The sequence below is a fragment of the Sminthopsis crassicaudata genome, chromosome 3 (assembly GCF_048593235.1).
Source record: "Sminthopsis crassicaudata isolate SCR6 chromosome 3, ASM4859323v1, whole genome shotgun sequence".
Taxonomy (NCBI): Eukaryota; Metazoa; Chordata; class Mammalia; order Dasyuromorphia; family Dasyuridae; genus Sminthopsis; species Sminthopsis crassicaudata.
The window spans coordinates 623,975,531-624,119,709 of record NC_133619.1 but is presented as its reverse complement, the minus strand read 5'-3'; the positions used below and the strand labels follow the sequence as shown (position 1 = coordinate 624,119,709).

The 144,179-nt window shown below is 37.6% G+C and overlaps 4 protein-coding genes across 6 annotated transcripts in view; 2 read left to right on the top strand and 2 right to left on the bottom strand.

The window, feature by feature from the left end:
- Positions 1 to 971: 971 nt before the first annotated feature.
- UTS2 (urotensin 2) lies at positions 972 to 8,762 on the bottom strand. Its single transcript, XM_074297638.1, has 4 exons — positions 8,538 to 8,762; positions 6,166 to 6,270; positions 4,051 to 4,094; positions 972 to 1,174 (listed from the first exon to the last, which is right to left on the bottom strand). Exons 1-4 carry the CDS (start codon positions 8,638 to 8,640, stop codon positions 1,058 to 1,060), a joined length of 369 nt encoding a protein of 122 aa, XP_074153739.1. The 5' UTR covers positions 8,641 to 8,762; the 3' UTR covers positions 972 to 1,057.
- A 33,489-nt stretch (positions 8,763 to 42,251) lies between these two features.
- On the top strand, positions 42,252 to 94,091 carry LOC141564192 (coiled-coil domain-containing protein 50-like). The gene is made up of 11 exons (XM_074306355.1): positions 42,252 to 42,584; positions 61,897 to 61,959; positions 65,856 to 65,985; positions 66,561 to 66,651; positions 70,342 to 70,414; positions 73,322 to 73,458; positions 78,156 to 78,218; positions 82,479 to 82,610; positions 88,178 to 88,278; positions 89,375 to 89,472; positions 91,072 to 94,091. The coding sequence occupies exons 1-11, from the start codon at positions 42,536 to 42,538 to the stop codon at positions 91,209 to 91,211; spliced, it is 1,077 nt and encodes a 358-aa protein (XP_074162456.1). The 5' UTR covers positions 42,252 to 42,535; the 3' UTR covers positions 91,212 to 94,091.
- A 1,857-nt stretch (positions 94,092 to 95,948) lies between these two features.
- TNFRSF9 (TNF receptor superfamily member 9) lies at positions 95,949 to 119,659 on the bottom strand. Of its 3 annotated transcripts, XM_074306358.1 has the most exons (10): positions 119,571 to 119,659; positions 118,771 to 118,849; positions 118,418 to 118,522; positions 117,653 to 117,778; positions 116,266 to 116,403; positions 115,585 to 115,651; positions 112,045 to 112,175; positions 108,640 to 108,771; positions 101,472 to 106,822; positions 95,949 to 97,055 (listed from the first exon to the last, which is right to left on the bottom strand). In XM_074306358.1, exons 3-9 carry the CDS (start codon positions 118,512 to 118,514, stop codon positions 106,680 to 106,682), a joined length of 834 nt encoding a protein of 277 aa, XP_074162459.1. In that variant the 5' UTR covers positions 118,515 to 118,522; positions 118,771 to 118,849; positions 119,571 to 119,659; the 3' UTR covers positions 95,949 to 97,055; positions 101,472 to 106,679. The 3 variants fall into 3 exon arrangements, with proteins under 3 accessions (XP_074162459.1, XP_074162457.1, XP_074162458.1); XM_074306356.1 differs by having other exon boundaries at positions 118,418 to 118,849; XM_074306357.1 differs by having other exon boundaries at positions 118,418 to 118,849; positions 119,560 to 119,592.
- Positions 119,660 to 144,059: 24,400 nt separating this feature from the next.
- The window catches only part of PARK7 (Parkinsonism associated deglycase), a 29,150-nt gene continuing 29,030 nt past the window's right edge, over positions 144,060 to 144,179 (top strand). Inside the window, exon 1 of the mRNA XM_074306354.1 lies at positions 144,060 to 144,179. This exon is cut by the window's right edge and continues 63 nt beyond it. The gene's annotated coding sequence lies outside the window, so the exon portion shown is untranslated.

The following is a 144,179-nucleotide window of genomic DNA, read 5'->3' as shown; positions in this document are numbered from 1 at the left end:
GATTTTGGTAGTGAACACGTGGGTCTTCTGACCAGGTGTTCACTTGGGAACCAACAAGTCAGGGCATCAGCTAGGGCATTATGTGAGTAGGTATAATAAAGGCTTTTAAGATTACACGTGGTTGTTCTTGAGTGCGCTACCGGTTATTAAGCTATAGATTCAAGAGATTGTGGCCAGAGACCTTAGAAGGCCTCAGAGGAGGCGAGCCGGGTAGAGCTCACACTGCAAAGGACAGTGGTCAAAGGTACTCTGGTGGGTCTAGGACAGACTAGTAATTGTAACTGCCAGGAGAGCACGTTACAGGATCCTGGGGATATTCTTGATTCTGCCTAATGGAAGAGTATGTTGCTTTTCATAATCATCATAACTCATCTACAGGAAATGTGGCAATGTATTCTTTGGCTCAAACAAAAGGCAAATTGATATATTTGCCTTTTATTAACTGTCAAAAATTGGATTATTGGTTTCCCCACCATCATTTTCTTGGCTTTTCAAAGTTGTTCCTTTCAACTTTTAAATGAAATGCAGTTTTTAAGAAACTGATAAAACAGTTGGGAAAGGGGAGAAAGTGTCATAATTTATTTCCATCCCCTAAAAAAAAGATTTGTGTTCTGCTCAATGTGAATATTTTTCCCTACATGGGTTGTAGCTCCTCCGCACCTTAAGAGACAAGTCTCTGGCCCTTGGACAAGACACATAACAGTTCATTGCTAAACCCAAACTCAAAGCCTTTATAGCCCAGAAGATCAAATCTATTAGAGTTTGAAATTTGTGGTTTAGACCACCTTCACAACTCCAGGTGATACCTTTGTAGCAGGACTTTAGAGGAGAGGACACAAGTTATTTTATATAAAGGAAATTACATGTAAATTATATTTAAAGAAAAGATGCTCACATAATTACTTGCAAAACATAGAGGATTTATTTTAAACAATAATGAATGTGATTTGCTCAGGTTTTTTTAAGCCATTACTTTCAAATTTAACTTTATTTACATTTTCAAGATGGTTATAAATATAATAAATAAAGCAACAGGGGAAGAATACTAAATCTCGTTTTACACGCAATACTTCCAGAAACATTCAGAGGGGGTCCCACGTTTCTTAAACTGTTTCCTGCTTCCAGCCAGAAGATGACTCAGAAGTGAGATTTTGGGATCTTTTCCATAGAAAACCTGAAATAAAAATAAGAAAAACCAAGATACATTAATAAGTAACTAGATGATAACCGTGGATAAAGCATGAAATTTGGAGTAAGGAACATCTGACTTTGATTCCTGCTTCTGGGCCCGCATTTTCTTATCTGTAAAATGGGAATAATAATAGTCCCTCCTCTCACATAGTTGTTGTGAGGATTAAATGAATAAAAACCATGTAAAATATTTTTGCAAACCTCAAAACATAAAAGTGCTAGCTATTATTAGTATTGTCTACTTTTCCACATAGAACTCCATTAAAATCCAAATTTTCTTTAAAAAATAGTATTTTTCCTCAATTACAAGTAAAAGCAATTTTCAACATTTGTTTTTAAAATTTGAGTTACAAATTTTCTCCCTTTTTCCTCCCCAGTTCCCTCATTGAGAAAGTCAAGCAATTTGATATAGGTAATACATGATCATGCAAAACATATTTCCATATTAGCCATGTTGTTAAATAAAATCTAAATTTTCAATTATTTGTTCAACATGAAATTTCTTTAGAAATAAGATTAAAAGCCATGTCCCATTTGATAAATGATCAAAAAATATGAACAAGCAGTTTTCATAAGAAGAAATCCAAGCTATTGATAAGCATATGGAAAAAAAAGTTCCAAATCAGTAATACTTATAAAAATGTAAAATTGAAGCAGCTTCAGAGAAGGAAGGAAAGAAAGAGAAGGAAGGAGGGAAGGAAGGAAAGAAAGAGAAGGAAGGAGGGAAGGAAGGAAAGAAAGAGAAGGAAGGAGGGAAGGAAGGAAAGAAAGAGAAGGAAGGAAGGAAGGAAGGAAGGAAGGAAGGAAGGAAGGAAGGAAGGAAGGAAGGAAAGAAGGAAGGAAGGAAGGAAGGAAGGAAGGAAGGAAGGAAGGAAGGAAGGAAGGAAGGAAGGAAGGAAGGAAGGAGGGAGGGAGGGAGGGAGGGAGGGAAGGAAGGAAGAAAAAAGGAAAAGAAGAAAGAAAGAGGGGGATAGAAGGAAGGAGGAAGGGAGGGAAGGAGGGAAGGAAAGTAGGAAGGAAGAAAAAATACCCCAAAAAGCAAATGACAAATATTGAAGTACCACAAGAAAACAAGCACATTTCCGTCCCATTTCAATCCCTGGCTTCCTTCAAGTCCCAGCTAAAATTCTACCTGCTAGAGGAAGCCTTTCCTAACCCCCATTAATGTGACTGCCTTTCCTCCTATGATTATTTCCCTTCTATCCTATACTATGTGTGTCTACAAGCTATCTTCTCTAAACTGTGAGTCCTTCAAAAGCAAAAACTGTCTTCGGCCTTTCTTTGCAGCTCTAGCTCTTAATACCTAGTAGGTTCTTAATATTTGTTTAGTGACTGACTGATACTTATTATTGGTGGGGCTGTGAATTGATCTGGAAAATAATTTGGAATTATGCTCCAGGGAATCACTCCTAATGATCTAGAGAACAAAATGTCCCAGAATGGTATATGGTAAATTTATTTTTAAAAATTTTTGAAATATTCCCTTTCTGCTGCATGTGTTGTCCTCAAAGGGCCCATCTACCTCATCTAGGTGCTGCCTTTATTACTAGGATTCTCTTTGGAAAGAATGAAATCAATTGAATTGACTCAAACTGGATCAAGCTAATGTCTCCAAAGGTTGTTTGGAGGAGTGGAGGGGGCAGGGAGAAGCACGTACTTGCCCACCTGATGCCAGCTGCAAAAGCTTAGAGATGCAGCTAATCTCTTTAATGTGGCTGTTAAGATGTGGATCTCTATGATTTAATTCTTCTTAAACCAATTTCTATTTTAGTCTATATGTATAACGTGTCAAGGTAATAGCAAGTATAAGATCTAACATTTATATGTCAGTTACTATGTGCCGGAAGCTAAGCATTTTTAGAACTATTATCTCATACATCTCAATAGTTCTGATATATAACATTCCTATATATTATAAGCCGTGTAATAGCTACAATTATACCTACTTTATGGATGAGGAAACTGAGGCAAACAGACCAGGATCGCACAAATACTGAGTGGCTAAGAGTAACAAGTTTCTTGGATTTCCACCCATTATATAAAATCATTCTTTCCTTTATTTGTCCTATTTCCTTTTATTTGTCAAACTTACCTACCTCATTCCAATACCCAATATCTAGACTCTTCACAAATCCATAGACCTCCGTTACATCTCACTCCTAATTTTTTTCTAACCAGACATTACTAATCTCAAGCCTAATCTTACTCAGAAGTTACTCCATCCCTTAGTTTATTTCAGGATCCATTGTATTGACTGTTCTCCTTCTGTTCTTTCTGAAAGTGCAGATGACATTATAGGCTTTTCTCCAGGGGCTGGACTTAATTTCCCACCGTGTCCCTGGTTTTAGAAGATTTTCTAAGAGTTTCGCCCCTGATAAATCCCAAAGATCCTCTCTTCTGCTTCTTCAGCCTTGCTTCACAATCCTGTCCCCTCATGGCTCTTACATCAGCTGATACAGCTCAATTCAGGGCAGGTTAGTGCTGAGCCTGGAGTGAGGAAGACCCAACTTCATGAATTCAAATGTGGCCTCAGACACTTACTAGCTGGGTCACCTTGGACGAGTCACTCAACCTGGTCTGCCTCAGTTTCCTCATTTGTAAAAAATGAACTGGAGAGGGAAATGACAAATCACTTTAGCATCTCAAACCCCAAATGGAGTCAGACACGACTGAACAAAAACATACCTTATTTGCACCCAATTATTTACTTGTTATCTTCTCTATTGGATCATGAGCTCCTTGAGAACAGGAACTGGGTTTTGTCTTTCTTTGTACCCCCAGTACTTATTTCAGGGCCTGGCACATAGTAAGTGCTTAATAAATGTTGCTGAATTGAGAATTTCTCAAAGAGTCACTTACCTTTCTGGCATTTTCTCTTGGATCAAAAATGTCAACACTAAGACCTGTAAAATAATATTTTTAGGAGATGAGTCCTCAAATGTCATTGAATAGCTTACATTTCTTTCCTAATGAGCTCTTTTAAGAATAAAGATAACAGTAAAACTCAAAACACCAAAAAGAGACTAGTTAAGTGAATTATTCATTGTTGAGTCCTGAGTCTTTACTCCCTGCCCTATAACAAAGATCTGGGTCTTTACTCATTGTTGTTATTTTTTTTAAGCTAACTGACAGATATGATCAGGAAGCCCTAAGCAAATGACACAAATGGGTTCAATATTAGTATTTCCCTCAAGGGCTGTTGTGAGATAATTATTTATAAAATGCTTTGTAAACCTTGTAGTGTTAAAGACATATTAGCTATTACAGAGCACCTCCAAAACTGGCATCAACATCTGCCACTGTCTGCCTCATCTGAGAAATGGGAATCATCAACATTATCATTGCTGTCATCATCATCATCATCATCCCTATCTCTCAGAGTTGCGAGGATAAAAAGAAATGTATGGGAATTATTTCACAAACTTTCAATGTCAAAATAAATGTTAGCTATTTTATTGTTATTAATATTATCTTCCTCAGTAAGCAGTGGCCACAAAAAAACTTTGTATTAAATTTAAAATTGTATTAATTTTGCCCCCAAACAATTCTTTTATGGGGCAGCCAGGTGGCGCAGTGGATAGAGCACCAGCCGTGAAGTCAGGAGGAGCCGAGTTCAAATCTGGTCTCAGACACTTAACACTTCCTAGCTGTGTGACCCTGGGCAAGTCACTTAACCCCAGCCTCAGGGGGGAAAATGTTTTTCTTTTATTAAAAATGCTCAGGGTAGCTAGATGGCACAGTGGATAGAGAATCAGAAGGACATGAATTCAAATCTGACTTCAGACATTTAATACTTTCTGGCTGTGTGACCCTGGGCAAGTCACTTAACCCCAATTGCCTCAGTAAAAAAAAAAAAAAAAAAAAAAAAAAAAAAAAAAAAATTCCCCTCCAACTTCAAAGATTCTGATCCCCTCCCCAAAGATTTTGAATATTTATTCATCTTGAGTAAGTTTAGAGGGAAAATGCCAAGATTAGTTTTGTTTTCCATGTCTCTAATTAATATATATGTAGGATATGCTTATATGTGCATCAGAACTCGAAAGTGAGAGTCCACATGGAAAGGAGAGAAGTAAGAAAGCAATGTAAAAGATTAAAAAAAAAAAATCAAAACTTTTAATTTTGGAAAAGAAATAAAGTCCGATTAAGGGGGAACTGGACCCTTTTGGGGTCTAGTCCACCTAGACTCTACCAACTCATTTCTTTTCTCTGGATCTCAGTTCTCCCATATATTTATTATATGAAGAGATTAGATACATGACCCATTTTTTTAGATTTTAAATATTTCATTTCTCCTAACCAATCGTTCAATCACGGTCAACTCTTTGTGATCCCATTTGGGATTTTCTTGGCAAAGATACTGGAGTGATTTGCCTTTTCCTTCTCCAGTTTATTTTACAGATAGGGAAACTGAGGTAAATAGAATGAAGTGATTTGCCCAGGGTCACCCAGCTAGAAAGTGTCTGAGGTGGAATTTGACCTCACAAAGATAAGTTTCTGATTACAAGCCCATTGCCTTAAGCACTGCACCACCTAACTGCCTCTCTAATAGCATAATTAAAATGTTATATGAGAAACCCATGATTTCCTTTATGTCTTATATTTTTTAAAAGTCCAGCACAACTTCCATTTAGTCACCCATTTTTTTTTTATCCTAACCATCAAACTCCCTTATCTTTCATTAAAAAAACCAAACCTGTTTTAGAATGTAGGTGGGGAAAAGGAAGCAGTAAGTAGGGGAGGAAGGTTATATTTGCACATGAATCAGAGCAGAATATGGCACTGAGAACCATTGAGTCAATAGGAGAATTTTCACAAATGCATATTGATTGCCTAAGTTTTCTTTCAAAAATCACTTCACTCCATCATGTATGTGGAACTAAAGGGTAAATTCAAGAGACCATGTTAACTACTGATAACATTAATCTGCCAGTCTGTACAAAGTCTATTTATTTGTTTTTTGGATTTTTTTTTTACCAGCTTTCCTGGAATTTTTATCTGCTTCTGCATTGAAGATCTCTGGCAGCATTTGCAAGAAGGAAACTCTGTCCAGGTTTTCCAAGGTTAGCTTTTCATCATCTGCTATAAAGAGAGAGAAGGTTAAAAAATGGAGGGGGGAGTATAGCCTGGTTCTTTCTAAATTGTCATCAAATATGCAGTGTTATCAAATTAGGTGTTTACCACTTACTTGTATGTGTGCATGTGTGTCGGTGTGTGAATACATATGTGTGCATGCAATGCATTGTATGCATTATGCACTTGTGTGTATGTACACGGATGTACACACTTATTTGTTGACCAACTGTGACATTTTGCAGAAACTTCAGCAGGCATAATAAATACAAGTGATTACTCTTGGAAGAACACCCTTGAAAATGTGTGTTATTTTTTTTTAACCCACCTGTAAGACAAGCTTCTAAGTAGTTAAAATTTGCCAGGAGAGGCATATTATCTAAAACTTTGAGGCTGCCTGCATTGTTCTAAAAATGCCTATCTTTGGTTTAAAATAGGAGTTTTATTTGGAGGTTTTCTCTTGATTTTTACTCTTATGTTCTTTGTTCCTCTTTTAATAGTGGAGATTTAATAAACGTAATGCTTGTTTCAAGGCTCTGAAATCACTGTCAGACATGAAATCAATGACTGCAGAAGCTGAGAGCTGCTATGTGAGTAACATGGCAGCTGCATCTTGACCATTGGAAACCGGGCAACAAGGAATTGCAAAATCCGTGGTTTGTGTAATGACCCAACTTTCTCTCTATTCTGAATTAAAACTCTCTCCTCCCTTTTTCTGAGCCTGTTTCTTCTTCTGTAAGAATTGTGGGTTAGGGTTTTAAGCTCCTTCATGTATCTATCATTCAATGATTCTGCGTCAGAATTTAATTCCATAAAAACTGTGAATTCACAAGTAAAAGTGAATGTCGTCAGGGAGATATTTTCATTTTCAGTTGGTTAATTTTTAGCTCAAAGTAAAACAAAGATATTATGGCAAGCTTCCAGGCGAGTCAATCAGTAATGCATTCTGGTAAACTGTTGCAGTAATTATTTTTAATTAAAGTAGGGCGATAATAATAATGATATACTACTAAGAAGAAGAATAACAAGATTTATAAAAGCTTCATGAATGCCTTACAAATAGTATTTCACTTGATCCTCACAACAACCCTTTGAGATAGGTGCTATTATTATTATCACCCCCATTTTGCAGATGGAGAAACTGAGGTTGAGAAAGATAAAGTGATTTGCCCATTTGGATTTAAAGTCAGAATCCAACTTGGTTACTAGTCCCACCTATATTACTCTAAACAGTGAGCAATTCATTTTCTTTCTCATGTGTAGAATAAAAAAAGAACTTGGAACAAAACAAAGGTTCTTAACCTGGAATCTGTGAACTTTTTTTTTTTTTTTAAATATATGTAGCATTTCAGTACCATTAGTTTCCCTTATAGTCCTATGTATTTCATTTTATGCATTTAAAAACATTCTGTACCAGGGTCCACAGACTCAGATACTAGCTGTTATGACGCTGGACTTAACTTTTCTGTGCCTCAGTTTCCCCATATGTAAAATATGAAAAAAACAGCACTTACTTCTCAAGGTTGTTGAGAAGATCAAATGGGATAAATGTAAAGCACCTGGCACATAGTAAGTACTATATAAATATTAGCTTTTATTAGTGTAGTCATGATCCCTACTTTATGGGATCCCCTTCTTCCGTCAAGCTGCAGTTCAGGGAGTTCCTTCAGCATAAAGTCTTATAATATTTCCTCAGCTCCTAGAATCCTCCTGCCAATACCCAACTCTATCATGTCACCTAGCTGCCTCATAGTAATAATAATAATTGACCGATCGATTGCTTTAAAGTTTATAAGGAGCTCTCCATAAATCATCCACACAAGGTAATTACTTTGTGTTTATATTTATATTTATTCTTTATATATTTATATATACCTTTCTTGCATCCCCTTCCAACCTCTTTGGAACTCAGTTTCCTCATCTGTAATACGAAGGGATTTCTATCTCTAGAGCTGAACACAGTGCTTGGCCCATAGGAAAAAATCATTTATTCATTCATTCATTTCTATTCTTATTTTGTCAAAGCAAAAAAAAAAAAAAGGTTAGCATATGAAGATAAAATGAAATACCATGATACTCTACCATTTCTGTAATCTGTGAAGAAATTGCACTCCATTATTGATTTTAAAATAGTCATTTTAACCTAGAATACCATTTTTTGGTAACTGAAACTTCAGGTCAAAGAAGGCTTCTTAATAAGAATTTCTTCATTTCTCTCTCTGCTGCTCTTGCAACCTGAAAAATACGATAGCAAGAGAAAGGAAACCGCCTCTTACCTGAGAGCCGATTTGCCACTTCACTGGAATCGATGATGGGAAAAGACAAGAAGGGACTTAAGAAGCCGGCAAAAAATAAGCAGCAGAATATTAGCTTGTACATGCTGGCTGCGAGAGAAGGACTCTTCCTCCTTGGTGTCTGTAGGAGCCGAAGCTGAACTTGAAGATTCTTTCCCTCCTGATATCACGCTTTATATATCCCCCCAACCTCGTAAATATCGTCTTTCCCCCCACCCCCAGAAGACTTTATTGGTCATGATGACCAAATAGTCATTTTGCATTGATGTCATTCTTCAAGACAGCAGGACAGCCTGATAATAAATTTACCGTTGTATTGCCTACTGGACAGAGTGGATATTTTATCAAAGGAGAAAAACAGGAAAGTTTATAAATCTGGCATAAAAAAATAACTTCCTGAGCTCAATCATAACCTAAAGGAAAGGTCAGACATTGGTTGAAATGACTATGGCAGTGAGACAGCTGATGAATGAATGAATCCTAGGGAGGTTGACGCACAGCATGACAGGCAGGGGGCTGGGGTTTTTCCTTTCAGAAGGTGGATGGATAAGTTGTCAAATGAATTTGGGACTTCTGTGTCAGAAGAATTATAATATAGGGATACTTGTCACCAGTAGATTCGACTGGGGCTGAAAATTTTCCCGGACTCAGGGAACTTACTTCTCTTATGTTCACTTGTTTCTCTTGTACAGAGAACCAAGTTTTGCCCTGTGGCTCATTAGGAAGAGAAAATAATAAGATGACTGATCATTATCAATAAGAACATAAGAACAATAAGAAGCATATATTAAGGGCTTACTGTGGACCAAACACCATGTTAAGAGCTTGAGGTACAAAGAAAGGCAAAAACAGACCCTGCACTCAGGAAACCTACATTTTAATGAGGGAGACTACATGTGAACAAATATGTGCAGATACTTTTTGTTGTTCTGTCATTTTAATTGTGTTCCATTCTCTGGGACCCCATTTAGGGTTTTCTTGACAGTAATATTGAAGTGGTTTGTCATTCCTTCTCCAGCTCATTTTACAGATGAGGAAACTGAGGCAAACAGGGTTAAGTGACTTGCCCACAATCACACAGTAAGTATCTGAAGCTGGAGGAAGATAAGCATTTTAACTATTGTGCCACCTAGCTGTCATGTACAAATATATACGAGATAAATTGGAAATCATCTCAGAGGAAAGGCATTTGCAATGAGGGAACAAGAAAAGGCATCTTATGAAAGTGGAATTTTGCATCATTATAAACATAATATATGATATTATATGCTATATTCTATGTTATTACAGTACATCTAGTTGATATGATAGCTATCAGAATTTGTATGAGACTTAAAGTTAACACTTTTATGTGTTGTCTCATTTGATAATTACAACAATCTTGTGAACTAGATGCTATATTAGTATTCCCATTTCACAGATAAAGAAACTGAGGCTAAGAGCCTCCATTTAAGAAATCTATGCAGTTACAGAGTTTGTGATTTGAACTCAGATATTCCTAATCCCAAGCCCAGCTCTCTACACAATATGCTATCTAGCTGCTTCATATTAATAATACTAATACTATCTGATCTATTTCTCTAAAGTTTATTAAGAGTTCTGCATAACAACCCCCAACCAAAAATTAAACTCGAAATACAAAAATTAAAAGGAGAAATCAATAAAATTGAAAGTAAAAAAACTATTGAATTAATAAATAAAACCAAGAGTTGGTTTTATGAAAAAGCCAATAAAATAGATAAACCTTTGGTAAATTTGATCAAAAAAAAGAAAGAGGAAAATCAAATTGATAGTCTTACAAATGAAAAGGGGGATCTTTCCACCAATGAAGAGGAAATTAGAGAAATAATAAGGAGTTACTTTGCCCAACTTTATGCCAATAAATTTGATAACTTAAGTGAAATGGATGACTTCCTCCAAAAATATAGGCTCCCTAGATTAACAGAGGAGGAGATAAATTGCTTAAATAGTCCCATTTCAGAAAAAGAAATAGAACAAGCTATTAATCAACTCCCCAGGAAAAAATCCCCAGGGCCAGATGGATTCACATGTGAATTCTACCAAACATTTAAAGAACAATTAGCCCCAATGTTATATAAATTATTTGAAAAAATAGGGGATGAAGGAGTCCTACCAAATTCCTTTTATGACACAGACATGGTACTGATACCTAAACCTGGTAGATCGAAAACTGAGAAAGAAAATTATAGACCAATCTCCTTAATGAATATTGATGCTAAAATCTTAAATAAGATATTAGCAAAAAGACTTCAGAAAATCATCTCCAAGATAATACACTATGATCAAGTAGGATTTATTCCAGGAATGCAGGGCTGGTTTAATATTAGGAAAACTATTAATATAATTGACCATATTAATAATCAAATTAATAAGAACCATATGATCATCTCAATAGATGCAGAAAAAGCATTTGACAAAATCCAACATCCATTCCTACTAAAAACTCTTGAGAGTATAGGAATAAATGGATTATTCCTTAGAATAATCAGGAGTATATATTTAAGACCGTCAGTAAGCATAATATGCAATAGAAATAAACTGCAACCTTTCCCAGTAAGATCAGGAGTGAAACAAGGTTGCCCACTATCACCATTACTATTCAATATAGTACTAGAAACGCTAGCCTCGGCAATAAGAGCCGAGAAAGAGATTCAAGGAATTAGAGTAGGAAATGAGGAAATTAAACTATCACTTTTTGCAGATGACATGATGGTATACTTAGAGAACCCCAAAGACTCTGCTAAAAAGCTACTAGAAATAATTCAAAATTTCAGCAAAGTGGCAGGATACAAAATAAATCCACATAAATCCTCGGCATTTTTATATATCACTAACAAAATGCAACAGCAAGAGATACAAAGAGAAATTCCATTCCAAACAAATGTTGATAGTATAAAATATTTGGGAATCCATCTACCAAAGAAAAGTCAGGAATTATATGAGAAAAATTACAAAACACTTGCCACAAAAATAAAATCAGATTTAAATAATTGGAAAGACATTCAGTGCTCTTGGATAGGCCGAGCGAATATAATAAAGATGACAATACTCCCCAAACTAATCTATTTATTTAGTGCTATACCAATCAGACTCCCAAGAAACTATTTTAATGACCTAGAAAAAATAACAACAAAATTCATATGGAAGAATAAAAGGTCAAGAATTGCAAGGGAACTAATGAAAAAAAACTCAGAGGAAGGTGGTCTAAGTGTACCTGATCTAAAGCTATATTATATAGCAGCAGTCACCAAAACCATTTGGTATTGGCTAAGAAATAGACCGGTAGATCAGTGGAACAGATTAGATACAAAGGACAAAAAAGGGTACATCTATAGCAATCTAATCTTTGACAAACCCAAAGATTCCAACATTAGGGATAAAAATTCATTATTCGGAAAAAACTGTTGGGAAAACTGGAAATTAGTATGGCAGAAATTAGATATGGATCCACACTTAACACCATATACCAAGATAAGATCAAAATGGGTCCATGATTTAGGCATAAAGAGGGAGATAATAAATAGATTAGAGGAACAGAGGATAATCTACCTCTCAGACTTGTGGAGGAGGAAGGAATTTATGACCAGAGGAGAACTAGAGATCATTATTGATCACAAAATAGAAGATTTTGATTACATCAAACTAAAAAGTTTCTGTACAAATAATACTAATGCAAACAAGATTAGAAGGGAAGTAACAAATTGGGAAAATATTTTTAAAAACAAAGGTTCTGACAAAGGTCTCATTTCCAAAATATATAGAGAACTGACCATAATTTATAAGAAACCAAACCATTCTCCAATTGATAAATGGTCAAAGGATATGAACAGACAATTCTCAGAGGAAGAAATTGAAACTATATCCACTCACATGAAAGAGTGTTCCAAATCACTACTGATCAGAGAAATGCAAATTAAGACCACTCTGAGATACCACTACACACCTGTCAGATTGGCTAAGATGACAGGAACAAATAATGACAAATGTTGGAGGGGATGTGGGGAAATTGGGACACTAATACATTGCTGGTGGAGTTGTGAAAGAATCCAGCCATTCTGGAGAGCAATCTGGAATTATGCCCAAAAAGTTATCAAACTGTGCATACCCTTTGACCCAGCAGCGCTACTACTGGGATTATATCCCAAAGAAATACTAAAGAGCGGAAAGAGACATATATGTGCCAAAATGTTTGTGGCAGCTCTTTTTGTTGTAGCTAGAAACTGGAAGATGAATGGATGTCCATCAGTTGGAGAATGGTTGGGTAAATTGTGGTATATGAAAGTTATGGAATATTATTGCTCAGTAAGAAATGACCAGCAGGAGGAATACAGAGAGGGTTGGAGAGACTTAAATCAACTGATGCTGAGTGAAATGAGCAGAACCAGAAGATCACTGTACACTTCAACAACGATACTGTATGAGGATGTATTCTGATGGAAGTGGAAATCTTCAACATAAAGAAGATCCAACTCACTTCCAGTTGATCAATGATGGACAGAGGTAGATACACCCAGAGAAGAAACACTGGGAGGGGAATGTAAATTGTTAGCACTAATATCTGTCTGCCCAGATTGCATGTACCTTCGGATTCTAATGTTTATTGTGCAACAAGAAAATGATATTCACACACATGTATTGTACTTAGACTATATTGTAACACATGTAAAATGTATGGTATTGCCTGTCGTCGGGGGGAGGGAATAAGGGAGGGGGGGTAATTTGGAAAAATGAATACAAGGGATAATATTATAAAATATATATATATATATATAATAAAAAAAATTTAAAAAAAAAAAAAAAAAAAAAAAAGAGTTCTGCATAACAAGGTTATGCCATGATCAATTCTGATGGACATGGCTTTCTTCAACAATGAGATGGTTCAGACCAGTTCCAAATGTTTAGTGATAAAGAGAGCCACCTACATCCAGAGAGAGGACTGAGAACTGAGTGTGGTTCACAACATAGCGTTTTCACTCTTTTTGTTGTTTTGCTTGCATTTTATTTTGCTTCTCATCTTTTTTTCTGGTTTGACTTGATTTTTCTTGCATGGCAAGATAAATGTATAAGTATGTATGTCTATATTGGATTTAACATCTATTTCTACCATGTTTAATATATATTGGGCTACTTGCCATCTAGGGAAGAGGGTGGGGGAAGGTGGAGAAAATTGGAACACAAGTTTTTGCGAGGGCTAATGTTGAATAATTGCCCATGCATATGTTTTGAAAACTAAAAAGCTTTAATAAAGAAAAAAAGAATTCTGCATAAATCATCAACAGAAGGTAAGCCTCCTGAGTTCAGAGACTTCTTGTTTTTCTATCTCTATTACTTAGCATAGTGTCTGACTCAAAGTAAGTAACAAATGTTTTAATTTTCTCGTTCATTTTTTTCATCTTCTCATTCATTCATTTAACACAGATCTTATAAAAGACTTCTCCTTGTTCAAAAAGAGAAAGAACAGAGAATGTGCTGTTCTTCACATGCAAAGATAATGCATCCCATCTACATCAAATAATTTAAACTTCCTTTTCCAAGAGTAGGAATGAACTTCATGGATGGTCATTGATGGAGGAAGGTTCCCTCTTTTTCAGTTCTCCTAATAATGAAAGTATTTATATAGAGCTTTAACGTTTGAGAGCCCTTAACCATTATTGTCTCATTTTATCCTCACCTCAATTTTATCCCCACTTTATAAATGAGGAAGCTGAGGCAACTTACTCAGCATCACACAGTAAATTTCTGAGGCAGGATCTGAATCCAGGTCTTCATGGCTCCTAGAGAAAGAAATGGCAAACTACTCCAGTATCTTTGCCGAGAAAACCCTAAATGGGGCCACAAAGAATCAAACATATTGAAATGACTAAATAGCAACACCATTATGAATGATGATGATAATAATAGCTAATATTTTTATAAAGCTTTGAAGTTTGCAAAGCACTTTACACATGTTGACTCATTTGATCATCACAATAATCCTATGAGGTAGGTATTAAAATTATCCCCATTTTACAGACAGCAAAGTATAGTAAATATATGAGGCATAATTCAAACTTGGATCTTCCTGGCTCCAACTCCCATATTCTGTCCACTGGGCTATCTTTTTACCCACCTCCTCCTCAACTAGAAACCATTTCTCTTCAGACCAGTATATCATATTTGTTTTAAAGGGAGCTTCTAGACTTGTCTGTTTTGAGCAATCAAGACAACTGATTTTTTTTCATTGATCTGACAACTTATGTCATTGAATTCACACAGCCTTAGTGACCAGAATGGATCTCTCATCCTGCCCAAGAGAGAAGAGTCTTTTTTTACTTTGTACAAAAATGGTTTTTCCTAATCCCTGGAGATTAAATCAAAGGTTGAGTAGATGCTAAATAGAGTAAAAGAGAAAGACCCTTTGAGTGGAAGAGGGATTTGATTTTGAGGATCGATGGCTAGGACTTTCAGGGAGGGCAGATGGGGCCTTAAAATCAGCAAATGCTTCCTAGAAATTAGAGTTGTCCCAAAAGGCCTAGGCAGCCTCCAGAGCAAGCGACTCTCCCCCTTCCTGGAGGTTTTCCAGCCAAGGCTGTCAGGCAGAAAGTCAAAGGGATTCTTGTTCATACGCAGACTACACGGTCCCATCTCAGAGAGACCGAACTGTGGCATTCTGTGAGTTGCCTCTAGTCTCTGCCTCTAGTCTGCCCATCTGGTGATGGTGACTGCAGCATAGCCCTTGCAATCAGGAAGCTTTGAATTCACATTCTGCCTTAGACATGGCTATAGGACTGGGATTCAAATCATCTAACTTTTCTGGGTCTCGGTTCCCTCAGCTGTAAAATGGGAGTCATAACAGCATCTATCTCCCAGGGTTGTTGTGAGGACCAACTATATATATATATATATATATATAAAACAGATTTTGCAAAACTTGAAGGGCTAAGCATGTGCTCCTCCTCCTCTTCCTCTTCCTCTACCTTTTCTTCCCCCTGTTCTTCCTCCTCATCTTCTTCCTCCACCTCTCCTCCTTCTCTCCCTCCTCTTTTTCCTCATCTTCCTCCTCCTCCTTTTCCTCATCCTTCTCCACCTCCTCCTCTCTTTTTCCTTCTCTTTCTCCTCTTCCTCCAACTTGTCCTCTCTTTTCTCCTCCTCCTCCTCCTCCTCCTTCTCTTCCTCCTCCTCTCTTCTTCTTCCTCCTTCTCCAGCTCCTCCTCCTCCTCCTTCTCTTCCTCCTCCTCTCTTCTTCTTCTTCCTCCTCCTCCTCCAGCTCCTCCTCCTTCTCTTCCTCCTCCTCTCTTCTTCTTCTTCCTCCTCCTCCTCCAGCTCCTCCTCCTCCTCCTTACCCTTAAGTAACTTAGCCTTACTTCCTAGAACTCCTACCTTCCTCCTCTCAGGAGCATGGAGAAATGTCCGGGCCCAAGGGAGTGTTTAACAGAACAGCCCCACTGCCACCCCCTTGTCCTTTGCAAAGGGCAGCCTCCCCCCGGCACTGGCTTTCCCTCTGAGTGACTCATGGGCCTCCTTTCCTGAAGAAGTGGCTCAGCCAGCTCTCCTCCATGCCCTAATTAAATTAATGCCGGAGGCTCAGCCTATAGAATGGTCTTGTCCCCTTCCGCAGCTCTCAAAGGCAATGTCACCTTTTCCCAGAAATGGAAATGCACTCGCTTTCCACCCGGGGGCTGGGTCTTTGAAGCCTTCCTTCTTCAGGCGAGAAGGCACATGCGCTTGCTGACCATCTCTTGCGGCCAGCGTGCCTTCTCTGACCACGGTGGCCATCCCCTGACCCATCTTTAAACAAATTGTTTTTTCTCCCGTTTCTCCCTCACGACAGCCCACGTTCTCCCTCCATCCTTTGACAGGGGCGGTCCCCCATCTTCTTTAGGGACCAGAAACATTTCTTGGCCCCTTTCCCAACTGTGAGCACTTCCTCCCCAAAACCAACTTGTATGTTTTTATATGTCTCTGGCCTAATAATAAGAACAGCTAGTATTTATCTGTGCCGGACACTGTGCTAAATGCTTTCTAAATATTATCCCATGTGATCTTCACAGCCACGGGGAAGTGGATGCCATTATTATGCCCATTTTACATTTTAGGAAACTGAGGTCGACAGAGACCAAGTGACTTGCCGGGGGTCACACAGCTAGAGGAGGTTAGATTTGAAGTCGGATATTCCTGACTCCAGGCCCGGCCTATTCTGCACTTTGCTGCCCAACAGGCAGACAGACCCGAGTTCCAGCACTACCCCTGATACATAACGGGAAGCACTTCAACTGTAACTTGCATGGGTACAGGGAGATGGCTCCGTGGCAATGAAGTCCCTGGTCTGGGCCTTCTCCTAAAGTTTGTAGGTGCTTAAATGATCTGTTTGGTGTCCCACCACAAGGAAACTTGGGAGGTTTTCCCTATGCTTTAACAGCCCCTAATTCTCCTAGCTACCAGATGGGCAGGTTTAGAGAGATGTCCAGCAAGGGCGACTCAGACAATCAAGGACAATTTATTGTTATTAATGGTGATTATGACAGCTAACAGCACTTAATACAATCAATTAAGATTCATATATGTACATATATGGGTATATATAATATATTTACATATAATACTATATATGGGTATATGTATATATACAGACATAGATAGATAGAAAAATGTAAGTGATGAATAGATAGAAGGGAATTAGATCTGGTAAACAGGCCACCTGAAGAACTACAGGTAGAGATCTGTGACAGAGAAAGCAGCAACAAAAATCTTCCAAAGAAAGAGAAAAGCAAGAAAGAAAAACAGCCCATTTGTTGAGGCTTTACAAAAGGTTGAGGAAAGAAGGAAAGAGAAAGGAAAAAGGGAAAAATAGACCCAGCTAAACATGGAATTCCAAAGAATAGTAGACTAGAAGGTCTTATTAAATGAGCAATGCAAGCAAATAGAAGAATCTCTTCAAGAAAATGAGAGCTATCAAAGGAACTTTTCATGTAATAACATTTATAGTAAAAGATAAAAATGAAAGGGACTTAACAGAAGCAGAAGAGATTAAGAAAAGGTGGCAAGAATACATAAAAGAACTATACAAGAAAGATCTTAACATCAGTGATGGTTTGGCTGCTGATCTCGAGCCAAACATCCTGGAGAATAAAGCCATAAATGCTTTGGAAGCATTGCTAATGAGGCTAGTGGAGAAGATGAAATTCTACCTGAGCTATTTAAAACTCTAAGTACAGCATGCAATATGCCAGCAAATTTGGAAAACTCAACAGTAGCCACTGGATTGGGCAAGACCGGGTTAAGTCCCAATCCTAAAAAAAGGGCAATGCTAAAGAATGTTCAAATCACCAAACAATTGATTCATTTCATACACCACCAAGGTTATACTTAAGATTCTGCAATCTGGGCCTGTGAACCAAGACTTACCCAAAGAGCAGGATGGTTTTCAAAGGAGAGGAACTAGAGACCAAATTGCCAATATTCGCTGCATTATGGAGAAAGCAAAGGAGTTGCAGAAAAATATCCACTTCTGCTTCACTGACTACATCAATCCTTTAACTGTGTCGATCACAAGAAAATGTAGCAAATCCCCAAAGAGATGAGAATACTGAATCATCTTACTTTTTGGTCAAGGAATCTGTATGTGGATCAAGAAGCAACAAACATGGAGCAACATGTCAAGTAAACCAAGACCATTTATTGTCATTTAAAAAATTTTTAATATAGACTACATGATGCAAAATGCCAGGTTGGGTGAATCCAAAGCCAGAATTAAGGTAAACTATCAACAGTTTAACGTATGCAAACAATACCACTCTGATGATAAAAAGTGAGAAGTAAGATGGCGAATCTGGATAGCCTACTAAAAAAGCAGAGACATCATCTTGACCACAAAGGTCCATATAGTCAAAGCTATGATTTTTCCAGGGACAACTCTTGGCGGACCATTAGCAAAGCTGAGCATTGCAGAATTGTCACTTTTGAATTACGGTGCTAGAATAGTTTTTGAGAGTCCCTTGGATGTCAAGGAAATCAAACTACTTAATACTTAAAAACATTAATTCAGACTACGAATTGGAAGGTCAAATACTGAAGCTGAAGCTGCTGCTTACTTTGTTCACATAATGAGAAGACAGGATTACTGGGAAAGATGCTGGAAAATATTGAAAGAAAATATAGCAGAGGATGAGATGAAGATGAAGAAAGTGTCATGAACAAGGACATGAACTTGAACAGACTTCAATGATGGAGGATAGAAGAACATGGCATGCTAAATATAGTCCATGGGTTCATGAAGAGTTGGACAGAACTGAGTGACTGAAAAACAACAAAAATCTTTATCTAGATTGTGGGTACCAATTATTTCCCCTGGAAAAAAATATAAACGCCTAGAAGAAAAAGATGGTCCATTTTGGCGTTTCTATCACACGAGTTTTCCAGCATCATTCTTGCACAAGGTTTGGTTGTTCATGATGCTTAATAGCAAACAGTTCTATATACGACAATCAATTCTGATGGACGTCGTTCTTCAACAATGAGCTGACTCGGACCAGTTCCACTTCTTCAGTGATGAAGAGAAAGAACCATCTAAACCCAGAGAAAGAACTGTAGGAACAGAGTGTGGAACACAACATAGCATTCTCACTCAGAGCTCTGTTGTTATTTCCTTGCATTTTGTTTTCTTTCTCAGTTTTTCTTTTCTTTCCTTCTTGATCTGATTTTTCTTGTGCAACAAGATAACTGTAAAAATATGTTTACACATATTGGATTTAACATGTATTTCAACATATTTAACATCTATTGGACTACTGGCCAGCTAGGGGAGGGGATGGCGGAAGGAGGGGAAAATTTGGAGCAAAAGATTTTACAAGGGCCAATGTTGGAAAAATTACCCATGCATATGCTTTGTAAATAAAACATAAATAAACAAACAAATGATTAATTAATTAATTTTTTAAAAAATAATTTTTTTCAAAAACAAAAGTCAGCCCTCCTAGTATGTTCTGACCTGAGTGGAGTACCCTGGAACTATAACATTCCTTTAATGTAACCCTAGATCCTTCTAACAAATTTAGTCTATCACATCACACTAATAACACATAGAAGCTTGTGGCTCACTAAAAACCTCAGATCTTTTTCAAACAAACTGTTGCCTAACCACCTTCCCCATACTGAATTGGTGGAGTTGATTTTTTAACCCAAATGTGGGCCTTAATTTTTATCCCTATTAAAGTCTGTCATTTTAGGTTCAAAGAGGCAGCCTGGAATAGTAAATAGAGAAGTCACATATTCTCTGTGTAACCTTTAGAAAATCACTAGACCAGAAGTATTAAATATAGGTTCTCAGAGAAGACAAAGAATAACATTAAAATATACTTGGGAAATATTTAACAGAATAAATAAAAATATAATACACATAATGTTAACATGTGGTTTTCTAAGTTAATATGATACCTGTGGGGATTCATGTAATTAAACAGTTCTAGATCTGTTCTAGGCAATTCTCTAAGGCTTTAAGTTTCAGACAAAGTGCTTCCTTGTACCAATGAAATCACAGATCTAGTCACTGTCCTTGTCTCTAAATTCAATCCAGTCAAGTTCTTTTGGTATTTGACTTTATCATTCAGTGTGTTGGCTATACCTCTCAGCTCAGCAAAACTGATAATATAGCGTTCATGCATTTATCCAACTCACTAATTTAAAAAAAAAGTAAAATGATTAATTGGAAAAAAAAGATTAATCTGTTGCCATGTTGAATTTGAACCATTAATGATCACCCTTTAAGTCAAAATAGTCTATTAGTTTTGAATAAAATTAATTGTATCATAAATGCAATCAGTCTAATTCACATTTCTCTATTCTCTCCAGAAAAAATGCATGAAATACTTTATCAAACGTTTTGCAACTATTATACCTATTAAACCTCATTCCTCTAGCCTTCAATGGACCAGCCAGTTAGGTTCTCAGTCAGGAAGCTAGTCTTTTCAAGTAATCTTAAGGAAGTGGGATAGTACTATCATTAAACTTCTTCATCTGTCATGTTCCCCAATATTAATCAGCCAGTTGATATAATTTAGTTTTTACCAAAAAAGCATAAGGAAAATAGTCTTTATAAAAGAATCCCATAAAGAATAAGCCAAAATGATGGGAAAATGCAGGAACTCACATGAGCTCTCCTAAATTCCCTTCTAAACAACTTTAAATAATGCTTTAAAGTGAATTCTGGAGTAGCAGAACCCTTAAAGGATGAAGTGAAGCAATTTTCTAGACCAAGACAACATAAAAAGTTGCTAGGAAAGGTCTGTCTCACTGGGATGAAAGTAACAGTCCAGTGTAGGCAATGTGCTGGCAAGACAATAGCAGGTTCAACAACAGAATCAATAACAACACAGTAGCCTCTGGAGCACTCAGTCCACAGATAATATGAGGGTCTTTGCTGGCATTGGAGGCAGGACTCTATTGCATTGCCCATACATGAATCTAGGTCTCAGTCCCAGTGTGAAAAAGACCACTAACACCGCATAGCTTGTGGCCAAAGGGAGCAGAGACCATGGTCACAGTTCCTCGGTGAAGAGTACCTGTGATTGTTCAGAGGGGCACAGGTCAGAAGAGTAGTAAACATACCTTTTCTTAGATTATCCCACCTTGGAAGAATTGAAAACACAGACTTCTAGACTTAGCTCTGAACACAGCTGCACAAAAACCCTGAATCTTGGGACAGTGCCTCCCCAGGAGCAAAGCCCTACTTTAATATAAAGTTAAAAGTCAAGAAATATACTGGGAAAATGCCTCCCGACTCCCCAACAAAAAAAAACCCTAAATATAGAAAGTTACTATGGTGATAATCAAAACACAAACTCAGAAGAAGAAAGCAAAGTCAAAAATACATTATACAAGGTCTCAAAGAAAATTGTGGATTGGCTTCAGGTCCAAAAAGAATTTTTGGAAGAGCTCAAAGTGGATTTTAAAAATAGATGTGCTGGAAAAATTAGGAAAAGAATTGAGAGTGATATCATGAAAAATAAGAGATGTAGTAGAAAAATTGAGAAAAGAGATGAGTGATGCAAGAAAAAAGAATCAATAGCTTGACAAAGGAAACACAAAAAATACTGAAGAAAATAACACCTTAAAAAGCAGAATAGGTCAAATAGTAAAAGAAGCACAAAAATTCACTAATGAGAAGTCTTTAAAAAACAGAATTAGTCACATAAAAAAGTTGTACAAAAATTCTTTTGAAAGGAGAATTGGCCAAATGGAAAAGGAAGTAAAAAAGCTGAGTGAAGAAAGTAGTAACTCCTTAAGAATTAAAATCAATCAGGCCAGCTCCACTAGTCTTTTGATGAAAAGATGCATCTATACCCAGAGAGAGGACCATGGGGATTGAGTGTGAATAAAAGCTAGTATTTTCACTTTTTTTTGTTGTAGTTTGCTTGCATTTTATTTTCTTTCTCATTTTTCCCTTTTTTTTCTGATTTTTCTTATGCAGCATGATATTTGTGGAAATATGTATAGAAGAATTTCATATGCTTAACATATATTAGATTCCTTGCCATCTAGGGGAGAAGGTGAAGGGAAAGGGAAGGAGAGAAAAAAAAATGGAACACAAGGTTTTGCAGGTGTGAATGTTATCTATGTATATGTTTTGAAAATAATGTTATCTATATATGTTTTGAAAATAAAAGACTTTAGTAAAAAAAAATTAGAATCAGGCAAATGGAATGACTCCACGAGCATAAAAACAAACAAACAGGGACATCTAGGTGGCACTTACTCTCTGGATCTAAGATATCAGAGCAGTTTTCCATGAAAATTTATTGAAATAAAATGTCTAGTATCTTTTTCTAATCATGGCTTTCAACTACCCAATCATTCTTAAATTATCTGTCCTTGATCTATTTTCTATATTTCTAACAAGATATTTCAAATTTTCTTTTGTTTTTCATTCTTTTTATTGTTGTTTGTAGAGAACTATAAAAAGGTAAATGGGGGAAAGGGGAGTCATAAAGAATTTAATATGGTTAAAATGTTTACATTCCCCCATGAGAAGATAATATTTGTAACGCCTAACAACTCTCTCATTGCCAAGGGCTGTTAAAGGACTATACATAGAGGGCATGGATGTGAGTTGAATATGATGGAATGATATCTAAAAAATAAATAAATAAATTTAAAGAGTAAAGAAAGAGTATCTTACTAGGTTAGAAGGACAAGAAAAGGAAGAATGGGATAAGTTATTTGATATAAAAACATAAAAGATTTTTTACAATTAAGGGGAAATGAGAAGTGGGAGAAAAGGGAAAAGAATAAATGAAATTCTAGAACTAGGCAGTGAATCGCTCTACTATTTTTTTTCTGAACAATAACTAACTTGAGGGGGAAGTGAGGCAAGAATGGGGGAGAAGTAATGCTGAGGATATAATTTACCTATCTTGATCTTAGTGTAATGAGAGGACTAATGAGAATAGATTATTTAGATTGTGCTCAGATTTGCCCTCTGAATAGATTCTGGAGAGCCTTTGAATTGTTACCTGACTGAGATACATGAGGACATTAAAGAGACACAAAAGATCTTTTACAATTAAGAAGAAAAATGGAAGACATGGGGGAGAATGAGTGAACATTATTCTCATCAGAGTGTCTCAAAGGGATAACACATATTTATTTGGATGTAGAAATCTATCTTAAGCTACAGGGAGATAGGAGGGAAAAGGGATAAGAAAAAAGGGGAGCTAATAGAAGAGAGAATGGATTGTGGAAGGTGGTAGTCAAAAGCAAAACACTTTTTAAGGATGGACAGGATAAAAGAAGAGAGAGAGTAAGATAAATGGGGGAAATAGGAGGGAGGGAAATACACAATAATTATAATTGTGAAAAATTTTTTAACAAGTTTCTCTATTATAAGCCTTATTTTTCAAGCATATAGAGAACTGAGTCAAATTTGTAAGAATCTAAGTCATTCTCTATTTGAAAAATAGTCAAAGAATATCAACAGATAGTTTTCAGCCTGAGTAATCAAAGCTATATTTAATTATATGAAAAAATGCTCTAAATCACTATTGATTAGAGAAATGCACATTAAAACACCTTTTAGGCACCACCTGACACCTATCAGATTGGCTAATATGACAGAAAAGAAAAATGACAAATATTGAATAGCTAATGCATTATAGTCGGTATGGTGAACAGATTCAACCATTCTAGATGACCAGGGTGTCAGGCAGGTTGTCTAGGTACCAGATGGGCCCCTTATCAGACTTGAATGTTGGTGGAAACTTAGCTGGGTTTAATGGAGCTCTCAATCTCACAAATGGCTGGGCTCTCAGAATATTCATTCATCTGAGTTCTGGAAAGTAAAGCATTAGGAATTGCACTAAAAAATATGGCAGCCAGAGGTGCTGTAGGGTTGGGCGAGATGGGGCAGCCTGCCCCTAACTCAACCAGCCTTCATGGAAATCCTCACTCAAAACCCAACAGGGCAGAGACCCACTTCTGTAGGGTCACTCAGCTCAAGAAAGAGAGAGCTTTCTGTAGGTAAATTCTGGCTGTGTCTTGCCTCAGTTATCAACCCTTCCATCTCTGAAAGCCAATTTGAGGGTTTTTCTTTATCACATGGTAATAATTGAGTCATCCTGGTCAAAACTGGCTTCCTCTTGTTGGAACAATGCAGAGGTTCTCCAGAAGCCACAAATCTGAGCATGGTCCAAGTACTCTTTCGTCTTTGGTCAGTCTCCCCCTTCCACTAAAATCAAGATAGGGAAATTTTATCCCCAGCATTTCTTCTCTTGGCTTCCTGCCTCAACACCTCCCAGGTAAATAAGGATCATGTGCAGTGACTCACCACTTAGTGCTAGAATTTCACTATTCCCTTCCTTCCTCCCCCACCATCATTTTTTTGGGGGGTGTGGATGAGGAAGGGAGGTGGAAAGTCCAGATAGTTACCTGAGGTACTATCAGCAGGGGCAGACATTGTTCTGGGGCTCTGGAGCCAGAATGCTCTGGGCTATTTATTACTTCTGTTCTTTACAAGAACCAAAGCCCCACCCTACAAACAAAGGGCTAATTCAGGTTCTCCCGGAACACCACTACCTGTCCTACCCCACCAGAGTCTCCCATTTTCCACTGGCTGTTATAATGAATTCCCCCCTCCTCCACCTCTTTCTTTCCCCAGATCCCAGGCAGGATGGCTCCCACTGTCTCAGCTATTGAGCCCAGAAGGCTCTTCTGCCTGCTATTGCATAGCTCTGAAATGATCTGCTTGTTGTTTCTCCTGTTAGACTGCAATTTTCTTGAGAGCAGAACTGATTTTTGCCTCAGTTTATATCCACAGTACTCAGCACGTTCAGTTGTTTCTAGTCCTGTCCAATTATCTGTGACCCCCATTTGGAGTTTTCTTGAAGAGATTTACTATTTTCTTCTCCAAATGACCCCCAAAATGAAGGTTGATGATTTGTCTAGAGTCACACAACTAATAATAATAACAATTTCGGCCACTCCTTATCTGTAAAATGAGCTGGAGAAAAACCAGCAAAGTATTGGGATTTTGAGAGCAAAGATACGAGAATACTTTGCTGGTTTTTCTCCAGCTCATTTTACAGATAAGGAAACTGAGGCAAGTAGCATTAAGTGATGTGGCCAAGGTCACAATGAAGCACATAGAAAGAGCTTAATTTAAAAATGCTTTTCCTCCAATTACTGATATTCCTCCAGGACAATAGGATTGGACCAAAAAGTCTAGGACAGCTCCAGCTGAGAAGGATGAGGAGGAAAGGGAGAAGATGGAGGAGAAAAGGGGTAGAGTCAGCCAAGATTGACTTCAGGAGCTTGTGACGAGAGACCAAAGGGAAAGAATTCTCTAGGAAAAAAAAAAAAAAAAGAAGAAGAAGAAGTGCTCTCAGAATTTGATTAGGAATGATTTTGTGTAGCTAGACTAATATACAAAGAGTTAGAAAAACCTGAATTCAAATATGTGACCCTGGGCAGGCAAATCATTTTGCCTCCGTTTCCTCATCTGTAAAATGGGGGTCTTAATAACACCTATGGGTAGGTACTATTATCCCAAAAGTTATTGGCTGCCTAATTGAGTGCAAACCAGCAAGCAAATGTGTCTTTTAGTGCTTTTTGGGTAAAGTCCTCACTTCAAAACTCCTCAAGAGCCTTTTAAACCCACATGTGCCTCTTTCTGACTGGCCTGATGGTAGATCATTTGGACCTCCCCTGGTAAAAGTAAGACAAACCAAACTACAATTTTAATGAGGTGGGTAGAGAGCTACCTCAGCTGCCCCCTATTACTTCTTTGTTGGGAGATGAGAGTGATCCTCAATATCACCTGATTAGTCAGCTGCTGGGAAAGTGGATTGGTCTTCCAAGTGCTTGATTATAGCCTTCTGGGACAATTAAGGAATGCTGGATGCTTTATGAAACCCAACTGCCTCCAGCAATCTTAGCTAGGAAAACAAAAACCATCTACCTGAGGTTCACCACATTTAGCCTGGCCCTTGGAGTCATCCCTAACTTGGGTGAGGAGAATCAAGGACAGAGGAGTGGTCCCCTAGGGAGGACCTTTCCCAAGCTCGTCTTCTAATTATAGGGTAAACAGAAGTGAGGGTCCCACTGAGGAGGAACTCAGCTCTAGCTGGTTAAAGGGCAGATGCCTTGGGGACTGGGAGTGAGTAATGATATTACTCAATCATACTCTACTGGAACTACCTGGTGAGTCAGACTGAGCAGGGAGGTCTGCCAAAATGAGGAAAAGGCTGCATTACGAATTAACATAGGTTATTAAATAACACAACATAATATTAACTTTCCTCAAGTCAGCCAATAAACATGATAGAAGTTTAGGGGCTACCCAAACCCAATAATCTTCTCTGTTTCTGTCTCTCTTCTCACTAGAAGAAAAGAATGTTTTCCCATCATACCTTATCTGAAATAAATTCCCCTGGCACACCTTATCAGAGATTGTCAAGGGGATCAACCAAATCGCCCTTATCCCACTCAGTAAGAAATGCTCTATCCTGGTATCTTAACCAAACATTTCTCAGTAGAATAAAATCAATCAAAGACATTTCCATAAGGTACTTCAGGAAGACAGTTTTCACTGGTTTTAGAAACTAGGTGAGGTGCCATGGGTCACCAATAGAATAGTAAGTTAATTCCAGGACCCAGAAATTGGAGCTTGACCAGTAGTTCCAGCTGATCCCCTGAGAAGGGATCTCTGGAGGAAGAGGAGAGCAGCTCAGCCTCAGTCTTGGTCAGTCTGGAGGACTTTGTCCTTCCCATCTTCCCATGCATTTGAGCGTTGTCTCTGGGACAATGGCAGCAGCTTGTGGTAATGTCTTCACTGGGAGCTGAGGCAGACTGAAGATTCTACAAAAAAGATTCTGGCAAGAATAAATGACACCATACTTAAGGGGAACATCTTGAAATCTCCCACAAAAAGGATTTCCAAGTGGTATAAATTCAATGTTTGCCATATGTGTTCTCTTAGGTTTGCTTTCCCCTGGACTTTATGTGTGCTTGTGGGAGAGTATTGGAAAGTTGTTTTGTACCAAATGTTCTGATAACTACTCTTTCTGGAAATTAATTAAGTCTATCTGGCTAATTAATTTGTTATATAGTCATTTCAGTCCTGTCCAATTCTTTCTTATCCCATTTTGGTTTTGTCTTTTGGCAAAGATCGCTGGAGTGGTTTGCCATTTGCTTCTCTAACTCATTTTACAGATAAGGAAACTGAGGCATACAGGGTAAAGTGACTTGGTCAGGATCACACAGCTAGAAGTATCTGAGGTCGGATTTGAACTCATGAAGATGAGTCTTCTTGACTCCAAGCCTAGTGTTCTATCTACTAAGCCATCTACTGCCCCAGCTAATTAACCCCAATTGATAATTGATGAGGAAAGCTCATGAGTTATAACATTAGAAAAATATCACAGAGGATAATGGGAATGAGAAGATGGCTGAGTAGGTCAGAAAATTCCAAACTCTCCAGATTTCCCCAACAAACAAAATAAAATTGCATCTCAGGGCAAATGTAGACCAGTGAAAAATAAATGAGCTGGGGCAGAACTATGTCATCCTGTAACAATCTGAGAGGATTCAAAGAAAGATTTTAGGGACTAGCTGCATTCAGGAGGTAAACTCAACTTCAACTATAGGAACTTTCACCTCCTGGACAGGATGGGGAATCATGAATCTAAGTCTGGGAAGAATGAGGGAACCTCTGCTAATAAGGAAAGCCGGGTCCAGTTGTGTTGCTGAGAAGGCTCTGGGTAAGAAGGGACCAGCACGTCCCAGTGAGTGCAGAAGCCATAGGGCAGAGTAGCTGCTGACTGCAGGCACTGATAGGAGGGTCAAGTCTGGGATTCCAGACCAGAGAGGAGAACTGAAGTGAAGTCAGAGGCACCATTCCTCTCCCCCTTCAAGCACCCTCCCCCCACACATACCAGGACTGAAAGTGAATATATCCACAAGCTCTTATTTAAAAAAAAAATGATCAGGCAAAAAAGAATAAGAATCCAACTATAGAAAGTTACTATGGAAAGAGGACAAAGTCCTTTTCAGAGGAGGATACTAAAGTTAAAAAGAAAGAAAGAAAGAAAAGCCTTTACTACTTGAAAGAGTAACATTAAATGTTACCTGCCCAAAAAGAATTTATAGAAGAACCCAAAAAAGACTTTTAAAATGAAATGAAAGAGGCTGAGGAAAAACTAAAAAACACGATAAAACAAACAAAAAAATCCAAGGAAAATAAGATCATGAAAAGAAAATCAACCAAGAGTCTTTTTTTCTTTTTCTTTGAATTTTATTTTTTTAAATTTATTAAATTTATAATTATAATTTTTTTTGACAAGTACACGTGCATGGGTAATTTTTTTTACATTATCCCTTGTATTCACTTTTCCAAATTTTCCCCTCCTCCCTCTACTCCCTCCCCTAGATGACAGGCAATCCCATATATAATAAATGTGTTACAGTATATCCTAGATACAATATATGTGTGTAAAACCAAATTTCTTGTTTCATGGTAAGAATTGGATTCCGAAGGTATAAGTAATCTGGGTAGAAAGACAATAATGCAAACATTTTACACTCAATTCCCAGTGAACCCAGTCTCTGGGTGTAGCTATTTCTGTCCATCATTGATCAACTGGAACTGAACTGGATCTTCTCTATGTTGAAGATACCCACTTCAATTAGAATATATCTTCATACAATATCGTTGTTGAAATGTATAGTGATATCCTGTCAACCAAGAATCTTAAAGAAGAATGATTCTTTGAAAATTAGAATTGGGCAAGGGGAAGTCAGTGAAGTTATAAGAGACCAAGAAATAATAAAACAAAATATAAAGAATGAAATAATAGAAGAAATTGTGAGATGTCATTAAAAAAACAGCAGATCTGGAGAATAGGACAAAAAGAGAAAACATAAGAATAATTAGACTGCCTCAAAGTTATGACCAAAACAAAAGGACTTTGACACAATGATATAAGAAATAATTAAAGAAAATTGCCCTTTAGTGATAGCACAAGATGAGAAAGTAGAAATAGAAAAAAAAAAAAAAAATCACCACCTGAAAGAGATCCTACAAAGAAAACTTATATGAACTTTCAGGAAAATTTAAAAACCCCAGATCAAAGAGAAAATTGTATATACAACAACAATATTCAAATAAACTGGAGCTACAATTAGAATTGCACAAGACTTATCAGCAACTACAATAAAAGACCACAGATCCTGAAATAAAATATGTCCACAATCAAAAGAACTAGGATTGTGTTTTATATGTTTGTGTATTATATCCAGTTATAATATTGAATGAAAAATGGACATTCAATGAACTCTCAGATTTTCAAGATTTGTCACAAACAAACATGAATGCAATAGAAAATTTGACATATTTGCATCAGGAGCAGCTAGATGTCTCACTGGTTAGAACTGTGGCCTCAGATACTTAACACTTACTAGCTGTGTGACTTGGGCAAATCACTTACCCCCAATAGCCTCAAAAAACAAAAACAAAAACAAACAAAACAAAACAGAATAAACATCAAAGATTAATTTCAACAGACTCAATAAGGATAAACTCTTTATGGTTTATACTTGGAAATGTAAACCATATATCTGACTGTTATTAGTAACTGGGTAGTCCAAAAGGATAAAGTTGAATATGATATGACTCTAAAAAGCAAAACCGTGTAGGGAAAGGGTAAAAACAATAATCTTTACTTATATATGACATTTTATTTAGACACAACTAATATTTACATAGTGCTTTTTAGGGTTTGCAAAGCATTTTACACATTTAGGCAGGAAGTAGATAATACAGTTTACAAAATAAGATAAACCTTCAGCTGTTTAAGAAACTTGTCTATCCAGAATGGTATACTCCTTGAGATTCCAAAGAGTTTACCCAAGGTCCTTTTTGATTCATGTTTCATGTCTAAAAATTTTTATTTTTGGTGCTTTTGTCTTTATGTCATACTCATTTCTCTTCCACTCAGAGAGAATTCACTGATGAAAAAAAAACAAGAAAACAAGTTGTCATGCTTTTTGTCTTCACTAACTTTCATTATTTAAGAGATGACTCATTATGGACAAGATGGGATACATAAAAACAGTAATTGTGCTATATGAATGAGATGTGAGAGCAACAACTGACACAGAGGAGTTAGATCAGGGAGGAGGGCTAGTAGTTCTGAAATCCTACTCACATTGGGAATAGGTTAAAGAGGGAACAATACATATATACCAAGAAGTATTCCTTTAAAATCTATAAACAAATAAAAAGGAGGAGTATAGAAGGGTATGTGTATTAACCAGAGAGGTATGAGATGTGTACAAAAGAGAAAGGAAAGAAAGAAAGAAAGAGGGGGGGAGGGAGAGGGGGAGAGAGAGAGAGAGAGAGAGAGAGAGAGAGAGAGAGAGAGAGAGAGAGAGAGAGAGAGAGAGAGAGAAAGAGAAAGAGAGAGGAAGAAAGAAAGAAAGAAAGAAAGAAAGAAAGAAAGAAAGAAAGAAAGAAAGAAAGAAAGAAAGAAAGAAAGAAAGAAAGAAAGAAAGAAAGAAAGAAAGAAAGAAAGAAAGAAAGAAAGAAAGAAAGAAAGAAAGAAAGAAAGAAAGAAAGAAAGAAAGAAAGGAAGGAAAGAAAGAGAAAATATTACAGTCCCCTTAGACATACTAAAATCCTAAATCTTGTCATAAAGATTACCATATGTACTATACCTGTACTAATTGAGAGTGTTTTGCATTTGCAATGTCAAGAACATAAGCAAGGGTTAAGGTAAAATTCTGTTCACAAGGATTTCATTGCTATAAGAAATTTCAAGGTAAGAAATTCCTTCTACTTATATTCTCGACAACTTATAATTTGGGGGAGTTGTCCAGTGCCTTAAAAGGTGGCGTGACCCACCCAGAGTCACACAGGTAGTATGTAGCAGAAATAACGCCTTTAATGTGCTATATAACTATATGATACTATGTAAAAGTAAATAGGATAGGATTAGGGACTGTACCTATGATTTTCCTGGTATAGGGAACTCCCAGATAAAGAAATTCCCTCTACTAATTCAAGTCAACACCTTTTCTATAACTTATAATTGCAGAGTGTTGCTGAGACCTTTGAAAGGGAGGATCATGAAAGGATATATCAGAGGCCAACTTTGGCCAGGTTAAAGACATTGGGACCTAAGTCAAGAGGCTTTAGAGGCTTTTCAGGGCTGCTCCTTCACCTTTGGTGTCCACCTGTCAATCAACTCTCTTCCTGTGACTCCAAGAAGCTGTCGCATGAGCTGTGGTCCCAGCCTAGTAGCAGCAGACAGATTAAGCCACATAGAGGGTAACCAAGGGGTCCTCAGACCTGTCAATGAGTCCGGGATGTGAAGACTTCCCTGGTAGAACAGGGGGATGAAAACAATTTGTTCTGATGGCCAGGAAAGTGGCTGAAGGAGGTCCTGTGGAGGTCTTAGGGCTTGGTCAAACACTGAAAGTGCCAAGGGCATCCATTGCTTCTTGGGCCATGGCCAGTCACCCTGACCATGATTTTGTCCCTGACTATCATGGCTCTGGAAGAGAGAGCGATGCTGATGACTTTGTGCTATTCTCCCTCTCTTAAATCCAATTCATACATAAGTCAAGACATCACTGGTGGTCTCAATGATCTTCAAAACCAGAGGCAATACCTTTTAAGTATACTGCCTATCTCTTATATGTATATAACCATAGTGATATATATATATATATATTTAGAGAGAGAGAGAGAGAGAGACAGAGACAGAGAGACAGAGACAGAGAGAGAGACAGAGACAGAGAGAGAGACAGACAGAGAGAGAGAGAGAGAGACAGAGAGAGAGACAGAGACAGAGAGACAGAGACAGAGACAGAGACACAGAGAGAGAGACAGACAGAGAGAGAGAGAGGGAGAGATATTTGCATGAATGCTTTCTGCCCCCTTAGGATGACGACTCCCTGTCATATTTTTGCCTTTCTTTTTATTTCCAGTGAATAGTAAATACTTAATAAGTGCTTTCTGACCGCCTGTTGTTACCTCATAATCATTTCTGAACTTAACCAGCCCTTTGCCACCACCCAACTGAGCCTTCACTTCTTACAAAGAAAGTTAAACAAAATCAGTTTAGCATAATGACCACAGGAGGATAAGGTATGCAGTATTCTGTACCCATAGTCTCCCACTTGCATTTCCTTCTCTGCCCTTCAGGGCTAATATTGAACATGAGAATTAGACAGTCTTCAGCTTTGTTTGGGGCGTTAAGAGTAATAATTAACAATCAATTAATTGATAATCAACAACGTTTTTTTGTTTGTTTGTTTGTTTAGGCAATTTGGGGTTAAGTGACTTGCCAAAGGTCACACAGCTAGGAACTGTTAAGTGTCTGAAGCCAAATGTGAACTCAGATCCTTCTAACTTCAGGGCTGGTGTGCTATCCATTATGCCACCTAGCTGCCCCTCAACAAATATTTCTTAAGAGCCTACTATATACCAGTTGTATTATTGTTGGCCCTTCATGATGAATAAATTATTATTTAATAATTAATTAATAATAATGATAGTTAACATAGTTCATATATGTATATATATGCATTTATACAAATATGTGTATTTGCACATATTAAAATATGTTAACACGATGTGATTCATCCAAGTTCCAATGGTCTTGTGATGAAAAGAGCCATCTACATCCAGAGAAAGCTCTGTGGGGACTTAGTGTGAATCACAACATAATATTTTCGCTTTTTGTTGTTGTTGTTTGCTTGCATTTTGTTTTCTTTCTCATTTCTTTTCCTTTTTCATCTGATTTTTCTTGTGCAGCATCATAGTTGTGGAACTATGTATAGAAGAATTGTAAATATTTAACATAAATTGGGTTACTTTCCATGTAGGAGGGGATGGGGAGAAGGGAGGGAGAAAAAATTTTGCAAGGGTGAATGCTGAAAACTATCTATGCATGAGTTTTAAAAATAAAAAGCTTTATTAAAAATAAATAAAAATATGTAAACTATCATTATATATTTTTATTTATAAAATTATATATTATGGATATGTGCACATTGTTTTCAGGTTTGCAAAGTTCTTTACTTATATTATCTCATTTTATCCTTACAATCTTCTGAGGTAGGTACTGTTATACTCATTTTACAGACAAAGAAACTGAGATTTGATCAGCCTCTGAAGCAGAAGATGCAAAGAAAAAAATGAAACTTCCCCTGCCCTCAAGTAGCTTACATTTAGCCACGGTCACTCTGGCCAATCTCCTTTTAAGTTTATTTACACAGTGTGAGAAAAAGTGACTTGAAATCAGAGAAATTATGGTTGAATTTTGAGTCTATTACTTATGAGTCGGGCAGGTTACCTTCCCTTTATGGACCTAGGCTTTTTCTTCTGGAAGGTGAGAGGCTTGAAGGCCCCATAGTATAGGAGAAAGAGCAGTAACTTTGAGTCAAATTGGGTCCTGGGTTCAAATCTTTTTTTTTTTTCCCCTTCTTTCTGAGGCTGGGGTTAAGTGACTTGCCTAGGGTCACACAGCTAGGAAGTGTTAAGTGTCTGAGACCAGATTTGAACTCGGGTCCTCCTGAATTCAAGGCTGGTGCTCTATTCACTCTGCCACCTAGCTGCCCCCTGGGTTCAAATCTTAACTGGCACTTTCTACTGTTCAGGCTCCAATGGGACTCACCTTCCCTCTAACTTTAGGACCTTAGACAAGATAGCCTCTTCATGGTCCACAATTCTGTGACCTCTCTTACTAGGAGATTCTAAGGTGCTAAGGCTAATAGCCAAAGCTCATGAGGCTGTTACAGCTTCTCCTTCCCAGCTGAAAGATGGCAGAAGTCATTGAGCCCCCACTTTTAATCACTCAGATGAAGTCAACTCTTCAAATCTCCTTCAAAGCCATTCCTGATGAATCAAATCAATTAATTATTTAGATGTCAATAGCTCACCCTTCTCGCCCCCTCACCCTCGTCATCATTCCTTCTATGTGTGACTCATCTTGGCAAGAATGAGATCCAAACTCTGGTCGTCATTTCTTTCACAGATCAGTCTTCTTAACCGAAATGACCTCCAGATGGCAGAGATGTAAATAGGATGTGTTAGAAAAATGATTCTTCCAAGTTCAGGAAAAGCCACCTATGGATATCCACAGACCTCTGTAGAAAAATCTGACTTTTTAAAGCCAAAAAGGCTCCATTTTTGGGGAGCCGAAAGTAGATGAACAACCTTAAAAAGAGCTCCATGAGCCTTCACGGCACAGGTTGTTAGTGCTGCCAGAACACTCCACACAACATTCTATGTGACATCTGTATATTATTCGAATGTGACTCCCTTTAGACCAAGAACAGTTATGCTTTTGTCTTCATACAGCCTGAGGGGTGCAGTAGGTAGAAAATGGCAAGATTTGGCAAATCAATGGATATGGAAGGTGAATGAGAGGGAGAAATCAAGGATGACTCTGAGGTTGTTAACCTGGTGGCTAAAAGGATGATGGGACTTTAGTAGTAGTAAGGAAGTTCAGAAGAAGTATGAAGAAACTGGAAAAACCTCTCTCCCACTCTACCAACTCTAACAGTCCCCTTATGAAGGCTCAAAATGTTGATCTCCAATGAGGGGAAAGTCCTAGAACCCAGACTTAGGGGTTCAGTTGCATTCATAGTATATGTGAAACCTCAGCATAGAGATAGTAATGGAGCCCATAGGAAGTGATAAGGTCCAAGTTGGAGAATATCAAGAAAGAAGTGGGCTCAGGGACATAACTTTGGGTACACATACAGGTAATGGGATGATAAATGAGCAAAGGAGTGGTCAGACAGATAGGAGAAGCAGGAGAAAGCAGTGTCACAAAAACCCTAAAAGCAAAGAGTAGTAAGGAAGAGGGTGGTCAGCAGTCAGAAGAATGAGGATTGATAAGAGGCTATTTAATTCACCAAATCAGGGGATTTTTGGAATCTTTGGAAAGAACTGTATCAGTAGAAAGGTGAAGCCAGAAACCAGATCACTGGGAGCTGTAAAAACAATAAAGGAGAAAAAGTGGAACAAATGAGTGTGGATAGATTGTTTTGTTTTTTTTTTCAAGGAGTTTGGCCAAGATAGAGAAGACAAAAGTAGACTGGTTCTTTAAGAATAGGGGAGACTTGATTATATCTGAAGATAATGGGAAGGAATCAGTAAATATGAAGAAACACGATTAGAGAGAGATGGGATAATAGGGTAAAATTGGCTAAAGAAAATGGGAAGAGACTGGATGATCTCTGACTGATGGACCACTCTATTTTTTAATCAAAACTTTTTAGTAATTGCTATTTAGTGGTATAGTTTGAGTTCTGGTATTGATCCTTGCCACTTTTTCCATTATTACGCTTCAGATTCTTGGCCATTTGTTCCTCCATATGATTTTTTTTTCTAGTTCCATAAGATATTCCTTCAGTTGTTTGGTTGGGCAGTGAATAAATAAATAGGCAGTATTGTCATTTTTATCAAATTGGCTTGATGTATCCAGGAACCACTATTATTTCTCCAATTATTTAGGTTTGTCTTTATTTCTGCAAGGAGTGCTTTATAATTGGCTACATATAATTCCTTGATGTATCTTGGTAGATAACATAACAAAGTATTTTATATCTCTTGTGGTCATTTTCTCTTTCTAGCTCTTCCTGCTGGATTTTGTTGGTAACATAGAGGAATATTGGTGATTTAGTAGACTTATTTTATATCCTGCAATTTCACTGAAATTATTGATTGTCTTAATTAATTTGGGGGATTGACCCTTTGTGATCTGGAATTCCCTTCTGGTTTCCTTGGTAAAAGTCTCAGCCAAAATTTTATCTTCTACAGGAAGCTTTTTCAGTTTTCTTTAATTTTAGTGCCTTCTCTTTATGGATTAACTCCAATTTATCCTGCACACATCTTATTTGTACATAGTTGTTCATATATTGCCATTAGATTGAGCTCCTTGAGAACGGGAACTTAAAAAAAGACAAAACTTTTCTTAGTATCCCCAGTTGACATTTTATAAATGCTTATTGACTTAACAGGAATGGTTGTTGGATTTTGTAAAAAAAACAACAAAAAAAAAAACCACCCCAACTTTTCCAGCATCTTTTGATGTAATTATATGGTCTTCATTATATTTATACATATGTGATTTTATAGATATTTTCATGTATATGATTTCTCATATTTATTTATATGATATATATTTATGTATAAATATATTTCTACAATATTATATGTTTATATTTTTAAATCTTCCTTTTTTAGGAAAAAAACCCAACATTTTGGGTACAAAGACAACTTGGTCATAAAGTGTAATTTTTCCAGACTGTTGCAGCCTATATGTTAAATATTTTACTTAAAATGATTGCATCGATGTGCATTGTGAATATTTTTCTAGCAACTTAGCACCAGGATAATACACTGTGACCAAGTGGAATCTATACTAGGAATGCATGGTTAGTTCAATATCAGGAAAATTATCAATTTGACCATTGATAATTTACTATATCAGTAACCAAATTAAGAGAAATCATATGATTATCTCAATGGATGCAGGAAAAATATTTTTAAAAATAAAACACCCATTCCTATTAAAAACATTAGAGAGCATAGGAAAAATTAGAGAGCATTTACTTAAAATGATGTGTCATCTAACTAACATCAACAAGCATTATATATAATGAGGATAAGCTAGCAGCATTCCCAATAAAATCAGGGATGAAACAAGGTTGACCATTATTACCACTGTTCAATATTGTACCAGAAATGTTAGCTTTAGCAAAAAAGAGAAGAAAAAGAATTGAAGGTATTAGAGTAGGTAATGAAGAAACAAAACTATCACTCTTTGCAGGTGATATACTTAAAGAATCCTAAAGAATCTATTAAAAACCACTAGAAACAATTAACAACTTTAGTCAAGTTGCAGGATATGAAATAAACCCACTTAAACCACTGGCATTTCTTTATGTTACCAACAAAGCCCAGTAACAAGAGATAGAAAGAGAAATACCATTTCAGATAACTGTAGATACTATAAGATATTTGGGAGTCTACCTATCAAGACAAAGCCAGGAATTATATGATAATATTGTTCTAAATTTTTCCTCCTCTGATTTGATTCTCTTGTTTAGATATAAAGATCATATTTAGCTCACAGAAAGAATTGGAATGCTGCTTTCCTTTGCTATATTACAGTTTGTATAATATTGGAATTGTGCTTATTAAATGCTTGATAGAATTCACTTGGAAATCTATCTGTTCCTACTATTTGATCCAATCATTCTGGAAAGCAATTTGGAACTATGACCAAAAGAGTATAAAATCATATATACATACCCTTTTATATAGCAATACCACCACCAGGTCAGTATCCTAAAGAGATTTTAAAAAGGCGCAGGGAGACTATTTATAGCAAGTCCTTTAATGGCAAAGAATTGGAAATTGAGGAAATGCACATCAATTGAGGAATGACTGAACAAATCATAGCATATGATTAAGATAAAATGCTATTATGCTATAAGAAATGTCTATAGAATTTGGTCTTCCTCTATTTTGAAAAAAAAATTAGATTAGTCTATTTATCTGTATTACTAGTTCTCTCCTCTCCAAAAAAACAAAAAGCAAAAAACAAAAACAAAAACTTAGGTCTTAGATTTATTTATTATTTTGAAGGTTTTTTTCCTTTTTAATTTTATTACTCTCTTCTTTAATTTTAGAATTTCTACTTTTTTGTTTAGTTGAGTTTTTATTTGTTACAATTCAAGCTTTTTAGTTATATACCCAATTCACTAGTTTCCCCCCTCATTTCTTGATGAAAGAGTTTAGAGAGAAAATTTCCCCCAAAGAATTGCATTAGCTATATCCCATAAGTTATGTTATATTATCTCATTATTGTCCTTTTCTTTAATGAAATTTTTAATTTTTTATAATTTGTTCTTTGACTTTTCAATTATTTAGAATTATATTGTATAGCTTCTAATTAGTTTTTAATTCTTTAATCAAGAGGTCTTTATTAAAATATTTTTATTGCATTGCAGTCCATAAATTATATGTTTAAGTTTCTGCTTTAAACTTTTTGATAAGATCTTTATGTACATAATCTATGGTCAGTTTTTGTAAAAATACTACATACAGATGAAAAGTATATGTGATCCTTTCTAATCACAGTTAATAGGAAAACTAGGTGATACAATAGAAATAACATTGGGTCTGGAATCAGGAAAACTGGGAGTTCAAATCCATTTTCAAACACTACAAGCTATTTGACCCTGAAAAATCATATGAAACATGTTGCAGCCAGTCAGCCCATTGGGGGTTTCGCTAAGAACCAGAGGTAGGGTTTGGAACTGTGCTAAGGAACCTAATTCCCTTCCCTTCTCTAGAGACCAAGGTGGGTTAGAGGTAGAAGAGGTAGGGATTAAATATCCCATATTTGGGGAATAAGTCTGTATACTTGTGATATACATATGAATATATATATATTCATATTATAAATTGTAGTTATATATGGTGATATAACTTTTTTTTTAAGGCAATCAGGGTTAAGTGACTTGCCCAGGGTCACACATCCAGTAAGTATCTGAGGCTAACTCTGAACTCAGATCCTCCTGACTCTAGGACTAGCACTCTATCCATTGTGTCACCGAGGAGCTTGCAAATATCCTTTTGTAAAAATTAATCAGCTGTTTTCGGCTAAATGGAACAGGAGATCACCCCGACATTTGAAGAAACACCATCAGTAGGAGCTGGAGCCATTTACAAAGAGCCTTGACATCCCCAGACTCTGTAACAGGTACTGGAAAACCTTTAGGGGTGGGGGGGAATGTAACAAACTTGATCTTCACGCAATGAGGGCCAGTATAGTCCATGTTATGGTAGTATTATCCTCTCACTCACATCTCATCTTGTCCCAAAAGATTGCATGAGTCACTTTGTTAAAAGCATTTCTGGAATCCAAGTTTAGTATGACCATGATCTACTAATTAATGTATTATCTAGTCCTGCAACCTGGGGTTTGCTCATCCAGTTGGACTTGGTGACTTCTAAGGGACTTCAGGGTTTAAACCAAAATGATCAAAATTAAAGACAAAATGATTTTAATTAATAGGATATAGGCAACATGGGAGAGGATTTCAGTCTGGTATTTGCTACTGTTAAGCCGCAGATCTGCCCCTGCTACTCTCCTGCTCAAGAAGAATCCATGCTTTTAGAAGGAAATGCAAGTCCTTCATAATCTAGCTCCAGATTTATTACGGAATAAATTTCTTCATAATCTCAATCTATACTCCAGTCAAATTGACACGATATTTAGCCCCCAGGTACTCTTCCTTCCTCTCCTTAGAACCTCCTGTTAGTCTCAAGGCTCAGCTCCAAGACCACTTCCTTCATTGTACATTCTCTGACCACTATAAATTCTCATATTGACCTATCTACAAATATATCCTATACCCTAATAGAATATATTTTTAGAATGTAGTATTGAATCAATTTTAATTCCTTTTCTTCTTTTCCTCTCTCCCCATATAATTAGTAATAATTAATTATTATATTATTACATAATAAGAATAAGATAGCACTTATATAACACCAGGTGCTTTATAAACATTATGCTCACAACAACTGTTTTCTCCATCATACAACTGAGAGATTTAAGTGACTTGGGCAGGGTCATAAAATGAATAAGCATCTGAGGCAGGATTTGAACTCAGATGCAAGTGCTGCCCACACTGTTGTCATAGCCTTTCTAACATCTCACAAGTATACTCCCTTCTCTTCTCTGACACAGCCAAACCTCTGGTATGAGCCCTTATCACCTCAAGCCAGGATTATTATTAAACTAGTCTGCTGGTTGGTCTGGGTGCCACAAGTCTTTCTTTCCCACTTCAGTCCATCCTCCCCTCAGCTTATTATTCCCTATCCTACTTAATAAACGTTAGTGACTCCCTATCAACTCTAGGGTAAAAAATAAAACCCTTTGTTTGGATTCAAAGTCCTCTATAACCTGCCCTCCTCCAGTATTTCAGCCTTCTGTCCAGCCTCCTCAATGCTCCTCACCCCAATCTGACTCTGGGAATTCTCTCTGGCTGTCCTCCATGCCTGGAATTCTCTTCCTTCTCATCTTCCTCTCTTGGATGCTCTGGTTTTCTTCAAGTTCTAGCTAAATATCCCACCTCTTACAGGAAACCTTTCCTAATTTCCTTTTAATTTTCCTTCTGTCTCTCAATGGATTTTCTTCAATTTATCTTTTCCCCCCCAATTTCTCCCCACCCCACATTTAATAGTTTTTTAAAATTTTTCCCAATTACATGTAAACATAATTTTCACCATTCACTTTTATATGTTTTGAGTTCCAAATTTTCTTCCTCTCCTCCTGCCCCTTCCCAAGGCAGCAAGCAATCTGATACAGATTATACATGTACAATCATATTAAACATGTATTTCCACATTAATCATGTTGTGAAAGAAGAATCAGAACAAAAGGGAAAAACCATGAGAAAGGGGGGGGAAAGGTGAAAACAGTATATTTTAATCTGCATTCAGACTCCATAGTTCTTTCTCTGGACATGGATGGCATTTTCCACATCATGAGCCTTTTAGAATTACTTTAGATCACTGTATTGCTGAGAAGAGCCAAGTCTATCATAGTTGATGATCATACAATGTTGCTGTTACTGTGTACAATGTTCTCCTGGTTCTGCTCACTTCACTCTGTATCTGTTCATGGAAGTAAGTCTTTGCAGATTTTGCAGATTGCCTATTCATCATTTTTTATAGCATAGCATTATTCCAATTATATTCATATATCCAACTTATCTTATATACAGCTTGCTTTTTTACATAGCTGTTTGCCTATAGTCTCCCCCATGAGCTCCTTAAGAACAGCAACTATCTTTTTTCCTTCTTTATATCTTCAGTACTTAGCATAGTGCCTGGCACAGAGTAATCATTTAATAAATATTTATCGACAGATTATTTTTAATTTTTTGGCTCATGTGAAAGTAAATCTGGCTTTGCAGATTAATTTTTGTATTAGCCACCACCTATAAACAGTCTACATTTTTTTTTATCTCTATGGTTTTTTTTTTAAACCAGTAAATAATGTTCCCACTGCAAAGATCAGTAAAAATAATTTAATTTTGACTCTGCAGCCTTATGTAAAACCAGATCTACACGTGTCTGAATGAGTGAATCAAAGGGTTCCCAATTCTTTGGACTGAAACAAATTAAAGGTAACTACTATGAGGAGCTTACTATTTGACATGAAAGTTTTACAAGCCTGAGGATTTGAGGAACAGCTGAGGGCTTGTGATTGCCTAGGCTTTATTTGTTTAAAAGAAATCAAAGATTTCATTTTCAGGATGACAAACATTTCCTCACTTTTCATCTTTTCAGATTTTTTTTTTTTTAATCAGGACTAAGGGGCAAAAAAACACCACTCCTTTTGGTTTAGTTTCCTCACTGATAAAATGATAAAGAGGGTGGACTTCCTTAGGGGTGTCTGGAAGACCTGAGACGTGTCCTTAGACACTTTCTAGCTGTGTGACCTTGGCCAAGTCACTTCACTGTTTGCCTCAGTTTCCCCATCTGTAAAACGAGCTGGAGAAGGAAATGACAAATCACACCAGCATGTTTGCCAAGAAAACCCCAACTGGGTCATGAAGACATAAGTGAAACCAAAAAAGACCGAAAAAATTGGGGAATCTAGTCGGAAGACCGCTTGGTGGGTGGAGGTTGGGAGGAATCTTTTTTTTTTTTTTTTGTTAAGCGCTGTATTTTAAAAGTTTTCTAGAAAATGAAGTGACAATCGTGATCCTTTCCCCACTCATCCCCCCCTTCCCCACCCTTTTTTCCTTATTTCTCGGCCTTCTCTCCACCCCACCCCCCAACAAAGCAGCAGCCCAGAAACACCAGATTGGGTGTATTGTTTGTCAACACAAATTGCGTTTTCTCTCTGTCGGGTGGGAAGTCCCCACGGGCCTGGGGAGCCGCGGAAGGGGGGATCTCGGGCTAGCAAACCCCGGGGCCCAAGCCTTTGGAAGTCCCCACTTCGGGAGGAAAATCCTCGGCAGCCACCCGTGCACCAGGGGTGGGGGGGAAGGGGGTGCGGCCAAACGTTGGGAGCCCAGGGGAGTCTAGGGGGGCTGGCCCCCGGGTTGTTCTGCGGGGAGGGTGGGGGGGCGGGAGTGGGGTCTCAGCAGAGAGGGGGCACGGCCGGAGGACCCGAGCTCCCGCGGCTACTGGACCACCGGGGAGCACTGCAGAGGGCGGGGCGTGGGAACCTCTTTGTGGCCCGGGGGAGCAGCTCGGCGGGCGGAGCCGGGGCCGGACCCGGACCCTGCAGCCTCCGCGGCCTGCTCGCTCGCTCGCTGCGCCTCCCCACCTCTCGGGCGGGCGGCCGGGCACGAAGGCGCGGGCAGGCGCGCGGCGGCGGGAGCTGGAGCCCGGGAGAGCAGCGCTCGGCGGCGGCGGCGGCGGCGGCGGGGACAGCTCCCAGCCCAGCATGAGCGGGCTGCACGTTGACCGGGCCCGGCTGCCCGGGGTGCAGGAGGGTAAGGCCGATCCTGGGCGCCCTCGGCGGCCCGAGGGGCGGGGTCGCTGGAGCTGGAGGGAGGGGAGAGGACGGGAGGGAAGGGACTCAGGTAAAGCGCCAGGCAGGTGGGCGGGGAGGGGGGAGGTTGTCCAGCCCCCCAGCTCTGGGCGGGGCACCTGCACTCCCTGGGGCAGCCTGCTGGTTCTGGGGGTGCCCTCTGGCTGCGCCCCAGCCTTTGTCCCTGCCGCCTCGGGCTGCGAAGGACCCCTCTATCACCCTTCTGACCTCGCGCCCCCTCGCCGTCCTCTCCAGAGCCCGGGTCCCCTCTCCAGCCCTAACTCTAACGCTCCCGGGACCGGGCGTGTCGCTCTGGGCCAGCGGGTAGCCGGGACTTCCTAGCGGTGGCGATCCCTGCTGCCCGCCCCTCCCCTTCCCCGCGTGGGCCGAGGCTCGCTGGGGGGTGAAAAGAGGAAACAGCCCCTTTCCTCCAGGAGTCAGGGACGGAGGGACTCAGAGGCCTGCCAGCCCCACCCCCAAATGGGGATCCCACTGACGGGAAACGGGGGTCCCAGCAGGCGCCTTGACCATGACCACACAGCAAAGAAATGTCAAGTAGGATTCGAATCCAGGCCCAGTCCGCCCGCTTTGTCTGTCCCAGACTGCCCCTCAAGTGGGTTCAGTATTGCAGTGAACCCCGAGACTGGAATCCCTTGGAAGCAGTCTCCATGGAACAGCGGACAGACTGCTGGAAGTCAGAGGAAATGGGATCTGGTCCTGCCTTTGTCCTGCTGTTACTCGGGAGATCTTGGTCAAGTCACCGCATCTCTGCCCTTAAGATAAAGTGTCCATCCGGTAAAACGAGGGTCTGGGGTTACAGCCCTCGAGTCGTGAGCCCACAGTGTAAAATGGTGTGTTAAAGGATGGGGGATGACGCTTGAAGATAGAGGGAAATATGGCAGAAAATCGAGCAGTAAATGTTATTAAGCACCTACTGTGTGCCATGGAGAACTCTAGAGATCTGCGTTCTGGTTGTTACTCTGCCATTAACCAGCAGTCACCCCCACCCCTTCTGAGCCTCAGTTTCCCTGTCTGTAAATCCACCTCCAAGCATCTGAACCAGGAAGCAGATTGTCATTTATAGACAGCTCTTAGTGTCTGGAGACTCCTTGGTTGTCTAGCTTGAAAAGTCAGTCCCGATTTTATTTTTATGAACTCCTGTGACTTTAATTACAAATAATCCTCCTCAAGAAATTACAGTGGAACCCCTTTAGAATGGTGTTGTCCCAGAACAGGGCTGACAGCTTTACGCCATGTCTGCCTTTGAGCCAGCTGGCGGCACAGTGGATAGCAAAAATGGCCCTGAGGTGAAAAGGACCTGAATTCAAATCCAGCCTCAAACTTTTGTTAACCTTGTGACCCTGGGCAAGTCATCTTGCTTCTGTTTGGGGCAGTTTTCTTTATTGTAAAAGGGGATAATAATAGTATGGTTCCCAGCATGTAGTAGGCACTTTGTAAATGCTTATTCTCCCCCTTTATTGTGGCATTAGGTTGAGAGGGAATTAATTAATGCCCTTATTGTGGCATTAGGTTGAGAGGGAATTGATTAATGCCCTTATTGTGGCATTAGGTTGAGAGGGAATTGATTAATGCCCTTATTGTGGCATTAGGTTGAGAGGGAATTGATTAATGCCTTTATTGTGGCATTAGGTTGAGAGGGAAATAATTTTAATTGAACCCTTTGGAAGACTTATGGGAAAACATGAGCAAAGATTATATGAAATGGAAAGGTTTGGAAGAATTGTGATCTACATCAATAATTGTAGAATTACAAATCTTTCAAGATACCATAGAATACTGGACTCCTGGTAAGTGAATTGGGTAGTGATAAATAAAGATCATATTTTTAAGGTTCAGCATTTCAGTTTAAAAAAAAATCATCATTTTATTTTCAAAAAACTAAAAAGACACAAATCTCATACAAAAATTAGCAGAAACACAAGCTTTCTGAAATCTTTTTCTTCTTTTCTTACCAGAAGTTAACTAGTAAACATTTCCTTCCCTTTTATAATCAACTGTGATTATAAGACAAAGAATCAGAAACAATCTCACTATTGGGATGGCAAAGGGTTTAGGAATAGATTTTGCTTCTAACCAGAAGCAAATAAAAATATCCTGCATATTTGTACAATGGAGAACTCACTAGATGGATATTTTATGTATAACATTCTTTTTAAGACCTGTAGAAAATACTGCATCATTTTTAACAAAGGACAAAACTTTGGAGGGAAATATCTCCCTCCTCCCAATATTATTAATGAGACCTTCCCAATAACAAAGGGCTTTAGAGAAAAAAAAATCATTTGGTTCTGTCCTGTTTTTGAGATTCCTAGGATGTCTTTTTATTCAAATGAAAAGCTCCCCATCTGAGGGAAGCTGTGTGGATGTGGTTATCCCTGTAGGGCAGATTTGGGGATGTGTTATTTGCCCAGTGAGCCTTTTAACAAATGGACAGGCATCTAGCCTTGTAGTTAATCAAAAGAAAGAAAACCAGGCATTTTCACACAGTTGAAGAAAAGAAATTAAGGCATTACTGGAGAAAATTGTATATTCCCCACAGCAAGATGGAGTTGTACACAAAATACACAGCCTTAGCTCCGTGGGTGTCTTTACCCTGTATTTATCCCCTGTAAAAGATATTTTTTATTGGGTTTTGGTACAGACAGAGTTACACCCAGCCTTCTTGGTATTGACAGTAAATCTCCAGGGAGAATACTGAATCTAACAACATTCCTTTGTAAGGAATACATGGGACTCAAGAGTAATGATAATTATTATTATTATTGTTTAAGACAATGCCAGCCCTTTTCCCCTGGGAGAAAATCTCTCTCAGTATGCTTTCGTTCAGAAAGCAATTTCTTTGTTAATGTTTTGAGAAATGGCTAATGTCCTTGTGTTTCCGATTTAACCTATCTACCCAGTGCTTCCCTTCCTGCCCGTTTTATCAGTAGATACCACACCCTTCTTCTTCCCTGCCCTCACCATCCTGAGCTTTCCCAGATTTCAGGGGATTTGGAACCCTCTGCTTACCAATTTGATTTCCACAAAGAATCTAGGGCCAAGGGATGGAGGTTGCCCTTGTGCTCTGCAAAGCGTAATTCCATCTTCTCTTTAAAGGATTCCTTTACTCACATCTGGCTGGCTCAGTATTGATAACAGACTACAGATGTAGTATTTTCAGTATTGGAAAATCAAGGCTCCAACTTCATGAATGCTTAGTCTGCCATTTTCAGAGCCTGTGCCTGTCTCTACACTTATGGATATGGCCAAGGAGAAGAGAGACAGACCTCCTTATTCTCTGGGTTTTGGTTCCCTCTTCTGTCAAATTTGCATTTAATTAGCACCTCCTTCTGTCATTAGGCTTGAAAGAGATAATTTATGTAAAGTGCTTTGGAAAAATTATAATGCTCTATAAATATTTGTTCCTATCACTAATACTGAAAAATCATTCTTATCTTGATCAAATGAAATGTTCCTTGAAAAGGGCTTGTATAGTACCTGACACACAGTAAGCACTATATAGAAGTTGGCTGTTATTACTATTAGTATTAATTATTCAAAGGGATTCAGATGCTCTTTGGGCAATTCAGTATCCTGCTATAATTATTGTTATTACTATTATTATCTTCTCTTTTTTTTTTTTGGATGGGGTTTGGATAGAAATGGCAGGGACAAATCACTATCCCAATATTTATTATTTTCTATACAAAGCAGACTATTGTACAGGTGAATAACATATCTGCTTTTTGTCATTGAATACAGGATATGAGTTTCTAACAATAACTAGCATTTCGGTAAGATTTAAGATTGCATTGGGAAATGAAATGTATTTTATTTGAGCCCCACAACATCCTTGAGATTATTATGAACATTATCTCCAATTTACAAATGAGGAAACTGAGGCAAGCAGAGATCATTTGTCCAGGGTCACTCAGCTAGGAGGTGTCTGTGGCTGGATTTGAATTCAGGTTTTCTGAGTCTAGGGCTAGTCTTTTTATCACTAGCTACTTATTTTCTTACCCTGCATATTGTTTATTATGTTGTTGTTTATATAGTTGCCCCCATCCGAAGGAGAGCCTTGAAGGCAGGAGCCAGGAATTTTGCCTTTCTTTGTATCCCCAGTGCCAAATTGGGTGACTGGCACTGAATAACAAAGTTTGTTGACTTGACTTGGAACAATTCTAGTAACCCATTGATTTATTCTTTTATTGTTTGTCTAGACTTAGTGTAGTTAAGTGAACTAAATAACTATAATGTGTTAGACAGCCCAGCCTAGTGTCGGGAAGACAAATTGAAATCTGGCAACAGACATTTCTTAGCTGTGTGACTCTGGACAGGTTACTTTACCTTGTCTTCCTCAGTCTCCTTATCTGTAAAATGAACTGGAGAAGGAAATGACCAACCCCTCTTGTATCTCTTCCAAGAAAACCCCAAAGGGGGTCACAAAGAGTTAGACATGACTTAAGAAAGTAATGGAAAAAATATTCCTAATGCTGATTAAACTCAAAAAGGCATCCTGCCTATGTGTTTTTTTCTCCAGAGAGTCAGTTAAACATTTACCAGGACTCCCTTTTTAAGCCACTATAGCAGACTTAGGGGACACAAAGCCAAGCAGCTTATATATGTGGTCATGTATGCACACATACATACATCTATATATACATATACATATATACTATGATTGATAATCATTGAAATGATTATTATCTATAGCTATTATTTATCATTAAGTTAATTATAATAATTACACCATCAACCATATTCATAAATAATTAACGGCAGCAGCAACAATAATTAATAATAATATCACCATCTTGACCCAAAATGAACTCCCATAGTGTGGAGTATTGACAACGAGCTTCATTGTGGTTGTCATCCCCAGTTTTTACAACTTATCAATTCATTCTTTTTTTTTTTTAATTTTATTTAGAATTTTTTTTCCACAGTACATATGCATGAGTAATTCTTTTTTTTAAATAATATTATCCCTTGTATTCATTTTTCCAAATTATTCCCCCCCTCCCTCTACTCCCTCCCCCCGATGACAGGCAATCCCATACATTTTACATGTGTTACAGTATAACCCAGATACAATATATGTATGTAAATACCATTTTCTTGTTGCACATTAAGTATTAGATTCCGAAGGTATAAGTAACCTGGGTAGATAGACAGTAGTGCTAACAATTTACATTCGTTTCCCAGTGTTCCTTCTCTGGGTGTAGGTAGCTACCTCTGTCCATCATTGATCAACTGGAAGTGAGTTTATCAGTTCATTCTTGAAGTTGTCTGAGCAGCCTGCTCTTCCCTTAGCGCTCTGTTTGAGTGTTCCCATGAGTTCCCATGCTGTTCTTGACAGCAAGAACTATCTCATTTTTAATCTTCTCGGATCTGGTTCCTAGCCCAGCACCGGGCACACAGTAGGCACTTATTAAATGTTTGTTGGATTGGATGAGATTGGCTGTGGATTTGATCTCTTTTTGGAGGAGACCCTGGCTACTTGGAAAATGTGTGAATTTTGTCCTAAGGACCAAGACTAAGAAGTGTAGAAAGTGAAATCCAACAATTTTGGCAAGGAGAATTCAAAGTACCCCCTTGTCCTCCACACCTGGAGGTGCTTTGGGCTACAGTGGAAAGAGGGGGCTTGGAATCAGGAAAGGCCTAAATTAGAATGTCATCTCTGACACTAACTATGAGACCTTGGTCAAGTCATAAAATCACACATTTTAGGACATTTTGGTGAAGCCTATAGATCCCTTCTTGGAATCATGTGTTTAAATCCATAAATAGAATTATTATTATTATTACCAATAGTAATAATAATTTCTAGAATTTCAATTGATCAACAAACATTTTTATTATTTTAAAGATGTATTTTCAGCTGTAAATTCTCTCTTTCTCTATCCATTAAAGAAGGAAATATGATATCCATTATATATATGAAGTTATGAAAGACATATTTCTACAATAGCTGTGTTGCCAAAAAAAAAAAAAATGAAAAAAGTGAAAAAAAAATCAGTCTGCATTGAGTTCATCAGTTCTCTCTTTCTCTGAAGGTAGATTTTATATTATAAGTCCTTTGGAATCCTTATAGATCCTTGTTCAATAAACATCTATTAGGTGTTTACTATATTCTAGGCAATGTGCCTGAGCACTGGGGTTATAAAAGGAGGCAAAAGACAGTTCCTGTCCTCAAGGAGCTTTCAATTGAACTGGGAAGACAACATGTAAACTAATATATAGAAAGCAAGCTACATGCAAGATAAACAGGAAATAATCTAAAAAAAGTAAGGCATTAGAATTGAGTGACTGTGAAAGGCTTCATATAAAAGATTGAATTTTAGTTAGGACTTAAAGGAAGCCAAGGCGTCAGTAGGAGGAGATGAGGAGGCAGATACTTCCAGGTATGAGGGAAAGCTAGAGAAAATGACCAGAATGAAAAGACAGAGGATCTTATTTGAGGAACTTCCAGGAGGTCAGTCTCATTGGATCAAAGAATAGGTAATATCGAGGGAATAAGGTATAAGAATAAGGTGGAAAGATAGGAAGGGGATGGCTTATGAAAGACTCTGAATGTTAAGCAGAGCATTTTGCATTTATTCCTGGAGGTGAAAGGAAAAACTGGAGTTTATTGAGGGGGAGAGGGTGACATGATTGGAGTTGTGCTTTAGTGAAATCATCACTTGTGAGGTGAGAGATCAGTGATAACCGGTGTCAGAGGAATAATATTGATGGGAGATTGCAAAGATGAAATCGACATAATCTGGCGAAAGATTAAGACATGGTGGGGTGAGAGTCCAGTATGACTCGTTGAGCCACTGGAAAGATGGTGTTGCCTTCTACAGTAATAAGGAGGTAAGAGGGTTTAGGGAGAAATATAATAAGTTTGGATTTAGACACATTGAGTATAGGATGTCTACTGAACATCCAGCTTGAGCTGTCTGAGAAGCAGTTGGAGGTGGGAGATTGGAGGACAGCAGAAAGACGGGGGAAGGAAAAGTAGATTTGGGAATCATTTGCAAAAAGATGATCATTAAATCCATGAGAGTTAAGATGACCTAGTGAAGTAGTATAGAGCAAAGCTTCTTAAATGTATGGGTCATGTAACTAGTGTGTGTAGGGGATCATGAAATCATGATTCATTTTCAATAAGTATTTGATTTGTATGCCTATTTTATATCACACAATATTTCCCAAGTGAAAAGGAGTTGCAAATGGAAAAAGTTTAAGAAGCTCTGGTGTAGAGAGAGAAGGTTTCCGGTTGGCAAAATGCTTTGTAAGTAGTATCTTGTCTGATCCTCACAACAACCCTAGGAGGTTGAAGCTATTATTTTCCCTATTTTACAGATGACTAAACTGAGGCAGGTAGAGATTAAGTGTCATGCCCAGGGTCATCCAGCTGGGAGATGTTTTTAGGCCAATTTGAAATTCCAGTCTTTCTGCCTCCAGGTCCAGTACCCTACTCATTGTACCATGTAGGATTTCAAAGAAAATCAGTTTTTATTCAGTTATCAAAATGTTTTTAAAAAACAAAAGACAAGTTCATGGACCCCAGGTTAAAAACTCCTAATCTATAATCACCTTCCATTTACACTGCATGTCATTTAGATGTACCATTTCCCCATATATTGCCTCCCTATCCTTGAGGATAGGAAATGTGTTTTTGCCTTTCTTTCTAGTCTCTGATGCTTAGTACTTTGCCTGACCCCATGTTGTTGTTCAGAGAATAAATAGTAAAGACATCAAAAACAATTATCATTTCTTTTTAAAAAAATAACAATAGCTTTTCATTTTTCAAAATACATGCAAAATGATAAGTGTAGAAATATGTTTTATTTTTTAATAGTTTTTTTTTCTTTTTCAAAACACATGCAAAGATAGTTTTCAGCATCCACCCTTGCAAAACCTTGTGTTCCAGATTTTTCTCCTTCCCTCCTCCCTCCCCCCTGCCCTGGATAACAAGTAATCCAATATAGGCTAAACATGTGTAATCCTTTTAAATATATTTCCACATTTCTCATAACATTTCTTTTGTTATTGAGTCATTTTTCAGGAGGGTCCAACTCTTTGCAACCCCATTTGGAGTTTTCTTGGCAAAAATACTGAGGTGGTTTATCGTTTCCTTCTCCAGCTCATTTTACAGATGAGGAAACTTGAGGTAAACTGGATTAAGTGCCATGACCAGGGTCACACAGGCCACATTTGAACTCAGGTCTTTCTGATTCCGGCCCAGGACTCTATCCACTTTGCCTGGCTCTATATTAAGGACTTAAATTGATGCTTGTTGGCCGATAGGCAGAGCATTTATGAATTGGGAATGACCAGTAACTACCGAAGCCTCAGTTTCTCCATTTGTAGAATGGGAATAATTATATATGTAATGCTTAACTCATCAGACTCTTGTGAGGATTGAATGAGAGAATGGGTGGGAGTGTTTTACTTTAAAATGTTATATAAATGCCAGTGGTTATTATTAGCAATATTATTAGCAACACTAACATGTTTAAATAGAACCATGACTGATTTTTTTTTTACAAGTAGGTAATTTTAAAAGTTTGTCACACAATTAAGAGTAGGATCCAGAATTTCAGAGTAGGGAGAGACTTGATTGGCCAGCTAGTTTAAATCATATTTGAAAAGGAATTCCCACAATAACATATCTAGTCTTTGTTTGAAGTCTTCCAGGGATTAAAAAAACAATCCATCTAGATGACACAATAAATAGAACTCCAAATAGAAGTTCCAAGTTCAAATATGGCCTCAGACACTTCCTGACTTTATACTATATTTGGTCAAGTCACATAACCTCTCTTGGACAAAGTGGAGATAATAGTTGCATCTATTTCTCACAGTTGTTACGAGAATCAAAAAAAAATTATATTTTTAATGTACTTTGTAAATCAAAAAGGGCTACATAAATACTAGTCATTGATATTGTTATTATTGTAAAATACAAACTGTTTAGTTTGGCATTTTAAGCACTTCATAGTCTGATCCCTGATTCCCAGCCTGATTTCACATTACTCTCCCCTTGTGAATTCTTAAATTGGTAGAATGAGCTCAGGAGAGGGTCTACATTTCCATGACATTATCACTGAAAGAAAACTGAAGTACTTGAATCTATCTTTAGCTACTTTCAAGTCAAGGCGGGATCCCTTTTCTCCTACAGGAGATCATTCTTGATTTCCAGAGTCCTTAGTTACATTTGTATAACAAATATACATTTGTTATATTGCCTTTATAAAAAGTAAACTCTCCTTTTATACGAAATCTTGTTTTACTTCTTAATTGTAGTTAGATGGAAACATTTCCAAATATTTTGAATGCAAGAAGATTGAATCATAAAGGAAATCAAAATATTTTAGTTATTTCAGGTCAGAGAAAGCAGACTTGTGCCTCAGAGTAATAAATTCTAAATAATTGATATTTCCCAAATAATATAGTTACATAATACAGTTGCTATTTTCCCTTTAAAAAAAAAAAAAGTTCTCTGAGGGCAGGGACTGCTTTGTTTCTTCAAAGCCTTTCTCAGATGCTGCCTCCAACATTTTTTTTTACCCCAGGCTCTCCAGTTATTAATTTCCCTCTCCCCCAGCCCATTACTCACTTTCTTGGGGACAAAATCATTCATAAGCAAATGGGAAATGCAAATTATGCTCAAATTGTACCCTAATATGTCATTGTCATTGGAACAAATTGACTTTTTCCAAAAGCAAACATTATAACAGAACTATTTTGTTTTGCAAATATATCTCCAATTTGGGCGACAGCCTAGCGGATAGAGAGCTGGATATTCAATAAGACCTCCATTCAAGGCTGGCCTCTGATTCATCCTGGCTTTGCAAACCTGGCCAAGTCACTCTCTATGACCAGGCAATTGTCTAAAGCTAGAAAATGCAGACTTGCCATAGTTCTTCATTGGAAAAGGGAGATTCCTCACTGGAAGCTCCTTATTTTAGTGAAATTATGGGCCCAATCTGGTATTTCCTATTTACTTGAGACTCCGTCTCAAGAAAGGAGGAGAGGGACAGGAAGAAAAGAGAGGGAGGAAAAAAGAGAGAAAAGAAAATAAGGAAAAGGAAAGAAAAAAGGAGGAAAGAAAGGGGAGAAAGGAAAAACAAATTGTGTGTCCTGAAACTAAGCCTCTCTTTGAAACCTAAGAGCTTTCTTGAAAAATGCCCCAGTGTTTGTCTGGCTGCTTTAAAAGGATAAATATCTAGGATTAAGTCTGTTTACAATCAGTTTCATTTCCATTTAGTGTTGTGTTTGGCTTTCCACCTTTGGTTTTGACCAGGAAGATGATCTCATACTCACTTAAAGTGATTGAGAGAGCCTCCCCCCTTCTCAAAACAAATTTTGTATGATTGCAACTCCCTCATGTTTGACAGTGGTCACCTTTCCCCAGATAAGAAGGGAAGGAGAGAGGAAGGGAAGGAAGGAAGGAGGGAGAGGAGGAAAAAAGAGAGGGAGCAAGGGAAGCAGGGAAGGAGGAAAAGAGAAAAGAAGAAGGAAAGGAGGAAGGAAGGAAGAAAGGAAGGGAAGGAAGGGAGGAAGAAAGAAAAAGAGGGAGGGAGAGGAAAGAAAGGAGAGGAGAGAGGATGCTTGTCCTTAAAAGCTTTATATTCTATTGGATTCCCTGAAGTATTTGTTCTAAAGAAAAAAGAAAAACCTAACATTTGTGTAACTTCCCTCAAAGGAAGATATTACAGCTTTCACCTCCATTCGACAGGTAACATACCTGAGATTAAGATTACCAATGACTTGCTCATCAGAGGATCTGAGCCCAGGACTGTACTACACGACCTCTCACTCCCTGTGTACCATGTACCTGTACCAGGTACATGTCTGTACCTTTCTGTTTATGATTTTGAGAGAGACAAGTTTTTAGTGAGAATCCATCAAACTCTTTCCTTGAAATGGAGGAAAAGCAGGTGCCTTTGAGATCTGTGTTGGTCTCAACATTTAAACTAAGACTGATTGATTTAAGAACTCCAGTTCTCTTTCAGTGATAAGGTCATGGAAATGTAGACCTTCTGAGCTCGTTCTGCCCAGCCCCATGAAAGCTTTCTTTAGGTCTCCAAATTGTAGCTGACACTCTCGGGGTTCCAGCAATAACCCTGAGGGAGTTGGCTTTTTATAGATTATTGCTCACAAGCCCCCACCCAGCATGCTTTGCAAAATCAATTAACCAACTGACATTAATTAGCTTTTACAAAGAGTTATATACATGGTGCTAAAGTAAGAATCTTTGGTTTAAAACATTTCCCCCAGGCCAGGGGACATAAAGTCCAAGTACTAGATTATTAGGAAGAGGAGGAGTAGATTTAGGGAACACCTAATTTTGGGATTATTTCTGGTAACTAGAATTCCTTTTCCCTGTTCCTCTTGCAGCCGCCTTTCTGAGTCAGTCTCCCTCCACTCGGCCCCTAAAAGTCAATCCTTTCCTTGCTGTGTCTAGTTTGTCCTAAGTGTGTCTCAGTCCTAATAGAGACAATACCATAAGCCATTGCCAACGGGGAGCCCAAAATTCACAACTGATCAATTAGAGGGCTGTGTTAGGGAGAGGCGACTAATACTCCTTGAGTCTCATTCCTCCCTGTCCTCCACTTCCCTTCTCATAGTCTTCAGGGGGCGCTTTCTCGCAGTATTCCTTTTCTTCCTAAATTTCTTTGAAATACAGATATGGCTAATTTCAACACATTTGGTGTGTCTTCTTTCTAATTTCATTTAATGACTCAAAAAATACTTCACTTCTTCCAAATTAAATAAGAACCTGTTCATACCTAGTATATGCCTCTGCTTTGAAATCACTAGAGATATCCAGGGCTTGTCTGCACCTAGTTTATATCTATATCTATTTCTATAGATATAGATATACATATATAGATATAGATTTTTTTTTTTTTTTTTTTGCTAAGGTAATTGGGATTAAGTGACTTGCCCAGGGTCACACAGCCAGGAAGTGATAAGTGTCTGAGGTCACATTTGAACTCAGGTCCTGCTGACTTCAGGGCTGGGGCTCTATCCATTGCACCACCCAGCTGCCCCCCTAGTTTATACTTTCAATAGGAAATGTCTACACCTTGGTAAGTACATTATTTGAAGATGATATTAGGGAACATCCCTTCCAAAAAAGAGTCCTCTAGCTCCAAAGATGTGACTAAAGGCCATCCAAATACATTTAAATACTCCTAATAGAGACTATAATTTCATCATTTATAGAATCATAGACCTAGAAGTGGAGCAGCTAGGAGGTGCAGCTGATAAAGCACTGAGCTTGGAATCAGGAAGACTCCTTTTCCTAAATTCAAATCCAGCCTCAAACACTTACTAGCTGTGTAATGCTTTACCCTATCTGCCTCAGTTTCCTCATCTGTAAAATAAACTGGAAAAGAAAATGGTAAACTACTCCAATATCTCTGCCAAGAAAACCCCAAATGAGGTTAGCAAGAGTTAGGATACAACTGAACAATAACAAACCCTAAAAATGAAAGGTTCATCTGTTATTCAATCGTGTCTGACTCTGTGATTCCATTTGGGGCTTTTGTGGCAGAGATGCTGGAGTAGTTTTCCATTTCCTTTTCTAGCTCATTTTACAGAAAGAAAAACTGAGGCAGAGTGAAGTGACTTGCCCAGGGTCATACAGCCAGTAAGTGTCTAAGGCTGGAATTGAACTCAGGAATTTGAGTCTACCTGACTCAGTGTTTTGTGCACTATGGTGCCCCTAAGGGTCATAGAGACCATCTAGAGCAATTGTGTATGGAGAGAATTTTAAATGATTCTCCCTTAGGTCTCGTTAGCAAATCAGCAAGCCTTTGATTCTCTAAAAATAAAATCTGAACCTGAAATAAAATTAATGGGTTTGGAAACATTCGATCCCCATCTGATGCTGTTTCTTCTGTACCCCCCCCCCCCAAGCCTGACCTGGTAATAGGTGGCCTTTATTCCCCTCAGTAGACTTTCTTTCTTCCTGTAAATCCCATAGCCCAGTTTGACGGTGACCTTTGAGGACCATTTAAAATTATATTGGGGAAGATTGATGAAGGGACATAAAATAATGCCTTCTTTTTGGTCATCAGCTGGGGTGCGTTCCTACCTTGATGTCATTGTTTTCCTCCTGCCAAATTACACACCATCACTTCACCTCCAGTATTATTCCATGCCGCAAATGGGCATCTTTGGCCATCATTCATTCGCCCTTCCTCTCTGCACCCCACCCACCCATTAAGAATTTCCATTGAGAGGGCAAGCTGCTGAGGACACAAGGTTTTCCATCTGGAGTCTCCCCAGCCCTCCCCTCATTGTTTTCCTCATTCCCCGGGAGGCAGCATGGACTCTCCAACTGGACCTTGAAAGCCCAACTTTCTCATTTTACAGATAAAAACTGAGGCCCCTGGAGGTTAATGATCAACCCAAAGTCACACAGCTATTTGGTGGCAAGGTCTGGATTTGAACCCGGGTCCTCCAGCTTCAAATTCAGTAGGTCTTCCTAGCTGTAGACATAGAAGCATGGTCCAGAGAAAGAGCAGAATCCAAAGGTAAATGTACAAATCAATCAACAAGCGTTTATAAAGGGCCCAGATTGCTTCAGAGTCAATTGAACAGAAACATAATCAATATGTTTCAGGCACCAAGCTTAAGCATTGGAAATTCAAGGATAAATGAAATAGACCCTGCCTTCGGAGAGATTACATTCTACGTGAGGAGATGGGAAGGGAGAATTAGCTCAAACCAAGTTATATGGGAAGCAATTTCAAGAGGGAAAGGGGAGGGAGAGATAGGTCTTGGGAGGGGAAGGTTAGGAGGGGGAGGAGACCACTTGTGAATAGAAGAAGAAAAGTCAAATAATGGGACCAGCTAGTATAATCCCAACAGCCGATATATGAAGGGCCCAATGAAAGGAGGCTGGAAAAGAGGTGGTCCCTATACAGAGAAGAGTTTTCAGTGCCAGACTGAGGGGCTGGAATTTTGTTCTAAAGACAATAGGGAACCACAGAGGATTTTTGAAGAAGGGAATAGCCTGTGTTTTAGAAATTAGGGAATACTTTTGGAAACCAGAAGTAGGGAAATACATCAAAAAGCAATTTCTACAGTAAAGATAACATACATAAAGTGCTATTTTTCTAATTGTCAAATATTATTAGTATTATTATCATAATATGTAATGAGTAAATTTGCCTGTTATATGGTTTGCTAACAATTTTTAGACTTTTCCTTTAAGTGAAAAGACTGAGATTTCAAGTGTTATATCAATTCCTAAGTTGCTTTTATTAACCTACACTGTGGAAAGGCAGCTAGATCTTGGATTAAGGAAGAAATATTTTCCTGAGTTCAAATCCAGCCTCAGACACTTAGCAAATGTGTGATCCTGGCCGAGCCATTTCATCCTGAGTGCATTAGTTTCCTCATCTATAGAATGAGCTGGAGAAGGAAATGGCTAATCATTCCAGTATTTGCCAAGAAAACCCCAAAATGGGGTCTCTAAGAGTGAGACTAAGTAACAAAAACATTATGGGTCCTTGTAATTCTGTAGACCAGAACTCCCTTATATATGTTGTCTCCCCTCATTATTTAATAATATCTCTTGTCCACCCAGAGAGACGTCTGTGGGAACTGAGTGTGTCTCACAACATAGTATTTTCATTCTTTTTGTTATTGTTTGCTTGGATTTTGTTTTCTTTCTCATTTTTTCCTTTTTGATCTGATTTTTCTTCTGAAACATGATAATTGTATAAATATGTATACATATATTGAATTTAACATGTATTTTAACATGTTTAACATATCTTGGATTACTTGCCATCTAGGGGAGGGAATGGGGGGGGGAAGGAGGGAAAATTTGGAACACAGTTTTTGCAAGGATCAATGGTGACAAATTATCCATGCATATGTTTTGAAAATAAAAAAGCTTTAATTAAAAAAAAAGAAATAAAAAATCTCTTGTCCTCATACCCACAATCCAGTTCTATATTTCTAACTGCTTACACTTTTCCCCAGAGACTCCTCTTGTCACTTCAAACTCAAGTCTAAAATTAAACTGGTCACCTTCCTCCAGCTTTCCTTCCCAAATTGGCTGCCTCTGTCTGTGTATAATCATTCTCCCAGTCACCACCTTGTATTCCACTTTGATTAATCCCTTTTCTTCATCCCCTCCCTTCCCCAGCTCTTCAGTTTTTCCTGTGAAATGTTACTCATTCATCCTTTCACTTCTGGGCTCATGGCCACCCCCTCTGGGATCAAAGCTTTTTATCACTGCCTGGTTTTCTTTGGCAGCCTCTTTGCTAATGTCTTTGACTACCAGTCTCTTATTTCTCTAATCAGAATTTCCTACCATTGCCAAATTAAACTGAAGCTTTCTTCTGTTTCCTTCCTGCTGAAAAGTCTTCAATATTATACTATCTTCCATTGTTATAATTATATATACAGTTTTTTGCATGTTTGAAAAAAATTATCAATGAGCTTTTGTTTTTATATCAACCTAATTTCCTAATGTATTTCTATCTTTCCTTTCTCCTACCCCCCATTCCTTGTAACAAAGAATTTTTTTCAAATTGGGGTTGGGGGAAAGAGAGAAGTTGTTGGTATTGTTGGTCCATAGGGAGGGGATGCCATGACATGCAAGTGAGTGGATTTCAGTGATGGAGGGCTGTGCAAGTCACCAGCCTTACTTTCCCCTGCAGAGCCATCGGTCCAGTGGCCAGATAGAGATCCCGACTACCAGAGATGGTCCTGGATGCAATGGGCAACATTGGCTTTTTTAAGTTAAGAACTTTAACAGGTCTCAGTCTGACTGAGACAATGTTCAGTCAGTAGTTGAAGCTAGATAAGAAAGGAGGTAGAAAATGGCCTCTTTTGCCTAGTGCAAAAAGAAAATTAAGTCCCCTGAGGTCAATGAATAAAACTTAACAAAACATTAAATGAATCTGTGTATTTTCCATCCCTATCCCCTAATTTCTGCAAAAATAGATATAGGTACTTTTTTTTCTCATCTCTTCTGGGTCATTATAATTGCATACCATTCAGTTTCCATTTAAATTTTGTAATGACTGTATTGTTTTCCTAGGTCTGCTTATTTCATTATGCATCAATTAATTTAAATCTTCTCATGTTTTTTTCTGAATTCCTTGTACTTCTTTAAATCACAATAATATTCTATTACATTCATGTACCACATCTTAGTTAGCTATTCCCCAATTAAAGGAATCTATTTTATTTCAGTTCATTGCCATGAATTTGTTGGGATATAAGGAACATGCTGGTAAATGTTTGCTAACTGGTTCTAAAAAAAAAAAAAAAAATATATATATATATATATATATATATATATATATATATATATATATATATATATATACCTGATCTATTTTTAAGTTTTATCTACATTATTAACATTTTCTCTATCAATTTCTTAAGTCTAGACAATAAACAAAATAATAAATCAAACCATGTTTTACTTCTGTAGTGTAAAAGCTCACACTGGAAATTAAACAATTGGTTTTCCATGGGGACATACCTCTTTGACTTCCTTGATATACATATTCCTAGTAATAAAGTTTTGGGATCAAAGGTTATGAAACATTTTAATTTTTTTAACATAATTCCAATTTGTTTTACAGAATGGTTGAACTAGTTCAATAGTCCATCAATAATGCATTAATATATCTTTCTTTACACAGGCCCTCCATCACTAAGTATTCCTATTTTTTTGACATCTTTGTCCATTTGTTGAGGGTGAGGTGAAATCACAGAATTGTCTTGATGTTTTCATATCTTCAGTTTTTGGAATATTCTTTCATATAGCTCTTGATAGTTTATACATTTTTCCCCAGAAGTGTGGTCATCTCTTTGGATCCATGATGCACTGGGGAAGATCTGCCAGCCTGACTTTCAAGGCCCTTCATAATTGTATGTCCACAGGCAGTGAAGCCCAGGAGAGAAAGTACTAAATTTGGAATCAGGAGACCAGGGTCACATCCTGGCTTTGACATGTGCCATCTGGACCTTTTAGAAGTTGGATGGGGCCCGCATTGACTTAAGTCAACCCCTTCATTTTACAAATGAGAATATCGAGGTCTAGGGAGGTTAACTATTTTGCCACCTCAGTAGTAACTTCCAGGGGTCAAGCTAATAATGCTCTTAACCAGTGAAATATCACATGGTAAATATAAAGTCCTCAATTTAGGTTCAGAAAATTAATTGTACCAACTACAGGATAGAGAATTTGATTTCTTTGTTTATTTTTGTTTTTTGCTGAGGCAATTGGGGTTAAGTGACTTTTCCAGGATTACACATGAGAATTTAATTTTTAATAGGCTAAAAGCGTGCCGAGTGATAACATTGGTGGCCAAAAATGCTATTTCAGCTCTCAGATACACTAATAAAAATATTTTTCCCAATTCGATTTAATTCATCAAACATTTAAGTGCCTATCATGTGCCAAGTTTTGTATCTCTAGGACTAAAAAAACATACCTATGTTTTCCTGAGGATGTGCCATTAACTTACCTGATCAGACCTGTTCTTGATCACAATCACCTAGAGTGGAGGTTGGATTAGTTAGGGAAATTTGAGGAAAAGAGACCAAGCAGAAGGCTAGAGTCGGCTCTTCTGGGTAGTGGAAAGACGGGGGAATGTACAAGGTATATTGTGAAGGTTGGAAGGACAGGACTTGGCAACAGCTTGGATATGGAGCTGAGAATTAGGAAGGAACTGAAGACGATATGTAGTTTCACAGTAACAGGGAAATTTGGAAGCAGGAAGAATTTGGGGAAAAGATAATGAATTCAATTTGGGGGAGATTGGAGATCATCAGAGTTAGGGGAAGGAATCAACAGCACAGAAATGGTCACTAAATCCATGAGAGCTGATGAGATCTCCAAGTGAAGTAGTTTAGAGGGAGAAGAGAGAAGAGGGTCCTGGGGAATAGATGCTCGTGGTTAGAAAGGGTGACCTGGATGAAGATCCATCAAGGGAGACTGGAAAAGAGCAGGAAGAGTTCTCAGAGAGGTGGGAGGTGGACCAGAAGGAGGAGGATGGAAATCTAGAGAGAAGAGAGTATCAAGAAGAAGAGCATCCAATGCCATGGATGAAGGTCATGTTCAAGGTCAAAGACAATGAGGTTGGGAGAAAGCCACCAGTCTTGTCAAGGAAGAGATGGGTAGTGGTGTTGGCGAGAGTAGTTTCAGTCAGATGAGAAGGCAATAACAAGGAGATGGAAAGACAGTGAGAGAAAAGGAAGTGAGGCTCCAGTTGTAGACCTGGGGGCTCCTCCAGTTAAACCACAAGAGGGAGGAGAGAGAGAGAGAATGATTAATGACTGAGCCTGAGACAACTTGCTTCCTTTAATTGTCCAATTAAATTTTCACTGGACACTTCAGGAATTTCCAAATGCTGAAACTCAGGGCTTGATTTATTGCTTTGTTGATTGTTCAGAGATCACAAAATAGTGGAGAAGTTAGTAATAATGCTCATTGAACTTTAAAATGTACTATGGGTACATTCTTTCCCTCCTTTATCTCCTATTCCCCCTTCCCCCAAGAGCTGGTTGTTAAAAATTTTATCAGCACACCCATCTACCAGCTATATCGTAGGGGGCTGAGGAGAATATCTAAAGGAAGCTTTGACACAAAAGGTTGGGACTTTTTCTGGTTGATCCCAGGGATCAGAATTAGGACCAGGGGGTGGTAGTTGTAGATAAAAGACTGCAGCTCAGTATAAGATGAAACTTTGTAGGGATAAGGAATTTTCCCACTGGAAAGGGCCATCTTGCAAAATAGTGATTTATGTATCCCTGGGAATGTTTAACCAGCTGCTGGATGACTGTGTTGGGGGGCGGGGGGACTGGGAAGTTGAACTAAATGATCTCTAAATGATCTCACCAATCTAAGCCTAAGAAACTTAAAGAATCTCTGGCCCAGCCAGTTTCCTCTTTTCACAGACAAGGAGACTGAGGCAAGACAGATTAAGGTAATTTGCCTAAGGTCACACAGGTAAGAGGCCCTTCCTATTTCATAAATGATCTCTTTTCCAACTAGAATATAAAGTCTTTGAGGGCAGGAACTGTGGTATAATGGTTGCTTCTGTATACCCCAAGTTCTGAAGCACAGAGTATTCTATGAATATTTGATCAATGATATGATGAATAATGAATAATTAAAACCTTTTGCTTTCATTGATTGTCCAAAAATCTCATGTGATAAAAGGCCCAATACTTGTATGATCTCAAAAGTCAGTATTATTTCTACCAATCAATTGTTATCTTACTTTTTTTGACAGTCCGTCAAGATTTTGCTATCCTTGAAGATGGAGCCCTGGCTCATTGTTTGCAGAAACAAGAAAGTAAGTCTTCTTCAGAAGCCAAAATTTTCCTAGCAACAAATTTTTAAAAGGGCTCATTAAAGCATCTTATTTTTTACATCACAGATAATTCCCAGCATCTGCTATTCTCCCCACCTCCCCATCCAAAGACACAATAGATGTCTCTATTTTACAAAGAAATACAATTAAGCAAACCAGTCAACATGGTGAAGGAGAACTCCTGCACATAGAGGAGGTGGTGATTGTAACCATATGTCTTCTGGAACCAGGATTGCTCATTGCAATCTTCAGCCTTTTAGTTATTATTTTTATTTGTGTTATAGTAATCGTTGCACATACTCTTCTCTTGGTTCCATCTATATTTAAAAACATGTTTTTATTCATATCTTTTGTTTCCTCAGAGAGCCAATGTTTGTTTAAATACTTGTTTCCCTCCTTCCTCTCTATGCCCAGGAATGGGATCTCTGAGAAAGATACGAGAAAGAATTTTCCTTATCTTTTGCATTTGATTGAACTTTGTAAAACTGAGACTTTCCCCTTTCACAGATCACAGAGTGGTAAGGTTAGGAATCAGTTCCCCACCTGCTTTCTAGACTGGAGTTCCCAACTCCAGGCCCAGAGCTCTATCCACTGAACCACTTAACCAAACAGAAGTTAGGTGACACAGTTAGTAAATGGCTGAGGCTGGATTTTAATTTGAGTTGTCCTGATTTCAAGCTCAGGTCTCTATCTACTGCACAGACTAGCTGCCATAGCTGGCATGTAGTAAACCTTCATTCATATTTTGTTTTATTTTTTATTCATTTTGGTCTTTCTGCTACTAAACCCATCCTTTCTGGTATTAAAAAAAATCCTTTATTTTTCAAGCTTTATCTAGGCAACATTAACCAATTAGGGAGGTCTCAAGTTGAATATTGTTTCCCCCTTATTTAAAGTCAGAAAATGGATATCAGTGTGATACTTCATTATCCAAATGCCAAATCCTTTTACTTCTCCATTGTGGAATTTTTTTATTATTATTTTAATGGACAGTGTTATTTTAATGGCTCCCATTTTAGTACTTAATGGAAAGCAGACATAAAAGTTTTATAGAGAAGTTACATTAAAAGAATGACATGGAGATGACCTCCTGGGACAACCAGCCTTCTCTGGAGGCTAGAACCTAAGCAAAGCACTTTTCCTACCCCAGCTTCAGTTTCCTCATCTAGAAAATGGGGGAATTGGATTAGATGAATGTCTAGGGTCCTTTTATCTCAAAGTAGGAAGGAAGGAAAGGAAGCAAGGAAGGAACAAATTATGGAGGGAGGAATAAAAGAAAGAAGGGAAGAAGGAAGGACAGAAGAGGAGAGATGGAGAGAAAAGAAAAGGAAACAAAGAGGGAAAAGAAGGAAGAAAGGAAGGAAGGGAGGGAAGAAAGAAGGAAGGAAGGAGTTATGGAGGGAGAAATAAAGGAAAGAAGGGAAGGAGGGGAAAGAAAGAGGGATGGAGAGAAAATGAAAGGAGAGGGAGAAAAGAGAAAGGAAGGAAGGAAGAAGAGAAGGAAAAAAGGAAGGGAAGAAGGGATGGAGAGAAGAGAAAGAATGAAGGAGGAAGGAGACAGAGAGAAGGAAAGAAGGAAGGAGAAAGAGGAGGAATGGAGAGAGAAAGGGAAAAATGAAGGAGGAAAGGAAAGAAGAGAAGAAATAAAAGGAAAGGAAGGAAGGGAGGAGAGAAGAAAGGGCTGGAGGAAGGAAGAAACGAAAGAAGGAAGGAAGGAAGAGAGAAAGAGAGAGGGAGAGAAGAAAGGAAAAAAGGGAGAGAGGGAAGGAGGAAGGAAGGCTTCTCTGAAAGTGATATTTTTACAATCCTCTTTGTGATCTAGACCCCTTTAACAGTCAATTTGGGGAAGTCTATAGATTCCTTCTCAGAATTATGTCTTTGGATACATAAAAACAAAATGCAAAGGACTACAAAGAAAACCTATTATATTGAAATAGAATTATAAAAAATTTTATTTTTAAAATTTAAAATTCATAGATCCCTGGGACACTGGAAGTTTAAATGACTTGCTTGGAGTTCCTAAACCAGTAGTGTCAGAGGCAGGACTCCAACACAGCTCTTGTTGCCCCTAAGACCAGCTCTCTATCCACTAGGTGATGTTGCTTTAAAAACTGTAAAACCTTATGAAAATGTGATTCGTGGTGATGTCCTAAGTTTTGCTACAAAATTGTGGCTAGAAAGCACAATACTGATCAGAGTTTTGTAAGTTAGAGATAAGTGATGTCATGGTGTCATTGATCCGGAGACCCAGCCTTGGAGTCAGAGCAGCTGGCTGAGCATCCCACTTCTGACACCGCTCAGCCCTGCAGCTCTGGGCCAGGTCATTTATCACTCAATGGCTCCTTTTCTCATCTGTACAATGGGCGTAATAACTATGCTACAGGGTTGATTGTGAGGCTCAAATGAAATATTGTATGGAAAATACTCTGCAAACTTCAATGCTTTCTATCAACATCATTATTTTTACTCTTATAAAAAGAAGTCTTTATACATCAAAAAGCCAGTTATTAGATCTATAATAATAAAAAATAATATCTATAAAACACCTACTATGTGGCAAGCACTGTGCTAAGCACCTTATAAATATTATCCCATCTGATCCTCACAACAACCCTGGAGATAAGTAGTTATTATTTTTTTTTTACAGTTTTTTATTTTCAAAACATATGCACGGATAATTTTTTCAACATTGACCTTAGCATAGCCTTGTGTTCTAGATTTTCCCCTCTTTCCCCCCATTTACCTCTAGATGGCAAGCAATCCAATGTATGTTATCCATGCTTTAACATGTAGAACATATATGTTAAACCCAATATGTATAAACTTATTTATACAATTATTGTGCTGCACAAGAAAAATCAGTCAAAAAGGAAAGAAAGCGAGTAAGAAAACAAAGTGCAAGTGAACAACAGAAAAAGTGAGAATGCTATGTTTGTGATCTACACTCAGTTCCCATAGTTCTCTCTCTGGGTGTAGATGGCTCTCTTCATCACAAGATCATTGGAACTGGCCTGAATCACCTCATTGTTGGAAAGAGCCACATTCATCAGAATTGATCTTCCTATAATATTGATGTTGCCATGTACTATTATTTTTATTACTCTAAGTACTCTGTAGATTTGTGCCCTCGATTTGCCCCTATCTCAGTCCCGGTCTGCTTGAGTTGCCACTAGAGGGCATTCCTGCTCTTTGGATTGCCCCAGGTCCTTTGCCCCACCTGTTAAATTCATGGTTAAGCATCTAATGGGCTTCTTGTCACCAGGATATGTCCATATCATTCTCCAGTTGATCTATCTCCTTCTGCTCAGCACAGGCTTGTTTGGTGCCTTCCTTGTATCAGGGATTTATTATCAGTCTAATTGAATTGGTCCAAAAACCACTCCATATCAGTCTTTCTGGATTTCTTTTTAGGTTTCCTCATTAAAAAAAAATAATAATTCATTTTCCCACCCCTAACATTTTCGGTGGCTGTCCCTTATGTCAAGAATACTTTGTCTCATCACCTCCATCTAATGCTTTCCCTCTCTTAATGCTCTCCATTCTATGGCTTCTTTATATATGATTCTTTGCTTATTGGCTTCTCCACAAGCTCTGTGAGGGCAGGGACGTCTTGTGCCTTTCTTTGCATCCCTGGTGCATCCCAGTGCCAGTCTGCCTGCTTTATCGGTCCATTGAGGCCATTATACCTCAGAGGTTCCTCCATGTTCTAAATCTCCCATCTTATGACAATTTCCCCCAAAATGGATTGTTTTAAAACCTCAGGATGTTTCTTGAACAACTTTTAAAGCAGGTAGGCTGGTTGAGGACTACACAGGTATGTTTTGTTGCCAATAAAGTATCTAATCAGTCTTTTCTACACTTATTTTTTTTGCATACAGTTGAACAACATTATGCTTCCAATGTGCAGAAGAGTCAGCTTGTTCAGATGGACATTCGGATAGCCCGAAAGCTGCAAGATGTGGAAAACCAGGAAAGAGAACTGGGAAAATCTCACCAACAGAAAAAAATGTAGGGGAACACAGAGCTTTTCTGTCCCACAAATTCTTTGAACTCTTCCCACCCATTTTGTTTCTGTAATTCCTACTAGTGGGAAGATGGAGAGAGAAGAGGATTTGTCTTCATGACCCTATTTAGGCTTTTCTTGGCAGCGATACTAGAATGATTTGCCATTTCCTTCTCCAGCTCCAGTAGACAGGGTGAAGTGACTTGCCCAGGGTTACACAGCTAGTCTGAGGCAGATTGGAACGCAGGTTTTCTACTTCCAGGTCATTCTATTTCAATTATTAATTATTAAATGCCCCACTTGGTCCATCCCATGGTAGGTGTTAAATAAATGTTTGTTAATGGCTGGAAGCAGACCCAGAAGTTGGGTTATTACATCCCCATTTGGCCCATCCCATAGTAGGTGCTTTATAAATGTTGTTAATGGCTGAACTTGGGTTACTTTTTTTGGGCCAGCAGGATTGTTTTCTGTTTAGAGATGATCCCCTTCCTTGTACATCACGGTTGAAAATCAAACCTAAAATACAATGGGATATATTTTGTTTGTCTTCCTCTTTCCCATTCTTCTCACTGATATTTAGGGAGGAGAGTGACTCCGAGCTGGCTCGATCAATCCAGGAAGAAATTCAGAGGAAAGCGGAGGAGTGTCGGCAGAGAGAAGAAGATGATCAGGTACTGGCCCGCTGCTCTGCTCAGGTGGCTTCCCACTGAGACGCTGTAGTTTCAGAAGGATGCTGATAAGCTGGCAAACATTTAGAGGAAACCCTGAAACCCTTCAGATTTCTTGTTTGAATCCCTTGCTAGAGAGAATGACTCTGTGTCTGGCTCGTTGACCCATGGAACAAAGCATACCGGGTCCTTCTGTCCTCCACGATCACCTTAACTCTGTCCGAGCTCATGTCCGTTGCTTCCATGACCCCCTCTCTCCATCCCATTCTCTGCCATCCCCTTTTCCTTTTTCCTTCAATCTTTTCCATCCACAGGATCTTTTCCATTGAGTCCCATCTTCTCATCATGTGGACAAGTATTTCAATTTCAGTCATTTGTCCAAGACTCACTTAAGTGTCAATCTATCTGTATAGTCCTTGAGGAAGGTTCTTCCTTTACTAGTGTAGGGTTATAGCCCACGCTGGACAGCTTGTCCATCCCTCCTATAAATCTGCTGCAGAGGGTCCATCCTGGACTCTAGGAGCCTCCTTTATGCACGCTGAATTTCTATGATACCAGAGCAGTTCATAGGAAATCAGGTGTCCCTTGGGTTCTCTTTCTCAGTTTTCTTCTCTGTCCAATGAAGGAATCAAATTAATGGCCCTTTGATTCTTAGATTGTAAGCTCCTTGAGAACAGGGCCTGTTTTGGGTCTTTCTTTATATCCTCATTGTTTAGCCCAGTGCCCAGTACATCGTAAATTTTTGTTGATTGACTCATTCCAAGATTTCCCATGACTGTAACATAGAAAGAATTTAAGAAATATTTGTGGATTGAAGATATCTATGATTTATCAATCTGAAAGGTGATGACCCTTCTGGATTATTATTGATAATAACAATCTATATGCTGCTTTAACATTTGCAAAATACTTTCACATATATCATCTCATGTGAGCCTTACAACAACCCTGTGAGGTAGATGTTACAGGATAATAATCCTGTTTTACTGATGAAGAAATCAAGTCTTAGAGAGGTTAGATGACTTAGAGGATTCTAAGAAGGAAGAGAATAAGCATTTATTAAATGCCTACTATATAACATATGCGGTGCTATGTACTACATAAATATTATCTCATTTGATGCTCACAACAACTTTGGGAAGAAAATGCTATTATGATTTCCATAATCATAATGGGGGAAAACTGAGGCAGACAGAGGTTAAGTGATTTGAGCAACTGGTAAGTGTCTAAGGTTGGATTTGAACCCAGCTCTTTTCTGATTCCAGAAATCTATATACAAAGACATCCATCCACTGGGTGATCCTTTACTGAAATAACTTCTGAATCTTTACTTCCTAATCTATAAAATGGACATGGAGACAGGAGGGCACAGACACATAAGAATGGGTTTCATTCTCATTTTTTTATGTTTATCGCCTGGGTGACTTTAGGAAAGTCATTGATTTTTCTGGGCCTCAGTTTCCTGCTCTGTAAAATGTTGTTGGACTAAATAATCTTTCTTCTTAGATCCCTTCTAGCTCAATTGTTATCATTCTATTTAATTCAAAAAGCATTTATTAAGTGCCTACTGAATGCCAGGCACTGTACTAAGTACTGGCAGCACAAAAAAGGCAAAAGACAGTCCTGACCTCAAGGAGCTTGCAGTCTAGTGGGGGAGACAACATGAGGATAAATATACATGACCTAAGCTATAAAAAATATAAATAGGGAGTAATTAAAGACCAAAAACACTGGAATTAAGAGGGATTTTGATAATAATTCTGATAACGCATTTCATTTCCCCTCATGAGTTACAATGACAAATTTAAAAATTAATAAGCCATCATCTTGTACCTTGGATTTTGTTGTATGAATTACTAAATTTATTTTAGGACTTGGTAAACTTTGGGAATATGAACACATGGTAGTCCATCTTCACTGCCCCCTTGTGGTGAAAGTTCTTTACAGCCCTCATTCCTCCTCATTATTATGTTTTGTTTTATAAAGAAATCTGAAAGGGTCAGAGACTTAGAATCGTAACCACTGTTATTGTAGTAATGAGAAAATTGAGACCTAGAGAGTTCTCAAAGTCCCCAGGTCCTTAAGTTTAAGTTGGGTTTTCTGTCTTCAGCTCCAGAGCTACTTAGCACATGGTGCTTAATAAATGTTTATTAATGGATGTTTCCCAAATTCTACTTTTATGAATTCTTACAGAAGGATTTTAGGACCTTCAAATCTAGAGATAGCAAGAAGAGTCTGGGTCTCTTGCAACATGCAATTTTGCTCCCTTTCCACAGTGACCTGGTGCCAATGGATGGAGCACTGAGCCCGGAAGGACAATCTGAGTTATATTTGTACTAATTCTCTGACCTGAGAAAATCACTTAATCCCTCTCTGCCTCAGTTTTCTCACCTGTAAAATAGGGATAGTAAGGGGCTGCTGTGAGAATGTCTGGAAATAGTGTTTGTAAAGCACTTTGCAAACCTTCAAGGACTTGATAAATATCATTACTATTGTTATCAGTATTAGGTCCATCACCTTTGGGAGGAGCTGACCACCTAAGTCTGTGAACTGGTGATGGACTGAATTCTCTCTTTTTAAAGACTGGTATCCTAAATTGAGAGTGTAGGAAAAAATACAGTTTATGGGGCTATATTGTTCACATGGCTCATTTATCATCAGAGTTTTGCCTGAGAATTGCTGTCCGTAGACTGGTAAGCAGAAAAAGCTAACCATCCCCAAAATGGATGATACAGTTCCGTAATTTGTAAATATGACATCTCAAAAAAAAATTATGTTTCAGATTCTCAGGTACAAGAATGTTAGATTCTCAGTTGGAAGAAAACTTTGGGACCAGTGGATGAACCCCTTCACTTTACAGATAAGGAAACTGACTGTGATGATTCTAGATCACACAGGTGTCTGAGGCGGGCTTTAAGTTCAGGGTTTCTTGACCCCACATTTAATGCTTTAACTATTATACCACCCTATCTCCCAAGGACTCAGCATAATTCTTGATTACCTAGATAAACAGCTAGATGGCACTAGACCACAATTTTCTCATAAACTACAAGCCTCCTGTTCCTAAAATTTACTACATCCAAAAATAAATGTGGTGAGAACATATTGACTTGGAAAACCACAAGTTAACATTATCTATGTCAGGTTGTATTATTTTAGTTATTTTGTTAAATATTTTTGGGCTTGGGGGAGTTTTACACTGGAAGAGAACTAATATGTTCTTGCATCCTCTTGCTGACTTCCTTACTTTCCTTTGGATGGGATCCACCTCATCGGTGTCTGTCTCATTGCAATGGAAAGTATTCCTGATTTGGAATTGAAGGATCTGGATTCAAATTCTGCCTCTGTCACTTACTTATCTGTATGACCTGGAGCAAGATGCTAAATGTCTCTGGATGTTTTCTCATGAGGGAAGGAGGTGGGGAGAAAGGAAAAGTAAAAAACTTTGAAATAGATATGCTTAATTAAGCCAAATGTCTAAAAAAATATCATTCTCCATGTCATGTCTGTGGTTTCTCTGTCATTAGGCAGGGATGCTTGACTTTGTACCATCACTCAGGGTATAAAACACAGCCTGGTGATGTGGGGAGGTTACACCAATGGCTTCAGACTGATAAGGAGGCTCTTGAAAGCTGTCCTCTGAGTGTTTTGGCTCATTGCTTTTCCTGCTAATTTGTTTTCCTCCTGTCACAGGAAATAGCCAAGCAATTGCAAGAGTTAGAAGAAGAAGAAGCATCTTCCCTTCCGAGCTCCCACGGCACCAGAGGTACAGAGCCTGAGAGGGAAATCAGAAATGAATCCATCCCCACCTGCTGGTGGTTGCTTATTTGTTCATGATCAATTTTTATCAATATCTTTGTTTTCTTCCATTGATGACATTTCCTAACATAATTCATTTCTTAGAAGGAAAAAGAAGAAGAAAAAAAAGATTTTTAAAAATTTAACAAAATTAACCAAAATTTTGAAAAAAAGTGACATTATTCTCAGAGTTCCATACACATAGTCCCATACTTCTTCAAAGAAATAGGAGCCATGGTTAGGCAGGGGATACCTTCTTATATCAATTCTTAAGATCCAAGTTGTCATATTCTAGAACATTCATGTGAAAAAGCATCCTATATAAATAATAAGAGAAATATGTATCATAACAATTCTGAGCTTTCACATTACACTCCCCCAAAATGGCAAATATGCCAAAAATGGGGAACTGAAACACACATATTTTGCAACTCAAAAAAAATGGGGGTCACTAACCTGGACATAAGGATCCCTGCGTACCACATGTTGACTTACCTTTAAAATGTAACATTATCTTTTTTATACATTTTTATTTATTTTGTTAAATATTTCCCAGTTACATTTAATTTTTTTTTAATTTTAATTTTCAACATTTATTTTTGTAAGATTCTGGATAGTTGGTGATGCAGTGAATAGAGAGCTCTGGATCTGGAGTGGGGAAGTTCTGCGTTTTATAGGAGATGGTACATACTATTAACCTGCCATACTATTAACCTGCCAAGGAAATTGGAGACCCAACGTGTAACTGCCTTGTCCAGAGTCACCCAGGGAAAAGATCGGGTCAGAATGGAAACCAAGTCCTCCAACTCCAAAGACCAAGTTGTTTTCATTTACCCAGTTTGGGGAAGATGAGAGAGATAGAGAGACAGAAACAGAGAGACAAAGAGAGAGACAGAGAGAGACAGAGAGACGGGGGAGGGGGAGCAGATAGAAAGTCTAGACCTGAGATTTTATATATATATATAGATATAGATATAGATATAGATATAGATATAGAGATAGATAGATAGATAGATAGATAGATATAGATATAGATATAGATATAGATATAGATATAGATATAGATATAGATATAGATAGATATGGTATATTCCTAGTAAGGGAGTTTCCTCTGTTGGTGGAGACCAAATCCTTATGTATGACTTATAATCTTAAAGTAAACATCATCAAGGTCTTCATCTCTTTTGGTTGGGGAACCATTTCTTTACATGTCTAAGACCATTGAAGTAAGTTCTTGCTGTCTGAAGGAAGATCATGTAGAGCATGTAGTTGATGGGGGTATAAACTTGTCTGGGTCAGAGATAGGGCTACAGTCGAGGTGTTTCCATGCTCCAAAGCTAGCTTTCTGTCTAAACATAATATATACACATGGCTAAAAAAACTCCCCTCCTTGGTGACTGAATGTAAATTAACACATGCTGTATTCACTTGTTTTTTCCTTCTGTTTTTTTCCCCTCTCTTCTTTTTTCTTCTGTTTTTTTTCCTCTCTTATGGTTTTTCCCTTTTGCTCTGATTTTTTTCTCCTAACATGATTCATATATAAATGTGTATTTTTAAAAAATTAATGTACATGTGTAACCAGAAAAAAAAGAAAACAATAAAAAGGGGAAAAAAACCTTCCCTTCTTTAGACACAAAAATCAGAACAGGATGCCCAAGTGGGATCAAACTCAAATAGAAATGAGGGTCACTCACTTGGACATAAGGATCCCTGTGGGTCACATATTAATTTACTTTTAAAATGTACCATTATCTTTTTATATATTTTTATTTAGTTTGTTAAATATTTTCCAGGTACATCTTAAAATTTTTTTAATTTTAATTTTCAACATTTATTTTAGTAAAATTTTGAGTTCCAAAAGTTTTTCTTCTTCCTTCCCTTATCAAGATAGCAAGTAATTTGATACAGACTAAATATGTGCAATTTTAAAAACATATTTCCATATTTGTCATGTTATATAAGAAAAATTAGACCAAAAGGAAAAAAATAAGAAAAAAAAGCAAACAAAAACAAAGGTAAAAAATACTATACTTTGATCCACATTGAGTCTCTATGATTCTCCCTGTGGATGTGGATCATATTTTCCATCCCAAGTCTATTGGACTTGTCTTAGATCAACGTATTGCTGAGAAGAGCCAAGTCTTTCATGGTTGATCATCACATAATCTTGCTGTGGCTGTGTACAATGATATGGTTCTGTTCATTTCATTCAGCATCAGTTCATGTCAGTCTCTCTAGGCCTCTCTGAAATCATCCTGCTGGTCATTTCTTACAGAACAGTAATATTCCATAACATTCATATACCATAACTTTTTCAGCCATTCTCCAACTGATGGGCATCCCCTCAGTTTCCAGTTCCTTGCCACCACAAAAAGGGCTGCCACAAACATTTCTGCACACGTGGTCCTTTTCCTTCTTTTAAAATCTCTTTGGTATATCAATCCAATAGTGACTCTTTTGGATCAAAGGGTATGCAATTTTCTTGCTCTTTGTCATAGTTCCAAATTGCTCTTTAGAATGGTTGGATCAATTCACAACTCCACTAAAATGCATCCCAGTTTTCCCACATTCTCTTCAAATTTATCATTATTTTTTTTGTCATCTTAGTCAATCTGATGGATGTGGAGTATACCTCATATGTACAAAAATTTTTAATTTTCATTTCTCTAATCAATAATGACTTAGAGCATTTTTTCACATGACTTTGGCTTTAATGGCTTTAATTTCTTCATCTGAAAATTGCCCAGTTGCATTTTAATCTGATTCAAGCAGCACTCAGGGATCCCCTGGGCTATGCGTTTGATACCTCTGCTCTAGATATTCTTTCTTCAGTCTTACTTGAAGTTGATGGCTGTGATTGCTTCCTCTTGCTTAGATGTGAATCACTCAGAACATGATGACACAGACCACCTAAATTGGCAAATGGCTGAGCTGGAACTCCAAAGTCAGGAGCAACTCCAACAAGATGAAGAATTGGCCTGGAGATTGCAAGAAGAAGAGGAGACTCATATAGTAGGTGCAGAAAAGTTCTTGACCCACACATTTTTCTTGATCATTTCACCAAAAAGTGGATTTTTTTCTTTTTCTAGGTCAGTCTCCAAACTTTTAAAATTGTACAATCCTCTCAGTAAAAATCTTCAAGCTCATACTTCTAATATGTTTTCTTATTACATAAATGCATCCATATACTAATAATTATGTGCATTATAAAACATAGAGAATAACAATTTTTAAAGGATGAGATAAAAATTACATAGATGTTGATCCTGGAGGTGCTAGGGAATCACTGGAGTTTGTAGAATAGCAGGGGATGAGATGCTCAAACCTTTGTTTGGGAAAATCACTCTGGCAGTTGAGTGGATTCGATGGAAATAGATGGAAGCTGAATTAGGAGGCTGTTGGTATAGTCCAGGTAGGAGATGAGGATCTGTACTAGGGTACACTATGAGGAGAGAAAATATACATATTTTCACATGTAGGGAGGTTATAACTGATGGGATATGGAGGCTGAAGGAAAATGAAGAATCAAAGATGATACTGGGCTGGTGGATTTGGGCAACTGGGAGGATGAGAGTGCCCTTGATAGAAATAGGGAAATTTTTTTTTTGGGGGGGGAAAGATGGAAATGGAGGGAAAAATAAAATGGAGCTTGTGATCTAGTTCATAACCCACCCATACCTGTACTTTCTAAATGACTCATTCTAGCCCACCCTAACCCAAAAGGAAATGGTGCAGAAAAAGGCCATGCTGGGGAGTTTCCAATGGTACCTGTGTCACCATTGCTGTGGGTTCCAAGGTAGCAGTGGTTAGATTATAACTGACCAAAGGGCCAGCAGTCAGCTCAGAACTAGGCTGGTTGGGAAATGCCCAGGGAGATTGGGGGTGGCGTAAAGGAGATTTTAGGGGATACAGACAAGCATATGATGGAGATAAACCCCACCAGTGTCTACTGCAGGTAGAGTGGGATGTGACCTTTCTTCCCACTCTGAGGTATTGATCATACATTTCTTGGGATCAGTTACATACCTTCACTTCCCTTTTTTTCACTACCATTTTTACTTTAACTATTTAAAAAGAAAACCAAAACCTCTTGTAGCCAAATCTCTATGGTTGAAGAACTATTCTGGGCTCTCTTTGCCTCCTTAATGTCTCCCTATCACATTGCCTGTGATCTTAATAATGCTGGTTGAATTGATTCCATTTGTACTCTTAAGGGAATATCCTTAGCTCTGGGAAACATTACTTCAACCAATGAGCTTGCTCCTCCTAAAATTCCTAAGGTGTAAACTCCCTTTAAAGGCCCGAATCAAAGGTCTGAACCAGAGAACTATCAAGTCAACCTTAATTCTCACCTTGTCACTGTCCAGACAACCTGAGTTCTCACCTTGTCACTGTCCAGACAACCTGAGTTCTCACCTGGTAATCCTAACACCTAGCTATTATTATTATTATTAGTTATTATGATTATTACTCCAACAGAGAAGATTTTACCCACCTATTTCTTTTCATCCAAGTCCAGAAATCCTTGAAATCTTTCCATGGATACTTTTGGGGTCTGTGTGCCTCAGGTCAAGAAGCTCTGCTCTCAACAATGGGCTTTAAAATGCTCTCAAATTATCCGTGACATTCCCAAATTTTATGTTCTCCAAGAATCTTGTAAATGCACATGAGAGATGACTTGTTTTAAGGTTTCATCTGACTTTACCATGCTGGATGCTTTTTTACAACCAACAAAAAGTCACCAAAAAGGATCTCATATTCTTCATTCTTCAACCTTTCCATTGTGTGACTATAAAAAGGGTGAAAAAAATAATTTGTAATTATTTTTGAAGTGTTGGAAATTATTTTATCCAGTTTTATGCCTCAGTTTAAAACCACAAACCAGTTATTGATTTATTGCTTTGTTGACAATAGAGCCTTAACAGTGATGGAAAAAATGCTCATGATGTATATTAAACTTAAAAGTTATGTCCTACATACATTTTTGATTGTTTTTGAAGAGCTGGTTATTAAATATTAACCAATACAATCCTGTGTCTTATCCAACCCTATCATTTTACAGATGAGGGAATTAAAGCCCAGAGAAACTAAATGATTGGGCTAAAGTCACACAGATGACAGTGGCCAAACTGAGCTTCAAACTCCTGGATGAGAATGAAGTCGTTAGCCCAGAGTCTTAGAGAAGGAATTTCAACTTGCAAGCCCAAGAGTCCACGTTACAGGGATTCTGAGCAGATCGGTAGGGTAGAACGAGACTGGGAGACTGAAACACTGAGGTTCAGGTCCCACCTTTGATTCTGATATTGACTGGGGGGAAAAGGCCTTAGGGTTATAAATCAAGATGGACTATTTATCTGAAGGAAATGGGGATAACCCAAGTGATCTTAAGAGTTGCAGAAATATCTAACTGGGGATTCTAAACCTTTTGGCTTCCCCAAATCCCTTTGGACAGTCTGGTGAAGTCCCAGGCTCATGAATCATATTTTTAAGTGCTTAAAATAAAATATCCAAGATTACAAAAGAGATTGGAGGTTAAGAAAAAGGAAGATGCCTTTTTTTTAATTCCAAGTTCATGAACTTTTGATTTTCACCTTGGGGTTCTGTATACCTCTGGTTAAGAACAATGGACTTTAAGTCTCTTAAATCCCTTTATGTTCTCAGAAGGAGCAGCTTTCAGTTCAAATGGTGCACTTTTTTCTACTTTCCTTCTTGCGTCCACTTGGTAACAAAGTTCAGTTTTTAGTTTGTGTCATTGCTTAGATTCTGGCTCTGCCAGGCTCTAAGGGGCTTCATGTTCTCCAGTAGCTGAAGTTTGAGGGTTAGATTTCCTCTTTTTTCTTTCCCTCTATGAACACTGACTTAAAGTTTGTGGGCCTCAGGCCACAGTTTCCCTCCCTCTTATCTAGAAGTCATAAATAGGCTATAACCTATCTGTAGAAATGAACAACATTTTTCTATCCTCGAAATTTCCTTTGCTGATGAAGCCACAGTTCCTGTGTGAATTTGCATTTATTTTAGTACTTTAAAATCTCTGTTATTTCATCCCTCCTGAGTCACCTTCCATCCGTGTGGACCACAGTTCATCCTTGCTTTACATATCAAAGGAACATAAACTTAGAACTGGAAAAGAAGACCCCCAAGAACACAGATCCAGAGTAGGACTTCTTCACCTTTTTTATATCACGGAAGCTGTGAGCAATCTGGAAAAGCCCAGGGACTGCTTCTTAGAATCATGGTTTTAAGTGCATAAAACAAAATACATCAAATTACGAAGGAAACTAATGATATTGAAATATAGTTACCAAAATATATTATTTTTTCCTACAATGGCAAAGGAACTCAATAATATTGAAACATAGTTATAAAAATCTTTTACATATGATACTGAAATATAATTATCAATTATCATTTTGTATAAATATAGAATTACAAAAGATACCAATGATATTGAAAGACAGTTACCAAAATATTTTAACAAACAATTCACAGGCCTCTGGTTAAGAACTACTTGTATCAAATTAGAAAGGCCATTTAGACTGTGCTAGAGAAAGCTTAACTATAAATAAATAAATAAATAAATAAATAAATAAATATATATATATATATATATATATATATATATATATATATGTGTGTGTGTGTGTATATATTTATTTATTTATTCATATATATATATATATATATATATATATATATATATATATATATATATATATATATATTTGACTGAGGCAATTGGGGTTAAGTGACTTGTCCATGGTCACATAGCTGGGAAGTATTAAGTGCCTGAGGTCGAATTTGAACTCAAGTCCTCCTGACTTCAAGGCCATCTAGTTGCCCCTTAACTATTAACTATGTTTTCAATATAAGCATTTACAAATCAGAAATTTAAAAATGCTACAAATTTGCTTATTGTTGATTTGTTGTTTTGTTGAATGTAAAGACCTAAGAAAGTGATGGAGAAAGTGTTTGAAATGCAAATTAAACTTAAAAATGTGTCTTGTGTACATTTTTTTTTTTGGAGGAAGGGATTGAGTCGATTATTAAACATTTACCAACAAAACACCATCTAATCCAACGCTTTGTTTTTTTAGTTGATCATCAGGGCCAAAGTGATTGGGCCAAGGTCACATAGGGTTTCAAACCCATTTATTTTAACTCCAAATCTAATTCTTCTTCCAGCATACTATATTAGCTAGCTTCCAAAATTCATTTGTTGTTGTTCATTCATTACATTCATGTCTGACTCTTCATGATCCCATTTGGGTTTTTTTTGGCAAAGATACTGGAGTGGTTTGCCCTTTCCTTCTCCAGCTCATTTTTACAGTTGAGAAAACTGAGGAAAACAGGATTAAGTGATTGCTGAAGATCCCACAATGTCTGAGGCCAGATCTGAACTCATGAAGATGAATTTTGCTCATTCTATGCCCAGCTTTCTTTCCCCTGTGCTTCCAAAATTCATTACCTTGTAAAAAATTTCTTATAGTTAAAATTTTTGAGCCTCCTGAGGCTGATGCTGGGCATGTGTCCTGAGTCATTCCATTATAGAGTGCCCCTCACCCCAGATCTTGGGGTTCGAGAATGTCAAGCTCACTTCCAGGAGACCTTGGGGAAAGGCTGACATGAAGGATTGATGATGTTCAGTAGGCAGGGTGTAACTAATGGGCAAGAGGAAGCCGTACTAACCATAACTTCTCATTTCTTGGCAGAGAACAAGAAGGAATCGGGAACGCAATGATGACTATCGCACTGCACAAGTGGCCCAGGATGAGGTGAGGGCAGAGACTTTAGCTGCCATCTTTTCTTTCTTTCTTTTTTTTTTTCTGAGGCTGGGGTTAAGTGACTTCCCCAGAGTCACACAGCTAGGAAGTGTTAAGTGTCTGAGACCAGATTTGAACTCGGGTCCTCCTGAATTCAGGGCTGGTGCTCTATCCACTGTGCCATCTGCTGCCCAGAGCTGCCATCTTTTCTTACGCTTCATTCTTAGGACCAGACTGGTTCCGTAGATAGAGTCTACTCTGAGAACATGGTGATGTTCATCCTTTGTTCTTGAAGACGACCAGTGGTATTACAATGATGTCTCTCTGGGAAGATATTTCAATGTTGTTGGGCTAGATCAGTAATTCCCAACTCTTTTTGTATCAGGAACCCCTTTCATAAGAACAACAAAAATATGATGTGAACCCTTACGGTAATTAATCTGCAATTCTTTATATTGTTTACAGTTATTTACTGCTTAAATCACCATTAAAGGATTTTTTTTAGCATGACTATCTTAGACCACCATCATGACTCCCTAAATCAGAACCACAGCCTATTTTTCTCAAATGGAAGTAATAGAATATTATTAGACTCTAAGAAATGAAGAATAGGCAGGTTTAGAAAAACATGGAAGACTTGCATGAAGTAAAGCAGAGCCAAAACAACCATATACCCAGTGATCACAACAACATAAAAACAGCTTCTAGAGGCAGTAATACTAGAGCCAAATACAGTTTTTTGTATTGTTATTGTGCCCAAAATTAAAATTCACAACCTTCTTTCCCAGCAGTCATCAGAAACAAATTTGATGAGGTCACTTTTTTGCTTTAAGATTTTCACTGGCTCTCTATTGACCATAAATAAAAACTCTTAGTTTGGCATTTAAAATCAATCTTGCCGCATTCTGTCTTTCTAGTCTGATTTACAAATTCCTCTTTCTAATAGTTAATCATTCAACAGTCATTTGTAAACACCCACTATGTTCTAGGCACTGTGCTATGTGCCAAAGAGTTTTTATTTATTTATGTATTTATGTGGTTGTGCTGCACTTTCCTTTTATTGTCCTGTCTCAATTTCCCTAAATTGCCCTGCCTCAGTTTCCCTAAATTGTTCTGCCTCAGTTCCTTGAATTGTTCTGCCTCAATCCCCCTGGTTGTAACCCCCCCCCTCCTAACCATTAGGACTAAGATAATTAGGGCTGGGAGCTCTGACTACTGGAATTCCATAGAGCCATAAATTGCAGATAAGTTGCTTGGAGATATGCTTACAATATCTTAAGTTCCAGACTTTACGCCTCTAGTGATTACCCCCTTCACTCCCCATTTATCAGAATTTACAGTCCTATCCCAAACCTGTCAGAACCAAATTGATGGTCCGTTCCTGGAAATTCCCACCATTTACCAATGTTCGGACTCCACCCCTTGCCTTTGTCTCCCCTGATCACTTGGAGTCATAAAAAAATCATTGGAATCTCACATTTGATGCTGGATTCTTTGAAACGAAAGTCCAATTCAGCCCTGAATGCAGAATGGATTCTGCTCAGCCTCCAGATTATCTCTTTCTCTCAGAAACCCAAATAAAATATTTAAAACTCCCTAATCTCTATCTTGCCTCAGTTTTTCTGGTGTTACATTGTAAGAGTTTATGTATGTATTGTGACTTGGTGAGAAGAAAAAGGAAAAGAAGAAAGAGAAGAAGAAGAGCAAGAAGAAAAGGAAAAAGAAGATGAGAAAGAAGGAGGAGAAAGAGGAGAAGGAGAAGGTGGAGGAGAAGGAAGAAAAGGAGGAAGTGGAGAGGGAAGAGAAAGTAGAAGAGAAATAGAAGTGGAAGAAAAAGAGAAAAAGAAGAGGAAGAAATAGAAGAAGGAGAGGAGAAGAAGAAGAAGAAAAAGAAGAGCAAGATGAAGATGAAAAAGAAAACAAAATATACTCTGATTTGTTGCAGAGAAGAAAATATAAGATAACTCTCTTGTTACCTGTTGTTAATAAGAGTAAGGGAGGAAGCAAAAGAGAAGATTTTTTATTTTTACTTATTTTTTTATTTTTTTGCTGACACAATTGGAGTTAAGTGACTTGCCCAGGGTCACATAGCTTGAAATTATTAAGTGTCTGAGACCAGATTTGACCTCAGATCCTCCTGAGTGCCCACTCTTTGAATGGACTCTGTGTGCATTGATGAGAGAGTGTAATTGAGGTATATGGGTAAAACTCCATGTAAAAATTATGTTTGCTTTATAGTTTCAGTAAATGTCATGGTTAAGATTGAGAAATAGTACTAATTTATTCATGAAAAGTACACTTCTGGATCGCTGTACACATCAATGCTGTATGAAGATGTATTCTGATGGAAGTGGAAATCTTCAACATAAAGAAGATCCAACTCACTTCTAGCTGATCAATGATGGACAGAAATAACTACACCCAGAGAAGGAACACTGGGAAGTGAATGTAAATTGTTAGCATTACTGTCTGTCTGCCCAGGTTACTTATACCTTCAGAATCTAATACTTAACATGCAACAAGAAAATTGGGTTTGCACACATATATTGTATCTAGGTTATACTGTAACACATGTAAAATGTATGGGATTGCCTGTCATCTAGGGGAGGGAGTGGAGGGAGGGAGGGGATAATTTGGAAAAATGAATACAAGGGATAATGTTATAAAAAATTACTCATGCATATATACCATCAAAAAGAATTTATAAAAAAAAAAACCCACATATATTACAAATATAAAAAAAAAGAAAAAAGAAAAGTACACTTCTGGGAACTATGTGAGATATTGTATTGTTGATAATGATCATTCACAAGGATTACCCTTAGAGTCCATAGAGTTAGAGTGGTAATTGCATAGGGAACCACCCAGATACCCTCTCAATTTGCCAGCCTGGGTTGAAGTGGGATGAACCAGCTATCTTCAACTTAGGAAGAGTCAATCAGCTTGTTGAATATAATTGAATGGCAGCCTATTTCTTTTTAACCAATGTACTTTGTAAGAGTTTTTCTTTGTCTATTTGTTGGGAAATATCTATTGCATTATTTAGAAGAAGATACAACAAATACTTTGTTATGTTTCCAAGTGAAAATCTCCACCTTGGAGGATGAGGAAAAGAGTGGGACCGGCTAGACAGGAAGGAATCTACATTAAGGGGGAATAATCATCTTGATAACATCATAGATCCATCTAAGGATTGTGTCAAGGCAAAATATACCTGGAGATTCAATACAAAAAAGGAAGGAAGGAAGAAAGAAAGGAAGGAGGGAAGGAAGGAAGGAGGGAAGGAAGGAAGGAGGGAGGGAGGGAGGGAGAGAAGGAAGGAAGGAAAGCAAGGGAAGGAAGGAAGGAAAGGAAGGGAAGGAAGGAAGGAAAGGAAGGAAGGAAGAAAGGAAGGAAGAAAGGAAGGAAGGGAGGAAAAGACAGAGGAAAGGAAGAGAGGGAGGGAAGAAAGAAGATGAAAAGAAAAGGCATTCTGTTAATGAACCAACCGGAGCCAGACCTGATCTTCATTATGATTTAACCTCTCAGTGGCCTAAGCAAGTCCTTGAGATTCTAAATTACAGACAAATTGCTGATCTGAATCAGTGGCGGTTTTCTACACTGAGAGTTCCATAAGGCAATGGCATCATAGACTGAACTCAATACAGGTAGGGAAGGTAACACAAAGAAAATATTGAAATGGTCTAACAGAATGAGGTTTATTAATCCTGCCCTTTCAGGAAGTCTTAATGTATATTTCTAAGTCAGATGGTCAACAGCTCTGGTGGTGTCTTCCAAGTTGGAGGAAAAGGTATATAGATAGTGGGAAGAATTTGATGGAAAGAATCCCAGACTGGGAGTGAGAGGACCTGAGTTCAAATCCCAGCTCTGTGACATTGGGAAAATCACTCCATTTGCTCTTCACTATCTTTTCACTTCAGTTTCTTCGTCTGTCAAGTGAAGAGGTTGGAATAGATGGCTCCTGAGGCTATTTTTTAGGGCAGCTAGATGGCACAGTGGGTAGAGTGTCAACCTTGGAGTCAAAAGGACCTAATTCAAATTCAGCCTCAGACTCTTATTAGCTGAATGATCCTGGGCAGGTCATTTATCTCAGTTTTCTCATCTATAAAATGAGATGGAAAAGACAATGGCAAATCACTCCAATGTCTTTGCCAAGAAAACCCAACTGGGGTCAGAGAGTGAGATGTGAGTGAAATTACTTAACAGCAAGAGGTTCTTTTTTTGTCTCTGATCCCTAAGGCACGCCCTTAATCTCTTTTATTTTTATCCCAGGAGATTGCCAGGTACATGCAAGATCAAGAGCTGAAGTACCATCAGAGAGAGGTTCGGGAATGGGAGCTAAGAAGGGAAAGCAGAAGTGGAAGCCTCAGTTTCTCCGAACAAAGGCAGAACAGGAGCAAGAAGGTGAGTCACAACGTTTTTCTTTCAAGATCTTTAGTCCTCTCCCAAACCCCTGGAGTTCACCCAAGAAAACCAGTACCAATAGACAAAATCAAGTCAGTAAGCATTTATTAATCACTTACTACATACCAGGCACTTCACTAAGCATTGGGAACACAAAGAATGGCAAAAGACATCCCTGATCACCAGAATTTCTGAATCTAAAGAGAAAGGCAATGTGCAAACAATTATGTGCATACAATACACATACAGGATAAGTTGGGGTTAATCTCAAAGGGTTTTTTTTTAAAAATAAATCAATTTATCATTTGTTAAACATCTATCACATTAGATTTTGAGGAGACAACAAAAACCAAATCCCTCACTTTAAGAGATTTGCATTGAAGGCACTAAGTTTATTTTTTTTCTCAATAGTATTTTATTTTTCCAAATACATGTACCAATATTTTCAGCATTCATTTTTGTAAGACTTTGTGTTCCAAATTTTTCTCCCTCCCTTCCTTACCTCCTCCCTCCCCAAGACAGCAAGTAATCTGATGCAGGTTAAATATGTGGAATCTTTTTAAACATTTTTCCTCATTTGTTATGTTAGGCAAGAAAAATCAGACCGAATGGGGGAAAAAACCATCAGAAAGAAAAAAATAAATAAACAAAATAAAAAGGGTGAAAATGCTGTGCTTCAATCCACATTCAGTCTCCATATGCATTTGGCATTTTCCATCCTAAATCTATTGAAATTGAAGGCACTAAGTTTAAAGAGTAATGGGAAAGAGGGTGAGATTATGGCTGGGGCTTGAGGGGAGCAGGGGAGCCCAGAGGAAGAGAGGAGGAAGGAAAGGAGTCCAAGAGTAGGGGCGGACAGTCAGTGAGAATATTCCCAGCCTAGAGACAAAGTGTCCTGTACAAGGATGACAAAAGAGACCAGTGTCCCCAGATGACAGGGTACTTAGAGGCTGTGAGCCATAAGAAGACTGGAAAAGTAGGAAGGGATGAAGGCACCAAGGGTTTTAAAAGCCAGCTGGAGCTTCTTTCCTCTCTACCAAGTTGAGTTGTTTTGTACTTTCATTCAATTGGTTAGGGGCCCATTATGGCACCATGTTGAATGCCAAGGCAAAAAGGAACCCGTCTTTGGCTTCAAGGGCATCCTACTGATGGAAAACAGCATATGAGTAGGAAATTAAATATGAAATATACTCAAAGTAGGTATAAAGTTAGTTTTTTGAATAAGGCACTCTCTATTGGGGAAGATTAGGTTGGTTTTCTTTGGGAAGGTTGTGAAGGAAGCAGAGGATTCTGTAAAGTCCAGATGAAAAATGAAGTGCTTTCCAGACCCAGGGATTTTGCCCGTACAAAAGTTTGGAGATAGAAAATAGACTGTCACATGCAGGGAATCACGAATAGTCCAATTTGACTGGAATTTGGGGTACATAAAGATGAGCATTAAGAGTGGAGGTAGCAAGGTAGTGCAGTGGGGTCCAAAACCAGACTTTACTCACTTTACTTATTTACCTGGGTGACCTTGGTCAAAATACTTGCTCCTCTAGCTCTGGATCTCCTCACCTGCCAAATAAGGAAGTTGGATTCAATGACTCCTAAGGTCCATTCTAGCTTTAAATTATATATATATATATATATATATACACACACACGTATATACGTATATATATGTGTGTATATATACATACATACATATGTATATATACATGTACGTGTATATATGTATATGTATATATATACATGTGTGTATATGTATATACACGTATATATACATACATATACATATATATTTATTTTTTATGTGTATGTATATATATACACATAAGTGTGTGAGTTTAATCTAAATTATTATCATAGTACCCTGTGAATCTCCTTTCTTTCTAAAGAACTCTCCATCCCTTTAAGATTTCTGCCTGGTGATGCTGAAGCTGATAGTCATAGGAACATTTTTTTTAAATGGTTCCAAAACCAGTCATTCTATTTTTAGAGACATTATTAAAATGATCAGTTTCAATCTGATTTTTATTCCTAGTTAATGTAGTTGAGGATCCTTAAGCCCCCCTCAACGTGCCCACCTACCTTAGCCGTGTATCTGTGCTCCTCCACCCACAAGTGGAAATGTTTACTTCCTTTCTGCTGTGAGGTGTCCGCCCACCCGAGGAACTCATCAGGGCCATTGGTAAAGGTGTGCTTCAGATCTACTGAAGTTTCCATTAGAAAGTGAGACCTTCCACTAGAAAAAGGTATGAAAACTTCAAATGCAGCCACATCTCCACTCAGGGAGTTAGGGAGTGGTTTCCAAATCACACTAATCATTTTAAGGGATATATTAATATTTTCTTAACACATTCCAGTTGATTCTGACTCAGTAGAGTGAGGTGGCAAACAGAATAACTGAATGGAACTTTAGACTGTATTAAGAGAGACATCGATTCCAGGAGTAATAACAATAATTGTTATAGCTAATAATAGCTAACATGTATATAGTGCCTACTATGCGCCAGGCACTGGGCTAAACACTTTGCAAATATTTTCTCATGGTTCTCTAGGTGTTTGGGGGTCTTGTTTGTTTATTTTTTGCTGAGGCAATTGGGGTTAAATCACCTTCCCAGAGTCACACAGCTAGTAACGTCAAGTGTCTGAGACTAGATTTGAACTCCTCTTCCTATCTTTGGAACCAGTGTTTTATTTATTGTACCGCTAATGTGTCTCCATGATCATAGAATCATAGATCCAGAGCTTAAAAGTATCTAAAAGGCTATGAACTCCAGTTCCTCCATTTTACAGATAAGGAAACTGAGGTTCAAAGAGATTAAATGGCTGAGCTGACAAATCCTACTATTCACTGCCTAGCTGCCACAAAATGCATTGCTTTTAAGAGTAGGAAGCCCCATTTCTGGAATACCGAGTTCCGTTCTGGACATCACAGGTTAGGAGCCATGGATAAACTGGAGACTATCCAGGTTGGGGCTACCAGGATGGTGAAGGGTCACTAGTTCATACTTTTAGGAACTAGGGGTGTTATCCTAAATTCAAGAAGGACAAGACTATTCAGAGAACCTGATAATTATCTTTCAACTTGAGTCTTCTGTGAAGGGGTTAGACAATCAGTCAGTAAGTACTTATTAAGCACCTACTATGTGCCAGACAATATGCTAAGCTCTGAGGATCGGGAAAAAAGGCAAAATACTAGAATCTGTCTGGGGAAACAACATGCAAACCACCATATATAAATATTTACCAGATAAATTGGAGATGGTCTCAGAAGAAAGACAGTAAGATTAAGGAAGAATGGGAGAGGCTTGTGGCAGAAGGTGGGGCTTTAGCTGAGATTTGAAGAAAGTCAAGAAAATCAGGAAAAAGAAGAAGAGACTGGGAGGGAAGGGTGCCAGACATGGGGGATAGCTCAGACTCGGGAACCAGAGCGTCCTATGCAGATAACAGCATTAGTGGGTCATCACCATCACTGGATTACACAGGAGGTGGAGAAGAACAAAGTTAAGAAGATTCAAAAGGAAAGGAAAGGATCAATTTGTTCAAGGCTTTAAAAGCCAAACAGGAAAAATAAAAATTTTAAATTTTAAAAACTTATTAAAATTTATTTAATAAATTATTTATTTAAATATTTTTTATTTAAAATTATTAAAAATAAAAATAATAGGGAGGATATAGAATCAAGTGTGGCAGTGGGGGGAATTCATTTTGCTCTGCTTGACCCAGAAGTAATAGGTAATAACGTCAAAGGGGCAAATACAGGCTTGCTGTCCAGGTTCCTAATGCTTAGGGCTGTCCCGGAGTGGAATGGGGTAGTGAGACCTCCTACTTTGGAGGGATTACACTGGAGTGGATGGCCACTGGTCAGGCATATTACAGGGCTATTCCTTTCTGCTATGGGTCAGCCACTGAGATCTGTTCCCCATCTGATTTTGGGATGTTGTAATAAAAAAGGAATTATTTAATTTTATAAATTAACACAAAGGGGGCTTTTTAATTGGCTTTGATTGACTGTTGACTGGCACTCTTTGGGGAAAAATGACTCACCCTATGTTCCTGTTTTTCTTTTGTAACTTTTATTCATTAACCAAATTTGTGGCTGCCACACATTATGGTTTGTAACCAGCCTTGCCTTATCAGAAAAGCGTTACTACTTGAAAATGTAAATTGAATAACTCTGTAGATAGTTCTAGGGGAAACAAATTCTCTTAGACATCACTTTTTCAGGCCTGTGGCTTAATCAAATACAGAAGTAAAGCACTTCCTTAAAGCTAGAAGAAGGGGGTGGGGGAGCCAAATAATAAACCAACAGTTTAAGAATGAAAAGGACTAGGATAGGAGTGACAGCACTGAACTTGAAATCATCAGACGTGAGTTTGAATGTTGGCTACCTATGTGGTCTTGGACAGGTTATTTTCTTTCCCTGTGCCTCAGTTTCCATATCTGCAAAATGGACTGATTGGTTGGATGCAACGGTTCCTTCCAGCTCTACAAAGTCTTCTATGAAAGTGGAGAAGGGGAAGGATGCCTTTTTCCATTTATTTCATGAATGAGCTAGTCCAAGGAAATACTCACTTGAGCTTTAATGAGTCCCGAGCACTTTAAGATGCATGAACCTTCCTTGTTTAGCCAGCCCCATCTGACAAGAGATTGGCTCATATTACTCCCCTGACCACCTTTAGCTGAATGTCTTCTCCAGATTCTGGATGTTCATTTACAGTAACATTGCTGACAAATTTCTCCTTCAATGCTTCTTATCATAATTATCAGCAATTCCCCCAGACAGTGTGGGATGGGAGTGCCGGGGTAGGAAGGGGCAAATCCCTACAATTTCTTCACTGAATTATTGTGTGCATGCATTTTATAATCAAATTTTTTTTATTTAACAAAAATTGATATTTCTTTCCCTTCCCTTCTACCCATCCCAGTGGAGGAAGGGGACTCATAATAAATATATATAGTTGAACAAAGAGAATCAACAAAAATGCATTTAGTGCCCATTAGATGCCAAGCACTCTGCCAAGCTCTGAAGTTACAAAGAAAGGCAAAAAGCCTGTGCTCTTCAGTAATTCAGCAGTTGTCTACCAGGGGAGACCACGCAAAAACTAGATTTATACAGGGTAAATTGGAGATTATCAGTCAGTAAATTGGAGGCACTGGCACAAAAAGTGATGGGGGAAAGCCAGGATTTTATCTGGTTCTTGAAGAAAGCTAGGAGAGATGAGGAAAAAGGGTATTCCAGGCTTGGGGACAGCCAAGGGCAAATATCTTGAGTTGCCAGATGAAGAGTCTCACATGGAATAATTGAGACACAGAGAAGTAGCCTGAAACAATGGGAAAGAGCTCTGGACCTGGAATCAGATATCTGGATAGACAAACAGCATAGGAGGTCAGATAAACTAACTAGCTCCGAAACCCACAACTTCAAAGTGCCTGAGTGGGAATTATACCCAGAGTTTCCTCTCTGAATTATGTAATTTTATAAATTAACACTAAGGGGGCTTTTTAATCGATTGCACTGAAGACAGCAAAGGCTATGATTTGATTCCATCACAAACATCTTTTGCTTTTTTTGACAGACTCCAGTACCCCTGGACTCTGAGGTTGTGCCCCTTGCTAGAGATCCACCTCCAGACTGTTCTGACTTCCCAGCCCAAGAATCCGGGGCACACAGTACAAAGTAGGTGCCTTCTTCAAATCAGAGTCTCACATCTCTTCTTCCTGACTCATTCATGAACTCTTTTTCTCTGTCGGGGAGGGGGGATTGAAATATATTTTTGTGCTCCTATGGTAGGGAAAAATATGTTCCAAGTTACCATATTCCTTTGTAATCTATTTCAAAAATCTATTCAATCTATTTCAAAACCAGAAAAAAGCTTTTTTCCCCCTCTCTCTCTCTTTCCTTTATTTTCTTCCTCCTTCTTTCCTTCCTTCTCTCCCTCTCTCTTCCTCCCTTCCTGGCTCTCTTTCTTCCTCCTTTCCTTCTTTCCTTACTCCCTTCTTCCTTCCTTGTTTGGAAGGTCATAAAACCAGAGGAATTTACAATTACTTCTTTCTGACCTCCCTTCCTTTTTTTCCTTTTTTCTTTCCTGCCTTCCTCCTCCCTCTTTTTCTCCATCTCTCTCTTTCTCTCTCCTTTCCTCCCTCTCTCTTAGAGGATGACTTACTTACTTCTTCCTTCCCTCCTTTCTTTTTCTTCCCTCCTTCTTTCCTTCCTTCTCTGGAAGGTCATAAAATCAGAAGAAATTAATATTATTTCTTCTTTCTGCTCTCCCCCCTTTTTTCCTTCTTTCTTTCCTACTTTCTTCTTTCCCTCCTTTCCTCCCACCCTCTCTTTCTCTCTCCTTTACTTCTTCCCTCCTTCTTTCCTTCCTTGGTAGGTCATAAAAACAGAAGTTAATTACTTTTTCCTTCAACCCTCCCTCTATTTTTTCCCTTCTCCATTTCCTCTCTTCCTTCCTCTCTTTCTTTCTTTCTCCTTCCTTCCTTTCCTCCCTATCTTCCTCCCTCCCTCCCTCCCTTCCTTCCTCCTTTCCTTTCTTTCTTCCTTCCTTTCTTCTTCTCTTGCTTTCTTCTTTGGAAAGTCATATAAACAGAGGAAGTTAAAGCTTCATAACAATCAGCACTGAGGCCAGAAACATTAATGGTCTCTGCATTTCCAACCTGCATTTCTAGCCAATTTCCAGCAATAAAAATCCCACAAATCAATATCCTAACAGAAAAAAAAATCCTCTTTCAATTAATAACATCTGCTATTCTATTAAACACTTTTGCAGGCAACTGTTTTCTCGGAATATTGCTGAAGAATTGGATCCAACATTTAAGTCAAATGGGACAGATCCACCTGTGGATGTACCTGCTGTCAGTTCCCAAGGTATAGGTTTTTTCTGCTGCATTCGGTTAAGTAATCCACAGCCCAGAATTCAACACACATCCTTGGCTGGGTCCTTTGGGGACCCACTGACACAAACCAGGTCACTTGGTCTAACCTCCTCAAAGCCGATGAGAGCATCCCTGCCAAGTGTCAATCTGGCATCTTCGAAAAACCTTCAGGGACTGAGCATCCCGTACTATGCAACATGACCTCTATATTTGCAAAGCTCTAAGACAGGAACATTTCCAGCCTGTAACAATTGGTTCCAGGCTTCCTTTCCAGCCTTTTTATGCGTTATTTCCCTACATCTCCTCTTTATTTCTGCCCAAGTGACCTATTTGTTCTTGTTCCTTGAGATGGGAACTTTTTACAAGCAACCAGAGAGACACTATGCAAGAAAGATCAATAGTCTAGTTCTCCTGAAGGAGAAAGAGTATGTGTGATGATTACACACACACACACACACACACACACACACACACACACACACACACTCACAACTCCCACCTCCTTGCCTTTGCCCAGGCTTCCAAGAATCTCTAACTTTCTCCAAGGCTCAGTCTACATGTCACTTCTTACCTTGGAAACATTTTCAATGCTCTAATTGTTAATTGCTTTCTTCCCTCCTTAACTAAATGAACATCCTAACTATTCACAGTCTGTGTAAGATGTAAGCAAATAAGTAAAATGTCCTTTAAGGAAAAGGATTATTTTTTATTTTATCTTTGTGTCTTCATCTTCTCTCAAGGAAAACAGCCTTAATGATCACTTAGCTAAAGTGACTTTTGAATTGATTTTTCCCCTAATTTTATATCGACGTGTTACTTATTATCATTCCTATAATTTTCTATTATTTTTATTCAGTCTGTGTAAGATATAAGCAAATAAGTAAAATGTCTTTTAAGGAAGAGAATAATTTTTATTTTATCTTTGTGTCCTCATCTTCTCTCAAGGCAAACTCAACCTTGATGATCACTTAGTTAAAGTGACTTTTGAATTGATTTTCCTCCTAATTTTATATCGATGTGTTAGTTATTATCATTCCGTAATTTTCTATTATTTTTATTTAAATCATCACACACTCTTTATCCTTCATGTTGTTTAATCATTTCAATTGTGTTTGACTCCTTGTGACCCTTTTGGGATCTTCTTGGCAAAGGTACTGGAGCAGCTTGCCATTTCTTTCCCCAGTTCATTTTACAGATGGGGAAACTGAGGCAAGCAGGTGCAATTACTTGCCCAGGATCCCACAGCTAGAAAGTGTCTGAATTCAAGAAATATGAGTCTTCCTGGACTCAGATCTGGTACTTTATCTACTGTACCACCATATACATGTTCACTATTCTCATTACTATCTTCCCCTATTAGATTATGAGCTCCTTAAGCTGTTTTTTTTCCCTTTCTTTGTTTCCCTGCTACTTAGCACAGTGCCTGACACACAGTAGGTTGACTTCTTAACTCCAAGGCTGTCCCTCTATCCACTATAAACAAAAGGCAGTTTAAAAAATATTCCATATTTTGTCAGCCATTTTTCTGTAGCACATTCTTGGCCATTGACTAATTCTTCTCCATTTATTATTTCTCCTTTTCTGCTCTTAGCTCTTGCTCATACGGTGCCGGTAGAGGGTCTTTTTGAATACAACGAGGAAATCGCCGAAGCAGCCTTCATTTCCCCAACCAAGCGTCAGTCTGGACGCCAGAAAACCAAAGATAAGAAAGAAGCTTGCAAGCAGCAGTGAGATAGAGCTTCTCACTGCCCCCACTCCATCCCCTCCTCCTTTCCCTCCTCACTCTCCCCCCCAAAGGTAAACTTAGTTAAACTTGACATCAGAAGAAATCCTGGACCACTCCTTTATCTACTCCTTTATCATGTCCTTCAATGACTGCCTGCCTCTTGACCGTAGGACACCTTGATTGCTAAATTATTGTATGTGTGTGTGTGTGTGTGTGTGTGTGTGTTTGGAAAATGTTTTTGATGAATAAAGAGGCAGCTAATGGCTCAGTGGATGGAGTACTGGACCTGAAATCACGGAAATCTGATTTCAAATCCAGCCCCAGACACCTCCTAGCTGTGTGATTCTGGGCAAATCATTTCACCCTACCTGCCTCAGTTTCTCTTTCTGTTAAATGGGGATCATTATAGCACTTAGCTTTGGGGAATTGTTGTGAGAATCAAACAAGATTCTTAAAGTACTATATGTAAGTGCTATTTATTATTATTCTTATTCTTAAAGATGTCATTTTTTTTGTCTGTTTTATCTGTGACACATTTGCTTGAAAAATGTCAAAAATCAAGCAGTTCTAGATCTTAGATTTCTATGACTAGAGGTGACAGAGGGAGGATTTCATAAATCAGATGGGACTGCAACCATCCTGGTGCCCCAGAGAGGACTTAACTGAAAGAAACTTCTTCTAGGTTTCTTCCACTGAAATACTGCACAAAAAATGGCACTTTTCTGTCTCCCTTCTAGCATTGAACTCCAAAGTGAATGGGAAGCTCTGGGTACCATATGTCTATTTCAGGGCAAATTAGTCTAGTCTGTAGAAAGAAGTCAATGAAAATATGGAAACTCTAAGGAAGTCCTTGGAGTGGTGGGTGGCCTTACACTCTGCCCAATGGACTTTTCTATCAAATATCCTTCAAACCAATGAGTATTTATTAATTACCCACTGTTACCATGTAAAAGGGCTACAACAGTTTAAATAATAAATAGGCTCTATCCTTGAAAAAAATATGGGGACTAACCATTGCACCTTATAAAACCATTGACTGTTTTATTTCTGTGACTGGGTCAGATCTATCTATGTATTTCCTAGAAAGACGAATTCATTTGAAATCAGTTTTTTTTTTCCTCCTCTTCCTTCTCCTCCTCCTCTTCCTCCTCTTCCTTCTCCTCCTCCTTCTTCTTCTTTCAATTTAAGTGACTTATCCAGAGTCACACAGCTCTTAAGTATTAGTGTCTAAGATCACATCTGAATTCAGGTCCTCCTGAATTCAGAGCCAGTGTACCACCTAGCTGTCCCTGAAATTAGTTCTTACATCATTTACATATGTCTGCATCCCTTGTGCTTCATGCAAATATTTCCCCTCAGTGTATTTTAAGGGAGCTCACAGCTGATTTCCCTTCATTTTTACCAAACCTGTGCTAGTTGTATTTTTTGTAAAATACATTTCTAGGAAATGAAAATGAAATTGAGGAAAGGGAGGAAGCAGGAAACACATTTCCCAAAAGTGGGAATCGTAAATTGTATAAGCTTCAATAAATCCACTTCCTGGCTGCACTGGACTCCAGATTTCCCATTACCAGAAGTAGAATCAATCACAATTCAGTTGAAGAAATTCTGTCTAAAATAGAAATGAGAAGTTGAGCGCTCAAATGTGTCTCTTCAACTTTGAGAAAATGCCTGTACGTGGAACAATACTGTTAAGATAGGTTTATATTATGAACAAAGGATAGTTTAATCAAGATGGAACTAGCTGGGTCAACACAACAAACATTTTTAAGACAATGCCATGTGCAAAGGTAATATTTTGGGCTGAGGGGATACAAAGGCAGACTAATAACAGACAAATATAGTTCCTGACTTTAAGAAGTTTGCTTTCTGTGAGAGGAATATGGTAATTCTTCATTGGGAGTGCAGTGGTTTTGGGATATGACACCCCCAAGCAAGTTAAGATTCAGTGATCCATTGGTTTCATGATCTGGAAAATCCCCATAAAATTTTTTTTGACCTTCCCTTTGTACCAGAGAAGAAGTTTGAATTTTTCCTTGTTCCTTTGTGGGGTGCTTACAGTACCTTATTGTAAATTTTGGGTTGAGTTTTAGGTCATAGGTTCTGTGTCATCTGCTGGCCTTTGTGTGTTGTTTGCAGCTTCTACAAAACTTCCCCCAAAATTCCCATTTAATTTCTTATGCCAATCTATAAATGGGCAATATCATGATGTAGCAGGGATAACTATATAGTATATCCTGTGCACAGAGAAATAGATTCATGAGAAATCAAAGAAGAAAACAAAGAATTAGGAAGATGAGAAGTTCATGGAAGAAAGTTAAACCTTAAAAGAAAACTGAGCCTAAAGTGAGGAGGGGAGAAATGGCTTCCAGGGCCTTAGTAAGAAGCCTGAGTGTAGAAACTTGACCAGAATCTTAGTGCTTTATGAAAAATCTGATTTTCTTGGGACTGTAGTAACAAACATCACATGGCATATCCCCTTTAAGAGGAGATCATTAAAAGGAGATATGTCATAGAAATACATAGGATTTTTTTTAATCACAATATTCTTCCAGGAGCTATTCCCTAAAAATGAAAGTTTCAGGAGGTCTACTGGGAAGTATAAGCTGAAATATATGATGCACAGAGCCCCAAAATTTAACATAGTATTTGCATGGAGTAAGATGATTGATTGCCTTTGACATGGGTAACATAAAACAGTATGAAAAGATTTTATTTTGAACATATAAACCTGTTCTGTCCAATAGCATGTGTCTCTCCTTCATCTCGATGGTTTGTAGTCCTGCATTGCCTTTAGAAAAGGTGCTAGTAATGTTTTAAACTTCTTGAATGTTTTCCAATGGTCCTGTTGTCTTCCTCCTTAAAATAAATGTGTTGGAAAGAGAGATGGTGTTTGCTCTTGAAATTTTTTGACAATTACAAAACTGACAGTTTTTCACTTTGTATGGTATTTTTAATTGTTGCCCTTTACATCTACACCACAGCTACTTCCACTTTGGGGCTGTTAGGTGGGTAGAATGCCAGGCCTAGAGTCAGGAGTCTTTTGAGAAACTGCCTGAACATGAAACACTAATCTTAATATGGTTTTGTACCATGAACTAAATATAGCCTAATCAAGATGAAACTAGCCAGGTTAATGCAGCAATTTTTTTATTATTATTATAGCTTTTTATTTACAAGATATATGCACGAGTAATTTTACAGCATTGAGAATTGCCAAGCCTTTTGTTCCAACTTTTCCCCTCCTTCCCCCCATACCCCTCCCCGGATGGCAGGTTGACCAATACATGTTACATATGTTCAGGTATAAATTAAATACAGTATATGTATACATGTCCAAACAGTTATTTTGCTGATCAAAAAGAATCTGATTTCAAAATAGTGTACCATTAGCATGTGAAGGAAATCAAAAATGCAGGTGGACAAAAACAGAGGGATTGGGAATTCTATGTAGTGGTTCATAGTCGTCTCCCAGAGTTCTTTCTCTGGGTGTAATTGGTTCAATTCATTACTGCTCTATTGGAACTGTTTTAGTTCATCTCATTATTGGAGAAGGCTTATTAGTCCATCAGAATTATCATCATATAGTATTGTTGTTGCTGTGTACAATGATCTCCTGGTTCTGCTCATTTCACTCAGCATCAGTTCCTATCAGTCTCTCCAGGCCTTTCTGAAATCATCCTGTTGGTCATTTCTTACAGAGCAATAATCTTCCCTAACATTCATATACCACAATTTATTCAGCCATTCTCCAATTGATGGGTATCCAGTTTCTGGCCACTACAAAGAGGGCCAGCAAACGTTTTTAAATCACTTACTGTGAGGCTCTGGGCAAGTCACTTAACACACCATTTCCCTTAGTTCCTTATCTATAAAATGAGCTGGAATAAGAAATGGCAAACCACTCTAGTATCTGTGCCAAGAAAACCCCAAATGGGGTCAAGAAAAGTCAGATATTACTGAAAAATGACTGAATAATAATAACAAATTTCCCCTTTATTCCACCCTAATGTCTGCTTAATCCTTCTTTGTAACAAAAAAAGCATTTTTTTTAAAGCCACAGGGACCTCATTGGACCAGTGTATGTCTCATTCCACGTTTGTAGTCCCTTCTGTCTAGAAAGGAGGAAGGTCTGTTTCCTTTGCATTACTAAATAACACTCCTGATTTTATAAGTTTTAATTTAGAAGCTTCAGATATATGTCAAGTCCATTTGTTCTTTTCATAGAAAGGAGGAAGGTCTGTTTCCTTTGCATTATTAAATAACACTCCTGATTTTATAAGTTTTAATTTAGAAGCTTCAGATATATGTCAAGTCCATTTGCTCTTTTCACTAAGATCAAAACAAATCTAAAAAAATTAGATCTGGGTAAGGTTGCTCTATTTTTAAAGTATCAGAAGAAGTTTCTGTTCCTTAATTTTAGTTTGATTTAATTTTAGTTATCTTTGCTATCACCAGAATAGCCTGATTTAGCAACTTTTTAAATTTCTTTTTTTTTAGCTTTTTCTTTTTGAAATCTATACATAGATAATTTTCAACATTCATCCTTGTAAAATCTTGTGTTCCAAATTTTTTTCTCCTTCCCTTCCCCCTACCCTCTCCCCTAGATGGTAAGCAATCCAATATATATTATACATGTGTGATTCTTCTATACATAATTCCACAATTATCATCCTGCACAAGAAAAATCAGATCAAAAAGGGAAAAATGAGAGAGAAAACAAAATGCAAGCAAACAACAAAAAAGGTGAAAATACTATATTGTGATCCACATTCAGTCTCCATAGTTCTCTCTCTGGGTGTAGATGGCTCTTTCCATCACAGTCTATTAGAATTGCCCTGAATCACCTCATTATTGAAAAGAGTCACGTCCATCAGAATTGATGATTGAACAATCTTGTTGTTGCCATGTACAATGTTCTCTTGGTTAGCAATTTTTTTTAAACATGAAGATAAACCTACTATTTGTTGTATTATTGAAATGCTGTGTTGTCAAGATAGCATTCAGAAGAGGGTAAAGAGAAAATGTTGAAGGCTAGAAAGACAAATGCTCCAGGATGGGAAACAAATTCAATTACGTCTCTGATCCTAATTTGATGAGTGCTCACGGGCCAGTTCCCTGGGTCTTTCTGTCCCTGCTTCTTCATCCAGGAAGATGTTGGAAGAGATGATTTCCAAGATACTTTCTTGCCTGAAGTTTTAGGATTTGTAATAGGCACTTTATTCTGTGACTCATATGGCCTTTAGCAATCCATTACAGCCATTTCTTAGAATGAATGATGGAATGTCAGTCACAAAGGGGACCTTTTGGAGATGATCTACAAAATGAGAAGGTTCCTCTCCCTCCCCGCCTCTCCTTCCCATATACTTGTACCTTAGGAGAAATGCACAAAATATTGCCAATGCCTTGCACAAGTAGTGTTTGATCCATGCTGAGTTTTTAGCTGTCTAGGATGACAGAGCTGGAAGGGACTTTTTGAGATGGTTTGATTTAACCCACCACATTTACTGGACGAGGAAATTGGGACTCAGAGAAGTCTTCATGACAATGCACCGTGGTATATAGAGAGCTGGTGTTCCAGTCAGAAAGACCTAGATTCAAGAAATTCTGGAATTTTGTATCTGGTAGGGACTCAGTAACCGCTTAGTCATCTAAATAGTCATTTCAAATACATATCTGACAAGCAGTCAAGCTTGGTTTGAATCCCAACCCTACCTCTTGCCATCTATGTGACTTGAGTAAAACTCGATTTCTAGACCTCCGTTCTCCCATCTGCAGAATGAGGGGTTTGGACATTTTCCTCTAAGGATCTCCAATTTGGTGATCATCCAGATTTTGTTTAACAGTCTCTGAGGAAGAGAAACACTCAGTAACTGGTTGGGTGATAATCAATCAGGGAGGGTAAGGGATTAAAATTTCAAGCTAGAAGGAACCTTAGAGATTATGGAGTCCAAACTCTTCAGTTCATAGAGGAAGAAACTGAAACCCAAGGAAGTGGTATAATCTGGGAAGAGTGAGCCAAGGGTAATCCCAAGTCTGAGAAGTGAAGTGGCTGGAAGGATGGTCAGAAAGAGTGATGTTAGGAAGAAAGGAGGGTAAAGGGGAAAAATAAGTGTTTGGAGACAAGGGCAAACAAGACTTTTTTGGGTAAAAAAAAATCACCCCTTCCCCCTGCCTTGGAGGAATTGTAGCATTCCCTTTACTGAATATTTCTTCTGCCATCTCTGTGGATTTGTCTAAACTGTTTTGCCATGCTGCAAATGGCTCCTTCCCTATTTCTATCTATTAGAATCTGTATTTTCCTTCAAGTCTCAGATCAGAAAAAAAAATCCTCTCCCTCCAGGGATTGAAGCATGGCCATCTTGAGCCATGGAGAACCCAAAAGAAATACACTAGAGAGAAAAAGAGGCTAACATTGGAGAGGGATATTCCAGGCTCAGAAAGCCCCAGACTCTGAGGGGACTTCCAGGATGAAAAGGTAGCTGAATCACGACAAAAGCCATCGTTCCAGAATCATGGCCAAAGCTTATTTCCAGCCTAGATACCCTAATGTTGTAGCCTCCGAAGCTTCTGGAGGAAATCAAGATCCCCAAGCTTTGGGGGGGGTCTTTTCTTCCTCTGCTCTTTTAGGGATAAAAGAAGGAACGGGTCAGGGAACAGGCAAGACGAAGAGGCAAAACTCAAACCTAAGGCAAAAGTGGTGGACTGTGACTTTCTTGGAGGAGATTCCAGATAGTCCCAAAGCACTTTGACTCAGGAGACACAACACTGGGGCCTCTAAGCTGGGAATGGGCCACTCTCTCTGGATGTGCTTCTGAAGCTATGTCTTTGTGATTATGACTCAGTGGCCCTTTCATCCTGGAAGTTTCCTCAATGCCTGGGGCCTTCAGAGCCTGGAATATCCCTTTGCCATGGTTACTCATTGGGGAGCTCCTTTAGGGTCTCCATTTTGGGCCTCATGCCCTGGGATGCTTGCCTAGTGACCTGGGTACAAGCCAGTGAAGCAGAATCTTTGCTAACTATGTCCCAGTTCATGAAGGTCCTTGGGTTCTGCACCAAAACCCTGAATATTTTATTTTGGTTTTATTTTCCCAAACAACTACGGGGAAAATCCCTATGAAACCCGTCATGGAGTAGGAGTGAGTGTGAGGAATAGAGATGTGGTAATATAAATTGATGCTCGAGGCAAAAAAAAAAATACTACTATCTTTCATGCCCATCATTGACTCCAACTGGGTGGAGGTTTCTGTAAGGGAAATATGTCAAGGCTGAAAGGATCTGCAGTCTCATTCTATAGGAGAATGCCTTTTATGCTGAGGTGGTCTACAGGTGACTTCAGTCATGTAAATGGGCTTCCCAACTTGGTATGAGTTCTGCAAATACAACTACCATCTTCGTAAAGCAGACTGGAAATTTAGTTCTAAAAACATTGTTCTTGAGAACTGCCAGCTTTGAAAGCAGAGCCAACTGTGTGGGGAATGGGGCTATGAGTTTGGAGACTGTAGCATAAATATAGGGGACCCCAAAGAGCCTTGGAAACTTCCTTAGTATTTGAAGTTTTTAAAGAGACCCACAAAAAACACATAACAGAATTCCTCAAAAAGGAAGAGACAGAGAGACTGAGAGTGAGAAAGAGAAAGAGAAAGAGGGAAAGCAAGAAAGAAAAAGAAAAAGAGAAAACTAGAAAAAGCAAGTGAAACAGAAAAAAAGAAGGAAGGAAGAATGAATGAGAGAGGAGAAAAGGAGGGAGAAGGAGGAGAAGAAGAAGTAAGGGAAGGGAGGAAGGGAGGATGGAAAAGAAGGATGGAAGGAAGAGAAAGAAAGAAAGAAAGAAAGAAAGAGAAAGAAAGAAAGAAGAAAGAAAGAAAGAAAGAAAGAAAGAAAGAAGAAAGAAAGAAAGAAAGAAAGAAAGAAAGAAAAAAAGAAAGGAAAGGAAGAAGGAAGAAGAAGAAGGAAGAAAGAAGAAGAAGAAGGAAGGGAAAGGAAGGAAAGAAGGAAGGAAAGGAAGGAAGGAAGGAAGGAAGAAGAAAGAAAGGAAAGGAAGAAAGGAAAGGGAAGGAGAAGAAGAAGAGAAAGGAAAGAAAGAAAGAAGAAGAAAAGAAAGAAAGAAAGAAGAGAAAGAAAGAAAGGAAAGGAAGGAAGGAAAGGAAGAAGAGGAAGGAAAGGAAGAGAAGGAAGGAAGGAAAGGAAGGGAAGAAAGAAAGGAAGAAGAAAGAAAGAAGAAAGAAAGAAGAAAGAAAGAAGAAAGAAAGAAAGAAAGAAAGAAAGAAAGAAAGAAAGAAAGAAAGAAGAAGAAAGGAAGGAAGGAAGGAAGGAAAGGATAGGAAGGAAAAAAGGAAGAAGGAAGGAAGAAGAAGGAAGGAAGGAAGGAAGGAAGGAAGGAAGAAGAAGAAGGAAGAAGAAAGGAAGAAAGAAGAAGAAAGAAAGAAAGAAAGAGAAGAAAGAAAGAAAGAAAGAAAGAAAGAAAGAAAGAAGAAGAAAGAAAGAAAGAAAGAAAGGAAAGAAGAAAGGAAGGAAGGAAGGAAGGAAAAGGAAGAAGAAGGAAGGAAGAAGGAAGAAAGAAGAGAAAGAAAGAAAGAAAGAAAGAAAGAAAGAAAGAAAGAAAGAAAGAAAGAAAGAAGAAAGAAAGAAAGAAAGAAAGAAAGAAAGAAATTTGGAGCTAAATTCTAAGGGGCTTTGGAAGCCAGGCTAAGGAATCTGGACTTTGTCCTCTTGTGCAAACTTAACAAGTCAGATTTATAGTGTGGCTTTGAGGATTATAATAATAGCAATAATTATAACTCACATTTTATAGTGTTTTAGCATTTGCAGGGCACTTTATATACATTATCTCATTTGACCCTCACAACAACCCTGGGAGGTATTATTATCCCAGTTTTATAGCTGGGGAAGTTAAGGCTTATGAAGTAACTTGCCCTGGATCACACAACTAACTAGTGTCTGAGGCAGAATTTGGTCTTCAAATCTAGCACCCTGTCGACCATACTGAGCTGCCTCTGAAAGCCCTTTTCTCCCAGCCCTGTAAAACAGGTCATTCAAGCACTATTGTCCTGATTTCATAGATGGAAGAACTGATATTCAAAAAGGTGCTCTCCCCGTGGTCATATCAGAAGTAATTATTAAAGGCTCTAAGATTCTGTGTCTTTTGAGAACAGATAATTTCATCGGGAGGAAAAGGAAGACGATATTGGTGCAATAGAAATACTCAGAACTTCAAAAGTCTGTGGTTTCCTTTGTGTGGGTCGTATCGGTGTCAACAAAACTACGTATCATTACCACAAGATGTTCCATAGTGTCTGAGTTGTATAATACTATCCATCTGTCTTAGGAGGCTGTGGCTGCTATTTAGGATTTTGTGACTACAAAAGTGCCCATCTCTGCAAGTGTAAACACTCCACTGTTGTTGCTCACTGGAAAACCCATGCAAACTCAAGGAATTGGAATGGGAATGCAGCTGAGGTAGATGCCTACAGGACAGGGCAAGGAATTCCCACTATACTCTGGTCAAAGTCCTGAGGTATGTGGAAAGATAGTCTTATTTGGCAAGAGAATTGAGGTTTCATGAGAAGAGGGAAGGGCCTAAGCTCTCAGAGGATAAGAAAAACACTGGAGGGTTGTAGGAGATAATCACAACATTCAAAGCAAGTGGGGTGTGCTGAGCCCCCACTGCCACTGTTTTTGCTGCTCCTACCCTACCTGGGGTATAGAAAAAGACTCATTGGAAGATTTGGGAACTACCCAGAACCAATGTGGGGAGCTAAGAACAAAGCTTACAAAAAAAGTCTATTCCTCATGCTTGGGTTGAGCTTATATTTCTCGTTTCAAATGATTTAAAATGCGTGAAGTCTAAAGCTTTACAAACTTTAACATGCCAAATAAATGTTAGTTCTCATTATTATTACTTTTAAGCACTTATTAGTTTTCTATATTTGCCGTGTGTTCTCGAAAAAGAAAAAAATACCAAACCAAAAAAATGGTTTTTCCAAGATATTTTCTTTGTTGTATGAGTCGTAGGAGGAGCAGGATTAAAAGCAGCTAATTCTTAGACTATCATTACTCAATGACACATGGAAGGAATTAGAGATTCTGTAATTATTAGACCCTTTCCCAGTTGTGGCCTTAAGGTGACTAAAAAAGAAAAAAGAAAAAAAATCAAATTAATCTAGTCCATATGGGAAAGATGAACTAGTAGTTTTCGGATGAGATGAGATAGTAAGTAGAAATGGAACAAAACTCCCCAGAAGCAATGGTATCGGACAACTTACCTTCTATTTTTTCTGGTGGGTTTAAGAGCCCTAGTCTTCATCTTCATCCCTGAAGGGGCAGACTGAGGGTGATGACTAAAGGAAAAGTTACTCCAATAGAAATAACTGAAGGGAAGAGCTGGACAGATTGACCTTGACCCTACTAAAATGGAAGCCAAGGAAAAAGAATAACTAGTTCTCTTGGGAGCAAAATTCCTCCTAAACCTAAACATTATTAAGCATGTAAACTAGGCCCAATCACTTCCTCAGTGGGAATAAAGTTTTAATATGATTGATTTTAATGTAGTTTATTTTATGCATTGAAGAACATTATTTCAAGAAGGGGACCATTACATTGTCAAAGGGATCCATGACACAGAAAAGGTTGAGAACCCCTAAAGTAGAACGAATAACTTCGGGTTATTCTCTCAAGTGAGGAGTCAAAGACCTTATAGAAATGTTTATGTGAAATTCTAAGAACTATTATTATGTTTGTTGTGGAAAATATCCTTGCTCAGATATAGGCTGGATGAGATGACCCCAGAGATCCTTCCCCCTTAGGAGTCCTATGTGTATCTGGGATTCTAAGCTAGATACTATACCGTGTTTTTTAAAATTATTCTTATGTATTGGGAAAGCAGCTGGATTTGGGATCAGAGAGTCCTTGCTTTGCCATTTACTGCCAGTATGACCTTGGGCAAAATCCATTCATTTTTGCTGTTGTTGTTATATTTGGGGTTCTGATCAGTCTCCCTCCCTCCCACCCTCCAAGGCCAATATTTGAGATGTCAACATATATACACACATACATAATGTCTATTCCCTCTTCTACCTCAGTTTCCTTCTCTGGAAAATTAGAATGTTGGATTATATCAAAGAAGTCTTATTATTACTATTCAATCTATAGGCCACATATAGCCCATAACATCTCAAGTATTGCCCAAACCAGATTAAAATGTAATTGGAAAATATTGATCAAAATAAATAAAAATATAATAAAAGAAAGAATATAATAACATATAGTTTTCTAAAACATTTAGTTGAAGCCACAGGGACCCTTATGCCTGTTTTACTTACTTACTTTACTTAAATTTACTTACTTAAACTTTTACTCTACTTAAATTTGATACCCTTGGACTAAATGTTTTCCAAAGACTTTCCTAGCTCTAAACCTATCTTCCTATGGCGGCTTCTCCTTCTATGGAGATGAAGCCCATTCCAACTTTTGAGGAGGATCTATTGTTCAGAGTTCTTTTAACAGAACTGCTGGTCCTGTTAATAAAAATTTAAAAGTTATTATGTTAAAAAAGGAATCATTTTCCCAATACCAACTCTAAATTTGCCACTTTGGGAAGTCTATCAATCAGGACAAAAATGGGATACAAATAAAACATTTTTAAATGCAAAAAAAGGAAAAAAAGAGGAACAGACAAGGATATAAATAACAATCTTAAATTTAAAATATATCTTTAAAACTAAGTTTATAGTTTCTTAAGCAATCATGTTTTCCCTTTGTATATTGAAATTTTTATATTTGTTGATTAAGTTCACCATAAAAAATAATTTTTAAAAATAATCAAAATAAATACAAGGTCATTTGGGGAAGGAGGATACTAGAATGGAGCTGGAGAAGATAAAAGATGTCATGTAGAAAGTGGTACTTGAACTGGATTCTCTGGTAAAGACATTATGCTACTACTGTACATAAAATCTGCATTTGGCAAAATGTTTTTTCTCTTCTGCTCTTGTGATTGTTGAGCTCCGCTGGATTTCATCTCTTTAAAGACATTTGCTGGGTTCTCAGCTTCCCTCTATACATGTCCCAGAATCTAGCCAAGCAGTTAAACAAATGGCAACAGAATGTCTTTGGGCTAAGATGGTCTATTTTTGTTTAATAATTTAATTTTGTTTTGTTGGTGTTCAGAGAACATGGTCCCAGACAACCATTTGACTTAAGGTTAGAAAATTTCTTGTAACTATCATTCAACTTATGTAGGACCTGAGTCACAATCTTCCATTCATGAAATTTTCCTTGCAACTAAATCAGTTCTGATCTTCTTTTGGATACCTCTGCCCAGGAGAGAAATGCTGTCTCTTGGCAACAACTTGTGTCTGAGAGTTTAACACTTCTGGTTTGGAATGTTCTTTCACATGTTATTGATAGATTTCATTCTTTTTTTAAAAAAACAAACCTATTTATATTCTATGAACAATTATCAGTCATCAGCCTTTTATCAGTCATATTTGTTGCAAAGAATTTTTCATAACAATTTCTCTTCTAGCTGCATTAATTCTGTGTGAAAGATTTTTACATTTCTGTAACTGAAATCTTCTATTTTACATAACTGCTATGATTTTTCTTTGGTTTTTGTTTTAGTTAAGAATATTTCTCTTCTATTGCTGTCTGAGAAGGGGTAGGGGAATAATATGGGGAAATTTAAGCCATGTAAAATCAAAATATATTAATAAAAATGTACTTAAAATTAAAAAAAGAGAAATGTTGTCTCTTTACACACACACACACACACACACACACACACATACACACACTCCCACAAGATGCCTTCATTTTGGAAATCACTAGTAAGGATTTCTATTATTGCTCTGATGAAGCTATTTTATAGCTCTTTAAAGTCTTTGTAATCTTCAAAAAATTTTTAAGCCTCAGGCTCTGTAGAAAGGCGCATGGTCCCTCTGATAGAAAGCAATTTGTATCGGGATCGAGTTTATGAGTTGAAGCTGTAAGTAGATGGAATATCTATAGCAAGGAGAAATTGGTATCTTTTCTTGGTTCTCCCATTCCTCAGCCTTACCAGAAAAGGTTAGAAACAGAAGTCAGGTGGCTAGGGTAGAGAACCTTTTTGTTGGGGAAAAAAAAAAAAGCTAGATGATGTTTTTCTTTCTCTTTCTCCTTCTGTCCTTGGGAGGAAGGATAAGAAACTTGGAGCATAGGGAACAGAGAAGATAAAAAGGTTTTCTTTTTATCTAGGAGAGAAGCAGTCTAGATAGAATAGCTGATACAGTCCTGAATCTGGAGTCCACAAAACCTGAGTTCAAATCAATGTGAACCTGGGCAATTCACTAGGTCTCTGGGTCTCAGTTTTCTTATCTGTTAAATGGAAGTAATAATAGCACTTCTCTTCCAGGTTTGTACAAAGAATTAAATAAGTTAACACATGTAAAGTGTTTGGTAAACTTGTGGAAATGATGATATTGATTAAAAAATATTGATCTTCCACTTAATTGTGTGACAACCTCTCAAAGCTCAGATTTCCTCATTTGTAAACTGTAAATTCTAGTCTTACCAACTTCACAGAGTTATTGTAAGGAAATTGCATTGCTAGCTGTAAATTGCTACATAAATGTCAGTCTACTAGTGATTCAGTTCAATAAATGTTTATAATTTACTTGTTATGAATCACAGATGCAGCTTGGTAACTAGACAAATGTACTGGATTTGGAGCCAGAAGATGGGTCACCTTGGACAAATCCTATGACCTCTCTGGCTCTTTGTTTCTTCCTCTGTGGAATGAGGGAGTTGGACCAAATATCCTCCCAGACTGGGCTCTATGACTCTTTGTTCTTATTAAGCTACTTAGTCTATGATTCAAAGACAAAAACCCTAGTCCTTGTTCTCAAAGAATTTACATTCTTTTGTAAGTTTACTTTCTACTCAATGGAAGGGAAGTTCCAAGTAATCAGAAAACTGAAGACACGCTGTCTGGAGGAAGAGTGGGAGTGGATGTCGGGTTGGGAATGGGAGAGGATATGACATTTAATAGATATTTTAAGGGTGATCAGTGGCCCATGAGCTAAGTCTTGAATGAAGATAAGGATTCTAAAAATTGGAAATAAGAAGGGAGTCATTGCAGACATGGAAGATACAGCCTATACAAAGGCCTACAGCTAGGATGCTAAGCTCAGGAAACAATGAGTAAGGCAATATGGCTAGATTATGTAATGGAAAGTAAACTGGGACCAGTACTGAAAGGTGAGCTGGAGGCTGATTGCGAAGTGTTTGAAATTCGGAGTCTGATTAAGCAATGAGTCATTGGGATTGATGAGCAAAGCATCAAGTCATATCAAGATTCTTTTCTCACTAATAATTTACTCTTGAGAACTACTACTTCACTCTTTGGTGTTTATACTTGGCTATTTTCAGGAGGGTCATGATTTTATAAAGAAAAACAGCTGAATAGAATCTTCTGGGCTAGTCACACTTAAAAGAAAACCCATAGCTCTTTGGTGTCATTGACCACCAAATGGCAGTGTAATCCTAATAATGGGCAAAGTAAGAGGAAATTTCCTATCCTAATAAAATCATAGTGCTATCCTATTCACACATGATTGAACCGTGAGGGACTGAATGAGCAGCTATTTAAAAAGGGAAGGGGAAGAAATAGGCTGAAAGTGAAGTGTTTAAAGGCTTCCTGATGAGGAGAAGATTAAAAACAATGAATAATATATAAGGTTCAAGAGTAGAGTGTTTTATAGAAAAGTGAGAAGTAGGGAAGAGACGGAGTAAATGGGATAGGTGGAAGAAATCTGGCTCAAGACAAGGAAGAGGAGGAATGATGGGATATGAGAAAATGGCTCTGGTTGGGAAGGAACAAGAGAGAAAAGGACCCCAGGCTGGGTAGAGAGTGATAACTTTGCAGATGATCCCTGGGTCCCTTTGTTGTTTCCTGAACAAAACCTATGAGACTCTGTTCCCTTACCTTCCAAAAGATCTGGTGATGTAATGGCATAGGCTAGAGACTTTGTCCTGTGCTAACCGACAGGAACAATACAGACTTACTTTGAGCTGTCCCACATCGGAACAAAATTGCGTACGTAGTGCAGCCCAAAACTCCGTCTGGATGTACGGCTTCAGTCAGGGGAGCCAGTCTCCAAAGTCTTAGTGGAGTTTTGGAGCACTAAGACTCTGGGGATGCTCTGTATAATCAGTGGGGAGCCCGAAAGAAGGAGCCTTGAATGCCAGGGGAAAGTAGAGAAGCCTTCTGACCCGTGGGGTAGAGTCGCCCATGGGTCAAACAGAAGGGGCAGCTGGGGATAGATTCTCATCCACACTGTTGAAGGGCTGCCCCCTGGGCTGTTTCTTCCTCGTGCCATCTGACAAAGGCACTTGGGTCTCTCTTTTTAACCAGCCGGGAGCCTTTTCTGAGGCTTCCTTCCAGGGAGCATCTGCACACACAGTTTCTGGGGCGCTCTGACGGTGGGTCCAAAGCTTTACTGTTTGGAGTCCTTTAAAAACAGCTCCAAATGCAGCTCGGACTGGAACTTAATGATTTCACGGTCTCCTTGTTCTTCCTCTGGGAACCCACAGCTGCAGGCATCCTCTTCTTGGGCAGTTTGGATTGGCTTTATAAAAGCTAAAACAGAATGAGGTAAGTGGTTGTAGCTTTGGGTTTTGGTCTGGATAATTCTCCCTTGTTTCTCCTGAAATGGGATCTTAAAATAGGCTGACTTTCTTATTCCCTTCTCCTTTCTCTCTGTGTCTCTCTCTATCTCTGTCTCTCTGTCTCTCTCCCTCTCTCTCCCTCTCTCCCTTTGTCTGTCTGTCTGTTCTCTCTGTGTGTCTGTCTTTCTGTCTGTCTCTCTCCGTCTCTCTCTCTCTCACTCATCCCTGTCCTTTCTATCTCTCTTAGGCTAGAAGGACAATGGACACTCCCTAGAATCAGCATGGAAGCTTTAAACTGCTCCATTTCTAATCCAGGCTTCTTTGCCCTCCTCAGGCAGCCTGCTTGCCCTTCTCCTGGGGGCTCACCACATCAGTGCAGGACTCTGCACGGTCACCCACTCCTAGGCTCAAGGGCTGTTCATCCACCGCAGGCTCCCCAGAAGCTGGGTTCTATAGGCCGGGGCCACCAAGCTTGGCTACAAATCAACTTTCGGAAAGAAAAGAAGCAAACTTTTTCACCTACAAGACTCACTAGTGAAGTGAGAAATTTTTTCCAATTGTTTTCTTGGATTTAGGAATTTTAGTTGCTCACTGGCCCTTTCTGCTATTGTTCAATTGTTTCAGTCATGTCCAACTCTTTGTAACCCCACTTGGGTTTTTTTGGGCATAGATACTAAAGTGCTTTGCTGTTTCTTTCTCCGGCTCATTTTACAGACAGGGAAACTGAGGCAAATAGGGTTAAGTGACCTACACAGGGTCATACAGCTAGGAATGTCTGAGGATGGATTTGAACTCAGGAAGATGAGTGATCCTCACTGAAGCCCAATGCTCTATCCACTGTGCTACCCTAGCTATCCTTGACCCTTTCTATAAATGGCCAAAAGAGAATACAACCAGTTAAATTGGAATGCTCCTCATGTCCCAAATGCAGCTGCTTCTGCTATATTTCAAAGAGACGTCTATTTACTTTTCAGGATATCCTAGACCTCAGACCCACTTATCTTGGTTAAATAATGAAAGCACCAGAAATTAAAAGCAAAAGCAAAAATGAAAATGATTTCTTCACAACACTAACCCATTCACCACAGAAAAACTACTTTAAAAGAGTCCAGCTGGGCTTTATACCACTGGGAGAATTCTTCATTATATTAAGGGCACTTCCTTTACTCTTTTTCCTTTTTGTTTTTTATTCCTCAGGCTCATTGATGTTTTTGTTACAAATTGATATAAACTGACTCTGTATCAGCTTTTATTCTAAATCATAGACTAAGTATCTTGCCTGTAATCACTCAGGAAGCATCGGAGGTGAAATGTGAACTTAATATCATCTTGCCTCCAAGCCAGCACCACTGGGCTAACCACTGGGACAAACTGCCTCTTATGTCAAGTCATTTCTCTAGGCTAAGGCTCAAGACTCTTTTTAGCTTACTCCTGAATTCTCGAGCTATTTTCATTACCCTCTCAAATCATGTGTCAATTTACCTTGAGGAAGGAAGGAAACAAACAGTTATTAAGCATCTCTTAAGTGCCAGGCACTGTGCTCAAAAAATATCTCTCATTTTGGGGCAGTGAGATGGAGCAGTGGGTAGAGCCCCGGTCCCGTAGGCAGGAGGACCTGAATTCAAGTGCAGCTTCAGACACTTAACACTTTCTGAGCAAGTCACTTAACCCCAACTGCCTCAGCAAATCAATAAATAAATAAATGAGTGTTGTCTTGTTTAGTCTTCATAACTTTATTGGAAGGAAGTGACACTCACTTCCAGAAGGGAAAGCTGGGAGGGTTCTTACCTTGCTTGAGGAAATAGGGCAGCTTCTTTTTGTTTCCCAAGGAGCAATAGAACCATGACAGGATGAGGAGCACAAAGAGCCCAGAAGCCATAATCACTGCCATTGTAAAGGCAGCTAGCTGATGGTTCTTATCTTAAGAAAAAAGAAAAGAAAGAAAAAAATCAGAGGTGAGAGAACAGAGCAAATCAGTGAGTGGGGAGCCTAGTAACAAATTTATTCCTAAGCCTGATGGAGGATGGTAGACTTTTGCACATTGGGGACTACGTAGGACCCTGAGAAAAATGTTATGATAAATCAATCACTTTTTCAGACATAGAAATTTAATGAGCTATCTATCATATGTTACATGATCATATCATAGACATTAAACTGTGAGTTTTTAGAGGACAGAAACTGTCTTTTGTCTCTTTTTGGATCTCTGATTCCTAATTCAGTGGCTGACCCTTAATAAAAACTTATAAAAAATTCCCAGTGTCTGACAAAAAATGCTTACTGATTTTTATCAAAATAGATCAGGATTCTTTTGAAAAATCAAAACCTGCCCATATGTCTAGAATAATGTTGAAAAATAGGATAAGTGATCATTTCCTGGGAGATGGGGAGGTGGTGGATATATTGGTACCAAATGCTAAATTAGGCTTCTCCCTAGAATTCTGACATTCTTGAGCTTCCTCTTTCACTGTATTAATAGTTGTGATCATTGATCTACTGAGATACCCTAAGTGTAGTAATCAAGCAATAAGTATTTATTAAGCACCTACTGAATATCCATCAGGTATTATAAATGAAAGTAAAACTGTCTTTACCCTCAAAGAACTTACATTCTATAGGACATATTGAATAAACCCTTTAAAGCTGGAGAAAAAAAATTCAAAGTTTAAGGTGGGATATTACTTTAAAAAGGCAAATTAAAATTCATTGCTTTTTAAAAATATTATGTGACATTCAATATTCTAATTAATGAATTTTTATTGTTGTATTTTGTATTTTTTTGTTGAAACTATGATTTCATCAAAGTAGGGAGCTCTGAACAAGTCTAGTTAGCCTTTAGTCAAGTCAAGCTAACAAGCATTTATTATGTATCTGCTATGTGACAGGCCCTGAGCTAAGCACTGGGGATACAAAGAAAAGCAGAAACAGTTCCTGCTCTCAAGCATCTTAATGGGGAAAGAGCATATAAACTGCTATGAATAAGATAGATAGATGAAGGCTAGAGAGATGAGAGAGAGAGAGAGAGAGAGAGAGAGAGAGAGAGAGAGAGAGAGAGAGAGAGAGAGAGAGAGATAAAGGCTAGAGAGATATAGATAGATGACAAACAGATAGATGATAGATAAAGGCTAGAGATATGATGATGTAGATAGATAGATAGATAGATAGATAGATAGATAGATAGATAGATAGATAGATAGATAAATAGATGACAGGCAGATAGATAAATAGATGGTAGATAAAGGATAGAGAGATGATAGAAAGAAAGATAGATAAAGGCTAGAGAGATATAGATGAAAGTGAGAGAGATCGTTGGCTAGATAGTAATAGATAAAGGATAATGAGAGAGAGAGAGAGAAGGGATAAGTTAGACTAGAGAGATGGATGGATGTGTGTGCATTTATAAACAGATATAGATAGATATAGATACACACTCATGCATATATACACATATATAATATGTATATATTTATATATACATGATAAATTGGAGGTAATAGCCAAAGGAAAGCACTAGCAATAAGGAGGATTAGGAAAAGATGGAAGAAAAAGTAGAATTTTAGCTGAGCTTGAAGGAATCCAGGGAAGCCAGGAGGCAGAGAAACATTCTGAGAGAGAGAATTCTAAGAACATGGGGCAGCCTGTGAAAATGCCTAGAATTGGGAGACAGGATGTCTTATGGGAGCAATAATTAAGAAGGCATTATCTCTGGATCAAAGAATATATAGGGGTGCATAAGACTGGAAAGGTAGAAGCAGTCAGGTTATAAAGAATTAGGGTTAAAGAGCCACAGAATTTTATATATTTGAGTCTGAGATTTATTGAGTAGGGGGAGGACTCATGATCAGGTCTACTTTCATTGAGGAAAAACTGAAGTGATGGAGAGACATGAGGCAAGGAGAGCAAGAAGATTATTAAAATAGTCTGAGCAGGAGGTGATGATGTCTTGGAGCTGGGTTCTGCAGAGTCAGAGCGGAAAAAAGGGTAAGCATACAAAAGATGCTACAAGGAAAGGGACAGATCTTGATGACTGATTAGATATGGGGCTGGGGGAGAGGGTGAGGATGGAATGAGGAGTTGAGGGTGTCTGGGGATAATGCTATCCTTAGCAGTAATAAGGAATTTAGGAAGAAGAGAGCATTTGGGAGGAAAGATAATACATTTTGTTTTGAACGGGTTGAAATTGAGGACATTCAGTTCAAGATAACCAATAGTCAGTTGAAGATTCGAGTCTGGAAATCACACACAAAAAAATAAATTTTAAAATAATCTGCATAGAGATAAGAATTCAATCCATGGGAGCTAATCAGATTGACATGTCTTCCAAGTAGTACAGAGCAGGGCTTCTTAAACTTTTTTCCACAGGTGACCCCTTTTTGCCTGAGAAATTTTTCCCTAATCTTGGGAATATAGATATATAAAATAGATATATAAATCAAATATTTACTGATAATTAATCATCATTTTGTGATCTCCACATTCAAGTATGTAACCCAAAATAGGATCATGACCCACAGTTTAAAAAGCTTTGGTCTCAAAGGTGGAGAAGAGAGGGCCCAGGACAGAGCATTAGGGACATCCACAGTTTGTAGGTACAACTTGGCTGAAGATCAAGAAAAGGAAACCAAGAAGAAGCAGTCAGAGAAGTAGGAGAACAATCAGAATAGGGAAATGCCCTGGAAAGCTAGAGAGAATAGAATATAGAAGGCAGGTCAGGAAGGATGAGGATTGAGGAAACAAAAGATTGGGAATTTGGAGAGACCAGTTTCAGTTGAATGATGCTGCAGGAAGGCAGACTGCCACAAATGAGGAAACAGAAGCAGAAGCACTGATTGTAGACGGTCTTCTCGAGGAGCACCTATTCTGCAACTTATCTTCAAGAATGGCCTAAGTAAGACTTGCCAAGGATCACACAGTCAATGTGTATTAGCCAAAAATTAAACCCTGATAGCAATTCTCTATCCACCAAGGCTCTCTAAACTATAGAATGTACAAATCAGAACTCTTATTAAGTTTTGAACCTTGGAGACTCCACTGGGTATATTTGCACTTATGCCATCCTCATTACTCTCGGCTTAGCTCCAGAACTGAAAGTCACTCCTTGCTGAGAAGATGTGCACCAGATGGACTAATCTACAGCTAGTACAGAACAGCTAAGCCAGACTCATATTAATTCGATATTAATCAACAGCTCACCGGTGTGCACGAGAGAAGCCGGAACTGTCATGGAGATTGTGTCCAGAGTGGCAACTGTTTGGGTGGATCCACATATCACATCTCTTTTATTGGTTCCATTTACAAGCACAACTAGTCCATTCAAAGAACAGCTAAAGTTAAATGAAAAACAATTGAATAATTAAAATTTGCAGGGGATTAATTTTAGAAAGCAAAACAATTACTTCCATTCTAGTTCACAGAAAGCTAATAATAAAATGATTTTGAAGTTAACCCTCAAAACCCTCATCTAACCTTAGAGATGAATATTAAAGATCCTTTAAGCCAACTCAGAATCCTTTCTAAACTATCGTCCCATGTATGAGAATTCAGTTTCTAGATGAATACCTCTAGAAAGGAAGAGCTCATCCTCTCTCAAGACTCCTATTCCACTCTTGGACTCTAACTGTTGGCAGGTTTTTCCTCATATTTATTTCTTATTTTCTGGGAGAATATATTTGAAATATCCCTTTGAAAAGCAACAATGGCTATGAATGTCATGGCATTAAATGTTATGAAAAATACAAAGATGACAGAGGATGTAAGCTCCTCAGAGAGTTTACAATCTGGGAAGGGGGATAAGACAAGGACACTAATTACTATGATAGAAATAATAATGATAAATAACTCACATTTACATAGTTCTCTACTTTTTAAAAGCCTTTTCCTTATAATCTCCATTTTACAATCTATAAAACTGAGACTTAGAAAGTGACCTGACAAAGGTGGTGGGGCAGGGCTTTAAACCAAGATGCCATACAAAATAAGATGTGAAAATGTAATGAAAGGTACAGAATTCTATGTTTTTGTTGTTGTTGTTCAGTCATTTAAGTTGTGTGCGACAATTTGTGACCTCATTTGGAATTTTCTTGGCAAAGATATGGGAGCAATTTGCCATTTCCTCTTCCAGCTCATTTTGACATATTGAGGAAACTAAAGAAAATAGCATTAAGTGACTTGCTCAGGGTCACACAGCTTAGGTCATAATAGAGTTTTATGAGAAGTTGAAAAAAGGACTGGTTGTTTCTGGCTGGGGAGAATTCCAAGAGGAGATGACAATGGACCTGGGCTTTGAAAAATAGATAGGAACTGGTCTGATGAAGGTAAGGGGCAAAGACCGGAGCAGGCAGAGGAGGGCAACACTGCTGGGGATGTGTATGGGATACATGGTATATAGATTAGTTTGGCTGATATAAAAGCACAGAAAGAAAATATACTACAAAAGTAAAAACAATAGGACTTAGAAACAGATTGCATGTGGTATATAAGGAAGGAGTAAAAGGTGATTATAGGTTTAAATCCTGCATGGCTTGAATCATTGATCTGGAAAGGACCTTTGAAGTGATCTAGTCTAACCCCCTTATTCTTTTTTTTATTTATTATAGCTTTTTATTTACAAAACAAATGCATGGGTAATTTTTCGATATATTGACCCTTGTAAAACTTTGTGTTCCAACTTTTCTCCTCCTTCCCCCCACGCCCTCCCCTGGATGGCAGGTAGTCTAATACATGTTAAATATGTTAAAGTATATGTTAAATACAGTATGTGTATACATATTTATACAGTTATCTTGCTGCACAAGAAAAATAGGATCTAGAAAGAAAGAAAAAACCTGAGAAGGAAAACAAAAATGCAAGTAAACAATAAACAGAAAAAGTGGAAATGCTATGTTGTGGTCCACATTCATTTCCCATAGTTCTCTCTTTGGGTGTAGCTGATTCTCTTCATTACTGAACAATTGGAACTGGTTTGAATCCTCCCATAGTTGAAGAGAGCCACATCCATCAGAATCGATCATCTTACAATCTTCTTGTTGCTATGTATAATGATCTCCTGGTTTTGCTCATTTCACTTAGCATCAATTCATGTAAGTCTCTTCAGACCTCTCTGAAATTCCTCCTGCTGGTCATTTCTTACAGAACAATAATATTCTATGACATTCATATACCACAATTTATTCAGCCACTCCCAATTGATGGGCATCCACTCAGTTTCCAGTTTCTGGCCACCACAAAAAGGGCTGCCACAAACATTCTTGCACATGTGGGTCCCTTTCCCTCCTTTAAGATCTCTTTGGGATAGAATCCCAATAGAATCACTGCTGGATCAAAGGGTCTGCACAATTTGATAACTTTCTGAGCATAGTTCCAAACTGCTCTCCAGAATGGCTGGATCTGTTCACAGTTCCACCAACAATGTATCAGTGCCCCAGTTTTCCCACATCCCCTCCAACATTTGTCATCTTAGCCAATCTGACAGATGTATAGTTAACCCCCTTATTCTTTCATTGAAGTGGGAGTAGGACTTCTTTTGACAGGGTTGTGGATGTGATAAATTGAAGTTTTGGGAAGACATTTATATAAATGCCCTTTTACAGGAGGCAGCAGGAAACACAGAATTAAAAAACAGAGGAGGAGAGTCTTAGGCATATAGGTCAACATACAACTTTTTTGGTGACCTCTAATCTCAAATCTTCAACTGCTTACCGGACTTCTTGAACTGAATGGTCATACTCATACTCATACTCAACCTGCCCAAAACTAAATCTGTATTCTCCCAAGCCTTTCTTTTGCTCTAACTTCTTTATTACTACTAAGGCACTACCATTCTCTCAGTCACTGAAGCTGTCACCATGGCTGAAATGGCCAAGGAGAAAATGTAGATAGAGACAAGAACCATGGACAGAACCTAAGAAACCATCAACATTGAAGGGATGGGAGGAGGTTCCTGGAAGAAGTCACAAATGAAGCAAAGATATGGGAGGAAAAGGAGGTGATTATCATAGAAGCCAAGGGAAGAAAGAGTTTTAAGGAGTTGGTAATCAGTAGTGTCAGGTACAACAGAAAGATCAGTAAGAATAAGGATTGGAAAAAACCCCATTAAACTTGGAAACTAGAAGGTCACTGAAACTTTCAGAAAGAGAAGGTGATAGGAAAAGATGGAGGGAGTTAGAGGAGGAGGAGACAGAGAGACATAACCTAGAGACAGACACACACAGAGAGATAAAGGAAGACAGAGAGAGGGGTGAGAGAGAGAGTGAAAGAGATGGAGCAGAGACAGACAGAAAGACAGACAGAGAGACAGAGACAGAGAAAGAGAGAGACAGAGAGAGAGAGACAAAGAGAGAGAGAGAGACAGAGAGAGAGAGAGAGAGAGAGACAGAGACAGAGAGAAAGAGACAGAGAGAGAGAGGAGAGAGAAAAGAGGAGGAGAAAGGGAAGGAGAGAGAGGAAGGGAAAGGGATAGAAAAGAACAGAAAAAGAGAGGAAGAGGGAAGGAGAAAGAAGAGAAGAGGAGGAGAGAAGAGAGGGAGGGAAGGAAAGTTAAGTCAACAATGAAGCTCAAAGAAGTAAAGAGTGAATGGGTGGAAGTGATCCTATCATTTGTGTCATAAATATAATATTTTTTTCAATATAGGACTACCTGATATACCTAATTGATATGTAAATTTCTTACTTTAAAATATAAACTTAATCTAAACTCATCATTTAAAATAAAAAGGAAATTAATGTTATACATACTTTGTCCATCGTTTGCAGTTCCCCCGTGTCTGATCGTTAAAGGTACCAAAGCTACAGTCTCTACAACCTTGCAAAAAAAAAAAAAGAAAAGAAAAGAAAATGGAGATGGAAAAACATAAATATTTTCATCATTTTAAGTTTTTCTGTGCTGTATAAACACCATAATGATTTTTAATGTTATAAAATGCTATGTATCTATTCAATGGTTCTCAAAGCTCTGTGATTTGAAAGGGACTTTAAGTTTTCATTCTACTGACAAGCATTTAAGGAAGTTTTATGGGTGTGAATATGTTTGAAAATACTGTGATATAGAATAAATGATGAATATTCAAATTATGATTTATCCTTATCTACTAGTATGCTTGACTCAGTCACTCTGACTGATTTGTCATTAAATGTTACATCTAATAGGATCATAGGTTTAGAACTAGAAAAAAAATCTTAGTGGTCATCTAAGTCCAGGCCCTTCACTTTCCAGATGAGGAAATTGAGGCCCAAGGAGATTAAATAGCAAGCCCAAGTTCATACAAAAATAAATGATACAGTCAGCATTGGAATCCAGATGCCTCTGAGTACAAGCTGAGCATTCTTTTCATTCTACTATGCTGCTATTTAGTCTTGGAATAATTAACAAGTTTAGGATTTCTAATAGATTTTTAGGGAGGAAGAAGGCAGACTTACCTTTTTCTAGAAGTTCTTGACCTTGCTTGCAATCTGGTTGACACCTATTACATCCTACTCCAGAACAATGATATCCAGACATACAATCACACTCTGTATTACTTGTTGGAGTACATTCTCTCTTTGTCCTAAAAATACCTTTAAAAAATCCAATTTTATTTGAAAATAGGACATAAAACCTTATTGACAAGTTCTATAATGAAACTTTTTCATCCTGCCTCCCACTTCCACCCCCATCAGTAGAATGTAAGGTCTGAGTCATAGATTGTTCTATTTTTGTTCTTGTTTCTCTAGCACCTACCACAATGTCAAGCATATAAATGCTTGTTGAATTAAAAGAAAACTGTTCATATGATTATAGTAATAAAGTTTCTCGTGATTTTTAGTGCTAAATTAACTCTAAGACCATAATTCCTTCATTTTGGTTAATAGACACATATGCCCATCAACCGTGAAATAGCATTTCATCTGGAATAATCGTCATTTTTTGAGAATCAATATTATTTAATTTTTCCCCCAAATACATGTCAAGGCAATTTATAGTATTCATTTTTACAAGATTTTGAGTTCTAAATTTTTCTCCCTCTACTTCCTTCTTCTCAGCATGGTAAGCAATTTGATATAGGTTATACATGTGCTATCATGTGAAACATATTTCCTTATTAGTCACCGTTATCAAGGAAGAAACAGATCGAGAAGATAAAAACCACAAAAAAGAATAAAGTAAAAAGTATAATTCAATCTGCATTCAGAGTCCATCTGTTCTTTTTCTGGATGTGTGGAATAAACTTTCAGTAAAATGCTACTTCTCAGATTAAAAAAATCCAATAAATTGGGGCAGCTAGGTGGCACAGTGGATAGAGCACCAGCCTTGAATTCAGGAGGACACGAGTTCAAATGTGGCCTCAGACACTTAACACTTCCTAGCTGTGTGACCCTGGGCAAGTCACTTAACCCCAGCCTCAGGGGAAAAAAAAATCCAATAAATTATCTTCATGCAATTGCCACTACGGTAATTTTTTTAAATTTCTCAGTACATATAGTAAATAGCAATCATGACATTTGGGAAATATTGGGAATGGAGAAGAGGCTAGAAAATGGGCACTAAAGTGGAGAACTTTAGATATGGAGCATTGTATATACTGTCATTCCTGGTGGATATGTTGCTTAGTTTTACTGAATTTATTTTTTAAAATTCTTTGTCAAGAAGTAATATAAGACAGAAAGATATCTTTGTAAGTGAAAATGACCTAAAACTACGAGATTATTTAAATAATTTTTGAAATCATGGACAAAGAGAGAGATTACAGTAGAGGGTCAAAGTTGATGACTTAACTGAAATTGACTATACATATTTATAGATCCATATAAATGAATGAAATCCTACCTTCACATCTCCTGCATATGTTACATGTCCTCTGTTCACCAGCTGTACTAGAGAAACTATTTGGGGGACATGGGATGCAAGCTTGATTTTTGTTTTTTCCACAGTCTGTACCATTCCAGAAAGTACCTGAGGGAAAAAAGAAAGAAAGAAATCAAGAGATTCTAGTAATCATTGATGTTTTACAATCTTCACTGCAGCATTCAAAAAAATATTTAAAGACACAGGGGAAATAAAAATGCAGAAAATTTAATGTTCCCAGGTGCTATTATGATAAGAGTTATATTTTGCTTAAGAATTGACTGGCTTTTTAAAAAATATTTAATAGTTATTTATTAATGGGTAATTTTATAACATTGACAATTGCCAAACCTTTTGTTCTAAATTTTCCCCTCCTTCCCCCCCCCTCCATAGCAGGTTGACCAATACATGTTAAATATGTTAGAGTATAAATTAAATACAATATATGTATACATGAATTGATTGGCTTTTAAAACTAGCCCCTTCCACAAGCATGCTTTGGAAATAAACATAGAATCAGGAAAAAAAAAAAAACAATATATAAATAAAGCAGAATTAAAATAGACTCTATATGGCTATATTCGAACACAATCACTACTTATCCTGATGATTAAATTCACTAAAAAGGGATAACTATTCTAATAAAATTACATTCAAGATAAATCCAAGAAGTTCATTAAAATCAGGTAAGGTGGCCCTCAAATGAAGAATCAGAGAGTGATGGACACAAAAATTGTCCATTCTTACCAGCTGGACAGCTGCCACAGGAACCCTGCACCAGAGTTATCCAGGGAAGTATGACAAGAGTTGATATCACCTCCAGTTTCTTGTAGCTGTTTACCATGATGGGGTCTGGAGAAAGATGGTACTCAGAAGGTCAGTTCCCACAGCACTCTAACTTATTGCCACAATCTTCACTCTCGAGGAGGAACTTCCAGGTGATAAAACTAGATCATGTCTTATGAACTAATTATCCATCCGGAAATTCATTGATTACCTACAAAAATCCATAGATGTCAACCCAACCTCGTTCTGGGAAAACATCAGAAGGATCTGCCCTCCCACAGGCAGATTCAGAAGAGAGCCTCTTTTAAGCTTGCCTGGGTTTTCCTTGAAACAGCTCCAGTTTGGGAGTTCCCTGGCAATAGCATCCAGAATTCAGTAATGATTTCTGCATTCCTAGAACAAGATACATTTGGTCAACTGATCCATCCATCAACAATATTTCTTTCCTTTTAATTTTCAATAATATTTTGTTTTCAATATTCATTTTTGTAAGACTATGTTCCAGATTTTTCTCCCTCCCTTACCTCCTCCCTCCCCAGCAAGTTATCTGATATAGATTAAATATGTGAAATTCTTTGAAATATATTTTCATATTTGTCATCATCAGCAGTATTTCTTAAGGACCTCCTGAGTGCCAGGTCCTATGCAAACCTCTGAGATTCAAAGACTGAAGTGAAACAGTCCCTGCTCTCAAGAAACTTACATTCTATCAAGCAGAATAAGACTTATCAATGACTTTTTAAAAACAGAAATTCAGATCTATTTCATCGATACTGCTGATCATTAAAATCTAGAATAAATAAACCAGAAGGTTAAATATCTATCTAATCATTTAATTATTTAATCAATTTGATCATTTGAGAATAAGTCCGTGTCTCTGTGCTCAACCTGTTCTACTACTTCCTGTGGCTCTCTGCACATGTGGATTTGTTCTGACATCTAGAGTAAAACAAAGGAAATATTAAGCAAGATAGATAATCTCTTTTATAACATCTATTTTATGTCAGGCTCCCAGGACCTGATCAAAGAAGAATCCCTAAAAAATGATGAAATGAGAAGGAAAGAGGAAGTCCTAGATGGTAAAAAGATTGAGGAAGTTTTACCAAGAACAAACCTTTGGAAGTTTGGGGGCTGCATTCAGAAAGTTCAATTTCTCTTTCTTCAGGAACAGTGAGCATTTTTATAGCTGGTCCCTTCTTTACCTCCCTCACAGTTTGGGTGACTCAGTCGGGGTGGAAGGAGTGGGGTGGAGGGGAGGAACTTCTTGGGAAATCCCCCAATTATTTTAATTAAGTGTTATCAAAGCTAAGATTCACTGCCCCCAAAATCCCCTAGGGTACTTTATTACCAAAATCATTTCTTGGAAGCAGTTTTTAGCTCTCTAAAAGGAGTTTTCTTAAGTTTCCCTGAGAAAATGAAGAATTTTGTCACTTAAAAGAGTCTCTAACACTACCTTTTACCCTGCCCTCAGAATATTTGAGACCACATAAAAGCAATCACCCTAACCCTAATGCTCTTAAACCCTGTCCTGTCACATGCCAGGGAACTTTGGGAATTTTGTAAGAAGAAAAAGAATGGCTTTCACAGTCAGCATTAGGCTAAAGCAGTTTCCTATAAATGGAGATCACAAATGTGTGGCACATACATAGGATTGCCCAATGAGCACTAATATTACTCAGTAAATTTTCAGAGGGAACCTAGAATTATGATTTCATCAATATAGGAACTCCCAGTGTGAAAATTCCCTTTGATGAAGCAGAAAGCAACCCATCTGTAGCTTCATGTCTTGGAGGGCTGCCTACAGCCCCGAGAGATTAAGTAAACTACTCCAGATCACACAATGTGGATGTGTCAAAGGTGGACTCTGAATCCTAGTTTTCCTGACTCCACAAGCCACCCTCTTATCTACTATTTCATCCTTATAAAATATTTATAAGAAATGATCATTTTATTATTTAAATTTTTATTGTTATCTTTTGTTTTTATATCCATTTCATTTCCCAATATCTCTCCCCTCTCCAACTCAGAGAACCATATCTTGTAACAAATTTTTATTAAGTGCCTACTATGTGCTAAAGAGAAACTTACAAGGAACTTGTGGAAAAGTGAAATCTTTCCATATTTTTTCATCTATATCTCATATGATCCTGAAAAATGGGGATTTGGAGCTAGAACTCTTGGTAGAAGGAAGATGGATGAATGGTTAGAGAGACAGAGAGACAGAGACAGAGAAAGATACAGAAACACTGAGAGAGAGAGAGACAGAGAGAAACATACAGAGAGACTATGTTAAGTACTTATCTCGTTCTAGGCACCTTGCTAAACACTGAGGATACAAAAAACCAGGATAGTGTCTGCCCTCAAGGAGCTTACATTCCAACAGGAGAAGACAAAAACATAAAAACATAGACTAACTTCAACTCATTACTGAGTGAGGTTATAATAAGGTCCTGGGGGTCATTTGTCTTACATAATATACAATATTAGTAAGTTAATACTTTAATAAAATTGCTGAATGTGTCTTGAAAGATAGATTCCCAAATATTTTATAAATTCTCAAGTTATTTTTAAATGGAATTTCTTCTTTTGTGTCTTTCAGCTGTACATTCTGGTGATATGTAGGAATGCTGATAATTTAATGTAAATTTTTTCTATTCTGTGGATTTTCTGAATTTATTCATTCAATTAGTTTCTTGAGAATTCTTCTTTTTAAGATTGTGACTCCACTTATTTTTATGATTGTTTTTGTTCAGTCACATCCAACTCTTTGTGACCCCATTTAGGTTTGGGTTTGTCAAAGATACTGGTAAAACTAATTAAAAGGATTATCAAATGTGTGATCTGGGAGAAAGAGAGAAGAGGAAGTAAAACAGTGATTGGTGGGCTGAATTCCTAAATGTGGATGTGAAAGGACATTTAAACTAACACTGGAGTTAGGGAGCACGATGGGGAGGAGGGACAGAGGAAGAGCCATTTTCTTTTTTGGTTCATTTTGTTATCCCAATCTCCTTTAACTGTTCTACCTCAGTTTCCCTGCATTAATTTCCCTAATTGTCCTGACTGAGTTTCCCTGAATTGTTCTGCCTCAATTTCCTTAACTGTTCTGCCTCAATCCCCTTTGTTATAAAAACCCCCTCCAGCCCATTAAGACTGAGGGCCACAGCCCTAAGGTTATAAATTGTTAATGTAAGACTCAAGATAAGGGGGAGTTCAGACTTCCTGGCTCCTAACTCCTTCTGTCCTCAAGAATTTATGCACTACCCCCTCTAAATATTCCAGAAGATAAGACTAGCTCAGATACCTCATTGACTTCTTTACTTCTGTTAATTCAGATATTTTGACTCTGGCTCCCAAATTTATAGTCCAGAAACTTCCCTCTCTTTTCTTTCTTTGTTTCAAAGTCCTATAAAAAAACCTGGGATTCTCACATTCCCATTCTCACATACTGGATACTTTGAGACAGAGTTCTGTCTACTCAATCATACTCTATAATTAATAAAATATTAAAAACTCTCTAATCTCTATCTTGCCTCAGTTTCTCTGGCATTACAATTTAACACATGAGGAAACTGAGGCAAACAGCTTAAGTGACTCACCCAGGATTATACAAGTAATGTCTTTGGCCAGAATTGAGAATTCTTTAGAGCTCTTTAGATAACTTATATAAGCATTTGCAAAAAATGTTTATAAGTAATTTAGAAAATTATGTTACAAAAAAGGTGCCACTCTGTATTGATAGAAAGAATCTCCTTCAATAAAATCACAATTCTAGTTCTTACCCATATTAACAAAGTTAGTAAGAGTTAGATTTTTCTATTTCTTAGAATGGATTGTTTTGATGTCAAGAGAAAAGGGGGAACTTCCTTCTTCCTTTTCCCTGTGTTGGGTGGACTCCCTATCATGAGTTAACTTCTGGGAGGACATAGATCAGCTTTGAATAGTCAAGAATGACTCACTGTGTCATTGGATACATTGAATGATCGGAATATCACCTAGAATAAGGCCTCCATTCTTCCATATCAGGTATCAGGAAATCCCCCCATGCTCTTCTCTACCTGTACTCACCTTGGTCCAGACACTAACCCTCCCCTACTTCCTCTTCCCTCCCAGAGGGAGTTAATCCAATCAGCTTTAGAACTCCTGTCCTAAGAGATGAATGAGTGAATGCAAGTTATTTCAAATCCCATCCATCCATTCATTCATCCACCCTAGACATCTTACCACCTGTTCTGCTGCCTCCCACGTGCTCTGCTCTTCTCCCCCTTCCCTTCTCACCTTCCTACTCTTGGTCTGGAAACAATAATTAAAGAATATGACCATTGCCTCTGGAAAGGGCACATCAGGGAATTGTCTTTTCTATCAGTTCTCCATTCCTATGTCTTTACTTGACCACCATCATTTTTTATTCATACATTCACTGATTTGTTCATTCATATAGATAGATAGATAGATAGATAGATAGATAGATATAGATATAGATATAGATGTGTGCATATGTACACGTATGTATGTATACACATGTGTATAAACATTGTTGTTGAGTCCTTTCAATGGTGTCCATCTCTTTGTGACCCCATTTAGGGTTTTCTTAGCAAAGATATAGGAGGGGTTTGCCATTACCTCCTCACCTCATTTTATAGGGGAGGAAACTAGGACAAATGGGATTAAGTGACTTGTGCAGGATCACACAGCTAGTAAATGTCTGAGGCTAAATTTGAACTCCGGTTTTCCTGACTCCAAAGCTAGTGTTCTATCCCTGTGCTACTTAGCTGCCCATATATACATTTATATATACACCTACACATATACACACATATATACACATGTTATTTCCCCCTATCATAATGTAAATTTCTAGCTGACAGAAACTATCATTTTTATATTTATACCCTAAAAACTACTTGGCACATAGTAGGCATTTAATAAATACCCTCTCATGTATTTATTTATTCCTTCAAAATTTTTCTTTTTTAAATAACTAAAATGTAAGACAAGGTGGGGGAGGGAAGTATCCAAGAAATCTTTTAGAAATTATTCTGACAGGTCATTTAGCATTTATCTGAAGGTGCTGTATCTCTTTACATTGTCTTTATATCTGAGATACAAGGTTACTTAACAGAGTAAACTCAGTTGTATAATACAGTCAAGCCAGGCAGATAGTTGGATAGCTAAATGTCACAGTGGATAGAGCACTAGCCCCAGAGTCAGGAGGGCTTGAGTTCAAATGCAGACTCAGATACTTACCAGTTCTGTGACCCTCGGCAAATTACTTTACCCCTTTTGCCTCTATTTCCCCATCTGTAAAGTGAACTGAAGAAGGAAATGGCAGACCTCTCCAGTATCTTTGCCAAGAAAACCCAGAAAAATGACTGACAATAACATAGAGATGGTACATAAATTGACTAAGGAGATTAAATGGAAAGCATGAGAAAAAATAAAATTGTCATGACAGCTCAAACTCTTGTCATTTTATAAGGCTCTTTTTTTCATTATCAATAAATCAAGAAGTATTTATAAATCTCTAAACATTATTATCCAACCGAGAAACGAAGGCTCAAGATTTTGTGCCTTGCTCAGTCATAGATATAATGAATTGTAGAAGTGAGAACCCAGATCTGATTTCTAGGAGTTTTTCGTTTTCTCACCCTTAGCTAAGAATGGGAAGTCCAACAGTAAACTCTAAATTTGTTTACCAGATGGCAGGCTGAAAATACATCTGTATTTTTTGTCCTAACAAATGATAGTCTCATAATCTAGTCCAAATACTTCCTTCTGTTTTCTGTTTCTATTCTTACTAAAAAGTAATCTGAAATTAAAAAGAAAAAGAAAGGTCAACTTCACCAAAAAGGCACTGGAGACTAGAGGTTAATGAAAAGTTCAAAACTATAATTAAAAGGATCATCAATGTGTAATCTAGGAGAAAGAGAGAAGAGGGAGTAAAATTGTGATTGTTGGGTTGAATTCCTAAATGTGCATGTGAAAGGACATTTAAACTAATGCTGGAGTTAGGGAGCAGGGTGGGAGGGAAAGACAGAGGAAGAACATGAAGGAAAAGGCAGAAAAGAGTCCTATGATTCACAATGATACTATTGAGTGTAGCTATGGAGAGCTTGAGATTTTTGCAGGAAAATGGCTTCAAACAGAAACTCAAAGTCAGAATTAAATTTGTCACAGTTCCATCCCTTACTAATCAGTAGACCTTGGATAATTCAAAACTTCTTTGAGACTGTCATCACAAACTGATATGATAATAGCTGGTCAAGGGAGTCTTCAATCTGTTAGGGGGAAAGGAGGTTCCATCGTCCTCTACAGTAACCAAAAGTCTTATATGGAAATGCTATTTTACTGAGAAAAATAACAAATGGAAGAGTTCAGAGAAACTTGGGGAGATTTATGTGAACTGATGCACAGGAAAGTAGAATCAAGAGAACAATTTACATAGGCAAGTAAAGGGGGAAAAGTATTAAAAGACATCAGAATTCTACTCAGTGTTAATGATCAGTTGTGAAGGAAGGAAGGAAGGAAGGAAAGAAGGAAGGAAGGAAGGAAGGAAGGAAGGAAGGAAGGAAGGAAGGAAGGAAGGAAGGAAGGAAGGAAGGAAGGAAAGAAGGAAGGAGGGAAGGAAAGAAGGAAGGAAGGAGGGAAGGAAAGAAGGAAGGAAGGGAGGGAAGGAAGAGAAGGGAAGGGAAGGGAAAGAAAGGAAGGGAAGGAGGGAGGGAGGAAAGAAGAATTGACCACAATGTATCTGAATTATGGGGAGAGAGCTGGACTTCAGCTCTGCTGGTGGTAGGAAACTCTCTGATCTCTATACACTAAGTTTAGTGTAGGAGTGTTAAACCATAAATAACAGTACTAACTACTCCCTTAAAACTGTTTCAAAATCACCACCTAACCAAGCCGACCTCATTCATACGTCATACAAAATACTCCAGCATCTCAGTGCTGACATTTAAGCATTCTGTTTTCATTTTACTGAACTCAACTGACATTTGTGGCTGAACTCTCTACATGTGACAGATCTGGTTTCCCAGAACTATATTTAGCCCACTTTTTTAGCTGAGCCAGAGACAGGAGCAAATGTAGCTCTGGGCTAAAGGCTTATCTACCAAAGATTATTAGTCCATAACTAGAGAATCAGCTATTTCCGAACTGTTCTGATTAGAGACTGGGCTCCACTTTGCTAGATTATTGTTAGAGTTCATAGATCATAGAAATGCTGGGAGCCTTATATCTTCTAGTCCAACTCTTTCATTTTACAGCTGAGGAAACTGAGGGCAAAGAGGAGTCATAATCCATATGACTAATGTGGAAATGTGTTTAATGTGATTGTGCATCATATGTTCGCTTGTCATCTTGGAAGGGGGGGGAGAAGGGAAAGGGAAGGGAAGGAGGGAAAATTTTTAGATTTCAAAATCTCATACAAGTGAATATTCAAAATTGTCTTTACATGTAATTGGGGGGAAATTCTATTAAGTGGGGGGGAGGAAAAAAGTTTTCTTTCTATCCATGTAAAATCATCCACTAAAACTTATTATATCCTTTGAGTTTAATTAAAATAATTCTGATCCCACTTATGACCACCTTTCAAAAGTTTGTAGACAATTATATTTTTCTGAAATCTTTCCTTCTTTATTAAAAATAGAGAAATAAAAAAGAGGGGTGATACATAGCTGAGCCAGGAGATAAGACCAGATCTTCAGTCTCTAAATTCCAAGTTTTTTTCTCCATTGTGCCCCACTGCCTTGCAATGGTACATTCTGTGTTCTTTCTTTTCTGGTCCATGAGTTAAGCTTGAATCCAAACACAAATTAAATAGCTAATTAATCACAAGCATAATATTGACTTGACTAGTTAACAAATAAAATTCTGCTACTGGCATACAGTGAGGTCCTGATTAGTGTGGATAACAAATCCTGATTATGTGATGATCAACTGTGATGGACTTGGCTCTTTTCAACAATGAGGTAATACAAGGTAATTCCAATAGACGGGATGGAAAGAGACATTCACATCCAGAGAGAACTATGGAGACTAAATGTGATTTGAACACCTTCTGTTGTTTATTTGCTTGTTTTTTTTCTCATTTTCCCCCTTTTGATCTGATTTTTCTTGTGCAGCATGATAAATATGGAAATATGTTTAGAAGAATTGCACATTTAACCTATTGATTTGCTTGCTGTCTGAGGGAGAGGGAAGGGAAGATGGGAAGGGAGAGAGATAGACTTGGAACACAAGGTTTTATAAGTTGAAAACTATCTTTGCATATATTTTTTCAATTTTTCTCAAAATTTTTATTAAAGCTTTTTAATTTTCAAAATAATTTTTCAACATTCATCCTTGTAAAACCTTGTGTTCCAGTTTTCCTGTCCTTCTCCCCACCCCTAGATAGCAAGTAATCCAATATATGTTAATATGGTAAAAATATAAGTGTAAAATATAAATATGCATACATATTTATACAATTACACACAAGAAAAATCACATCAAAAAGGAAAAAATAAGAAAATAAAATGCAAGCAAACAACAACAAAAAGAGTTGAAATATTATGTTGTGATCCACACTTACCCTTACAATCTTCTCTTTGGATATTGATGGTTTTCTCCATTACAAAATCATTAGAACTGACCTGAATCATCTCATTGTTGAAAAGAGAGTTGAGGGGGCAGTTAGGTAGCACAATGGATAGAGCACCAGCCCTGAATTCAGGAGGACCCGAGTTCAAATCTGGTCTCAGACACTTAACACTTCTTAGCTGTGTGATATCCTGGACAAGTCACTTAACCCCAGCCTCAGGGGAAAAAAAAGAAAAGAAAAAGAAAATAAGAAAAGAGAATTGATCATCCATCAGAACTGGTCATCATATAATCTTGTTGTTGCTTTGTACAACAATCTCCTGGTTCTGCTTGCTTCATTTAGCATCAGTTCCTGTAAGTCTCTCCAGACTTTCCTGAAATCATCCTGCTGATTGTTTCTTGTAGAACCATAATATTCCACAACATTCATATACCATACTTTATTCAGCTATTCTCCAATTGATGGGCATCCACTCAGTTTCCAATTTCTTGCCCCTACAAAAAAAGGGCTGCCACAAACATGCATATATTTTGAAAAATAAAAACATTATAAAACAACAACAACAACAATCCTGGGATATAGATACTGTTATCACCATTTTATAGTTGAGGAAAGAGAGGAAACAAAGAGTTAAGGCACAAATGTGCAGAGTCATAGAGCTAATAAACATCTGAGGCTGGATTTGAACTCAACTATAAGCTCCTTAAGAGCTAGACTGTTTGCATTTGTATTGCTGCCTAATACATAGTAAATATTTATAAATGTTTATTGCCTGCTTGTCTGAACATTCTCACTTCTTCCAACCAATTCTTATACATCATGACTTCAAGGACTCTCACAATCTGTATGCCCTCCTCTAAATTGTCAATATTGTTGATGTCCTTCATAAAAATGTCATGCCCAGAAGTGGACCCAATTGTTCTAGAAACTGCCCTTCTTTTTTTTAATAATGAATTATATTTACATAATAATTAATCAAATAATATATTCATATTAAATTAAATATTTTTTTAAAAAACAGAAAAGAAATACAAAACAAAATAAAACAAAACAAAAGAGAACATTGTCATGTGCCCAGCAAAACATCAGGAAGGATTCAAAATAAATAATAATGAATTACTAGTTCAAGCAAGCATATATATATATATATAATATGTTTATTAGTAGAAGAAATTATATTCATGAGTGTCCATCTTCTCTTTACTTCCTTGTAAATTGTTCTTTTGTTCTCTCCTGAGTACTTTTAAAATTTTATTCTTTTTTACCCTTTTCATCCCCCTCATCTCCCCCAAACATGCTAGTAGTTAAGAAAGGATATATTTATATATACATATATACATATACACATATCCCACCTCCCTCCCCCCACTCCCCATTTCCGCAGTCCACACACACACACACACACACACACACACACACACACACATCTTTCCCATCCCTGATGACTCTTTGCTTTAATTCTGCTTCTTAACTTGCCTTACTATTATTTTACTTTCCCCCACCCATGGGTCCCTCCCTTGCCTTCTTCCCACATCCTTTACCTCCCTCTCCACTCATCCCTCCTCCCTCATTTCTTTATAGATTTTGGAGGGTAGTATATATGTAATGTTGCCTATTGAACCCATTCCCGATGTGGGTAGGTTTTCAGAACTAGGAGCCCTTCTTCCCCCTCTCAACCTCTGTGTCTGTTCTTCCTCAGCATCTCATTTGAATAACAATTACTATTTTTATCTTTACTCTGCCTCGATCATTCTTTTGATTTACCTTACTTCAAAATCAGTCATATATATGGTATACATTTTCCATGTTAAAAAAACAACAAACAGTTTGTCCATGTTAAGTTCTTTGAAATTGATCTTTGATATTGGCTCTTATATGTTAAATTTTCTATTGAGTTCAGGTTTGGTTGATAAAAAGACATGAAAATCTGCAAATTTGTTGAATGTCCATTTTTTTCTGGACATTCAATATTATGGATAATTTCGCTGGGTATGATATTTTTGGACACAAGCCTAGTTCTTTTTATTTTCAATAAATATGATTACAGGACCTGCAGTCTTTTTTTATGAGTGTTCTAAGTCCTGTACAATTTGAATTGTAGCTCTAGCATATTTAAATTGTTTTTTTTTCTTGTTTCTTGCAAATTATTTTCTTTGATCTGGGGGTTTCTTAATTTGGCAATAATATTCCTATGTGTCTTCCAAAAAGGATCTTCTTGAGGTGGTGTTCTGTGGTTTGAGAATGAAGTCTGAGGTCAGAGAAGCTTTTTTGACTGCTGGGTCACACTGTTGATTCTTCTTAATTTTGACTAAAGACTGGAAATGGATTATCAATGAAAAAAAAAATCATTCTTGAATTTTAAAAGAGGAGTCCAATCCTCCCCCATTCATATAAAACTCTCAGTAGATCCTACCATTTTTTGTAAGTTCTCTGTAAACATTTCTCTTTCCTTTCTCTGCCAAACTCCTAGGAAAATAAATTATCTATACTCCCTGCTTTCATTCCCTCTTTTTCTTAATTCTTTGCAGTCTGGCTTTTATCCTCAGAGCTCAAATGAAACTGTTCCCTCCAAAGTCACCAGTGAGACCTAATTTCTGATCTTTTGGACTTTTCTGCATCATTTGATACGGTTGCCCATCCTCATCTTCTGGATACTTTCTCTTTTCTGGACTTTTGAAATACTGCTCTCTTGGTTTTCCTACCTGTCTGATTGTCCCTTCTCAGTCCCTTTGCTTAAGTTTCATCCATATGACATCCCCTAACTGTGAATATATCCCAAGACTCTGTCCTGGATCCTCCTCATCTTTCTTTGCCTCATCTTTCTCCTCATTCTCCTCCTCCTCTTCCTCTTCCTCCTTCTGTTATATGAAATATAAACTCCTTAATTTGACATTAAGTCTTTCACAACTTGATCCCAAGTTACCTTCCAACTTTGTTTCATATTATTCCCCTTGGGCACTCCCTAATCCAGTAAAACTGGCTTTTATTGTCCCTCACATATCACATTCTCCCATCTCACACCTTTTCAAATACTGCTTACATCTCTGGCTTGAAATTCACTGTCTTCTCACCTCTACCTGAGAATTCTTAGTCTCTTTCAATTCTCAACTCATGTCATTTCTTCTGATTAGTATATTCTGTTTTCATCACCTCCTGCTGTACAATTATTTTATTTTTATTTTGTATGTGTACCCATAATATGTACATGTTCCATCCCACACTAGAATAAAAGTTCCTCAAGAGCAGGCAGTATTTTTACTTTTGCTCTGTAGTCCCAGCACCTAGTATAATGCCTGATACACAGTATTAAATTATTAAATATTCATTTGTTAATTGAATAATTACATCACTTTTAAAGTACAGAAGAAAGTCACACGCTCAGATATTCCCTGCCTGGTTTCAGTTCTTAGAGCACAGATATTCTCTACTCGCTTTCAATCCAATCATACCATGTTTGGTACATGTCAAGTAATTTAAGGTGATGATTAACAGTTTTTAATTGGTTTCGAATAGACCACCTGATAATTCAGGAGTCGTTGAGGCAAAACTGAGTGTGTGTACTAAAGTGCTATCCACCAACATCCTATTCTCTTTTCTTGGAGGCTTTGAGAGAGGAGAGCTATTTTGAGTTTCTAGATAGGGAAAGGCAGCTGGCCAAATTTCCCCCACCTAGTATCTGTGAAGACATGTCCCTCCTGTTCTTTGTGTTTATTCTTTCCAGATTTCAAGAACCCAGAAAACCTGAATAAAGTCCAGGTAAGAAGGAGTTAGCTCAGTGGCCATATGACCATCTTAATACAGGGCAGCAGCAGACTGACCCATCCAGCTGCTACATTGTGCCTTTTGAGAAGCCGGCCCAGATGGGCAACTTTTCCTTCCAACGACCACTTCCCAATAGCAAATTTCTAAAGGACCCTCCAGAAAAAGAAGAGACATAGAGACCTTACAGTTATGGAGTTATGAACTGCCTTAACCACATGTGCTCTCTACACAAGTACCTTACTACCATTGTATTTTATATTCCTGCACACTCTTTTTACCCCCCTCCCCATGGACTCTGTATATTTGTGGGTAATTAGACCCCAGAGTTTAGGGGAAATGCTTTGTAACTATGTCTTATTTTTAATTTTTTTTTGCTATGTCATTTAAGTAAATACCTTTGTTAATAAGCTAAAGCTACTGGTTAACTATTAAGAGGAAACAGACTTGCAGAAGCTCATAAGCTACAGTGCTTGCAGCATAGCCACTCTTATCTCTAGAATCCTGAGATTAGTAGCAGCTGTCTCCCTAGGAGCTTGCCCTAGTAATACTAGTTCAGATTAAGGGAATGAACCCAGAGGGACTAACATATATGTGTTTTTAAAAATTATAATCTATCAATATCCAAATTTTTATAGCATTTCCTACTTATTGTGAAAATTTAAACAACTATAAGGATTAGATATAATTAAAAAGAGATCATTTGAGTCAAAGGATATGATAATTCATAAAATAATGAAAAAAGTAAACATTTGAAGTAATGTTCAATCTTATCAATAAAAAGAAATATAAATTAAAACAATAATAATTATAAGTTCTTGCCCGTTGAAATGACAAAAAATTATAAATTCAAGTGTTGGTAAGGCTGTGGGGAGATAGGTATAATCACAACATTATGGTAGAATTAAAAATTGGGTTGTTTTTTTTTTTTTTTAAACATGTCATGAAACTGGAGATAACCTTTAAACCTGGTAAAAACCACAATTTAGAATTTGTCCTAAAAAATATCTAAATAGAGGAAAAGGAAGCTCTTTGTACAAAGATATTTATAGCTATGTTGTTAAAACACAGCTATATTAGCTGGAAACAACCTAAATGCCCAGTGATTGAATAATGGCTAAACAGGACTGCAAATATAAACTCCATGGAATAAAATAAATAATACATAAAAAATGACAAGGACAAAGGATATACAAACATATTTAAAAGGATATATAAGGCAGAGTACAAAAAATAGAAGTAGGAATATGGTGTATATATACATATATATAGAATAGTGATGTAAAATATGTATGTATATGAGTCTCTGTGTCTATATGAATATAAATAGACATAAGTCAATATAAAATTAACTGGAGAAGAAATAATATTTCTTCCAAGAAAACTCCAAATAAGGTCAAATGATTCCACTGACACGTGACAAAATGACATGATTGAAAAATGGCTGAGCAATAACAACAAATGGTGGGAATCACTTCACCATAAGAAATGATGAATTTGACAGAGACACAAAAACATGTGAAGATTTGTATAAAGTGAAATAGAGTGGTATAAGCAGGAACAGGAGAACAAATTGCTGATGGCAACAACAGTAATAGGAACAATAACAACTTTGAAAGACCTCGGGAATTTGACCAAAGTAACCTGGTAGAATGGGCTGAGGGCTAGCCTAGAAGTCAGAACAAGCCAGGGTTCAACTTTCTCTGCTGGCTTGGCTCTAGGATTCTAGCTGAGTCACTTCACTACTTAATTGTCAAGATCAGTGGGATCAAACCCAATTTAAAACACTAATCCCTAAATAAGGATCACTGCCAGCTCCATATAGATTTAGTTTTCAAATTAAATGACATCTATGTTTGACTGTATTTTTATTTTGTTAAATATTTCCCAATGGCATTTTAATCCAGTTTAGGCTGCTCTCAGGAAGGCTGTGGGCTTTGTGCGGTGGCTGGTTTTTGACACTTCTGCTCCCACACAACTTTCTAAAACCCTAAGTTGAGAAGACACCTACTACCTGCATTGGTAGATGCACCTTCCTGGGGCCCAGAACTTCTCCATATCTTGGGAAGAGTCCTTCCTTGGTGTCTTACATCATTAGCCAGGCTGAAACCAGATCCTCAACCCTCCAGTTCCTTTGTCTATTTATATATATTATATATGTGTGTATGTATATATACACACATATACATATGCAATATACATATGTGTATACATGTATATATGCATATGTATTACATATAATAGACAAAGTAATTGGAGGGTTAAGGATCTAGTTTTATATATATGCATATATATGTATATATATAAAACTTCATAATCACTATAATCTAAAAGTTATTAAAGACAGAGATGAACTTTCTACATATTAAGGTCAGTCAAGAGGCAAAATGACAAAATAGACCTGGCTTCAGAATCTGGAAATCTGGATTCCACCTTTTGACACATACAGGACAGGTCATTGAGCCTTCAATGTTCATTCTCAAAAGACTAGATTGATTAATTAGGTATACTTTGAATCAGGGCTACAGTGCACAGAGCCCTAGGCTTGAAATTGAGGAAGACTCATCTTCCTGAGTTCAAATACTAGTTTTGTGACCCTGGTCAAGTCACTTACCCCTGTTTGTCTCAGTTTCCTCATCTGTCAAATGATCTGGAGAAGGAAATGACCAACCATTCCAGTATTTTTACTAAGAAAACCCCAAATGGGGTCCCAAAGAGGTATATATGAATGAAACGACTGAACATAGTATAGTATAGTATGTTATATATATATATATATACATATACATATGTATATATATATATATATACACACATTATATATATAGTATATATATACACTATATATCTGTATGTATATATATATATGTATATATATATATATATATAAACTAGAAAAGTTAAACTCTGAGAAGTCAGAGACCCAACATCACCTAAGTTTTATTTTCCATTTCTTCTTCAGCTCATTTTACAGATCAGAGAAACTGAGGCAATCAGAGTTAAGTGACTCAGGTCTTCCTGACTTCAGACCCACCCCTGGAACCACTGGACCACCCAGCTTGCCAATAAGAGCCTTAGAGATTTGCTAAGGAAATTGCTCATGGGAAGACGAAGTGGAAAAGTTATTTATTAGGGAATACTTCAAAAAGGAGAGTTTTGAGTTGGGTTTCAAAGCAAGGACCAAAATCCAATAGAGAGAGGGATGTTGTTGAAGGTTAGAGTAAATAAATAGAGTAAATAAAGGTAAGCCCAGAGCATGCTGTAGAGACATGTCTACAGAATGTGTCTAAGACTAGACTGGTGAAGGCTAGATCATAGGATCCTAGTTTTTTTTTTTTTTTTGAACAGCTGAGAAGGCCAAAGTCCAGAGAAAGGAGGGACAGGTCCAGATTCCCATCTTCTAAGTGCTTGAGGAGACCTTCAAACAAAGGTTTCCCTGACCCTCAAATCCGACCCTATCCATTAAAGCTGCCTAATGGGTATTTGGATGCTCAGTATCCTCATTATGGGGAAGGAGAGAAGCATACAAGCACATCTAGCCATAAGGAAGATTAGTGATATGAGAATAAGATTAGAGAGGGTAAAAGAAGGCATCAGAGTTCTCCATTATAAGCTAATAAAAGCCCCAGAGGCATAGTAAAACTTAAAGGTGTGGTTTAAGAGCTGTTAGGTCATAAATGTAGAGGCAAGTGTCAAAAATCTCACTTAGTTTCATTTATTTGAATAACCAAAACCCAAAAGTTAGGTTATGACTAAAAAAAAAAAAAAAGGTTATGAATGGTATTATATTTTTATGCCAGCTCTGACATGTGATGCTTCATCTGGTTATCTGCCTGGCTCTGGAATAAAAATATTAAATATTCTTACCTAGTTAGTTTTCTTTCAGAGAGATACAAAAAAAATTGACATTTACAAGATTGTCAAAATAAAAGATCCAGAAAGTTCTTTTCTAGTTTTCACAGTCCATGATCCCATAAAGCTTCTTGAAGGCAGATGGTTACAGAATCAGAGAATTCTGAGCCAAAAAGAGACATTAGAGATTACCTTTCATAGGTTCCAATTGTGATTTTAAATCTTCTTTAGCTCCCATCATTGAAAGGCTAGAACTTGAATCTCATAAAGCTCCTATGAGGTAACATAGGTCCTGCTAGAGGGGTTATTATCCCTATTTATTTATTTAGCTGAGGCAATTGGGGTCAAGTGACTTGCCTAGGGTCACACAGCTAGGAAGCATTAAGTATCTGAATTCAGATTTGAACTCAGATCCTCCTGACTTCAGGAGTCAGGTAATATCTACTGTGCCATCTAACTGTCCCTGTTATCCCTTACAGATTAGTAACTGAGCTCCTAAGGGTACTTCAGAACTTGACCAAAGCTGCACTTCCACTAAGTGCACAGGATTTGAACATTCACTCAGAATATAAATTAAAACACCTCAATTCTATATTATGGGAAAATTAAGAGGAGGGAATAAAGGCAAAATGGAAAAGAGGTGAAGGGGAAAGGGAAAAGAGAAATCAGCAAATCCTGAAGTCTGACACATTACTCTGTAGAGTAGATCCTGTAGAGAATCATTCCAAGTCACCCTTTGACTAGAAATTAATTAATACATGTTCAAACAATTTTTATAGTATTGGATAAAATATGACTGTATATTTACTCATTGGGCATGCACCTACTATGTGCATTTCGAGCAATAGCATTGGGTTAGTAACTAATTTTTTTAAGAGTTTGCCTTGGAGTCAGGAAGAACTGGTCATTAATTGGGGAGGGGGGACCCTTAATACAGATCTGCCTCTTCCACATTCTGGTTGTGTGATTCTGATCAAGTTCCTTAACCTTTCCATGTCCCAGACAACGAAGACCATAAGTTACAGAACATGTGCAGTACAGCACTGGAAGAGGGAATTTCCTTACTGGCAGTTCCCTGAACCACTGAAATTACAGGTCCAGTAAATACATACACACACACTCACACACACAACATCACATAAATACTCTTTTCTCACATTGCAGTTCACTAGAACTGTCGGGAACTCCTGCCCTTTAACATTCTAATGACCTGCATTAAGCCCCATTTATCATTTTTCACTTGACCTTTATTCTTAAAACTTCAATGCATTGAGTGGTAGAGTCAGTCACAAATAGCCTTTCACCAATTGTTTCTTTTTTATAAAACTTTATTGCTTTTTTTGAATTTTGAGTTGACTCCCAACCCCAAATTAGAGTAGACCAACATCTGACATAGATATCTACGTGGAGCCATACCATATATACTTCCATATGTCAGTTCTTTCTCTTTAGGTAGATAGCATTTTCCTCCCTAAGTCCTTCACAGCTGATTGTAATGTTCATATTATTCAAACTAACTTAGTCATTCACAGTTACTCTTCAAGCAGTATTGCTTGTTCTCGAATAATCAGCTGGGAATATTTCATTTTTTTCAACTCTCAATGATCCACGACTACTCTAAAGGACTTATGATGAAAACTCCTATCCATACTCAGAGAAAAAACTGATTATGTCTGAATACACACTGAAGCATTCTCTCTCTCAATTTCATTTTTCTTGGTATTTTTTTTAAGGGGGGAGATCTGTTTTCTTTCACAAAATGACTTTTATGGAAATGTTTTGCATAACTCCATATGTGCTTTCTTAATGGGTGTGGGATAAGGGAGAAAATTTGGAGCTCAAAGATTCAGTTTGTTGGACAAACAAATGTAAATTGCTCTCTAGGGGAGAGGGGAAAGAGGAAGGGAGAAAAATTTGGAACACAAGGTTTTGCAAGGGTGATTATTAAAAATGATTTTTGCATGTATTTTGAACAGTAAAAAAGTTATTATTTAAAAAATTAAAACAAATGTAAAATATTGTTTTAAATGTAACTGGGGAAAAATAAAAGTACTATTAAAAAAGCAATATTGCTGTGATATATACAACTACTTATTTTACTCTTCATTATTTCTTGTAAGTCTTTTCATATTTTTCTTTTTTTTTAATTTTAATTTTATTTTATAATTATAACTTTTTTGACAGTACATATGCATGGGTAATTTTTTTACAACATTATCCCTTGCACTTACTTCTATTCAGATTTTTTCCCTTCCTCCCCCAACCCCCTCCCCCAGATGGCAGGCAGTCTTATACATGTTAAATATATTACAGTATATTCTAGATACAATATATGTGTGTAGAACCGAATTTTTTGTTGCACAGGAAGAATTGGATTCAGAAGGTAAAAATAACAGTTTACACTCATTTCCCAGTGTTACTTTTCTGGATGTAGCTGATTCTGTCCATCATTAATCAATTGAAATTGGATTAGCTCTTCTCTATGTTGAAGATTTCCACTTCCATCAGCATACATCCTCGTACAGTATCATTGTTGAAGTGTATAATGATCTTCTGGTTCTGCTCATTTCACTTAGCATCAGTTAATGTAAGTCTCTCCAAGCCTCTCTGTATTCCTCCTGTTGGTCATTTCTTACAGAACAATAATATTCCATAACATTCATATACCATAATTTACCCAACCATTCTCCAATTGATGGACATCCATTCATCTTCCAGTTTCTAGCCACTATTTTCATGTTTTTCTGAAAGTATCCCACTCTTTATTTCTTACAGCATAGCAATATTCCATCACAATCATGGACCACAACTTCAATTTCCAGTTTTTTACCACCACAAAGTGAACTAGTATAAATATTTTAGAACATTTAAATTCTTTTCTTTTTCCCCTGGTCACCTTGGAAAAGAGACATAATAGAAATGCTTTAGAGATTCCAGATTGCTCTCCAAAACAGTTGTATCAATTCACAGTTTCACCAATAATGTATTACTATCCTAATTTTTCTATATTTCTCCCAATATTTATCATTTTCCCCTTCTGTCATTTTAATCAATCTGATAAGTGTGAGATTGTATCTCAGGGATGCTTTAATTTGCACTTCTCCGATCAATAATGATTTAGAACTTTTTTTTCATATGACTATAGATTGCTTTGATTTCTTCTTCCAAAAACTGTTCATATCTTTGATCATTTATCATTTGGGAGAATGATTCATATTTTTATAAATTTGACTCAATTCTCTGTGTCACCAAATATTTAATTTTTAGTGACACAATGGTACTCACTAGAATGGATGAGCTCAAGTATACTTGAGCTCAAACTCTGCCTTTGATTCTTAGTGGAGGTATGGTTTCAGGTAAGTTCCTTAGGACCCTTTGGAGCTCCATTATTCATCTGTAAAAATAGGGATGATAACATCTCTAGCTGGACCCTTGAGCCTGTTTATTCATCTATAGAAATGGGAACAAAAACTCTAGCAGAACCTGTATTATCTCTTTGATCTCTATGAGGGTCGAGTGAGAGAAAGAGAAAGATCTTTAAGGTCTCTTTTGGCTCAGAATTCTCTGATTCTATAACCTGATGATTTTAAGAAGCTTTAAAGGATCATGGATTATGAGAGCTGGAAAGGAAATTTCTGTTTCAACTACTTCAGTTGACAAAAGGGATATAGCCAAGCCACATTTCCAACCAATGTCTTCTGACTCCAAATCCAGCCTATCTTCTTATTCAGTCACTTCAGTCATGTCCAACTCTTCATAATTCCATTTAGGGTTTTCTTGACAAAGATACCAGAGTGGTTTGCCATTTCCTTTTCACAGCTCATTTTACAGTTGGGGAAACTGAGGTAGAGTTGAGTGCTTTGTCAAACAAATGGATTTAAACTCAGGTCTTCCTGACTGTAGACCCAGTGCTCTATCCACCGTGCCATCTAGCCATCTGTCCTTCAAACATTTGGACATTTAAAAACAAGAACAACAACAGTGAATAATGTGGTTTTGTCAGCATATGAACAGCTGGTGGAGAAAATCTGTTTACTCAGATTGTTCATTGAAACATCTTTACAACTCTTCACCCAGCCCTAGGAAGTTGCTTTTAAGTTTTGAGAAGTTAAATGACTTAAAACTTGATCACAATACTAATTCAAATTCCTGAGATTTGAATTTAGGTCTTCCTGACTCTAAGAGCAGCATTCACCTCTCCAATGTTGATGTCTCCCACAAAATTTTATTCATCTAGTATTTTGAATGTCCGTGCTGTCCCAATTAGTTTTCAAACAAAAAAAAAAATCAATTACATCAAAAAAGTTAATCAAAATTAACAGCTTGATGTTTTACATAGAATATTTTTAGCTTTGCAATAAGAGCTAACATACGGACACTGCTCTAAGGTTTTCACTGATAATTGCCAACATAAATCTGTTTTAAAATTTGCAATCATAGGTGACATATACAGCAATTTAGGTTTTTGTTAATAATAGGTCTCATTAGTGCATGAAGATATTCATTAGTAATAACTGACATTTATTTATTTTATTTTATGTTATAGTCAGTGAAATCCCAATTAGATTTCAAATTTTAAAAAATTAATTACACCTACTTTGATCTTCTTTATTTCTTCTTACATATCTCCTATAAACACATTTAAAGGTTTAAAGCTGAAAAACAATATAGAATTGTGAAGTCTAAGTCCCATCCTTTTAAAAGCAAAGGAACTGAGACCAAGAAAGATTAGATAATTTGCTCCAGTTCACACTGGTAATTTATAGGATGACAGTGGGTCTCAACCTGAAATGGATCCTAGAATCCATTTTAAAGGTATGATATTTGAGACAGAGGAAGGTTTAAAAAAGATCATCAGGGACTGTAATGGAAAAAGAATACATCTTGAAGTAAATATATATATACTTATCATGTGCTTACCATATGTCAGACATGGGAGATACAAATATCAGCAAAAAGATAAACAGTTCTCCCCTAAAAGAACATGAGGGAAAACAGTACACAAAAAGTAAACTGAAATGGGGGAACAGGATGATATCCAAATGGGAAGAGTGGCAAAGTTCTAGGGTATCTGAAACAGGGTCTGAAATGAAGGATAGCTGACCTGGACTCTTCCTAAAAATGATGGTTCCTAGAAGAACTCACCAATAGGAGAAAGAGGCTACAAGGACAGAAGTTCCAGGATGGATTCAACTCCTGACTCTGACCTGTGTCATCCTTAATTACTTCATCCCTGAGCGCTCCAGGCAGCTAAGACAGAGAAATGTCCATCTGCATTGATCAAGCTGAAAGTTCCAACTCCAGCCAAACCTATCCCTTTCCCAACTGATTCCTGAGCAAGGGTACACTGCTGCCTCCTACTCTTCACACCAAAAGAATTATAGTTACTCAAATTCACTAATATTTTAAAATAAAGCTTCTTGGGAACAGCCACTATTTTTGCTTTTTCTTTAATTTCTTTCAGTTAAATTTTTTTTAATTCTCAGCTAAGCAAGAGCTCAACAAATAGGTGTTAATTGGTTAATGAAGCAGACAACTGAGGATGGGGGAACTCCACAGAAACCTGCAAAGAGTGAGAAGAAATGTCAAGTCATTAAAAGTTTTGTTTTCTCTCCCCTCAGGTCCCCACAAGACCACAGGCATTACTATTACCTAAATAGTCCACAAAGAGTTTGAGGTTTATGCAAAAGAGAGAACCAGAGTCCCAAGGTGCATAGTAAAGGTATTTCTGCCAGAGAGGTATCTCTTCCTAGAACAATTCTGCTCGGGACTTAGGTATGTAAATGAACAAAATGGGTGGTAAAAACCTTAAACCCTCACCCAGTTTTAGAAAAATGCTGGCTTAGCTACCTGCTCTCTAGCTAGGGCCTCACATATCTTTGAATTTGAATCTGAAAGTATTATTGAATCAGCTGTTTATAAAAAAAAAAAATTGTAACAACAGTCATCATGTGTCAAATGTGAGGATTAAAAAGATTTGAGAGACATAGCTTGGGGTAATTTAATCAATTTATTAATAAGGCCGGCACATTATTAATTATTAATTAACCACAAGTTAATTCTGGTTTTTCCCAGAAAAATGCACATTTTCTGGTTGGCCAGTATTAGAGATGGGATGAAAAGAGCTTTGAGTCTGGATTCAGAAGACTTTGCGTCTAACATAGATTAGTTTATTACTTGTGTTGATCTTTGGCAAAAATTATTCAGGGATTCTTGTTCAGGGATTATTTCATGGACTGCTTTTGTATTCCCATCCTCTCCCACCCAGTTTCTATTTTTTTCCTCAATAGTATTTTATTTTCCTCTTCTGGAAAAGGGAGGCATCCATACAGTTGACTTGAAGTCCCTTTCATCTGTCTATCTATTCTCCTATTGGAAGATTTAAAAAGAAAACAAATTCAGCTCCAACGAACTAGTTAAATAGTTATTTTACTTTGAAGTGTCAAAATAAATATCATCTGATCTTTGATCGTGTCAGCTAATAAAGAATTTTATTGCATTGACTCCTGAGAGATAAACCAAGTATATAGATAAATAAAATAGGTATACAAATCAAACATTTACTGACAAAAAAAATCATAATTTTCTGACTCCCACATTCAGTTATGAGACCCCATGTGGGTTGTGAATCACAGTTTAAGAAGTTGGATGTTAGCTCTTTTTGTGGTTGAAAGGAATTAGAAATTGGGTGGATGCCCATTAATTGGGGAATGAATGGAATGGAATATTACCATTCTATAAGAAATGATAAGAGGGCTGGTTACAGAAAAGCCAGGAAAGACTTAACATGAACTGATGTGGAATGAAGTGAACAGAATCAGGAGAACATTGTACACAGTACACACACCTAAATAACAGCAAGATTGTATGATAATCAACTCTAATAGGCTTAGCTCTTCTCAGTAATGCAGTGATCCAAGACCATTCCAATAGACTTGGAATAGAAAATGTTATTTGCCTGCAGATGGAGAACTGTGGAAACTGAATGCGGATCAAAGCATACTATTTTCACCATTTATTTGGTTAACTTTTTCTTTCTTGTGGTTTTTTTCCCTTTTGTTCTGATTTTTCTTTCACAATATGACTAATATGGAAATACATTTAGGATGATGATACATGTATAACCTATATCAGATTGCTTCCTATCTTGGGGAGAAAGAGGGATAGAGGGAGAGATAAATTTTTTTGGGGAGGAACTCAAAATCTTACAAAAAAATGTTCAAAGGTTCTGAAAAAGGTCTCATTTCTAAAATATATAGAGAATTGACTCAAATTTACAAGAATTCAAGCCATTTTCCAATTGATAAATGGTCAAAGAATATGATCAGACAATTTTCAGATGAAGAAAATGAAACTATTTCTAGTCATTTGAAAAGGTGCTCCAAATTACTATTGACCAGAAAAATGCAAATTTAGACAACTTGAGATACCCCACTACAACCTCTCAGATTGGCTAAGATGACATGAAAAGATAATGAGGAATGTTGGAGGTGGGAAAACTGGGACACTGATACATTGTTGGTGGAGTTGTGAATGTATCCAACCATTCTGGAGAGCAATTTGGAACTATACTCAAAAAGTTATCAAACTGTGCACACCCTTTGATCCAGCAGTATTACTAGTGGGCTTGTATCCCAGGGAGATCTTAAAGGAGGGAAAGGGACCCACATGTGCAAAAATGTTTGTGGCAGCCCTCTTTGTAGTGGCCAGAAAATGGAAATTGAGTGAATGCCCATCAATTAGAGAATAGCTGAATAAGTTATGGTATGTGAATGTTATGGAATATTATTGTTCCGTAAGAAATGACCAGCAGGATGATTTCAGAAAGGCCTAGAGATACTGACATGAACCAATGCTGAGTGAAATGAGCAGAACTAGGAGATTATATATAGCAACAATAAGACTATATGATGATCAATTCTGATGGATGTGGCTCTTTTCAACAATGAGGTGACTAAGGCCAGTTCCAGTGATCTTGTGATGGAGAAGCCATCTGCACCCAGAGAGAGGATCATGGGGACTGACACAATATAGCATTCTCACTTTTTCTGGTTGCTTGCTTGCTTACTTGCATTTTATTCTGCTTCTTCTTTTTTTTTTTTTTTTTTTTAACTAGTTTGATTTGATTTTTCTTGTGCAGCAAGATAATTGTATAAATATGTATGCATATATTGGAGTTAACATATTTCTACCATGTTTAACATATATTGGACTACTTGCCATTTAAGGGAAGGCAAGGGAAAATTGGAACACAAGATTTTGCAAGGGCTAATGTTAAAGAATTGTCCACACATGTTTTGAAAAATAAAAAGCTTTAGTTTAAAAAAAAAAAAAAAAAGAAAAAAAAGATGAATGTTGAAAATGAAAAACTACTGAGGAAAAAAATAGAAGCTGGATGTGAAAGGATGGGGATACAAAGGCAGTCCATGAAATAATCCCAATTCTAAAGAGTTGAATAATAACTGACATAATTTGCAACAACAATAATAATGAATACTTAGTGGCTTTACAATTTATAAAAAATAGTAATAGGTAACCTTTACATGCACTGTAAAATTTGCAACAATAGAAGACATATAGAGCTTGAAAGTTTGCAATCAAAATTAACAGCTGATGTTTTATATAGAATACTTGTAGTTTTGCAATAGAGCTGACATACAGACACTGCTCTAAGGTTTTCACTGATAATTGCTGACATAAACCTGCTTTAAAATTTGCAATCATAATTGACACATTCAGCAATTTAGGTTTATGTTAATAACAGGTCCCATTCGTGCATCAAAATATTCATTAGTAATGATTGACATTTAGACGCTTTTTAAAGGTTTGCAATAATACCGTAGGCTGACATTTATATAATGCTTTAAGAATTGCAGAAATAATGATAGTGGATATTTACCTAAAATTTTTAAATTTTGCAATAGCAAATAGGTAGCTATTATATAATGCTTTAAGGTTTGCAATAATGATAATGGACAAATTATACAAAGTTTTGAGTTTTGCAACAATAATGACAGCTGTTATTCATAAAATGCCTTAATAGTTGCAATAATACTAATAGTTTATACCAACTTAACACCTTGCCACTCTTTTCATAATATTTAATTGGCTGCATGGATTTGTGCTTTTAATAAAGTATTTAACTTAATTAGGGGGCTGTTCAAAAATAGTTATGTAAATATCGTTCCTCTAGAGGTCTCCTGCACCTTTAGCCCAGACTGTGATCCTCTTCCAATTAGCTCAGAATTCCAAGCGCCACACGCGAGCTCGAGGCCTACCTCGCCCCGCCCCCTAGCTATCTCTCGCAAGCGCATGCGCGAATTTAGCCGCTTCCCCTTCATTCACTGGCTGACTCGGCTGACTTTTTCCTTTCGTCCCGCCCCCTCTATCTGTGGTTGGCTAGTACCTCTGCGAGACGGAATGGGGAGAGGGGGCGGTTCTGCGGTCGCGCCGTGCTGCCCTCGGAATGAGCGGGCCGCGGCGACGTCAACTCCTTCGTCACTTCCGCCCACTCCAGAGCTCGTCAGCGAGGCAGTG

Excerpts from the sequence above, each read along its gene's own strand:
- UTS2 (XM_074297638.1), bottom strand. The coding sequence starts at position 8,640 with ATGTACAAGCTAATATTCTGCTGCTTATTTTTTGCCGGCTTCTTAAGT. Across the intron at positions 6,271-8,537 it reads AGTGGCAAATCGGCTCTCAG|CAGATGATGAAAAGCTAACC; the intron begins GTAAGAGGCGGT and ends CTCTCTTTATAG. Across the intron at positions 1,175-4,050 it reads CAAGAGAAAATGCCAGAAAG|GTTTTCTATGGAAAAGATCC; the intron begins GTAAGTGACTCT and ends TTTTTATTTCAG.
- LOC141564192 (XM_074306355.1), top strand. The coding sequence starts at position 42,536 with ATGAGCGGGCTGCACGTTGACCGGGCCCGGCTGCCCGGGGTGCAGGAG. Across the intron at positions 66,652-70,341 it reads AGAGAGAAGAAGATGATCAG|GAAATAGCCAAGCAATTGCA; the intron begins GTACTGGCCCGC and ends CTCCTGTCACAG. Across the intron at positions 78,219-82,478 it reads CACAAGTGGCCCAGGATGAG|GAGATTGCCAGGTACATGCA; the intron begins GTGAGGGCAGAG and ends TTTTTATCCCAG.
- TNFRSF9 (XM_074306356.1), bottom strand. The coding sequence starts at position 118,514 with ATGGTAAACAGCTACAAGAAACTGGAGGTGATATCAACTCTTGTCATA. Across the intron at positions 116,404-117,652 it reads CATATGCAGGAGATGTGAAG|GTATTTTTAGGACAAAGAGA; the intron begins GTAGGATTTCAT and ends GATTTTTTAAAG. Across the intron at positions 106,823-108,639 it reads GCCCTATTTCCTCAAGCAAG|CTTTTATAAAGCCAATCCAA; the intron begins GTAAGAACCCTC and ends ATTCTGTTTTAG.